At 47.7% G+C, this 143,054-nt stretch overlaps 4 protein-coding genes and 1 long non-coding RNA gene across 7 annotated transcripts; 3 read left to right on the top strand and 2 right to left on the bottom strand.

Annotated features, from left to right (window-relative positions):
* GLRA1 (glycine receptor alpha 1) lies at window positions 17,643–55,116 on the top strand. Its single transcript, XM_021410850.1, is given in 9 exon segments — window positions 17,643–17,698; window positions 33,665–33,795; window positions 37,957–38,024; window positions 46,914–47,137; window positions 48,729–48,811; window positions 49,785–49,922; window positions 50,479–50,693; window positions 51,324–51,470; window positions 54,689–55,116. Coding segments are annotated over 9 exon segments (1,407 nt in total). The 3' UTR covers window positions 55,034–55,116.
* Window positions 68,927–90,857, bottom strand: G3BP1 (G3BP stress granule assembly factor 1). Of its 2 annotated transcripts, none has more exons than XM_021410140.1 (12): window positions 90,701–90,857; window positions 78,047–78,160; window positions 77,346–77,427; window positions 76,833–77,006; window positions 75,964–76,054; window positions 75,401–75,494; window positions 74,834–75,038; window positions 73,984–74,085; window positions 73,309–73,420; window positions 72,792–72,917; window positions 72,574–72,683; window positions 68,927–70,019 (listed from the first exon to the last, which is right to left on the bottom strand). In XM_021410140.1, exons 2-12 carry the CDS (start codon window positions 78,139–78,141, stop codon window positions 69,813–69,815), a joined length of 1,398 nt encoding a protein of 465 aa, XP_021265815.1. In that variant the 5' UTR covers window positions 78,142–78,160; window positions 90,701–90,857; the 3' UTR covers window positions 68,927–69,812. The 2 variants fall into 2 exon arrangements, with proteins under 2 accessions (XP_021265815.1, XP_021265814.1); XM_021410139.1 differs by having other exon boundaries at window positions 72,574–72,704.
* On the top strand, window positions 92,675–96,715 carry ATOX1 (antioxidant 1 copper chaperone). Of its 2 annotated transcripts, none has more exons than XM_021410143.1 (4): window positions 92,675–92,793; window positions 93,613–93,688; window positions 94,885–95,037; window positions 96,496–96,715. In XM_021410143.1, exons 1-3 carry the CDS (start codon window positions 92,788–92,790, stop codon window positions 95,016–95,018), a joined length of 216 nt encoding a protein of 71 aa, XP_021265818.1. In that variant the 5' UTR covers window positions 92,675–92,787; the 3' UTR covers window positions 95,019–95,037; window positions 96,496–96,715. The 2 variants fall into 2 exon arrangements, with proteins under 2 accessions (XP_021265818.1, XP_021265816.1); XM_021410141.1 differs by lacking the exon at window positions 92,675–92,793 and adding an exon at window positions 92,942–93,057.
* LOC110405340 lies at window positions 99,592–106,709 on the bottom strand. Its single transcript, XR_002442828.1, has 2 exons — window positions 106,497–106,709; window positions 99,592–99,978 (listed from the first exon to the last, which is right to left on the bottom strand). It is a non-coding gene; the product is annotated as an uncharacterized LOC110405340 (long non-coding RNA).
* SPARC (secreted protein acidic and cysteine rich) lies at window positions 105,928–114,355 on the top strand. Its single transcript, XM_021410560.1, has 10 exons — window positions 105,928–106,084; window positions 110,302–110,371; window positions 110,632–110,682; window positions 110,931–111,015; window positions 111,201–111,322; window positions 111,483–111,603; window positions 111,743–111,876; window positions 112,117–112,265; window positions 112,850–112,998; window positions 113,165–114,355. The coding sequence occupies exons 2-10, from the start codon at window positions 110,315–110,317 to the stop codon at window positions 113,191–113,193; spliced, it is 897 nt and encodes a 298-aa protein (XP_021266235.1). The 5' UTR covers window positions 105,928–106,084; window positions 110,302–110,314; the 3' UTR covers window positions 113,194–114,355.

Consider the following 143,054-nt stretch of genomic DNA (forward strand, 5'->3'; position numbering starts at 1 on the left):
GATGCTGACACCTTGCACTATGAAGTTTCCTTACCTGCACGTAGAGCATCTCTCACACCGAGCAGTCAAAGCTATTCTTCAGATACCAGGCTGGCTGGAGAGGTTTGAGGTTTCACTCCCAAAGAAGTGAGCTAGCAAACAGTACATCTTCTATGCCACAAACATATTCCCCATCCCTGGGAAAACCGTGTGAACAAGACAACCTCTGCCAAGTTCTATCGTAGCTGTAATAGTACCAGCTGCTCTGTTACCCGCAGGGTGTGGGCTCCTCTGGAAGATGTGGGTTATGGAGGGGCCGTGTCGGATGCTGCTGTGAGATGCTGCAGAAGGCATTCAGCTGTGACAGCAATGGGAGCTGCACAAGCAGACGACGGAGCTAATTAAGTAGCCTTATGGATATTTATGTTATCCATAAAGGCCCACGAGGCTCTTAGCGAGGGTGTCATATCAGGTCATCGTGCCAGGGAAAGCAGCACGAGGATTTTGCTCTTTCTCAGACATCCAGCATGAGTGACTGAATGAGTGCATACGGGTGCCTGGCATTTCATGGGAAACTGAGCTTTAATGAGTTGGGAGATAACTCGGTTCATCTTGCCGTACAGAGACATTCCTTCCCCTCCGTGCAGATCAATGTGACATCTGGACAGAAATTATCCCCTTCCATTCCGACTGCTCCATCAGGGCCAGTTGCTACCACACAGGCTCTATGCAGCTGAGGCAGCAGCTGCCTCGTGGTCAGGGGGCTCAAGAAGAGAAGAAAATGCAAGAACAAAATTCCCAGCCATGCACAGCACCACTGACACAGGCTCTGGCCAAACCCCATTTTCCAGCCCACTATTTGCAATGTTGCTGAGTCTCTGATATACAGAAATACCTAAGCAGCCTGGCACTCAGGACAGTGGAATTGAGCAGAGGTATAAAAGATTCATAATATTGAGCAACACAAAGAGGGAAATCGCAAAGCTTTCAGATGACAGTACCATTAGCTTGAGGCTCCGTGGAGAAGCACGTGTGGTCTCAGTGACAAAAAAGGGGCAGACAAGGGGTCACAGCAGGCTGTCCTGGCTCCCCATGCAAGCCTTCACTGCAGGTGCCAGAGAGCCAGGCTTTGTTCCTTGCAGAACATGCAGGGCTGGTCAGCAGTTTCTACAGAACAGTGTGAGTGGGATGTGCAAGGTGAAGAGTGCAACAGTGTACTCAAGGGAGGGGTAGGAGGAAAGGAATGGTTCCAGTTTAGGTTTTTATTACCTCAGTTGCTTTAAATACATTTTAAACAGACACTGCTAAACTCGGGAAGACTTTTATTTAGTCAATTAAACAGTGGATCAATAACTTAAATTTTTAAGAAGTCACTTTTAAAGCCAGCTGTGAGCCTCCACAGAGAGGATTGTACTTTTTCAATGAAAGCAATTTAAACATGCACAGTGGTTCAGAAGTTCGGGCCACATCCCAGCACAGGTAACTCTTAAACACCTCTGATGTTTCCTCCCTTATCAGGGTATTTTCAATTCCCCAGTCCCTACAAACACACTGCTCAGTCTCCAAGCAGGCCACCTGCAGCTCAAACACACAGCTCCTGCCACTTGAAAGAAACGCACCAAAAAGCCTTTTGCAAAGAAAACCCTCCAGGCAGCTGTGTTTGAAGAAGCAAAGACAAAAGCTTTTGCAACTAGTGCAGGCTTCACAGGCTCTCCTGGGCACGCGACTAAACACCGTTTTCCCTGGAGAACCCATTTCTTCTTCCATCCCTACCAGTTTCTACAAAGGACAGCCATGTTGGCAGCCCAGCAGGACTCCTCTGCATGGCAAACAGCCCAAACACATTCCTTGCTATAGGAACTCTGCTCCTGTCCTTGCTGCGCTGCACCAGGACGGTGCCCAGAGAGCACCAAGCACTGTGTTCAGTCCAACAGCAAAATGCAACGTGATACCCAACTGCACCCGCTGCTGAGGCTCCACAGCACTTCCACATTAGGCTCTCTTTTTCTCAATGGAGATGTCTAACTCTGCCCTCTGCCAGCCTCTAATGGGTTCCCAGAGCTGATGTTGCTGTCAGATCCACAAGACTTAATACAGATGTACATGGACCTCACCAGTGCGGGTACAGGCACAAACTGAGGGTCAGTGTACAAATGCATCCAGGCATCCTTACTCTAATCCTTCTCCCTCCTCTCCCCAGCATCCCAACGTTTCTGATCTCCAGAGAGCGTGCAAGGATAGCCCAGGCTCTGCAGGTGAGGTGACAGGGCTGTCATGTTATTCCCTCCTGGTGCAAATGTCACTTCTCCACCTGAGTAATTAGGCTGTGAATAGACCACATTTTCCTCTCTCAGCCCTTACTTATACTGCTCCATTCTGTTTGGGCCCTAATTACAGAGGATAATAAATCCAGCTAGATAGTGCTTTTCTGAAGAGCAATTTGGCTTTACTTTTCCCAGCACTAATGAGTTCATGAATAGAGGGATTTTCCCTCTCCCTCCCCTCTCTTAATCTATGTTTCCTTAAATAGCATCACACACATGGGTAGCTCTCCCATTCCACAGCAGGTGATGTCTCTCCCCAACCCATCTCCTGCACTCCCCTGACAGCAAGAGGAGCAGAGCAGTGCACCTCCTGACCTTTTCCTTCTGTCAAAGGAGATGGAAAGCAAGCATGATTAATAACTCTGTTAACTAGCACCAGGAGGATCAGTCAGCAGCTCACAAGCGTGGCAGACAAACACTAGGTTCGTGCAGCCTGCCAGGTCAGACCCAGCACGGGTCTGGGAAGGCAGCTGAGTGCTGGGGGAGCAGTTTAGCTAGGAGAAAGGGGATGGGAGAAAGACAGCATACAGTTCTTATCAAAACTTAGCTTCTTCACTCAAATCAAAGCAAGAAAAAAATACAATACGTAAAATTTCCTAACAACAAGGCCTTTGTGAAAATTTCACCCCTAATTTTTGTACCCAGGAAATTAAATCAGAATTTCCAAGGAGAGATGTTACAGTTGACAATTCATTATAAATCCAACTCTAAGAGGAATTCCCCAAGGTACAGACGGGAAATCACTGCATAGGTAACCTCGTCTGCATCATCTCTGCAAAGCACAATACAGACCCTGGAATTCCAGGTTCCATTTTCATATGAAATGAAGCATTTGGTATCTTTCAATTTCTAGTTTCAAGTTTCTTTTCCAAAAACAATTCCACTCATTCAACCCAAACTCAGCGTCAGTTGCCCTTCACTCAGACTACCACCAGGGCAATTTCATGCCTGCTCTGGATCTGAAGATGCGCCCGCTCTGACCTGAGGAACAAACATGGTATCCCTGGGTATTTCTCTTCTTGGAAACCTTTTACAGTCTAAATCTAAACTGACTTAGCAAGTCTGAGACAAGGAGTGAAGGTCATGGTGCTGATGTTTGGGGTAAGGAGAGATGCTGGTGATTCTGAGGATTTCAGTTTTGCCTTCGTGCTCCGACTTTCCCCTAAGTCCCTTATTTGACAAAACTATTTTCTCGTATCTCTCTGCAGCCCATTTATTATCCTCTCTATTAATAAACCTTCATTCCCTGATGAATGAATGCAATTTATCATTAAATTAGAAGATGAAATGGGTCTATTTTTTTTTAACAAGGAGATTAACTACTATCAACAGGATATATCTCCATTATAAAATTCCATCTTCCTCACCAAATGCAGGAGTGGCATTGTTTAAAGCAGCCCTAAGACGAGGTGAGGCAGGAGGGCCAACCAGAAAGGTGACATGCTGCTATGTAAATATATGAATCAATCTAAAAGTCACTGTGAAAGGAAGCACATGGCATTACAGCCATGATTCAGTTCGGATCTTTCTAATAAAAAAAGGAAAAAAAAAAGGAAAAAAAAAAAGAAAAGAAATTTGAGTTTCCAGGAGCTGACATGGCAAAACACAATCTAGATAATAAAAGCCTTCTCTCCATGCATACACCAGCAATTAATCACACAACAAAAAGTCAGTCAGGAAAAGCAATCAAACTAAATGTGAAGCAGCTTTGTACTGGAAAATGAGGCCAGCCTCCCGCATCATCTGTTCATCGCACAGGTCCCAGGAGCTGTCCCTCAGGAGAGCAGTGGAAGTTAACACCGGCACGAGCACAGATGCATTTTCAGTACTGCTGTGGCCAAGCAAGCACGCTTCCTTCGAACTTCTTGGCTGCCATCTCTTTGTGATAGTAAAATTGCATTCACTGCAATCCTAGGATCTGATCTTCTACAGGAGGGCAGTGGGAAAGCCTCAGTGTTTCCTGGGAGCTGTTGATGCCTCTAGAACTGCCCCTGCACGTGTCATGATCCTCTCCTGGAAGCCTTATCGCTGCAAGGGCTGTGCTGGCCTGCTTGCCTTTCCTCCCATATTCAACCATCTTTACTGCAGAATTCAGCCTTGATAGAGCATTAGAGAAGTCAGCCAGCGCTGGGCACCGCAAAAACAAAACAACAAACAACCCATCCAGTATCATTCCATACCAACCACCAGAGTCCACCTCTGCATGCCTAGTTACTTGATTTCTATCTCCAGAGCTTAAGAAGTGATTCTCTTTCATTCCTGGATGCTAAGGAGATGAGCCACCTTCTATCCCCACAGCTGTGAAGCACAGAGAGAAGAAAGAATTGGATTTCCACCCCCCATCATTCTTTGCCTGTGATGAGCTTTGTTTTACAGCAAACACAAGTGAAAACAGGGCAAGACCAACCCTACTAAGCATACTCCCTACATACTAGTGTACTCTTCCACTCCAGATGCAATCTTTTCTGGGGAAGCACTCTCTTGGCTGGGCTATACACAGGCCTGCAATGAAAGAATCTATTAATTCAAAGGAAGGACTCGTTCTCTAAAGAGCTGCTGATAAAATGGAACTGATAAAATGGAGGTAATTTAAAGGTCAGATGAAACCCAGCTCATGTTCATCCTGCATTATAATGGAACATCACCAAGATGCTTCATCAGCTAAAGGGCATTTATGTGTATTTTTATTTTTTAAGAAAAATTGTTTATCTGTAACAGAGACACTGAATGCCTGATAGGAAACCTTCCCACATTAATCTACCCAACAGCTGGCATCCTGCTGCCTGCCTGGGTGTTCTTTTCTGGAAATTAAATCTCCTATCATCTTTTTATCACACTTTGGAGGAAAGAATAGGGAGCCAAATGTAGCATTCACAAAAGCAGCAGGAGAAGGAGCTGAAACTGATAGGGCTGCATTAATTCAAGCATGCAAGAGATGAGTCAAGTTACTGCTATACAGCCACATTCCTCCCATAGTGCCCCTTTGTTTGCCGTGGGACCCACAAGCCACATGGATTGAATCTTGACCTTGAAACCAAATGTCTGTTCTCTTTACACCTTTCCTTTTCTCATCAAAAGGCCAGTTACATTCATGATCAGGTTTTTGCCCGAGGCCATAGAAACTGGATGTCACCCATCGACCATAAACTCCTTCAGGCCAACCAAAGAGATTCAACTCCTCTGGCTCCTCCATTTCCTTCTGCAGGAAGAAACTGTTGCAACCAGATCTCTCTTTCCCTCCAGCCTATTCTCTGCCTCCACCCTTCACGTGCTCCTTCCTAAATCCCTGTAATTAATATGAAATTTTACAGTTTTGTCCTATTAACACAAACTGCCCTTTCCAGAGGCAGATTAAAGGGTTTCCTTTGGGGATTTCTCCTCTCCTTAACAATTTACTTCTGTGATCAGTGCTGACTGTGCCTCTTACTAGCTCCTAGGGGAAAGGAGTGGGAGGGGAAAAGAAGACAAGCACTTATTAGCAACTCCTTCAAAGAGCTCAAGATTATGAATTAAACTGGTGATTAACTTCCATCTTACTATCATGGCAGGTTCCCCTTTTCTTTCTCCTTCTGTTCTTCCTGTGGGAATAGCAATTGGGAATCGCACAGATCACATGCATAGTTTCAGCTAAGTAATTTACTGGGCAGCATAATTCAACACTCTTTCTTTTCCTCTCTCTCTCCATTTCTTTCTTTTTTGTTGTAGGGAAGAAATAAATGCACATAAAATACTTGCACATATAGGCACGTGAGTGTCAAGCTTCACATACATTCCCCTTCATAATCCCTCCAGTCTGTTTCTTGGATAGGAAAGAAACACATATTGGCTCTGAGGCAGGTCTAGATGCCTTCCCGGCTAAGTCCTTAGTGATATTTTAGCTCTGAACTTTTAAGAGGCATTTAGGGACAGACTTGACTCATCAGAGAGCATCACCTTCATTCAGCATCACAAGGGCTGGCAGAAAGTACCCATACTTCCAGCACCAGCCCACACCCTATCTGAACCCATGCATCATCCCAGCCAAACTCTTCCAAGTTCCCCCTGGGGCTCCTTCCTACCAGCAGTTTCCAGAGATACCTCAAGTCCAAAAGAACAAGTAGTGGTCCCCAATATGAATTTGTGAATTCATCACCGAGGTCTTTGGCCACCTTCAAATTTGGTGACTTGTGAAATATACCCCACAGCCACATCACATGTGCTTTCCCAGAGACAATGGGAGGCAGCAGAGCTTCTCCTTCCTAAAAGCACCAGTTCTGGGGGAGGTTGACCAGCCTGTGTCATTGAGGCTTTAGACAGAAAGCAAAACAATCCCGAATCTTTCAAGCCAAGTGAAGAGCAGCATGCACATTATCTGGTTTGTTAGAAGACCATAAATAAATTACTATTTCCAGGGCTGTCAGGATAAATGGATAACTGAATTTTAACACTCACAGTATCACCAAGAAAATCTGCCCAATGAGAATTCACTATGACAGCTCATCATACTAATTGCAAATCAATATTATCATGAGATTTAACATCTATGAAGACGCTTGTTTAAAGTGAATAAGCTATTTTCAACCAAGATACACTTATTTAGTGTACAAATACAAAATCTGAGTTAAATACAGATCTACCTGTACACATGTGGCATTTATTTAAAATGTTTCAGGATGTGGCAGCTCTTTCAAAGAGGACTTAATCAGTCCCTTGAGCTCTCCCTTCTTCTGCTAGGGAAGGAAAGTGCAGCTGTATTGATTTCTAATATACATTTCTGCCACGTGAACCATTTTATTGAGCCAACAAACTGTTTAATGGACAAGGTCCCAGAGGTCTCTGATTTTCGCAGGAGCATAGACACACCCTCTGTAGAAAGCTGATGTAACATTAACTAGAATTTACAAGACAATACATCATGTTAATCTGTGCCAGGGCAGAGCCTGTACTTCAGTCTGCCTCAAGTCCATTGTAACACCCTGTGTCATTCATTAGTTACTTTGACCATCTTCTGCTGTTAGTTCCAGCATTTTGCAAACTAGTTTTCTCCTCAACTTCCCACCAAAATAGTACAGACTTTCAGAAGAATACATGTTACGGTTTTGGCTCATATTTCCCACACAGAAAGCCTGTGCAAGTGTTTCTTCACAAACAAATTAGCCAGCTCTCAAACACCAAGAAAACTGCATTAGAGCAGCTTGACTCTATGGAAGAAAGCTCTCTTAAAAATTGAATCCAGTAGCTCTCTTCTAGCTCTTCGACAGAGTTCTTCCACTTCAAATAATATGAACACAAAGAGTGAGACATCAGAAATATCTCCAATATTTTTGTCCACTTAGAAGTCAGGTATTAGTCACCAATGTTCTGTCGCCCTTACAATGCATAAGATTGCTTTGAACCAACACTGCTTCCTGCTTTATTCTTGTCATCAGAGCCCAAGAGGGTTTAAGCAAATGCAAATCATAATAAAATGAAATTCTCCACCAGTTAAAGGTACTGATTTTCCTATGGATATATTATCTGGGAAGGGAGGGGCAGATTTTCTTTCCAGTTAGGAGAAATCTCTCCTAAGCCATGATGTATTACATGAAAAGTTAAAAAGTTCTATTTGCAATACCATATGCAAGCAGAAATGTGCATAGATATGTTATAGCATCTGCTGCATTCAGACAGCAAGCCAAGGGAGAATACGGCATCACAATTTTCTTTGGTTCCCACTAAAAGATGCCCATTGATTTGATTTACTGCCTTTTGTTTCCAGACAACAGCTTCACAGACTCAGTAACCAAGCAGCAAATGCAAAGTGAGGCCACGTCTGGTCATAGGCATGGAGATTTAATGAGAGGATTGTGATTCCCCATGTCTCAGCCAAGCTGTTTCTCACCCTCAGTGTTCCAAATCTTCCCTGAAACCTAACAAAGCCTTTTCTCTCTGCACAGCCTACATAAATCACTTTTGTCTAATTCAATCTTGGTAGTGAACTATCTACACGGGAAAGGAAAGCTATATAAAAGAAAAACGCTGTCATGTTGCAACATCATGAATGGGCTGCAATTTTTCTCTCTGATTTGTCCAAAGGAAATGCATGACAATATTCCAGTTTTCACCATAAAGAACTGTATTGATGGCTGGAAGAAATCAGAGCTAGCATTTCCCCCTTTCTCCCCTCCCCCGAGGAAATTCACACTATTCACATCCTGGGGTTTATGCTTCCATTCCTCTTAATAAATAACAGTCACTGATGCTTTGTGGGAATTTGCAGAGATTTTGCAACTTTAGCTTTTTACCACGTATGCAGCAGGTGAAGGCAGCAGCAGAATAGCACTGCAACACTTGTACTCAACAGCACTCTAGTGCTTTGCCATAGCCAAACTGCAGATGCAGAAGCTATCTGCTTTCGGAGTTTCTCAAACCCACAATTTTTTGAATATTTTCAAAAAGTATGAGAAGATTTGGTGCCGTTCCCCAATGTGTGACTTAAGAATACTCACTGCATAGAAGGAAGGTCATTAGCCATTAGTTTTTTAGGAACATCAAGAGGTTCCACTCACAGTGGCAGTCATTTGGAGGAGGAGCTTCGCCAACTGCTGTGATCAAACAGGCCATGCACAAGCTGTCATCAAAGAGGAGTGTTCCTTCCATTCATATTTTGCAGGGAGCAAGTTAGCAAAAATACCTACGCCAAATTCCCTTTGCTAAACCTAATGAATAGTCCACGTTGTCTAACACATTTTCCCAGTGGAGAGTCGACAGCTTCACACAAGAAGTAGAAAACGGAGAGTACACTGAATAAACTTCACAGACATCTTATGGGGGCAACATTTTGCCTGAGCCCAGGGCAAACAGCAGGCTGAGAGATGGCATGAAAGCAGACTTGTACCTGTTGTAGGATTTAACTCCACAAGCTGCAAGGGAAGATATTGCCCAAGGCAATAACAAGCTACTTGGCAAGTGTGTTGAAAACCCTGTTTTTCCCATTCTTTATGAGAAGGACACCTGAGGCACGAGGTACCTCACCTGCGGCAGTGAGGATTTAGGTGAGGAAGCATCTTGATTTGCACACAACCCAGCCAAGATTTTCAAATGATGCCTTTCACCTGCAGATGGATTTCCAGGAAGAGTTATGTGCAACCCTAATGCAGAAGCACCCTTAGTAACCCAATGCTATAACAGCGGCTTTCCGTCTCAAATAATGGGGTGTTTTCATGAAACATTGCTAGCTAACAAGCTGACTGCTTTGGATGGCACTGAAGCAGACAGAGCTTCCAGAACACATTAATAAAATAAGTACATTCACTAACCCCAACAGTTCAAAGAAACTGTGACACTGAAGCAAGAAACACTTCTAGAGAGGGACCTCTACCAAAACAGTACATCTGAGCAGAGCAATCAAACCCGGAGGCATCTCAGGTACTGAAAAGCTGTTTTTTCTGCTAATGCAATATGATAACGTACCCTATTATCAGCACTTTCTGGAGCATGGAGATCTGTAGAAAGAGCAGTTTAATACTTCCCAAGTCAAAGACCTTCATTAGACTGGATGGAGGATCAGACCATTTTTATTCACTAAAAGAAGAATGAACCTAAAGAGTTTCATTTTATCCTTCGCGTGTCTGACATGCAAATATTTCCATTATCAAAAGCCTTAACAAAACAAGCAAACAGAAAACAATCGCAGCTTGCTTCTTTTGCTCCAGAAGATGAATTACTCTACTTGGTCCTGTGAGCAAATTTGGGCATGCAAGAGGATGCTTCAGCATCTAAACGCGTGGACACTGAGGGGCCCCTTCACCATTGCAGGCTGTCACCTCCTCATTTGCTTCCTCAACCAACTGCTTGCAGTCAGAATTTTCTTCTGAAGGGTTCTGCTTCTCGGTGTCCACTCCACACACACTCCATTGAACTCAGCAGACAAAGAAAGCAATGGAGGTAAGGAACATTTGTTTCCCTCTTACCTTTTTTATGTATTTATTTTTGGACTATGACAAGAGGAATGAAGAGGGTGAGGTGAATAGCCCTTGGTGTGACATGCATACTTCTGTGTAAGTTTCGCTTAAAACTTGGCGCCCCCTCACCTCAAAATAAATGGCTTCTTTCTTTTACAAGCAAGACACAGGGTAGAAAAGTTCTATTTCCTGCAGCACCTGAGTGTTGCTGAGGCAGGAGCAAAGAGCTGCACAAAACTGGAAGTCAAGATAATATCCTAAACAACTGTGTGATGTTCAGCACCTGGAAAGAAAAGTTCTGGCAAGGCTGGCTCTAGAAGCAACTCTGCTTTATTTCTTATGCACATTATAGTGTAATCAAAGATATTTTATAGGCCAAGACCTTGGAAAGAAATAGTAGTTCTAGGTTCTCAGGGATCGCCTGGTAATTATTCTGAACAGGTCAGTAGATAATTAGCTTCTGACCTTTGACTCAAACTTCCTATAGAAGGAGCAATGTATTTTCTCTAGGGCTACAAGGCCCATGCTGCATCTTAATAGTTACCCTCCCGATACTCCATAAATTATAATAGTGACAAGCCCATGAAATGCAGCAAGACAGCTCACAACTCAAGTCAGGTGTCATTATATAAAACATGAGACATTGAAAAATATTAATAAATCAGTACTGCTAGGGGAAAAACGACCATCCATTCTTTTTTAATTCCTCTTCTTCAGGGATTACCACCTTAACCTGGTTCACACACCTGAGACAGGAGTCAAATACACTCACAAGAAGACCTGAATGCTTCACTCAGCAAGCTTTTCACACAGCCTTCTGCATGCATACAATCTGTCGTGCATTCATCTAACCAAGGGCTTTGCATCACTTCCCAGGACTCCACAACCACAGACCGGCTATGACTGAACTTTCTGTGGAGACTTTCCACCAATGATAAACCAACACAGCCCCTAATCTTTTTGTCAATAAATGCATTGCCCAGGAGAGTGAAGATCAAGAAGGATCTCTATAAAAGCAGGGAATGATGTAGAGTAGGGGTCTTCATATTTAAGACTTTGAGCCTAAAGTTTATATATGGCCTTACAAGGAGGGAAATAGTATGGGAATTGATTGAAACAGGGCAGCCATCAGACGCACCACACAGCTACTTCAAATGGCCGCCTGCACAGTCTGTAGGGCAGGAGGAAAACAATACAGCAATTCTGTTCAGGCCACTTCTACTAGAAGCACTTGTCATCCCAAGGTGCAGCTCCCAGTAAAGAATCGTACAGAAACCGGGAGATAATTTTATAAGGATCCACCACGCATGATGGAGTACTTCATAACCAATAAGCTCCAGCACAGTGACCAAATACAGCTTTATTACTTTTTCTAATAAAAGCTGTTTCTATTATTAGACCTCTCATTTTTTAAACAAATTGAAAACATTCTATCACGTGACACATGGTCTGAATTTCAGCCAAAAATCACTCACTCACCCCACAAATCCCTCACTTCCACATTAACTGGCCTCTTTACTCCACCTTACTCTGCAAATATTCTGCAATCTGCTGAATTTCCTATGCAGAGCTCTCCACTGGATGTTTTCCACAGATCCTCTGCATATCAAAACAGACCTTATCAAACATTTTACCAGCATTCAATTTTAAACATTGTCATGGTTTTATGATTTTACGGGCGTTTGGCCCGATTCCGTGACAAACATATTTTTGGAATTATAGATAAGACGGACATTTAAATTAGTTCCAGTGGATCCTCTTTCATCTGGATATCTTTTCAGCAAAATTCTTGACTAATCACTTTAGAAAACATTGCAGGAACATTCTAGGGTGTTATTTTACCAGTAATTGTGAAAAAAAAATGCCACAGGCTCTTGAGTTTCTAGGAAATTTTTTATTTAGTTGCACTGTCTTACATACAAATAGTTTACTACACAAGGAAATTAACAGGATATGAATGTACTTTTTAGAATACTTTGTAAAATTCAGTGAACTTAAAATTCAAATCTGTTTTTCATTCTTCAGCATCAAAAAAGCAAGCATTACTACTGCAGCAATTTGAACCTCTGCCTTGAGAAGCACAATGCAAATACTTGGGGCGCTGTCTCTTCATTAGCTATTCTCCAAAGAACAAATTGACAATAATGGATTTAGTATTCCCATGATACTCTGAGTGTACTTTACTGCTGTGCTAGCCACTTCTTCACTGAAAATTCTGTAGTGTATCTGGGGAAAGAAGGCAGTGTGTGTGTGTATGTTCTGTTTTCAACTTGAAGGAGCTTACCTTCATATATGGGTTCAGTAACAGAATTTTAACAAAGAAAAGAAACTGAAAATGGCTCTGCTGTAAAATCCAGAGATGGAAATCAGAACAGAGCATGAACAGAACCAACTTGCAGTTGTGAATGAGACTTTGGGTGAATTATCCAAATGGGGTGTATTTTCATTTAGTCACAGAGTGATTTCCATGGCCTTAAGGCTTTTCCCTTTTGTTAAAATGATAACAAAGGCCAACTATCAAAACCAAAATGAACTCACAGACTTCCAGGAGCATTGAAAGATTCATTTTCTTCACAGAGAAGTGAAGAAACTCACTTACATACTTCAGGGGGAAAGAATCAGTAAGTAACCATTTGAAGGACGAATTGACTCTAAAGGAATCTGAGGGAATAGGTTCTCCCTGACTCTCACAGGCAGAAAAAGCACAAAGAAAAGAGGAGACAGTTAGAAAGTGGTTTCTTATTCCAGCCATGAAAGGCTTGGACCTACTGACAGACATATCACCTGAATATATGTACACTATTTTCTGTAGGTGTGCGTGCAAAATAACAAATTTAGCAAGTTCAAAGCATTCTGCACATTCTCCATAGCATCCTACCAAGAAGGCCTGATCTGCTCCTACTGCACAAGAGATCAAGAGAAGAGACATTGAAACAGGCTTATAGCTACAGGTGCATTTCAGCAACTCCATTCTGGATCAGATTTGGTCTTTCATTGGCAATTAATATATACCAACAAAAAATGCAGTGATGTTTATTTTTTACAAGCCTCATTCTGACCAATAAAGTTCTCAAAGCTTCAGACACGAAAACTGAGCTTTTGGGGGAGAAAACAGGCCAGGTGTTTTCTTGTACAATTGCCTTATACAATTCACCTGATCACCCTGACCTAGACTGATGAAAGGGATGAGTTGAAGTAACTAGAGAAGGCAAAAGAGTTATTTCACAAATTCTTTGCCATGTTCCTGTTTCCATTTCCCTCAACAGATGCCATTCATTGCATCACTCATGATGGCCCAATCTTGATTACAGTCATATCCTGTTCCTGGTAATCACCGTTCATAGAACAGCCAAACATAACACTGAAGGTTAATATCTTGTATAGAAAACAAACATCAGAAGCCAGTTATCCCTAAACACTAATGAAAAAATGGAGAAAAACAGAAAAGCCACCAGATACACTGCCCGGACTATGGAGGCCTAAGTCATCAATACTAACTGAAATGTTTGAATCACCAGAAGGAAGGATAACAATCAGAGTCACCTGTAGTGAAGACAGTAACAAGATTGTGATGATAAAACAGTTAAGATCTAGCCCTCTGTTCTAGAACAAGCAGCCACAATCCCAACCACACAACCCCAGCCACTTCCTTTTTATTGAGGTAAGCCTAGAACTGCACAGAACAAAGTCCCATCTGTTGAGTGCTGCACTGGTGACACTCCGCTGTCAGGAGCTGCAACATTTAATCATATCTTATGATGAAAAGAATCTCTCAGTCACAGACCAGAAAGATGACGACACAGAAGCTACCCAGACAACTTTATCCAGGACGAGTTTTACAGGATTGTAAATGTTATTATTAGTTTGTTTCAAAACGAAACAAAGTGAACACACAGCAGGTAATTCTGGCTTTAAGAGCCTCACTGAGATTACGATGAGTTAAATTTTGTCCTGTTTGAATGAGTTCCATGAGGGAAAGGCATTTTGTAAGTGCCTTTCAAAACCATTGGACTCTACTTGAAAAATAAGAGACCTGGCAAGTAAACCTTCCCAAACATCACAAAACACTGAAGCAAAATCAAGCAGAGAGCTAAAACCCAGCCTATGAGCAAGCCAGGGTGAAAAGTCCTGCCAACCAATACCATGGGGATCCTTGTAGAAGAGTTTCATTTGGGGTTAGTTGGCCGTTTCTTGAATCAACTGGGTTAAACCAGAGAATGAGTACTCCAAAGAACAGGAGCCAGCTCTAACCACACATGTAAGTAGAATGTATATGGCACTGTTCCAAGACAAGCAAGTAACAATTGCCTTGGTGCCAGGAGGAGATACAAGAGTATATAATCTAGAGGCAGAGGCAGATATCTTAGTCAAAAATGAATAAATAAAATAAATCCAGAAGACACTCTGGATAACAGCAAAGCATGTGATATAAGAAGTGCAGGTACATTTGGGGCCTCCATAAAAAGACTTACAAAACTTACATCTCTTAAATTCACATCTCTTGATTTTATTCCCTGTTCTAAATTGTTTGAATGCCCAGGCTTGCTTCAAAACATCTGTTGTAACCTTTTTTTTTTTTTTTGCCTTAGTTTCATCAAGTGCCAGAAAAAGCAAATAATACTCTTATTTCTCTCCAGTAACAAGAAATGTTCAAGGACCAGCAGAAGAGTTCCCAGACCTGAACAAAACTCTCAAGTCTACCAACTAGCATCACAAGGAAGGGGAGAGCAAAGCAGGTAAATTCTTCCCCTGGGAAAAAAGCAGTTTTGCAGCCTCCAGCAGGAACAGCTGTGAAGCATCGTTGTGTTGTACACACACACACACACACACATCTGCTTTCTCAATCTTACGCATAGCCACCCTACCGCCCAACCCAAGGCAGTGCAAGGAGAGCAGGTGATTGGGAGAAAAGAAGGCAAGTCTGAATTCCTTTGTTATAAAGATGAAACTTACAACCAAGGGAGAAAATCCCATGAGCTGGTCAAACCTCTTACAGAGCCAATTTCTAAGGGAACCAGAGGGCTGACTAACCTGAAGATTTAAGGCACAGGTGCCAAGAGATGTTTTTGCCTTCTGCCCTCGGTCCTGCTTTCCAATAGAAAATACAGGGTAACACCATTTCCTTCCTAATCTGTGGGTCCTATTAGCATTCCCAGTCTGGAGCTCCTCCTCTCGGCTGTCAACACAGTGCGGGCTGGAAAAGAACAGTGGCAAGAGGCTTGCCCATGTGGGGATAAATATCAGCAGAGAAAGTACAGTGAGGAGCCAGCAAGCAGCAGGGAGAATGCTACTGCACACAACTGCACAGAACCGTGTCCCCAGGAGTAACCATGAACTGAAATCAGAGCCTGTTATTAATCTAGCTAGACACTGAGACCCAGTAGCTGGAGTAAATCAGATTCATCTCCTTCTCTTCAATGGATAGGAGCCAAGCAGATTCTTTTCTTCCCCTTTTCTTTTGAATGATAACCCAGGGGATATTTCTGTATGTTTGGGTAAACAAACTTACTGGTTTAAAACAAATAGAAGCAGGAGATCAAAAACATCAGGTTAATTTTGTCACTGAGTAACATCCTTTGTGATACAACACAATATGAGAAGAAAGACTTGGGTAATTCCTAGCCTGGGGGACTACAGTACTGGTGAAGCAAGCAGTCTGTTTCACACACCCCCACCCCACCTTGAGGATGGAAAGATTCTTTGAATACACTGGAAAAAAAAAAAAAAAACAGCTAAAAAGGGGTTAAAAGTGACTCTTTCTTTTCCACGAGGAGTTTTACAGAGCGCAGGACAAGTAAACAAAGTAAAAGAAGAAAAATCCCCTTACACTGGGACAAAACAGAAGGGAAAAAACATTCTATGTGATGTAGGAGAGCTAAGTTTTTATTTAAATATTCAGAAATTAATGAGAAGCAAAGCAGAGTTTCTGACTTACACTGTGGCTAAGGAGCCCATTCCTCCCTCCCAAACAACCACACTCAGCACCCTGAGAACACAGCAGGAGCCCAGGGAACCAGAGCTTTGATATTAAACTGCTAAACGCTCCTTACCTTTCCCAGCCTTGACGGCTCTGGTGTTCACCAAACCTCTTTGAAAAACCACATGCGAGAAGAAAAGAAGAGGGAAAAAAAAGGAAAAAAAAAAAAAAAGGAAAGAAGAGAAACAACAGAGATGATCCTTAAAAGCCAACAGCAACACATAGCAACTGCTACTCAAGTAGATCTTCCACGAGATGGAGACTTAAGGCACATTACGCTTGCCATGCCAAGGGAGATGATTTCAGAGACTTCTTAAAAAGACAGTGATTTGAGTTAAAAAAATGGAAATAAAACAAAACGTATCAGCGCTTTAAAGGTTAACATCCTCTGCTGAACAACATGCGTTTATCCAACCACATCCTAGAGTAGTTTTTTCAACCCTGAGACCAATGAGCACAGCTAAGAGGAGGGCCTTGGGATGGTGGAGAGGCTGAGTTACCCCCTCCTTTCTGCTTTGCCTCCTCTCCACCACCACCACCCCCTTTTTTTTTTTTTAGTTTAGTAAATTAATGCAGCAAGAAACTCCTAAGATCTGGCAAGCCCTAGCAGGGGAGAGAGGGCAGAGGGGAAATGAAATGCATTAAGAGGACACTGAGCCACTTCCTTTCCGAGCGCAATGGGAGTGCTTCCCAAGAAACTTCCCCTTCACTCCCCTCCACTCTGGCCCTGAGCAATGGGACATCTTCCCTACAGCAGCAATAACTTATTCGGGAGGAAAATAACCCAGGAAGCTGGAATCAACAGCAGCCAAACGGCAAGCAGGAAAGCAACACGACCGGGACTGCAGCACGGCTTCACACTGACAAATTCCTGTGGATGTAATTAGGAAGACACTCCGGCTAACAGCAGAGATTAGAGCCTCGGGTTGTTGAGGGTCGCCCCCCTCCCATGCAACCCCACCACCCCGATGGCCAATCTACACCCCCTGCATCTCTCCCACTCGCCAGCCTGATGTCCGGAGCGGGATCCCGCTGAAGGGAGATCTCAGTGCGGGAAGCCTGGTCCTCCGGCCCCGAGCAGCACTGCAGTGGCGGGGCACAGCGGAGAGGCGGGCCAAGCTAAGCCAAGGCTACGCCGGAGCGGAGCGGAGAGGAGCGGAGCCGCCGGCGGCCGCGGAGCGCCGATCACCGCCGCTGTCCGGGGTGCTGAGCCGAGCTCCGCTGAGCGCTGTCCTCGGTGCTGAGCGGGGCCGCCCTCTCTGCTGCTGTCCGGGGTGCTGAGGGAGCCGCCCCGGCCTTGCCCCCGGCCCAGCCTGTCTCGGGAGGGGTGGCTCGCTTCCCTCACCAATTCTCCCTAAGTGCCGGGTTACTTTATTGGCCAACCCCACCGGCCCACCCCTCGCGGAGTACAAAATAAACACCACAGCGAGAGCTGGAAAAATGTGCAACGTCAACGCGCTCGGAGTCTACGTGTGGGAGACGATCGTTTTCTTCAGGTAAGGCTCAGCTTTGCGGGAGGAGTGCGTGCACACCGGGCTGGACTTCCGTGCCCATCTCGAGCTTGGGGCACAGACCCCAGCACGGTCTCGGCCTTAAGACAGAATTGTTATGCCATTCTCGAGCTGCCTTTTCCCCTCCTTTCTGTTCCCCGAGATTAGATATCCCAGCTCCCCGGGTTCGGGACTTTCCGTAGCTTTGCGAGTTCCTCTGTTTAATTAGCACCGCAATCTCGCTAACCGCAGTGCTGAAAACACCGACCCCGGCTGGTTGCAAAGTGACAACTAGTGGTGGATGGGAATGCTGCACTTGAATTTGCCCGGGTAAATATCCCCACCTCACCCCCTCCCCATCCTAAGATTGCGGGTTCAGGTGAGTTCTGTGGGATGCTTTGGCTCCTCAGCTCTGTTATCTTGCGATATCGTGGGCTTCCCTTTCGAGGAGACCTCACCCTATCACCCCAGCTTGCTCTGCTTGCAGTCACTGAAAGCAAGGAAGTAATCATCTTCCTACCTCAACTTTGCTTTTCTTTCATGTTGTTTTTGACAACTTTCACTTGTGGAATCTAATCAAAAGCCAGAGGGGTCACTGGGAGTTTTAATCCAATTATACCTGTTATGGAGTAGCTGAATTTTGACTTTGTTTTAGGTGCATTCTGTTCCTCACTTAAGGGGTAAGGTAGCAGAAGAAGCAGTTTTACCCTTCAAGAATTGCTTCCACTCCACCTCTCCTTGCAATGCGTTTATGAAACAGACAAGGGAAAATATTGGAAGGGGAAAAACTCTTCCCATCTGCATGAATGGTGCAGCCTGCTGTATAGCAAGCGATAGGTGCCAGATGTATGCAACTGAAAAAAAAAAAAAGCTTTCATGACCTGAACTACTCATCAGTCTTAGATTTCATTTTAGTTACATGACTCTTGTTTCTACGTTTCTGACTTTTTTTCATAGTCTCATCTTACAGTTTTTAAAGGGCAAGAACAGACATTATTTGTATGTACATCACCGTAGTAATACTTCTTATTTTCCAAATAACACTAACATTCCTGCTGACACTGGACAGAGCTTTCTAGCTTGTGCTCCCTTTCTCTAAGAACACTAAAGTGTTTTCAAACATTAAAATCAGGATATCTCCCCTTCTCTTATGATTCCATAGGAAATCAAAGACAGCATGTATTCAAATCACTTAACAAAATTTATCTGTTAAACCAAGAAAGAAGTTCTGGAAATAAGTGAAGGTATATTCACGTATACCTTCTTATTATTCACTTATACCTTCTCATACCACTTATTAGTGAGAATATCTGAAAAGCAATGCACAACACTCAATATTTCAGAGCCATTCTTTCCCGTGTTATTCAGTCGCAAGTGAATAAGCAGCACTACAAAACACAGTGGGGTGAAATAAAAATATACATATCTATGCACAATGAAAACTCTTGATTAACATACAACGTTGAAGCAGAGATAAAAAGCAAGGTTAAACAGCACAAGTACTCTGGAATGCTCTCCAGAAAAGCTAGAATACAAAAGGGGGAGGAAGGGGAAAGAAAAGAAAAAAGAGTGCATTTCCAGACTTGGTTTTCCGATGGCTGTAATATTAAAGCCATATCTCCCTTGAACTACCTGCACAAATAAAATTGGTACATATTTGTTTTGCCAGTCCTGTTCTATGATGCACACTGTTATGCATCACTCTACACATCTGAGTACCCACAGATTGTCAGCTCAGTTAAAGTCCTAGACATTCAAAATCTCAGTAAAACAGCACATTCAGGTTCTAGTGTAAATGTTTATGCTGTTATAAATCATATATATGCATACGTATATACATCTACTCTGCATTTGACTGTCATATTGCATACAAAAGGTATGCAAGATGAAGCCCTCTTTGAATATCAAAGGTATGCAATATCAAGTCTAGTATACTTGAAATAAGTATTTAAGAAAATTTGATAGTGTTTAATTGCAGGAAGTCACAAAACCAAATTGTTCTCTGTACTGCAATCATTTTCCAAACAAGAACCAATTCAGTAATTCCTGCCTGAAACTGACTCTAAACAATGCTTTTCTTCCCACCCTCCATCCCCCTTCATGTTATGCCTTCCATTTATTGCAGGCCAAAAATCTACCAGCCTTTCTAGTCTGGGAATAGCTTTGCTATTTCAGTTTCAGTAAGAGAAGTTTATTCATTAATAGTCATTCATAAACTTAGCGTGCCAATTACTCAAGCACTCAGTCATGCATAATGTATTTTTTTTTAAAAAAAACAACACACATACAAGCTGATAATCCAATAATCCATAATAGAAGTATTCATTGCTTAAAATTACAGAGTATACCACACTTCATTGCCAGCCTGTTGAAAATATTCTGGAAAGAAAATCCATGCTAGTATATACACTACAAAAATAATAAAAGAAAAATCCGAAGTCCCAAAAGAAAATGCAATACAGCCAACACAAGAAGTCAGACTAGATCTGTAGATCTGTTGCTTAACAAAAGTGTCCTTTGCCAGGCTTTTAAAAAACAAGACCCCGTGGGAAAGAGTAACAGCTGGTGTGTGAATGCAAACATTATGGTATTGCCAATGTAATATTTGTTTCTGTTACAGCCGGGGTGTTTTAGAAGGAATTTGCCATAAGCAGCTTATTCCAACACTCCTTTCTTTATGGAGAACATTTCCCCTTTTGCTACCTGTCTTCACAGACTGCAGCCACATAGCTATGACTAAGACATTTACCAACAACCTGGGTAGAGATAGGGATGGAAGCTGGGTTGGAGTGGGAGGAGAAACGGGTCCTCTGATACTCAGACTGCTTTACCAATTCTTCCTTACACATCTCTGGAGGACAAAATAATATTTCTTGAAAATAATAATGGATTGGACAATATTTACACAGGTTCTTCCATATGCCCTCCTTACATCTGTGGAGATGCATATAAATATTCTCCCAAGGTCTAACTACGTACACTACATCTTCGTACCCAGTTCAGTTGGGAATTCCTTCATGTAGAGCAAAACACTGCCCATGCCCTGTGATGATTTTACCTGGACTCTTTGCTCTGTCATAGCCTTTTAATGGCTGTAGTGACCCAGAAACACTGCTGCAGAAGCCTGAGGTAAAAAAGATAAAAGATGGTCAAGAACTCGCACTTTACCCAAGCGGACACTGTCCTGTGAGGCTCTGAAGTGGTTTGTGCCTCATTCTTACCCCTAATCGCTCTTCTGTATGTCAGGAACCAGAAGCATGACCTTCATCTAACCAAAATGAGTTAGCTCCTTCTGGGTAGGGATCAATCAGCTAGCAGGAGTGATTCAAGGCCACTGCTCTGAGAGATTCACAGGCTCAGACACTATTGGACTGCACTACTAGACTTTTCCTATTCCCTTTGGTCAGTAACAGAGCTCTTCAATTTCAGCTTTTAAAATAAGAAGATACTATTGCAATACTATTCTTACCTTTAGAAGAAAAAAAAAAAAACTGTTTTGCTTTTCACAAAGTAGACTTTCAAGTAAAATAGGTAATTTGAGATGTCCCGATTTCAGCTCCTTGAAAATGCAACAAAATGGAAGGCAGGGGAAGAAAAGGACAATGTGTATGCTTTTCCAAACCTTCTGCTATACCTCTGCAGTGCTAGATAGCACTATAGCACTAGATAGCACTGCAGAGATACCCGTGAATGAAACATTAACCAGAGACTGACAGAACTGCAAGCTAAGCAATGTAACAAATATTGTTAGTAGATAAAGAGTGGTTTATTCACACTAAAGTCTCCTAGAAGTTGTGCTTTTGACCTGTTATGCCTCTTCTCTGAGGCTGTCAGCTACTCCATGAAATAAAAATGATTGAGCAGAGCCTTAGACTAGGCAGCTCTAAGGATACTCTTTAGCTTCTTTGATCTGCAACCTATGATAGCCCCATTAGAGACCCTGCTAAAACAGTTACCTATTCAAGGTTGGAAAACACGATGAGGTAGATAATTTTACCTAGAAGACCTTATGAATCATTCAACAAAGGAAGATAAATTTGTCATCTCACAATAGGTGCAAAATATTTGGGACTCTGCCTCCCACAGGGATTTTATACACATTTCCATCCATCCATAACAATTCACTCACAAGTAAGACAAATTAAAATATGTGAAATATTTTCTAACTCACAGTTTGATCTTAACTTTTCCATCCAATCAGCTGGCTTAAAGAGCCCAAGACCTGCTCTCAGCACAAAAGAAAGGCTCCACATGTGTAAACAGAAACTTTCCCCTTTTACATTGGATGCAATGAGCAGGAGAACAGTAGATAAGCAAGGTGATTAACAAACACATCACCAAAAAAGATGCTGTCTCTCATGCATTAAAAAAATATCCTACAGCTCTGGGGCACTAGTGCTGTGCAGAATTTAGATAATGTAGACTAGTTGTCCACTCCTACTCCTGCTGAAAATTACACTACTCTGCAGAGAGTCTCATTGGCAGAACGTACCTTTACTCTTCAAATACACGATGGGAGATGCTTCTGGAAAGAGATCTATACATAGAGGGAATAGTACACATTGGGGCATTCCATCACATGAATCCTCTACAAAGAATTCCTTTAAGAACAAGGCTTTGTGCATGTGATTTTGGCCCTCCTCTCACTCCTCTCATGAAAGAGATGTTGGAGATACTTTGCTTGTATGAAGCAAGTCAGTAAAGAGCCTTCGACACTGTTTTAAGTGTCTCAGATTTGATAGCAGAGACTAAAGGCTAACGCCTTCATTCCGTTACCCACCAAGTGACTCAAGTCAAAAAGGATAGCACTTGTAAGCAGCAGCACGCAGCAATTCTTCTGTTCTTGAGCAAACACTTCCCTTAGTTAGATGAATTTTTTTTAGCCAACAGACCCTTAGAAGACAATCTGAGCAGAAAAGGATTCCAGCATCTGAATTAGGATGATAATGCGTCCAAGATTAAATTACTTTATTATTCCAACACTGACCAATGATCTGTGATAGAAAACCAGCAGAGAAGCCTGTTCTCATTTCATTCTAACACGCAGGTTAAAAGGGCTCTCCAAATTTCAGTATTAAGAACAAGATGTCAGACCACCTAATGAATATAACTGCTATTTAGTTACTGATGAAAGACAAAGGTTTTAAGAAATAAATCATGCTTTGAAATCACAACATCTAAATCAGAAGCACAACAACTAAGTCAAATGACCTAATTCTATTCACGGAGTTTCACCTGCTCATTCTCTTTAACTCTGGAGTTTCTCTGAGAATGCTGGAGTGACTAGCATTAAGACAGATAGAAATCAAAAGGCACTTCCAGTTTATTTGTCTGTATCAGCTCTCAATGTTGTGACACATTATATCAGGGCAACTCTATTTCCAGTAAATTACCCTTTTGGTTGGCTATTGTCTTGCATACTGTCTACTGACCTTTGCCTATCAGCAAAGGCAGAATGATTTCTATTCTTATGAAGAGTATGGTTACACTTGTGCACCCCACACTACCTTTCAAGAAAAATGGTTCATTACGTTCATTACACACTAACAAAAAGAATAATAGTTTCTGCATATCCTCCCCACCATGTTTTGATTCACCAGCTTTGATAAAAAAACAAAATCCAAATGCTTCTCAGAACCTTATTTTGGAGGAAGAGGGAAAGCTGCTAACACTCGTGGTCTTGGAATAAATGGAGCACAGAGGAAGCTGTGAAAGGTGCTTTGATGCGAGGCACAGGAAGGATCATTAGCAGCCATGAGCAGAGATGCTTCATCACCATGCTGTCTGGCTGTTGCCTTCTAGATCTACTTGCACAGCTCAGAAAAGAGCAACTTTTCCATTGCACTCAACTTTAAATATTGCTAATTCAACAGGTCACCTTTCCTGCAAAACAGCAAAAAAGAATTCACCTCTCCTTTCTTTCCTCTTCCTTTCCCCAAATTATTCAAACAATTTACATTTGCATTTACGAAGCCAAACAACAGAGAGCATCTCCCTTGCGGGGAAAAGATTTACATTGGTATCTCTTAGCTATGATGACTGCTTGGTGCAAAATAACGTAGCCCCCATAACCTCTTGGGAAGCTGTCAATTTGCTCTAGCTGATCTGGTCTTGGAGGTCTGCATGCTTCGATCCCAGTGGTGCTATGGATTAGATATACACCTCCCAGCTGCTGCTAAATCTCTACGGATACTTCAGGAGATCAATGCTCAAAAAATGAAGAAAGAGAAATGTAGTTTTTGTGCCTCTCAGTAGGGCCAAAGCACAGAGAAATCTCGCAGAGAACAGAAATAGATGGAGACAGATGCACCCATCATTTATACGTGCTGAGCACACCCCATTATGCAGACAATTATTTCATCCATATAATGCACCATGGTAAGCTGCTGATTTGGGGACTGCACCACATCTGGCTGCTACATAGACACAGTTGGCATTCTGTAAATACATCTCTGTTGGATTTAAGTACTAGCTGAGAAAAACAGGAGAAATCTTAATTTAACAAACCCCATGATTTTGAGGGGGAGGGGGAAAACGAAAGTGTTCTGCACCTGCTTTCCTTTTCATTTCTCCCTTTACCATCCTTCCACTGTGGCTCACAGCTCACTAGTGGAAGAAAAAAAAAAGGAAAAAAGAAAAGAAAACAAATGCCTTAGCAGACAGCCAAGGAACTCCGCTGTTTTTATCAGTGCCTCATTGTAGGGTGGGAAAAAAGGGGGGGAAGCCACTAAGAGGCTGCCAAGACAAGGAGTGTCGCATGCACAGAACTGCAGGGCTTGCAGTGCAATCAATCATCACATGTGCTGCCTTCAGCTGAACGCCCACAGCAGCTCCCAACACGCCTGCCCTCTGACCACGCAGCCAGAATGCGGATCCTGTCCCCCAGCCGAGGCAAGGCTGAAGCAAACAAACACACAAATCAATGTGTAACAGCTGTGATCAATGGTGGATCGGACTGCTATCACACGCGTCTGTTTCGGCAGCGAAATCAGCGAGCCAGAAATTGGGCAGGAAACCCGATAGAATCCATCACTTATCCTCTTTACTTGATTTCCTTTGGAAGTTTTGTTTGCTTTTTCATTTTGGATGATGTGGGTAAAAAGATGCTTTGTGCAAACCCCCAAGGAGTGCAACCACCTCCTCCCCTCACTTACTGAGGAGGTATAAACCTGAAAGCAGGTAAGGGTCAGCTGCTATCAGCACTCTTAAAAACAATTCTTAGCTCTAAATGTCCCTGTTGGTGACAAGGACCCCTAGGTAAGATGGGCAGAAATTTAGCCATCACAGTAAGATCTGTGCGACACACGCATTACTGCAGCTGGGAGCAGGAAAGTAAGATGCTCTGAATTCTGAAGTGAGGCAGCTTTCTCTTATCTTGTAAGAACTGCAAAGACAGAGGGTGGACAAGAAAGTGACTTTTCATGGGTTATCTTTACTATCTTGTCTCTCTGTTGACTCCCACTGCTTTTCCTCTGTAGAAATATTGTTGAGCCAGGCAACTGCTCCTGGCATACCCCACTTACTCAGACAGAGATCATCCTCCCGCACCAGAGCTCCCAAGATCTGACCTACAAACCAAAACGCATGCATCCCACTCCTTTTTCTGCCCCATGCAGCTGTGAATCACAAGTGTTCTCCAGCTTCCAGCCCCATCCATTGCACCATTCCAGCCACCATGACACAGGGCTGTGGGTTTAGAAATCAGCCACTGACAAAGTACAAACCCCATCAAACATGGCTTGCTCTCTTGCATTAATGTGGGACCTGCAGCATTGCCAGGACTGGAAACACAGGGTTTTTTGGTCAGGGAGCTGAAGAACCCAGTCAGAGGGCAGCCAGGAAGGAAGAAGAGCCCACCAAGGCTGGAGTCCCAGAGTTTAGCTGTTTGTTCCAGAAGTTACATTACATTATAGATCATGAATAAGCTGATAAATTACACCAGAAATCAAAGACGACACAGAGGGAAAATTTCTCCCCTGCTGCCCTTACAGGGCAGGGCATTTGCTTCACGTCTGCGTCCCTAAAGCTATGCCAATCAAGCCACACTTTGCCTACAATGCTTTTGGACACAAAAACAACAATTAGTTCTATCAGAAGGAGACAAAATGAGTTCTCTTCTCCCTCATCTTACACAACACAAGATATGTATGTCAGAGAACCCAAGCTGTACGCAGGGCACACAGTTTTGTAGGTAGGCCATGTGTTAGCTCAGGTTCCTTCTGCAAAGATCTGTAATAAAGTTTCAGAAAATAAAACCCCCCAACACTCAGCTCTGGATGTTAAATCCCTTCAAAAAGGGTTCTATTCATACGCCTCCAATTTATTACGAATGAAAATGGCACTTGCAACGTTCTTATTCGCTCATAACAAGCAGCATAAATCCTTAAACTAAAACTAATTTTTAACAAGCTGCCGTAGCAAAGTATTTGAACTGATGAAAATGCGACTGATAGCGCGACTGCAGAGCTATAGATAGAAGAGCATCCGTGACTTCTCGTAATTCTCTGACACTTGTCTGGTCTGTGATCTAAAACCTTCTGACGTCAATAGAGGTTCCCACTGCAGCTCTCCATCCTAACGTTAAATCAAGAACGCATCAACGAAGAGAGTATTACCACCTAGAATGTGAAATCTTTTCTTGTAAAGACATTTCTCTCCTTTATTTACCACATTCAGGACGGTGGTTTATGCATAACTTTATACATCTGACTAGTCCCCTTGACTTTAAAGGGAATATTCAGTGTGCATGAGGCTAGACACATGCTTTTGTCTTCACAGGGTCTTTTTTCCTTTGTTTTTCTATGAAGCTGCAATTAAAAGTCCTTTTTAAAACCCTTCAGTATACGCGCATGTAAAATTCAGGGCTGGTGTTTGCTGGATTTATTTCACACCTCGTTAAAATCTGAGCGTTGATTTGTGATCCTCCACTCTTTATGAGGTATGTTTTCAAACCTTTCTCAGTGGTTTCAGTTTATGCACGTCCAGAAGGTCAGTACTTGTGCTCTAAGAAATGTGCTCTCTCCTGGAGAGAGATTTTAGTTGAGAACAGCACCAGAGAGAATGCCTCTGGCTTCAGAACAATGAATTTAAAGTACTCCTTGAGGGAGAGAGGAAAGAAGAGAAGGAAAAGAAAAAAAAAAACCCCACACCTCCATGAAGCAGCATAAAGAAAATGGGTTTAGCTTGAAATACTAGCCCCTGAAAGCTTTAGCTGTAATAAATGAATGAAGACAAAGGCTGAACAAACCTTCTCTGATGGCTGCCTGTGGCACATCTGGAAGCCACAAGATAGCAGGGAGAGCAGTGCTGCAAGGGTGCAAGGGCAGTGGCTCTGTGACTAGTAGAAGGAGCTGTGACTGTGCAGGAGAGTTTGAGTAGCAGTCCTTGGAAGAGCAGGGATCTTGCATGCAACTGAAAGTTGTTCCCAGGCAAATGTTTGCTCTCAGTGAGCTCTTTCCATCTCAACTATATACAGCACAGATTTCTTTTGCCCCCTAGCTGGTTGCATAGTCATTTATTACTTTTTATTATTATTGCTCTGTCCAGGCAGTGTCAGCAATTGTTCCAAGCGCTGGTGTCTTTCCATAGAGTTAATCAGTGTAATTGGGATGCTTTATAGCTCTAGACAGGATGTTTTGCCATATGGGGTAGGAGCCATGGGCTGCAGGAAAGTAGCAGTGGAATAAGGAGACACACAAATGCTGCAGTCTGACAAAGATTCTCTGACTCCACTAAAGTTGTCACAGATTCCCTTGGCTGGGAATGATCATCAAGGGTTAATTTGCTGAAGGCTGCAGAATAGTGCCTCCCAGCTCCTCTGCTCCTGTACAGCCACAGAGACAAGTGGTAAAACAGTGTGTGGGACCTTTAACCCAGAGGATCCCTAACTGCTCGCAAAACTTTAACTGATTGCATCCTGCGGCTACTGCAATGCAGCTACTTCTGGTGCAAAAGCTGGAATTGGTTTAAACAGCTCACAGCAACCAAGTACAACCACCCAGGATGGAGACAGCAATATTTCACAAAGCTTCCTTTCTCTTCCCTGCCTCCCTCTTTCCCCTATAAAAAATAATATTAAATAAATAATAACCAAGCAGATCACCGCATAGCTTACTGCCCATTTCTTTTTCAGGGTGAAACCTCATACGTTCTCAAATTCTGTATCTCACCAGTCTTGCTGTACATTGCTATCTTCCTGACCTGCCCCAAGGTCCAAGTCTGTTCCGTGCCTCACAGAGGTTCTCAAATAGCAGTCCCCCTCCTCCCAAAAAGCCAAAAAACAATCAAATCCCAATTCTTTCCCCCCTCAACCCCAGCAGCACAGCTCACATCTGCGCAGCGTGGCCTCTAACCTCCAGCAGCTGAGCACGGCCACATGGATTGCAGTGAGTGCATCTGTAGTGCTCAGAGCTCCTTCAGCTCTGCACTACATCACGCCAAAACCAGCCCCAGGGCTCATTTGTCCCCCCACACCTCCTCTCCTTCCATCCTGTCCATCTCTACCGCTGCAGGCTTCAGAGGCAACATGACAGAGAAGAACACGCAGAAAATGAGATTCATCCTTTTTAATTGAATTGTATATCAATATTGATTGTGCTATTCATTTTGATAGTAAATCTAATTATTTTTTAAAAAAGTCAGCTTGCAGTCTCTGGCAAGCACTCCCAGGCCAGCGTCTGGCAGCGCTCCCCTCAAGATAACACATCGACGTGCAGTCAGAAATAGCAGTCTGGGTGCGGGGTTTAGGACTGCCCCTTCCACCCCTTGCCGGGAAAGCTCTCATCTGTCTGTCCGTCTGTCCTTCCCCCCCCTCCCTCCAGCTGCTGAGGACAAGATGAACAGCCCTAGAGGCAGGCTGAACGCAGGTTGGGCTGCGCTGAGCTCCAGTTTCTGCGGCCTGAGAGGTCTCAGGGGTGGGGAGACAGCTCAGAAAGCCCAGGGGAGCAGAGTGGGATGGAAAGCGCTGGTGGCCGTGCTGGTGCGTGGCCTCACCGAGTTCCCGCAAAGCCCCTTCCCATGGGAGAGTTGCCATGGGTACGGCAGCTCTCGCTAGTTAATCATGGACAAGGCACTGCATTGCTGTGCCCAACCGCCTGACGTTCTCCTTGCGGCTGTGCCTCTCCGCAGCGCCTGCCGGAGTCAATAAAACCGCTGAGTTCCTGGTCCGTGATGCAGGTAGAAGTTGCTGGCTCCTCTGCAGCGCTCGATCCGAGCACCCACCATTTCCAGGTGTCTTTAGGACCACCTGAGTTTTCTTTTCAAGACTAAATGCATCCAAACAGCGTCATCAACAACCTTCTCCCCTTCCACCTCTGCTCTGCAGAGTAGTGGGGGGCTGCTCTTTCACCTCGCCCCAACTTCTTCGGCTGCAGTGCCGGGACCACTCAGATTCAGCAGGCAGCACCATCAACTTCAGCACAGGAGGAAAGTACTTGGATTTAAATTCCCAAGAGAACAGTTTCCACCAGGATCTTAACTGGCCCAACTCACCTACTTCGGCTTACAGAGGGGTGATGCTGTCAGCATGTAAAGTGGCAAAAAAAAAAAAAAAAAAGAAGAAAAAAAAAAGACCCACCACCAAGAGCACACGGCACATCAGCAGACAGGTGCTGTGTTTTACCCTCACAGCCACACAGTGTGTCACAAATAACCCCCCTCATCCTTGGGAGAGAGGAAAGGAAAAACAGATGTCCCCATCCCAGTGCTCACAATCAAATCAAACAATCCACCCAGGGACAAACCGGGATGTTCTCCAGCCTGGGAAGAGGCTTGTGGAGGTGTCAGCACTGCAGGGCCAAGCCACGGCCAGCTCCACGTGCGTCCAAGTGAACAGGGCAAAGGCTGAGACCCAAAGCTGTGCAGCTGCAGCGCTGCTGTGTCAGAGCTAACAAGCACAGACAGCAATTTCCTTCTGCTGCATACCAAGCCCCCCCAAACACAGAAACAGCACGTGCCATGAAACTTGCATCATGAAGCAGATATTCTAGGCTGAAATCTAGCTGTACTGAGTTACTTCAGTAGCACCTAGACCTAAATCTGCAGTGACTGGAGACATGAGTAATCCCTATGAGAGCTGTGTTGTGTCCTGAAGGTCCTAAACCAGGGGTGCAAGCCCAGGATGTGGGGAACAAGCTGGAGCTTGGGGTAAACAATCAGGTATCTTCCATTCCATCAACCTGCAGAGAGTCCAACCAGAGCAATAAACCCAGCACACGTCTCCTGAGCCACAGACATTGCACCATTTACCCTCACAGGTACCTGATCCTTCCTCTCTTCTCAGAGATACAGTTCCTCTGCAAACACTTGTTTTGCAATAGTTTGTGCTTTTGCTGCCAGACAGGGTTTTTTTTTTTCCCTCCTCAGAATTAAAGATTAACAATTAAATTATTTGACAGGGGAATAGAGGCCCTGTGCTAATTAAATTCCTTGGTCTCTCCTCCTTGCAGAGAAAAAAAAAAAAAAATTGATAGCTCTCAGTATCAGCATTCAACCAGAACAGGGCAATGTGTGATGTCGGAGTTAATTAGATGGGCGGCCATGGGCACGGTTAAAAAAAAAAAAAAAAGAAAAAAAAATTAAAATATTTCACGAGGGACATACAAATGTTGGGGGGAAGGAAGGAAACAGCCAACCGGGGAGCTGGGAGCTGAGCAAGTTGGCATGCCCGACTGCAGCAGGCCCACCTCCTAAGCCAAATATCTGTTTATAAGAATATTTCGTCTGTGTAGCTGAAACAACAACGCAGAGAGACAAAGCCAACAGTGCTCGCGTAGGCTGGGAGAAAGCAGTAACAGGTTTCCTGCAGAGCCTGACTGTTCCATTTTAAGGAATGCAATTCTTCAATGTCCTGAGCAGTCCAGTGGTACAACCACCAGCTTCAACTCTCACGTGCCCGCTGTTGGGCAGAGCTCCCGCGGGGTTGCTGCTGGCTGCACACACACCAGCTCTAATACCACAAACATCATGCCTGCTCGCTGTCCCCGTGATGCAATCCTTTCTGTTGTTGTTACTGTGGTGATTGCGTGATGGCACTTTCTCAGCCAGATCCACTAGGGATTGCACCACTGTAAATAAGATTATCCGCTGTCTGGCTGCTGATAAAATGCACCAAGGCACTCAGCTCAGGCAACACTCCTGCACCAATGCAAGCTTCTTCCTCTGTGTTTTTGCTACGTTTTGCCTCTTCTTGTTTATTTGGAGAGTATTTTTTCCTCTCTCAACAACAACCCACTGTAAAGTTCCAGTTCTCTTTCATCATCAGGAATTTCCTAATCACTGAGATTTCCATCTCCTCATCTCGGTCGGGCCAGGAGATGAGCAGTTCTGCGGGACTTCCAAGGGCGCTTCTGCATGAACTAACAGATGGAGAAAGTCCCAGAAAGCTCCCAGGGGAGCACGCAGCCAGGACAGATCTGGAGGAGAATAGGAACTGAAGGCTTTTTGGGTGCAGCCTGAGCTGCGCTGTTACAGTAGAGCTGTAAATCTCAGCTGTCACACTCAGAGCGAAAATTTCAGGGCTGTGTTAGGTACATCTCATCCCTAGAAATCATGGTGGGGTGGGCCAGCCTCTCTGTTTTAAATCATTATTGCTGACCTTGAATGTAGATGCACCTGCTGCTGGAAATGTTTTGTTATTTCCTCATCCTTTACTTTCTTGTCAAGTTGGGGGAGAAGTCGTTACCCCTAGTTTTAGGAAAACATTAAGTAATCAAATGCAAACAGGACAAAACTCAGGACTAATCATTGCTAGGTCACCCTGGTACAACACACACAAGTCAACAGAGCTCCTGAAACACACACCAGGAGGCGCGAAACCATTGCTGGCAGTTCCAGCACATCCCCAGTGGATGGGCACAAAGCTGCAAAAAGCAATGGGACTATGAGAGGGTGATCCTCACCCAGGCATCACATTTATTAGACATACACTTCCATGCAGTAAATGAGCCTATGAAATTAATTCTACTCGCAACTTGCAGATAGAATCAGAAAATGGCAACCAAGAAGTATCAGCAGACTTGTTCACTGGAAGCAGCATCAAGACATTCAGCATGGGCTCTCACACTGAGTTTACAGAAGAGCTGAACACCCATTTCTGTGCTCTTCCATCTCATTTTTTAAAACAAATGCCACAGGAATTGCAGGTTTTAGGTTTTTTGGGGTTTTTTTTTGCGCTTAAAGGTTATTAAATCTGTAATGTTTCTTTCTGTTCCCCACCCCCACTTTTCCACTTCCATCATTCCTCCAGCCTAGAGTTAATGAGAAGAAATCAGTGTATTGCACTATCTGGCATCTTGCTGCTGAAGTGGCAGGACTCTTTGGTTACCAAGTCATTTGCTGCTTAATTGAAATCTTTTCTCTGGACTCATTGCCATGCAGGCACTCTATTGGAATGCAGCATTCAAGCCCAGTATTGATCGTCCTCCCAGACCCAGCTTTCCTCCTATATGTTTGCAAATCAATTGCACCAGATTGTTTTCCTTCTTAAAAAAAATAAATAAATAAAAATAAAATAATCACCCACCCCCCATCCCCATTTATCCCCGGAACGCACTGCCTGGGCTTTGCATCAGCCCTTAGAGCAGAGATGGGGATGAGTAATGCCATGTGGCAATAGTAAAAGCTAGAGCCCCACTTTGTCACATCAACTCTCCGCATGAGTGTGTAGAAGCTAAGCTCAGATAAGGTTCAGTCTGAAAATAAACTGTGAAGACACAATGGTAAATGAAATCCTAGCTTTAGACTCTCACTGGAGACTACCTAGAAATTATCTTCCCTTATAGCAGAGAACAGTGAAGAGGGTAGTGGTCAGAGAACCCTAACAGTTGCAGCTTGTGAGAAGTCAGCCTGCATTTGTGGGTTGGCAAGTCACCATCTGCTAATACTGGAGAAGAGAGTCAGTGCAACACATATTGCTACTGACACCCAATTTAGAACTTGGTGGTTCAAAACGCTCTTGTCAAGGCTCACCTAGACAACATTTGCATCCTGAGCTTCAGCCCACTGGCATTGTACGAACAGGTCTGAGAGCTGAGTCACGTTAATGCCATACACAGAAACTATCTCCAAATTCCTTTGGTGGATCTCACGTCAGAACTTAGCACTACACTGCTGAGAGGCAGTGGGCCTGACTTCTGCAGTCTCCTCAGTGAATGAGAAAACATTTCCCAAAGTGATGCCCTCGTGCCACAAGAAGACTGTAAGATGATGCCCCACATGTAGTCAGAAGGCACATGGGCAGCCTTTGTCAGGCTTCTAGAGGAGAAGGTTTTCACCTTTTTAAGAGATAAATTAGGAACTTCTCTCCTTCTGCCCTTGAGGCTACATATCTTCCTAAAAGATTTTGTTTTCTTCCATCCTCAGCCCCAAATAAGCATAATTTCAGAATCAGATTCCATACAACTCCCAGTCCAGAGACTGTGTTTCCATATCCAATAGCAAACGCTGACCTGAGCAGGAAGCAGGAGGCAAACACATCTATCCCCTCCAGTCCCAAATGCTCTGCAGGAGATATGAAATCATACGACATTCATTTACACTTCATATTCCAGATTGCTCCAATCCTACCTGCCTTTGGAAAATTAGACTGGGTAACAAATACATTCCTTGCTATTTGCAGTGTAATTAAGCAGTAATTGCCGCCTAAGGCTAATCTCAGAGTGTATTTTTCCTGTGGAGCTCAGTGCCAGAGTTCACATTTGTAATTTAGCGGCATGCCAAGGAGCCGTACCTAAACTCACAAAAGGATTTTCTCCACTCATCATCTCTCTCCTACTTTGGTGGCAGCTGGGATTCTATATTCAGAGATGTTTGGGCTGGGCAAACAAATTAGCAGAGACCAGCCTCGTTAGGAAGCCATGTGGGCACCCATCCTACCTCACTACAGGAGTAAGAGGCTGACTGCTCTGTTTCTGGACCCCAAACCCTCTCCAGTATGGGATATGCATTAAAATCTCCTCTTTCTTACTCACACAGCCTGGCAGCCTCCAAAGAAGCTGAAGCAGCAGCACGATCTGCCCCCAAGCCCATGTCTCCTTCTGATTTCTTGGATAAGCTGATGGGGCGGACTTCAGGATATGATGCCAGGATCAGGCCGAATTTCAAAGGTATGCAAAAAAAAACCAAAACCAACATAACAACACTTTTGTGGATTTGTTTCATTTTGTGGCTGCAGACTGCATGAATACCTCACTAATTGAATAAGGAACATGACGTATCTTTATGCTGAGATGGAATAAGTATGATAATGAGAATTTGGCACATGGGTGTCCTGTGCATGTCGGGAAAGGCATCTCATTTCCACTCAGAATGAAAACAATCTTTTAACAACTTCGCATACAGTAAGCATACTTAGATATCAACACAGAAAGAACTCAGGGATCCTGCCAGTCCAGGCAGTGACCAGCAGGGAGCTGAACCTCTTGCAGGTTAGGAGAAAAACTGGCACCTTCTGCGATGTGCCCTTCCTACACCTAGTGAATCCAGAAGGAATCCCTCCCATCAGCTCCAGATTTCAGCCAGATTTCAGGGACAGCACTCTGCAATGCTCATTTCTTACATTTTATTTTGTTTCTTACCACCAAACCCTCTTGCTTCAGAGGAGCCACTGGCCACGCTAACACAGGATTCCCAGGAACCATTAATCATGGTGACAGCACCTGCCATCCAGCTTCAAACAATACGCCCCAGCCTGGGCTTTTAAACTCAAAGCAGGATGGGAAGCTCATGCCCTAGTAATCAGCCAGGCAACAGAAAGCATCGTCTGAAACACAAAGAGTTAAAAATAGTTTGAAAACCGTTCTGTTACTAAAATATGCACACACACAAAAGAAATTAAACTTTAATATTTAATGAAGTGTGTACATTATCTTCCTGCTGAAGGCATCTGTATTGCAATTTTGTTTGAGATAATTTAATTTCAGTTTTATTTCTGTGAACTACACCTTCCCTACAGGGCAGTTTTGCTGGCTTAGCCTCCCACACATAAATCAAGCTCCAATTTACATGGGACACATAGGAGGTGTTTTACAGAGCTTGGGGTTGCAGCTCTCAAAGCACATCATTAAAATTAACCATCAATAACTCATACAGGCATCTTGATGGCTTAGATCTAAATGAAAATAATACCAAAGATCCCTATCAGATTGATTTTTGGGGAGAGGAAGATTAACAAAAAGACTGCATTTTCCATAAGTACTGGGAAGGCTGAACTTTGCTGTGGATTCACATTTTGAGAACTAAGGAAAGAGCAACCAGGCTTTTTGTTAAGACGGAGGATGAAGTCCTAGAGAAGGCTCAGGGGAGACCCTACAGCTCTCTACAGCTACCTGAAAGGAGGTTGTGATGAGGTGGGGTCAGCCTCCTCTCCCATGTAACTAGCAATACAACTAGAGGGAGTGGTCTCAAGTTGCGTCAGAGGAGATTCACGTTGGATGTTGAGAAAAATCTCTCCACCCTAAGAGTGGGCAGGTGCTGAAACAGGCTGCCTGGGGAGGTGGGGGAGTCACCAACCCTGGAGGTGTTCAAGAATCGTTTAGATGTGGTACTAACGGACACGGTTTAATGGGGAAATATTGGTGGTAGACGGACGGTTGGACAGGATGATCTTGGTGGTCTTTTCCAACTTCGGTGATTCTATGATTCTAAGTCTGTAACTCAGGCAGAAATGAGTTGGACCCAAGGGGTGTGAGACAAAGGACAAGGGCTGTAATAGCCTTAACCCCACTGCTGGAAATCTGAACGGCTTCACAACCACATCCCACTGCAGTGGGGGCATGTCTCAGCTGCAGGCAGGGAAGCTTCTAGAGCCTAATAAAAACCTGTCTAAAAAAAAAAAGAAGAATAGTCCAACCTGTAGAGTGCTCACAGTGAATGCAGCACAAAGAGCACAGTGCTGAGGGAGAGTGGTACTGCCCCAAGGAGGGAGCCAGCCCCATAGAATCATTAAGGTTGGAGAAGACCACTAAGATCACCAAGTCCAACTCCAACCCATCCCCAATGACCATGTCCCTCATCTCCACAGTTCTCGAACACCTCCAGGGATGGTGACTCCATCACCTCCCTGGGCAGCCTGTGCCAGTGCATCTTGTCTCATTCTGAGAAGAAATTTTTCTTAACATCCATGCACTGGACTGAGTTCAGCCCATGCTCAGACTCACTGAAGCACACCAGCACATGAACAGGATGAGCATGGCCAAAATCTTCCGTGCATATCAGAGGCACAAGCATATGCGTTCGTTTAGGATGTTAGCTCAGCAGTTTGCTTATGCTGTGGCCTTTAGGAATGGAAACCACATGTATGTTGAATTTCTATAGTTCACAAGCTGGATGCAGAGAAGCAACCTCTTCCTCCTGAGCATTACAGAAGGCATAAGACAAGTGCTAAATCCTGGTCAGATGTTCACTTTCAGCTGCTGGATAAGCTGCCAGCAGAAGAGTTGATTAGCTCCAGATCCCTATTATACAGGCTCATTAAAACCAGGCCTGTGAGCCACAAGCCAGTTGGATAGGAGGGACAGCAAACAGGGGAAGAAGAAAAAGACACCATTTTGTATCTGATATTTCAGTGCATGCTTGTGTTTAACTGTCTGGAGAAGGAGCTGAGCAGATTGCACAGCCTGGGAGCTGCTGCTGAGCTGGCAATGGGCTGTCTGGGAGCTGGTTAGACAGAAACCTGCTCGGGTTGCCTGGGACTCATACCAAGAAAATCCCAGGCTATGAAAACCATTGCTGTAACATGACTGCAGCCTCAGTCCTACAAAGGATGGACACAAAGTTTTAAACGAGGCCAAAGCAGGAGATGAGGGAAGGAAAACAGAGGAGCAAACCAAGCTCCAAGCATGCCGTTCATTTCCATGCAAGAGGAAGTTTGAACTGATTATGGGCACTAGCGTCTTGTTAAAGCTGCTCTCCCGCTCCCCAGAAGTATTTCATCTGACAGCTGCCAGACTGCAGATGTGGCCTCAGAAGGCAAGCATCACTCCCCAAGCACGGCACAGCCATCAGGCAGTGTTTGAGATGCAGACACCATCCCAGTGAAGGAGGGATGAAGAATCTAAAAATCCACACTTGCAATTTCCACAGATCTATTTCCTCCCAGAAGCATATCTCAGGGACGATGAAAGATGAATTCACCCAGTGTTAAACAGGGACTTTTGTTCCTGGGGTGTCTGCTTTCCATGCAGGCACCTTTCCCCACCATGCTCAGGGCAGCACCAGCAGCAGCTCCCTGGGCAGCCCCCAGGGCAGGAGCCCCTTTTGCTTCTCCCCTCCCCTTGTTAAAGCTCTACAGAAATCCTGCCACATGAGTAAATCACTGCTGTTCCAGGCACAGGAGGCAAGATATTGCTCTACTTTCAAAGTATTCTCTAGCTTTTTTGATTTGTGCTGCACCACAGCTCTCAGTATCTTCCTAGGTCCAAATGCAGTATTTCCACCTCAGACTCACCAGGTGATATTGTTATTCACATTTATTAATACCCATACCAAACAGACTGATATCCCCCAAACCCTTTCAAACCACAGTATTTTCATCCTTTATATCCCCTAGCTGTCCCTTTCACTTTTCTAATATGAACAGGTTAAGCAAAGCTTCATTCTAAAAGCAAACTCAAGAAAGGCACAACCCAAAACCTGGCATTGCCTTCTCCCAAAACAGGATACAGCCAAAAAACTTCTGCTGGCATACCCTGGCAGTCTTCCATCCAGCTGTGAGCATCAGCAAACATGACAATTACCATGTAGGATATTAGCTCCACTGCCCCACCTGAGCCCTACGGCATACTGCCTAGTCCTCCACCAGCTCTATGAGGAGCCTAGGGTCCTAATCCAGACATTCAAAGGCTTTTAAAAAAAGAAAGGAAGAAAGAAAAACAATACAGCTCTAAACACCAGAGCCCTTCAGTATTCTCTTGGCTCTTTCCAATGCCATCACGTTCAAGGTGAGCTTGGCACCCACACAGCAAAGTCGAGATGCCTAAAAAGCAAGTCTGCCTGGCTGTGATCTATTCATTTTCATCAAAACAGTTTACAGCAGAGGTATATATACACTCACCCAAACAGTGGAGCAGAGGTGAAGCAAGAGCACTGTCTGACGTCAAACCGGCGTCAGATGTGAGGCTAGACTCAGCCGGGTCGTCCAGACAGTATTCCCAGTCTCACCTCTCAGCCCCGCTGTGACCACAGTACGCTTCAATACTGCAGAGTGGAAATATTTTGTCTTATAAGCACGCAGTGAAGTGCTGTTCCAATCTGTATTTGTCATGCAGGCCCACCAGTGAATGTCAGCTGCAACATTTTCATCAACAGCTTTGGTTCGATTGCAGAAACGACTATGGTAAGTAAAAATCACAGCACAGCTGTTCTGCTACTGGCTCGGTCTCATTGCGCTCCCAGCCAACGCAGCATCCTCTGCTTTAGTGTGACCAGAGGAAAATGTCTCTGTATTCCCAAGTTTACCTGAGGTTTGAGTAAATTGCTGGCCATCACACACCTCTCACAGGTTAAGATCGCTATTCATTTGCACCTCTATAAAAACACTGTACAGGCAAAGTATAAAGGTCAAAAAAGGGAACAAACGAAGTCTTTCCTAAAAACTTGACCAAGACTCCAAGCTCAGAGACAGCTGCAGTTGCTTTGTATTTAAGGGCATTTAGATCACAAAACATTTATTGAAATCTCTTAAATGAAGGGAAAACAGCTGAATTCAAATCCAGTATGCAACAGATCCCGTATTTGCATTAGGTCACTACATTTGGATTGTCTTGGAGACATTAGAGAAATCATTGCCTAGGAGAAATTTTTTTCTTCTTTTAAATCAATATTTGCAAGTTAAGGCCAACTTCAGACAAAATTAGTGAACATGGCTAAAAGCTTGATCTAATTGGCAAGGCACTAGGAAGAGAGAATCAGGAGAACAGGAGATAATTGCTCCATCTGAAAACTGTTAAAGATTGGTTGTGACACGATCAGTGAACAGCAAACAAAAGCAACTGAGGTGCAATACTTTAGCTCCGTGCTAATTAAAGCTAATCCAGAAATATGGTGTTTAATTACCCTGTGGTAATTCTTTTTCTAGGAAGGGGTTGAATGAAGACTGCAACATCCCAGTTTCAGGGGTTCTGTGCATTCTCTAAGGATGTTATAGACCTTACATATGAGTCACACGCCCTGACTCCACAAGTTACGTGTAATGCTCACCACTGTCAGAGGAGATCAGCAGTTATATATACATATAGAATTATGAGTCTCTTCTAACACTACTCTTCATGCTTTTCTTCTGGCAGTGCTTGGCGTGGGGGGTGTTCCGTTCCAGGAGCATACAATAGCTGTGACTCTGTCCAAGCTCAAAGAAATTTATTTTATGGGTGGGTTGCACAATGTCAGAGTTTATAGATGAGAAGTGCACTCGTGGATTTGTATATAAAGTAAGAGAAAGAACTAGAACTGAAACACACCTCTGTTCCTAATTTACTGTTTTATTAGATACATCCTATGATGTTACAGGCAATCCTTCACAATTCAGCAGGGAAAACCCACAGACTGCAAGAGAGAGTGGCAGGCCCACAGGGGATCCCTGTGTAACACGCAGAACGCATTACACAGTGACGTGTTTTCTAATATATCTGTCCTACAACTCAAGATGCATTGGAGCAGTCACACAAAGATGCCACAGCACCCCTGTAAGAAGGATGATTCATCAAATTAGCATAAAGTAGCACAAGAAAGAAATGCATTTCACCTCCAAGACATGCTGCAGGGACTTGCTATCCTCTCCAGATGCCCCCCCATTTCATATTCTATCTTCCGTAAAAAGAAATTCCCATGGGAACCCAAGAGCACCCTCTGGGCACATTGCTTTGTCTAGAAATACCCAAGCCAGCTCTGACAAGCTAGTCCAGATGTCAGACTGACACAACATTGCACACAACCTAATATAATGCACTTCTTTGGGGACTGTGTTTTTGCTTGTAAATGCTGACAAGGACACAGGCAACACAGGTACTGAAGTATTTAAAAATGAGAACCCAGCAAGTAAATACAGTCTTTGGAATTTGCTGATTTGGGATTTACTCTGCAGAGAAGCCAGGCTCTCCTTGCAGCAAATCCAACAGGCAATGTCAGGTCCCCACCAATGTTTTTGGGAAGGGAAGAAGGTCTTGTTGTGGAGCGCTTGAATTGTAACAAGTGATCAAATTACAGGAGAAAAAAAGTTTGAGTGCTTAAAGGACAAAGTCCATCACTGACTTGCAGGACTGATTACAGTAACGCTCCACCAACTGCTTCAGTGGCCACAAGGGAGGGAATAGCTTTATGGTTTAAAAATCACAGCCACTAGGCACCCAAATGCTGGCTACATCCAGGTCCAGGAGTACTGCATCATCCTGTAACCTCACTAGTAGATTCAGGAAGAGGCAGATCTTTATAGACACCACAAACATAATTAGAGAAGTCCTCAAAATAATCTGTAATGGTGCTGCTAGTTCCTACACAAAACAATACTGCTGGTATTTGAGTTTGTATTAACTGAATCTTCCATATCATGAGGTCACCAAGCAGAGGGTTAGAGAGACTGGAGGTGAACGTTCCATTACAGCTTAAGGCATCATGGAAGGCAGACGAAGAGGAGAAAATACCAGAACAGAGAATGAAATGAGCATTTGACACAGTCACTGAGGTCTACTAGTGCACCATCAGTAGGGTAAAACTCACCTGTCTTATGACAGTCTAATCTGAGCTCACATTCCCTATTTTTGGGTGAACAATCCAATCCAACATATAGGATCTACACATCTCAGAAGGGAGACAATGAGTTGCAACTAAGAGTGGGCACAGAGCTCCCAACACGTGCAGAAAGCTGGTCTCCGCTCCACAAAAGTTCAAAAGGAGTCAGGCAAGAAATGGAGTCCTACAAACTCTGGCAAGGAGAGGAGAAAATAAATGCAACTAACAAAAATAGAAGAGACAGTCATCCACCATACTGAAATCCCCAAAAGAGGGCTGAATTAGAGCAAGGGAAGTAAACTCCTTTTAGCGTCCTGAAGAGCGGGAGATCCATCATGAAAGCCTTTAGTGATGCCCATAATTGATGGGACATTTATGTTAGATTGTGGCTCATATAGTATACTCATCAACCTTGCTTGCATTCAACTCTAAGGACAAGGGAACATGCAATTGTGAACCCAGCAAGTGCTTCTACTGGAAAGACACTGCCAGATATAGAAGCCAGATGGGTCCAGACAGCTTCCTTCTGTCCCAGAGCATTACTACAATAGTGTGTTCAACAGTAGGGGACTCCAGATGACAAACAGAGTGGATGCATCCTCTATCAGCTTACTTTTATTTTAAAAACAAACAAACCACTTTTCCCCCAGCCTTACCAGAGTAGGAAACCTATAACAAAGCTACAGAAAATCATTCAAAAATGAAACAGAAGTCAAGCACCCAGGGAACAGAGTCTTGTTCTTCAGTGAATAAACAATTTAGGATTATCTGAGCACTTCATCTAACAGATTTCCTGCTATAACAAAAGCCTTGGAATAAAATGATGCCCTTGATCTCTCTTCCTGTGGAAGCTCAGCTTTCCTCATGGATATCTAGCTGGCTTAGGCAGCCAGGAGTATTTTCTCTACAGTGAAGGCACATAATGGGGGAGAAATATTCTTGGATATCATCATCTCAAGTTGCCAGGAGCAGGACTCAGTGCTCAAGGCAACTCCTCCCAATCTCATGTTTTTAAAAGGGCTCACAATAGTCTACAAAACTATCAGCACAGTCTCCTTCAGACACAGTACATATATGCAAATTTATCCTTGCTGATTTCATGACATAGACATCCCATCTGAAAAGGACATACCAGATGTAGCCTCCCAGACAGCTGCAGCACAGCCACATTTGCTCTCCCAGCATCTCCTAAGGACAGGAGAAGCTAGAGGCTGTGACTGTCCAAATGCAAAATACTTGTTGAGAGACATCTGCACACGAGCTTTCCAATCAGATAACTAACCATTCCTGCAAAACAGGCTGAGCAATTCGCTCCAGTCTCACAAGCCACAGGGCAGCAAGCAGCAAACATGACTGATACAGTATAAGGGTCACGTATTTAATAAAGAACCCACCCACCCCAAGGTCAGCAGAAGACACGAGTATCAACACACAAAGCCTGCAACAACTGTTTTTTTGAGCTCGGTTTTCTGCTGTCTGTCATTCTTAATACTATCAGACCGACAGAGAGGACAGATAGGTAACAAGTCACCCAATGCAAAATGAAAAGGTTTGCACAGCCTCTCAAAGCCTGCTGCAGTTCCAGTGTTAGACCTGCAGTGTTTTGGCCCTCTCTGTTGTTGAAATTTGTTGTTGCATTGAGTGGACAAAGAAAGGAAGACTAACAAAGTGAGAACGTCCAACAACTTAAATACAGCAATGAATACACAAGCTGAAGAACAAAACCTGATTACTAAGTTCCTAAGCTTGAAATTAAGGATGGTTACTGCAACAAGAGAAGGGGTTTTGCTCTGGAAATCAGCATGATTTTTGCCCAGGAAGAGATGGAGAATTCACAAAGGCTTCCCCATAAACCCAGATAGCAGCTTACTTCCTTACATTCCCAATGCACTGCATGCCAGTGGCTCTGCAATTCTGCAGGCATTATATGCACAAACAGCATTTGTGAATTCAGAGAGCATTTGCATACACTCTACTGATGAAATCCTATATTTTATATCCTGGCTTTTCAAATGGTTTTTCACAGGATGCAACGTTTCTCCAGCTCTTCACTTATGGTTCCCTTACAGTGATACACTACTACAGTATACAGCAAGGATTCTGCTAGTAAAGATAACTAATGAACGAGTAGATGAAACTATCACAAATGACAAGAAAGTCTTACATGGTAAACCCCAGACAGTCTCAGCTGTGCGCAGCTATTGTAATAGGGCAGTGCAAAGAGGGAAAGAAGGAAATATTCTTCTCTCCCCCCTGAAATGGTCACAGAACATTGCTTTTCCAAGCTGGAGAAATAAAAGACAAAATCTAAACATCTAAAAGCATGAGATAGACCAGGCAGGGAAAACCAAGGGCTTCCCATTTCCTTATACCATCACACACAGCTGTCAAGGCATACAGGAAACACACCTTGGAAAATGGGATTTTGCAGCAGCATGTAACACAACCAGTGCTGCAAGAGGAGCAATGGAAAGCAGCGCAGGCAGAAACAGGCACATTTTAGGATGGGGAGAACAGTTCGAGGCTTTCACTAGACAGCACTTAGGCCTCAATTTACCCGTTAGTTACACTATGTGCAGCTCGCAAAGAAACAGGAGCTGTGAGCACATTCAGTGCCAGGGCCTTCCCCAGCAGGGTGAGGGATCCCCAGGCTAGGCCACAAGGCACAGTCGCACAGCAGAGCACACAGCCCTGCTTCCTCATCCCCCCTCCCTACAGCAGCAGAGGCCCAGCACAGGCCGCTGCCCACAGCCAGAGGATGTAGATTCCCCTGCCTGGTAGGGAAGCCCAGTAAAGCTTCCAGCACCAAAATAAAACACACCTATTAAACACCAAGACGCAATTTCTCCCCTCATCATGCACCTACTTTTCATCGAGCAGCAGTTCCTCCTCAGCAGAGCCTCCCACAGCCATGGAGCTGTTCCCACTGCAGAGCTGGAACCAGCTGCAGCTGTGTGGGGCCTATGAGGGCCTCATTAACCCTGCTGGAGTCTGCACCTGGTGGGGGACTGTAACTTTAAAAAAAAAAAAAAAAAAAAAGGGGGGGGAGGGAACAACATATTTGTTCCTATTCTAGAGAACTGCCTCGATGTGACTGCAGGCCTTGCGCTCTGCCAGCCGAGTGGGACATCGCCTGAGGGAGTTTAGTCTCTGCCTTGTTTCTTCCATCAGTGAAATGCAGAGTCTGAGTCAGGGACTGAAAGATTTTGGGTTCCCTGGCAGCCTCCATCCCCTTGACTCACAGCCGTTCTGCAGCCTGCTGCTGCTCTCACCACCACACTGCTCGGCAGGCCCCACGATCGTGGTACCTTGGGAAGGAATGGTCTCAAACAACCTTCCATTTCCTTAGCTCCTTGTGAGGTCACTACAAAGAATTTCATTTCAGCATTATCAAATTGAATACCTTGAATACGTTGATCACTTCAATTATTTCCTTCCTGCCCTGTGGCATTTCCCTCTTGGAAGCAAAAGGTCTTTGTGCCAAATTGCAGAACTCCTAGATGCCATCACAAGCCAGGCTTGCTGCTCCCCAGCCAGCCAGAGGAGTGGGCTGCACAAGGTAATCAATGCCTGGATGTGATCAGCACACAAATGAGGAGCTCAAGTGATGAGGAAATGGAGAAAGAGATTTTTTTTTTTTTTTGCTGAGTTTTCATCCCCAGTTCAATCCTTTTCTGCTTGAAAGTTCGCATCAGAAATTGGCTTGCTCTGTCCATCATCTAGCACTGTGGACTTCTTGGTGATGCTAACTAAGATCTCAAACAACAGCATCCAGGAGAAATGCTGTATAACTCCAGGTAGCCAAAAAATGAGCGTTATTCAGCTCATCGCTTCTCAGCTTGACTGCATTGCCTAGGCTCAAAGCTCTAAATGCACAGGATTCTCTGGCTGGTACAGAATGCTGCAGCCCATACTTCTGGCTGCATCACAGCCTCAGGCATGGCATATTTGCTCTCCATGCCTTATGGTGGCTCCTCAGGCAGTGTCATGTCCAGTTTGCAATCACAGTGTGTGTTTTCACATTGTGTTTGAATAAGCCTGGATGCAAGTAATCTAAAAGGCTGCTCAACATCTCCACCACTACTGTGCAGTTCAGCTCCCTATCATTAGGGAAAACTGTCTATGAGGAGAAAACCATTCTCCGTGGCCAGGCCAGGATTGTGGAATAAAACTAGTGAGAATAAAGATCTTCATACACACAAACACACAGCTGAACAGCCTCTGGAAGGACATGGTGCAGTTATCACATTCACGACATGTCTCTGGAGCGTTTCCATTTTGGACACAACCAGAGGACACACTGCAGATGTTGTCTGTGGTCTCATGACTGCTGCAGTGGCAGTGAACCACAGTGCACCTCTTTTCCCACCCTTTCCGTTTTCTTTTGGCAAGTTTTGCAGCTGAAGCAGTGAATTTACTCCAGCAACAAAGCTTGTCTGCAGTAACGCAGACCACTGTAGAGAGATTGGCTCCTTTCCCCCCCTTCCAACAATCCATCAGGCTGAGAACACTTCTGGGCAGCTCACACTGAAGTTCCTTCCAAACATGAGTTTAATTTGTGTTGTACATGACATAAACCCCCACCTAGAGCTGACCTGCTTGCATCTAGCTTATTTGTAGCTGAATAAGCAAAACAACCTTTTGCTTTCTACCTATTAGGTCAGTGACACTGATTTCCCCTGACTGCAATGGCTGCAGGTCTTTACACATGGAAAAGGGAGAACTGAAAGCATACAAGTTGTTCAAGGAGCTGCTGCGTGCCATGGGAAGTGGAGATTCAGGGTTGTTTTCCTCTTTCAGGTTTGCATGATTGCACTAAGATCTTGGTTCCTAGCTGTCCACAGCTATTCACGTTTTCTCAAGGCACATTATCTAGGGGGGACAGAGATGAATAATTAAGTCAGAGGGAGCCAATAGGACTCATGAAGGTGACATTTGGAATGTCAGCAGAAGGAGAGAGTGTTGCAACTCTTTTTCATGTTCAGAAGTCTGCTCGTTTTAGCATCAAGTCCTTGGTCCATTTGCTGTTGTCACAATCACTAATGTCATTACCAGCTTCTCTGCTCCGAGGATGCAGATGCCACTAAGTGGTCTGAAACAGAGTTCCAGAACATAGGCTATGAACTACCCTGTCCAAAACAGCAAATCACCCAATACACAATCCTCTCCCAACCCTCCAGTGTGACAGGATCTGTGAGAGTCATGTCCTCTCACACAAGAGGCTGTAGGTTCATAGCTGAGTGAGCACATGAGGTTGCAGTATCAGCCAGACACTCCTCCAAATGAACTCTTCAAATCCAGAGCCTTGCGTTCTCCAGATGGAAAGAACAGATCTGATGGCAGCATCAGAAAGCCCCTTGCTGATGCCAAGTATTGTCTCACTGAAAGATCCTAGAGCCTGCAGCAGGTATTAGACACTGGCAAGCACATCCGAGCTCTTCCATTACCCATCTCTTAATAGAAGTTTTCAAAGTACATCAGTATAAGAAAGGCACCAAAGAAACTCTTAATCATGATAGGAACTATTAGTTTGGGATAGAGCAGTGAAATTGGTTTAATATGTGCTGCTTTTTAGATGTAGCTTGCCTCTATACTTAGAAATGTCAAATAATTTATGGACATGGAGCTTTTATTCCTCTCCTGATAGCTGGCATGTCCTCTCCCCATTTCAATTTGTTGGCTCACTTTCTTTTGTGAAATTCAGCAGAAAAGGGACATACAGACGACCCCAGGAGAACAGAAACTGTGTTTAATTATCCACAAGAGCAGCCAGGACATTTGAGCCAGACCTCAGCAGCCAGCCTTGGCCTGGAGAGCTCAGGGGAGCTGTAAGACACAAGGTTGTGAGGTAGACATCTCTGCAGCATTTATGGCATTTTGACATTAGAGAGGGGAAAACAGAACAGTCATGATTAAGAGAGGAGACATCATGAACATCCCTCCTGTGTTCATATCCTCATCAAGGGCATCTGCTCCCATCCAGTTACCCTTGTATTTGTGTACACACAAGGCATCTCTCTTCCATGGATGCCTGTGTCACTGTGCCTTTTTTTCTTAACAAGGCTGAAGGAATCATAGATAGTCACAGTATGGGATGGTTCAATGCTGAAAGGAAGTTGGCTTCAGTGTCCCTCTCTCTCCCTTCTCTTCAACAGTTGTCTTGCTGACACCAGCCCTTATGACAACTGCAACTGAACATTGCTTCTCCAGCCCTGGGGTTAAGACTAGAGGTCCTGACATTTCACACATAGCTGATTTCTGTGATGGAGGAATGCAGAGTTAGACAGCTGTTTGTACTATGAGATAGCTGTAAGCTACAGAGCTAAAAATATCATCAGCTCCACAAGAAATAATGCAAAGAAGGCTGGCCATAACTTGGGAACAGAGCTCTAGGTGGGATTTGGTTTTAGAGCAATTTTAGCACACGCTCCCCACTTCTCAGCATTTTTAGCCTGCTCCGAGCACTAATTGTGTTTCTCTGCTCCCTGTTTGCACTGTGCAGGATTACAGAGTGAACATCTTCTTGCGACAGCAATGGAATGATCCACGACTGGCATACAATGAATACCCAGATGACTCTCTGGACTTGGACCCTTCTATGCTAGACTCCATCTGGAAGCCTGACTTGTTTTTTGCAAATGAGAAAGGGGCGCATTTCCATGAGATTACCACAGACAACAAGCTGCTGAGGATCTCCAGAAATGGGAACGTCCTCTACAGCATCAGGTGAGCAGACTGAATGAGGAGGGTTCTACAAAGGTAGGGGAGGACAGAGTTAAATTCCTGCTGTTTGAGCCTAAAATGGGCAAATGGAGACTTTGAGTATGGGTAAAGGGAATTGAGCTGTAATATTTAAAGTAGGAGAACATCCATTAACAGTGTCAGAGCAATGTGGTGAGAAGGGACCTCTGGAGGCCTCCCATGCAGCCTCCTGTGGGGCACCATGACTGTTTGCAATAGTCAAGGCTCTCAGAAGAAGGTAGACTTTGTCTCACAAACTCAAAGCTCATCAGACTCAGCACTGGGTTCACCTAAAAACACCCCTGGGGACTTTGCTCCCTGATCTCTACTCAGAACACGTTTGTCCAGCATGTGTGTGCTGCCCATCTTATGACATTTCTGCAGCCACAGTCACTCATTTCATGTCTGGTAGATACTTAACATTAATTCTTTCCAAGGAGCTTGTTTAAAGACATAACTCTAGCCTTACATCTCATTGATTAGAGGCAGAGTCCTCTGTCAAAAATGAAAAACAATGTGGTCAGAGGCTACTGGTGGCTCTTTTCTACTCAGATATTGGTTTAAATACAGAAAATGCAGTTGTTCTCATAAAAAGAAAATGTGAACAAGTCAATCCCTTCTTCTGTCACAACATCTTCTGTCACAACATGTCTCTAAACTCAAGCAGAGAATTTCTTCCAACATAAAGATTTGGGTTAAAATATCTTTCCTTCCTGCTAAGTCTCTTGTACATTCAATAGAAAATTCAATTCCTATCCTCAAGAAAATTCTACTATTTCTACATCAAGGCAAAAAGCTGAAAAATCTAAATGCTTTAGGGAATGGCATTTTCAGTATTATCAAACCAAATAACACAAGTCCAGCTATCTGAATGAAATCATTTAATATCAGCTTGTTGGACCAAGCAAACATTTTGAACGTAGGTTGTGGTACAGGACAGCATCACAGCTTACCGTGGGAAATGCAGCTAGCACCTAGTGGAAAGGCAAAGCTAGAGGTCTCAAGAGGCACAGTGGGAATTCAGAAAGATGCAGTCACACTGACTTACCAAAGGGCATTTTCCTTGCAGAAAATCACACCCAAACCTCTAACAGAAACCTGTGACCTTCACCAAAGTTTTTGTTTTTTTTCTGATACAGAAAAGTTCTGTTCATAGATTTCCAAACAGTGTCAGTCTCTAGAAATGTATCTGGGGGGTCCAGAGAATACGTTTGGGCTTACTGCAAATCTAGACTGTTTGAGCCTGAGGCAAGAAATGAAGGCAGAGGCAGCAAAACTTTGATGTGGAAGCACTCTGTTCTGCACAGTCCAAGACAATTTTACAATGAAACGGCACCTGCCGTTTCACCAGTCTCTGCCAGGAATTATTTCACAGACTCAAATTCTTGGCATTTCTGATGCTTTTCAACAGCATGTGTGAAAGCACAGGCAGGGAAGGAGTGAATAATCAGTCATTCCCTTCATCACACCAGACAAATTATTAGCCTGTATGCAACATTTGGTGTCTGAGAGGGCTCACCCCCTCATCAGTACCGCAAACTGTACATCATTGCCCTTTGCTGTCTTCTCTCCTCAGGATCACGCTGACTCTGGCCTGCCCCATGGACCTGAAGAACTTCCCCATGGATGTACAGACATGCATCATGCAGTTAGAAAGCTGTGAGTCCTGTGCACCTCTCCATTTCAAGAGGAGACAATGTGTTTCCTCTCTCCCCTTTCCATGCCATCTCCATCCCCATCTGTAACTCTTTCCCTGTTCAGTCTTCCCTGGACTCTCCCTTTGTGGAAGAGAAAGGAGGGTGGGCAGCTGGGACAAGCTTGCTCGCTGGGTGTGCCTGGGGATGCTCGCTCTCAGCTTTGATTCTCTCACACTTCCCTGCCAGCATCCCCTCCACAAAACCCACTCAATCATCTGCATCTACATCTTCAGACAATGCCAGCAGTAAGGTTTACCATCAGAGGCAGGAAACTCTTAGAACAGATGAGGGCACAGCCAGTTCAGATGCCACCAAAACAAGAACCAACCTCTAAACTGCCATAAAAGTCAGTATGTGATTAGAGACCCCTACTCTTGGGTTGGCCGCTTTTCATCCCATCCCAATAAGCGTTTGTTCAGGATTTTCAATCCATTCAGCATGTGACTTTTCCTAGACAAGCTAAACCTCAAAAGGTCCCACAAGAGATGTCTGGCTTGCTTGTATTTACATTGGCCTTTTGGTTTGGAGGAGAAAGGTGAAAGTGCTCTCTGCTGCAGATGGGATGTTTTTCTCTCTGGATGAACATTTGCCCCTTGCACATTACGTTTATCCCAGAGGAGGGAAAGATATGAATAACTTCTTTCAGAGAAAGAGGTCAAGCTTGAGAAAATAACAGCTCAACAAGCCGTTTTTCAAGTAAAAATATGACTTATTGCAGACAATATTGAACATCCCCACAGCTCCAGCACAGGTCATTACCCTAGCTTTTACCATATACACAAGCAGTTCTGCTTCAGCCTAAATCCCACACTTCACAGCATTGCCAAAACACCAGGTTAAGACCCTGCCTCCAAGCTCTCTTCTACAAATCTGTCCCTTACCAGATGAGTGCTTAGTATGCATTTCACATGATATTTGTTCTCTCCTCTCAATAGTTGGCTACACAATGAATGATCTAATATTTGAGTGGCAAGAAAAAGGAGCCGTGCAAGTTGCTGATGGGCTGACATTGCCTCAGTTTATCCTAAAAGAAGAAAAAGACTTGAGATACTGCACAAAACACTACAACACAGGTCAGTGCTGTTTAATCTTAGCTCACAGGTTCATCAGAGATGAACTCAGGACTGTGCATTTACCAGAATCTCGTGCTGTGTCTGATAACTGTCTGGTGACACAAGCTTTGTTAGGGATTATATAGAATAAAATATAGAAATATAATATAGAAACATGGAAATAAAATATAGAAACATAGATATGTTGCCAAAAAAATATGTAGAAAGAGCCAATAAAAAGCTAACAAAAAGCAAATCTGTGGAATGCTCTTGTCCCCAGTAACATCTGAATCAGTTAAGGGGTGTTTGGTCGGGACCTTTTCTCCCACCATCCTCCTTTGCCGTTAAAGTGAGGGAACAGGTGAAATTTAAGTGAAAAAGGATATGTTGCCACAATCTTTCTTTGCTATGTTGATGTGGTACATATGTAGTTCAGAACAGGTCAAAAGCTGTTTCTTTCCTCCTCTAAAAAGATTCTGGTTCTAGGCAGTGTGAGGAAAATCCCTAGACAAGAGTTGAGAACAAGAGGCTCACTGTGCCTTACCAATAACTTTCCATTATCTCCTGTCCTTATCAGGCAAATTCACCTGTATAGAAGCTCGTTTCCACCTGGAGCGGCAGATGGGCTACTATTTGATCCAGATGTACATCCCCAGCCTCCTCATTGTCATTCTGTCCTGGATCTCCTTCTGGATCAATATGGATGCTGCTCCTGCTCGTGTTGGCCTGGGGATCACCACAGTGCTCACTATGACCACTCAGAGCTCTGGTTCCCGAGCATCACTGCCCAAGGTAAGTGGGGAAAATGATTGCTGTCTGGGGCAGCACGTCTGTAAGCAACAACACGGATCTTCCTGCTCAACACAATAGGTGTTCTACTGCCATTGCACTATTCCGATTTAAGGGCAAGCAGAACAAATTCCAGTCCCCTCCTACAAAAATTTTAGCTTAGTTTCAATGACAAGGAGTCGAGCTTCCCTGAAGACTCAACATCCATTGCAGGTCTCAGTAGCCAGGAGCTCTGTACCTTACAACACTTGCAACAAGCAGACATGGATATGCATGCTGCGATCTAGCTTTAACTCACTTGATCATAATACTTGCACAATAGCACTGAATTTAACTCTTATGAAGATTGTTTGGATTACTATTTTCCCTGCATGTAAGCCATCACAGTGAAAACATGGACAAATTGTAAACTGTGGAATTATTGCTATTAGATAACACACAAGAAATTTCAGTCATCTGTTAATACATTCATGTTAAATTAGATAGATTTTAGTATCCAAGAGCAGCTGTCAACCATATCATGGCTTGACCAAATCCTTCTAAAGACTCTGGGAGTAACATGAAAGAATGGCAAGCTAAAAGGCTTTTTGACGAACAAGCCATCACATCCCTGTCTCTCTGTCTGACTCATAGGTGTCTTACGTGAAGGCCATAGACATCTGGATGGCCGTGTGCTTGCTGTTTGTGTTCTCTGCACTTCTAGAGTATGCTGCTGTCAACTTCGTGTCCAGGCAGCACAAAGAGCTTCTCAGGTTCAGAAGGAAGAGGAGGCATCATAAGGTAATACATAAGGCATGAAGGACACAGCTGGAATTTCACCCAGCAGAACATCACTACATGATCAACTGGCCAGGGAAGTCCTCTGTATATGGTCAGATAGTAAGGAGAGTCATGCATCAAGAGGCAGGGCAAGCTCTGTAAATTCTGTCTCTTCTAGCAGTCTGCTGACCCCAGGTGTTTAGCAAGTTTGTTTTTGTTAGCTAATCAGGCAGGGTTGTTCTCATGGGAAAACAGAGACATGTTCTGTTCTGAGTCCTCTTCGTAAAACACAGTGATGGCTGGGGAGGGAGGCAGGTGGGGGGGTGTAAGGGATGACACTGCATCTCCCCAACAAGTCAATCTACGTTAGTCTGGAGGTAAGTGACACCTCTTTTGTCTCTATTATCTGCAACTGCAAAAGCATCTGCTGCTCAGACTGACTGCAAATTCCTCTTGGAAGAAAGAAGCATTCTTCACAGCCTTAGCCTTGCTCCATGCTCATTTGCTATGACTGACGCCAACCCGAGCATGCACATATCACAGAGACATGCACCCCCTGCAGCCTGAACTCTACTGGCTTTTGGGCTGACGTAGCACAGCAAAAATCTCATTTCAAAGGATGCACTGGAAGGAAACATAAAGGTGACTGCAATCAATTAAAAACTGCCTTTAACTAACAAGTAGATTCAGGTGGCAGTATCAGTTTTTATCACCAGCCCTAGTCTATCCAGGACCAGGGGTAAAATGTGTTGCACAAACACAAGGGAAAAGAAGTAACAGGCAGGACCACTGGCAGCCATTAATTTTGTCAGCCCAGAGCAAGATCCTGCCATCTCAGATCAGCTGTTTTGGGTCAGAAGATGTAGATCATTCAGCAGAACCAAAGCTAAAACCACTCGTTGTGTGTGTCTCATAGTGCTTTTATATCTTCATCCAGATTCAAGCATCCTCTCTCTCTGAAGCCCTGCTATTTTAAGCAGATCACTCCAGACTACTATTGATAAAACAATAAGGAGGAAAGGATACATTAGTATACAGAGGAGTTTAAAAGATATTTCCCAGAGTTGTTCCACTGAACACAAGGCTGCTATTGCAATCCCTGCCTAATCTCACACCACTTTTAATTGGAACAAAGCATAAACAAAAACACTTGAAAAAGCAAAATGAACAAGGTTTGCAGGCTCATCAGAAAACTAGGAGCTGACTGCAGATATGTAAATGGATTAGTACAGCTGCCAGAGAGCCTAATTGCTCCATCTCTGTGTCCTGATGAGTCTGGGTAGTTCTGCCTGGGTCAGGCATGGCATGCCAGGCTGAAAACAAATGAGATGTTGCAGTGTTCATCTTGGCTGAGAAAGGATCACATTTATTAGATCTGCCCAAAACAAAACCTGCTGGTCACTCTTCTCAGCAAAATACCCCAGACCACGTGTCACAGTTTGGCATAAACACAAATGAATCCAGGCACGTTTCTTTCTTACTTTCCTCAGAGTTAGACCCAAGGTACTGGGGTACTTTCTTCTTCTTTTAAAAAACAAAAATCAAATGACTATATAGCTGCTGTCAGGTTTTAGTTGGCTCTTTCCACCTCTTATCTTCTTCTGTTGAGAGGGAGAGGGTGAGCTAGACTAGAAACTCTGACTAGGCAGCTCTCTTTGAACCCTGAACTATGTCCATATTTGCTGGGTGATAGGTCTTGTGGGAGCTGCAGTGACTGCAATGGTTAGGGAGATAAAGCTGAGCCATCTTTGTGTCAGTGCATCTGTGTTTGTGCAACCAGGGCACAGCAGAGACAAATTTCACTTTAAACTGCAAAACAGAGATGTGATGGTTAAGAGGAGGTCTATAAGCTCTCAGCAGCTCTCGTTATTACTAGATGCTCAGCACCTAGCATCACTCAACCACTAGGATCAGTCAGCCCCAAGAGCATCTGCATGCTGATTTGTAGTGCCTCAATGTTCCCAACCCCACACTGTAAGGAGGCAAAGACATTTACAGACTGTCTCAGACACCAACGACCAGATGGGTCATAACCACAGCAGGGAAGAACTATCCAAAGCCTGCACGAATTGTCTCAGCAAGAACTCTGAAACAAATTGTCCAGCTGATAGGTCATACAGCTCAACAACCTGCCACCCTGCCAAAAACATAAAGGCTTGATTTTGTTTGGTTTTGCTTAGATAACACCAGCGTGCTCCTCCCTGTGCTTGCCCACCTCAGAGCCAGTGCAGCGCCTCCATCCCACGCAGCTACCCGCTCAGTGCAGGGGCCATCCAGAAAAGACACTCTGCAAAGAAAAAGGACAGGGCAGAAAGACATGTAGAGCTGGCAGGTCAATGGGAAGGGGCCAGCAGGTCAGCGCCAGGACACCAGTCTGTGCCGGGGGACACAGCATGCATCAGCCAAAGTAGCAGTTAATTAGTGCCATTGGTCTAGCAATTAGCCTTAGTGACCTGTAGTCAAGACCCTGGGGTTTCTGACCCTGCCTCTGCAGCAGACGGGCAGGTTGTGTTACCTTAGCCAAACTTGATTTTCCTTATGATTACATCTCCATATGCAGTAAAACAGGGCTCTGAGAAGCCTGCAAGGCATCCACCAAAAAGCAGTAGTAGCACTTGCTTTTAGATTGGCAAATAAAGGATTTTTTCTGCTCAATAATTGGAATTAATACAATGAGCAATGTCTTACCATTGGCGCATGGAAGGGGCATGTCTGTTCCTCGCCTGGCAGAGGGCTTGTGGAAGAGGGGCTGGGGGTAAGGGATGTCCTGCAGGCAGGCGAGCCGAGGGCTGGTTGTGTGCTGCCTGCAGAGGTCTTTTCCTGGACCGGTCTCCGTGCCCGCACATCCATGTAACTCTGCTGGAAGCCTCGCTTCAGCTGCATGAGTTACATGGAGCCCACTCCTTCTGGGCACGCTAGTACCCCATGGGCAATGCAAAGAAGGTGCTGATGGCAGCGGGGGGAGGGAGGGGCAGAGGCAAACCAGGGGATGCAGCTGGAAAAATAAATGCAGTACTGTAAACTATTCAAGTACGTCAAAGATATCAGTGGGGTGGAAACCAGTCCTGTTCTTCACTGGGTGCCTGGATCCCCTGATTTGCATCTGTGCATCACGCAGCTGGCACCCCTCTATAAGGCTGATCTCCTGAGGGGTTGTATGACAGTGCTGAGGCCGGGGTGTGACGGGGCATTTCGCCCTTGTAGAGCAGGGAGCGGTCAGCGGAGAGCCTTATAGCGAGGGTGCACTGTCTATATCTCATTTTAAGTAGAGTCCCATGCTCAATCTGTTTCAGGAGGATGAAGCCGGGGAAGGCAGGTTCAACTTCACCGCCTACGGGATGGGGCCAGCTTGCCTACAAGCCAAGGACGGCATCTCCGTCAAGGGTGCCAACAACAACAACACAGCCAACCCGGTCCCCCCGCCGTCCCGCTCCCCCGAGGAGATGCGAAAGCTCTTCATCCAGAGAGCCAAGAAGATCGACAAGATCTCCCGCATCGGCTTCCCCATGGCGTTCCTCATCTTCAACATTTTCTACTGGATCATCTACAAAATCGTCCGCAGAGAGGACGTGCACAACCAGTGAGGGAAGGAGTGCAGCTGGGAGGGAGAGGGCAATCCTTTATATATGTGCAATAGCAATGCAGCAATGCATGAATTTAAGAATGTGGCAATATCTACTAAAAAAAAAAGGGGGAGGGGGGCTGGGAGGGACTTTTAATCATGTGAACCGAGGATAAGAGGCACAGGGAGGAGAAAACAAGCTCTTGAGTCGGGGAGTGCAAGGGTGGGGTTTAGTTTTACAGCATAGGAAGGTTTGGATTGCTCCAGCTGCAATCCAAGCACTGTAATATATTAATATATATTCATGCTTAATTATAATGCAAAAGAAAACAATCAAAAAAAAAGATAAAAAAAATCCTTTTTTTAAAGCCTACTAACAGCTTAGATTCCCAAGTCACTGGAATGATCCATAATTCCATGTGCAGAAATGACCACAATCACGCTTTATCTGACTTTTGCTATAGAAAGGCCATACCAGTAAAGCACGTGGGAGAAAAAAGCCGTAACAAAAGGAAAAAAAAAAGGCAAGAAAATCATTCTATGCTTCTCTAGGTTCCACACTGAAAAACTGGATAGATGGGGAAACTTAAGAAAGAGGCTGTGGCTTGTTGTTTATTTTATATATTTACTTTTTTAGTCACGGGCTTGCCGATCAAACTTAATGACTTTTGGATAGAGGAAAGCAAATACATTCTCTCTCTCATCCCCATCAGAGAGCATCCAGTGGAAAATCCAAGAAGGACATCAGGGCCTTCATCAGAAGTAACAGGTACCTTCTGTCCTTTTAAATGACCTGGCAAGATCTGAGTCCCAGGCGTCAGAAATACTCTTCACATCACTAGAAATGATGAAGGATTTTTGCACTTTTTGTTTTCCAATCCCCGTTCTGCCATGTTTGTTTACAATGTGGGGGATGGAAGTGTTGGATGAGTTAAAGCATCAATTCTATTTAAAACGTGGGCACATCGATGCCTTGTCACAACAGGAACGGGCGAACGGCAATATTCTCAGTGAGGGGTGGGTGGGGGGAAGGTGTGTACAGAGAGAAAGGCTGTTATTTTCAGACATTTCATAGCACTAATATTAGTAGTGAAGTTGGGGCAATGGACCCGAAACTCTATTTTTGTAACTATTTTGGTGCTGTATTTAGCTTTAACGTGGATGGGAGGATGGAGCAGGCTGCTTCACCCCTCTCTTCCCCAGGGAGGCTGGCAAGGTGTGCTGGGGATGGGGAAGGAGGGGAGGGCAGGTGGGATGGGGCCCATACGGGGGAACAAAGAGGTCTTCCTTTGGCCAAGTGTTGGCACAGGGTGGTGTCGGCGTTTGGGGTGGGAGGGAAAATGCTGGATGTCTCTGGCATGTTATTTGGAAGGCCTGGCTTGGGGCAGGCATGGGTAAGGGTGATTTGGTCTTGTTTGTTTGCACTTTAGCAAGTCAGGTAAACGGGAACGGGAAGGAAGAGACAATCAGTCTGCACTGAAGCACTTGGCGTAAGGTCTGGATTAGGCACTAAGTAAAGGCAGAGAGAGATGAGTGGCACCCAGGGATTCTCCCACTCTCCCTCCATCTCACGCTCAGGGCTGCTGATCTGGGCTGCAGGTCCGATGCCCACACAGGCTGCTGTTTGCAAAAGCTGCATCCCCATAGCATCTAGAACAGTTCATAGCCAAGTGTCCCCAGGCACTGCCAGCCCCAGGTCTGCAGCACTCAAGCATGGGATGGAAAGTGGGAGCCTACAAACAGCTGCCCATGTCCCAGCCAGTGCAGCAACAAGCAGCTATGGGACAGGGCAGTGAGCATGGGGACTTGCCAGCTGTCCCAGCACGGGGTCGGTGCCGAGAGGAGGAAGCAGGAGAGCACCAAGGCTCTCCTGGGCTGGGCAAAGGGACACCTGTCTCCTATGCTGCCGATTCAGCACCTTTCACCAGCACTAAATACACTTTACTTAAAAAAAAAAAGAAAAAAAAGAAAAAAAAGAAAAAAAAAGAAAAAGAAAGAAAAGAAACAAATGAAACAAAAGGAAAGAAACGAAAGAACAAGAAGGGAAAAATAAGAGAAAAAAAAAGCAACTGTCACTGTGTGGAGTAGGGCAAATGGCAATATTTCCTAACATTTTGGCAAAGGCCACCTGTCTTTGTCTCCCTTGGCACTGTTGGGATAGGGAATGGTCATGCGATACCAGTGTGAACCAATGCATCAGCCCCTTTCTTCTATTCGAGGAACAGAAAACCTGTGGGCTGAGGATCCCTCCTTCCCCTGGCAGACAGTGCTTTCCCAAGGAGGGAGATCTCAAGCTGTTGAGCAGAGCTGCTATCTGATGCTGGGACAACATTCTGAGCCTTGGCTGCAGCCCAAGCCTGCTGCTGGCTCTGGTTTTGCTTGCTGAATTATTGAACTCTCTCTGCGTGCACGACGGCTGGGTGTGCCAGCTGCAGCTTGTGCAGTCGCTGTAAGCAGCTCATCCTTGTCTGAGACAATGAGCAAAACCAGGGAGTTCCCCTACCTGCCTGGCAGCAGAGGAACAACCATCGTTCTGCTCTGGCTTAGAGGTGGGTCAGGAGACCAAAGGGCAATCCCGTGCTTACCCTAGACCTGCCACTTGGAGACACAGATAAGCTCATGGCCACTTCTTGGCACTGGGCAAAGCCAAAGGATGGCAAATGAGGGACTGGAAATCATCATCAGAGTGCCTGCGTTCTCTGTTCGTGTAGAAATACTTTGGCTGACAGTGGAGCCCGTAGTAGTTTAGGGACAGAAGTAAGAATTACACGCTTACCTGCTTGCCTCTGCATCCACTGCAACTCTGCCAACCACTCGGCGCTTGATGCTCGCCGTGAGCAGTATTATTTTCTCTTCATTAAGCAGCCAGTTTCCATTCGGGCCATCTTCCAGCCCCGAGGTGGAAGGGAGAGCTCGCAGCCGGACGTGGAACACGCTGGGGTTTTGGCAAAGGTCTGATGCTGCTGATAGCTGTCCCGTTCTGCCAGATCGCTTCAGCACGTAGACAAGACCCGAGGATTGTGCTAGGAGGTCCTGGAAAATCTATGGGATTTTCAAAGCGAAACAGTTTCCTTCATCTGTACTTTCTTGTGTTTAGTTTCTGTATTGCAGTAGGACTTGCTTTGATAACCTATCTCGTCTCCAAAGCAGGCTGCTTCACTGGTGCCAACAATTATATTTATTAGTAAAAGGTATAGGGTTTTGATATTGCAGGGCAGCTTCCAGGCATATTGATGCAATTTAACTCAGCAGTCGTTAGCTTTCATTAAACATTGAGCTCAGAGGCAAAACCTCTGAATAAAATCAACAGTGATCAGTCTGGCAGTAAGGTCCCAATTCGCTTGGACTCCTTAGAAAAACAAAGCCTTATCCCAGAAAAACATTATTTCCAGATGTCGCTGAAGACGGATCACACCACAAGCAGGGCAAGGTAGGATAAGCTTGCTATTGTTTGCTCGGGTAGATGGGTTTTTCACACTTGAATTCCCAGCAAAAACAGCTTGCCAGCTGGGATCCCAGCGCCACAGACAGCCAGGAGAGGGTCCAGGGCAGAGCAGGGAGCACGGGCTGCTGCAGCTGCAAGGCTCAGCCCTGACACTGGCCAGCACCAGCTTACCTTTATACGCATGGGCTCACCCCATGGGTTGCACAGTGCTGCAGCCCTCCTGTCCCGGAACTTTCTGGAAAGTTTCTGTTTAGTTTTGTTGGTTTTGTTTTTTTTTACTTCCTTCACTTCTGAAGATCTTTAAGTCAAACTCAAGGACCATGGAGGACTGTGCTTGGTGCTGGTAGGAAAAGGTTATAAGTGCATATATATATGTATTATTTTTTAAAAAAGGGATGTATGACAGGAGAAAAAAAGTATTTTAAATGGCAGCGTATTTTTCACGGATTTTCTACAATCTTATTTTTGTACTTTAGTACCATTCCTTAAAAAAACACAGCTCTTATCCCTGTGCCAAATAACGACAACTTCATCTCTCTCAATGACCCAGCACCTGGAAGCATCTGAGCCCTGCTGGAGGTACCTTGCCCCTCCTATGTTGTCTGAGGGAAATGAGGATGGTGGCTTCTGATGTTCCTGCTTCTCAGTGCATTCCCATCATCTCTACAGAGTCAGCACGCTATTTAAGTAGAAAATTAGTCACTTGGACGCTCTTTAGAGTGCAGAGATGAGCACCAAAGCAGAAGGTACTATTTGTTAATTTAACTTGTCAGCCTCTCTCCTTCACCTGAACAAGTATTTCTTAATGGCAGTTTCCCGTCTCTTTTGCTCCAGTGAACCCAGGCTGTGAGCCTCTTACCTCATTCAGAAGCATGGCTTGCTTCTGCATTCATCCCCCTTCTTCCCTCCCCTGAACTTTCATTTCTGTGGGGATATGCTCCCCCGCTCTGCAGCCTTTGAAGGACCTGGCATGGGTCGGTATCTTGGGAAATGCAGAAAGAAACAGAAGAATAGCATTCCTCTGAGCAGACAGGGCAGCAGCTACCAGGAAGGCTCCCGTGCAGCAAAGCGCACATGAAAAGCACGAGGTCAGTGGCATCCCTTCTGACTGTGCCCTGCGTGAAAGCAAAGGGGTGTAAGAGCAGAGAGAAGGCAGAGCTGTGGCTGTTCGCCTTGCGCAGCTCCATGTTTCTCAGCGAGGCAGCTATTCATTGGAAATTGGGTTCTTGTCTGCCCACTATCCTGCCACCAGTGTACGGCAGAAGAAGAAACAGCCTGCTGTGAATTAGCATGTGAGGATGTTTTGCACAGAGCATCAGCTGGCAGCTATGCCAGGCACTGCCTTGAGCTGACAGGGAGAGGTGCTCACACCGAGTCATTCCCCCAGAAGCTCTAGGATGGGCAGCCCTAGGGGACCAGAGATGCCAGCACAGAGGGGGCACTGAAGTACACAGCCTGGACTGGTGATACTGGAGTTTGCTCAGCAGAGGGATGCACAGGGTGAGAAATCCTGCCCGGGATCTCTCTTGTTTGTACGCCTCATCAGCATCTTCCACCATTTAAGGCAGAAAGTGACAACGTGTATGAGCCATCATCAAAGCTGTCAAGAGGAATTAGATGGTACTAAACAAATGGTGACCACTGAGTAGCAAACCATGGTCACAGCCCTCATGCACTTCAGTGTCAGGCTTCCAAGCAGAAATGATAACAGTATCTTGGTATCGTGGTATTGTATCTCCTGGATCAATTGCAGACAGGGCCCTGAAGCTCATCCTGGGACACAGCCAGCTCCTGGCAGCAATGGGGATGGAGAAGCCGGGGCTTAACCCAGCATGCACTGGGAAGAGCCTCAGCACAACAGGATGCTGCCGTTCTGAGGGAGGACAGGGACGGCCACACCGCAGCACAGGGATCCCATCAGCACCCAGAGTGATGCTGCTGGGACCTGAAGGCTGTGCTTAGCATTGGCACCACTGCTACCAGCAGCAAGAAACATAAAGCACAAGGAAGAGGGACCTCAGCCACTTGCTACTACAACAAATACTCAGCAAGTGGAGAGAATACAAAATCCCACCACCAGTTTCCAGCCTGAGGGTCAAAGGCACTGGCACTGCCGCTATAAAACCAGTTATATTTTACTGGGCCTGAGACGATACCACCAAGAAAGAAGTTTCTGGCTTGAAAGTAGATTTTATTTATAGATTTGCCACTCAAAATGTAGCTCATGTCAAACAAGGGCACCTGCAGAAAGAACTTGGCTACACCCAGTTGAGGCACAAGGCACCGTCATTGACTGCGCACCCTGACTCTGTGCTGCAAGCGTGCCTTTATTGCTGCAGGTGACTCAAGCTTGGCCCAGACAGGGACAGGTAGAGTGAGCCTGGAGCTGCCAGGGCTGAAGGGCACAGAGCTCAGCACCTCGTGCTGCTGGATCACAACTAGTTAGCACTAGAGCAGGATGGAATCACCTTCCCTGGGGGAGGTCTGGCTTATTTAGGTACCCAGATACAAGGGCACTGCCAGCTCCCCACTGGTTTCACCATGTCCTCGCTGCAAAGCACTCATGAAGCAAGCTTTATGCTGCAGACCAGCTGAGCGAGCTGGCTGGGGTTGAGCGCATCAAAGCATTTGGGCCTTAAATTATAGCTGCGGGGACAGAGCAGGTAGGAGCCTGATTCACCCTTGCAGTGAAGACGCCCTCACAGTAATAGCAGAGACCTAACAGCAGCCTTGCTTCAGTCAGCAGTGCCGTGCCACAGTCCTGCTGAGGGCAACAGGCCCTGACTTCCAGTACTGGCAGTATCAGGGCATGGGCTTCAAGGGTCATTGCTTGATACATAATCCATAACGTTTATTGAAGTAAAACTATGCAATGTTAAACAGATTGGGTCAAGGAGGTAACTTAGCCACATCTCCTGCATATGCACTTAGACATTTTTAAGACTATCCTCATCACAGTTAACTTGTGAAGTGGGAAAGAACCAACATGAGCCCCTACAGAGCAGAAGCAGCTCTGGGGTTTGTGACACGCCATAGTTGAACAAAGGTGTCATGACCACAAGTGTCCACCCATGAAAGGCTGCAGTGAGAACTGAGCAGGAGCCCCAAGCCCAGCTCAGTGCGAAAGAGAGGAGCAAGGATGAGCAGAGCAGGGCTCACGCAATGGACAGGAGCTTCTAGTACTTATTCCTCACTAAGTACAGCCATGCTTGCAGTCCCAGGCCACGTGCTCCCTCTGAGGGTTGTGGCTTTAAAAGCTGATCATTTCTCAAGGGGTTGGAGTGAGAATCTACAAGGCTTGACGTGTCCCATGGGCAAGAGGCAAATCACGGGCAGGGTCAGCTCTGAAACCTTGACAAACCAGCAATTAATGAAAGGAAGCTGAGGAGAAGGGGCAACAGCAGTAAGTGCAACAATGTGCTGGAAACACATCTCCCTGAACAACTGCATCTTAAGGTGAGGGACACTGGCACATCCTTCACAAGCAGGAGTGAAATGAATGCTCCTGCCAAGTCCTGGCTCAGATGTATGCACAAACTTATAATCGATTTTTTTTTTTTAAATAAAAAGGGGAGAAAAAACCCAGAACACACTGATGAATTGAACTACCACTACATCCTCATTTGTTACTTTCTCCAAGTAACCATGGCCAGCACCACAGGCAACAGCCACTGTAGTGGAGCTCAGCTCTCCAAGCAATACTCTGCTATGGGCTGGCTGCACAGCACCTGAGCAGAGGGGAGCACAGTTTCTTTTCCCTTGTGCTCACCTAGGCTAGGAAACAACAGGGGCTCTGAGATCCCTCTCTCCCTTTGCCTACATTGAGCTTGTACCGCTTCCTTTCTCTCCTGCTACTCCCAAACCTGAGTACATTTCTGTCCAGAACACCCGTGTTCTTCTAATGCCAAGGTTAGAGCAGAGATAAGCAGGGAAATGAAGCTCAGAACAGCACAGACCAAGCTGACAAATCCCTCTGTGAGCCAGCTCAAAGCGGAGGACTGCAAAACAGCACCTGCCCCCCAGGGCAATGCCCCCTCTGCAGTCATCCAGCACTGAGCTGCATTACTAAGCGGGGCAGGCGAAAGACACGTGCATTTCAAATCCTTGATTGATATAGCCCTCCTCAGATCAGCAGGTTAACGTAGGGATCTGTCAGCCTTGGAAGTCTTTGGAAGTGTCCAATTTTGGTTTTTATTTTGAAATAAAAATAAGCATGAAAGCGCAAACAATGTTCTGTGAGAATCCGAACGGGTACGAAATCCACCTTCACCCCGATGGGGAAGAGCGATCCGCTGTGCTTGGACTCTGCCCGTGAGCCCGTCCTGCTGCTCAGCGCAGGCCCAGAGGCGCCGTGCAGTCAGCGCCGCGCTCGGTGACCGCGGCAATAAGGCAGCAGCCACCAGAGCCACAGCAGGGGACACGCACTGAGGCAAAAGGCCAAGTGACAGAACTCAGCACGCACACGTGGAGTAAGCGATCCTGAAATGCACTGCTCGGAGCATCTCATCCCTACGGGGAAGTGGGATTCGGATGCCAGAGATCAAAGCTTGTGTTGCCTGAGCCTGGATTCGGTGTATTGACAGCAACGATCACAGCTAGAGCTCACCTCTTCTAACACGGGCTTACTGAGCTGCAGGAAAGAGATGACTTTCCCAACAGAACTTGGAAGGCCACTGTGCCAAAAGCCATTCACACGTGCGTTCGAGTGACAGTAAAGCTTCAGTGAACTAAGATTCACAGAGCGATGTAGAGACGAAGCAGCACGCTGAGGACTTTGCCAAAAATGGCCTGACATGCAAAGGTCACAGCGCATTCCATCGCAGTTTACCACCCCTGCAGCATCGGTGAGCGCCATTCTGGAAGCAGCCCTTGAACCCTGGAGGATGCACAAACGCGGCCCGAGCAGCTGCTTGCAGCCACCCACCTGAGATAACAACAGCCATAAGCAGGCACAGCGCCGTCATCAGCAGTGACATTGTATGGACTGTGTGGTCTCCCCATATCTACCACAATGTACAGCATATCATGCTTATTATATTAAAACTGAGATGAAGAGCAATGGAAAAAAAAAACTTACGCATAAGCGATGTAAAAAAGGAGGGGAGGAGCCAGGAGTTTCTCCTTTCCAACCTACAAACGCACACCCATTTGCATTGTTTTGTAAATGAATTTATCTTTAGCAGAAAAAAAAATAAAAATCCTTACGATCTTTCTGTTCGAGACAACCATTGCACATTTGGTTTTACTTTGGAGGGGGGGAAATACAAACACGCAGCAGGAACACTTTCTAATTGAAAACATACAGAATAAACAGAAGTGGGAACAGTTCAGCACAGAGCGTGTTTTCATTGTGTCCTTTATAAACAGCATCTCAGATTCCCAGATGTTTCCACCTCACCGGTGAGAGAACCTCCTGTCTCTGAAGGAAGCCTCCCCCAAGCTGAAGGACAAAGAAAGCCAATGAAGCAGTCGCATTTTGTCCCGTGTTCTGTCTCTCTCCCATCTGTAAGCCATTTGCATGAAGAAAACCTTTGTTTCAAAAGCTTGCTTGACTTACTAAAGCTCATTTGTTCCCAAACACAACAGAGCCTTGATACTGTTTATACCAGGGACAGCGGAGGGCTCTGACAGAGGAGCTGGGCTGGATTTAGCAGCTGCAGCACAAGATGTTAGTGGCAGCCCCATCCCAGGGCCAGAAGTCACTGTCCCACACCCACAGGACAAAACCGGTCACCTCCGTTCCCCGCTGCAGCTCAGCATGGAAACGTGGGGTTTGTCAACACAGAGCAAGAGCAGAGCTGCACAACACACCTTCCTGTGAAGGGGCAAGGCAGGCAGCTGTGGGTTACACCCTCCCCCCAACATCCCCACCCATCACAGCCCACTGATCAGCGCCCTTTTGTAAAGGCTAAATCCAGGTTTGCACTCCACGTGCACACTGCTGAAGCTCAGGATTGAGGTATTCTTGCCCATCACGCAGGAAGGGCTGGCAGCAGGGCAGGGCTCTTCATTCTTCAGTCACACCGCAGCCTCAGAAGCAGCAGCATTAGAACCACTCTGCATTCATTCACTCAAGCACAGGGAAAAACAGGAGCCGCTGCAGCTACCAGAACCAAACCCAACCCCTCTAAATAAGCTTCTATAAAACAGGGAGAGAAATGGTTCACTTGTCCCAGTCTGCTTCCTTACAAGGGGAATGTTGAAATACCATCAGCTGCTCACAGGGGGTCACAGAGAAGCATTCAGTCAGCATTAATCCCTCTAGTTCAGGTGATAAGGAAAGCAGACAGAGCTGATGTGTTCCCCCAAGCGCCGCTGCAGGATCACTGACAGCTTCCCAAAGAACATCCCATGGAGGAGTCAACATTCACGTTACTTCCCCCTCAAGAAGGCAGGGAAAATATAGAAAAATACTTAAGACAACAGAATTTCTCAAAGAGAATAAGACTTTAACACGAAGCACTTACACGGCTTCTCCCTGCCCACCTTAAAAATAAACCTTCCTTTCCTCTATGAACGTAGTACATCCACACCCAGGACTGGCAGGCAGCACGCTCCATTTAAGGACATTCTGCTACACTGCTCAGAGCACAAAGCCACTGCTTCCTTACGAGCAGTGTTTGAAAACCACAGTGCAATAAACCTGGGACTTACAGCTCACACAGCCCATCCAGAAACAGTGGCAGACACCTCTTCTGGCTGGTAAAATGCTTTGGATAGAAAGCATTGCAGCAACTTGAGGGTGTAACAACTTCACTTCTCATGTATTCAGTTACTGAACCATACATTCACACTGATTCCAATATCAGAAAATAAAGATTTTCAAGATTTTTTCCTGAAATCCTCTCCATAGACTGTCAGTGCCAGAGATCCCAGGCTACAGCCCATGCTGCTGGTACAGCTGTGCCAGTACATCATCTGCCTGTGCTAACAGAACATTAATGAAAGCAAGGCAGAAGCCCACTTGTGCTGCTAAACCCTTCATTCTGAATCATCTCTCCCACCCCACACAGCAATTCCTACAGGACCAAAGGAAAACTGGGTAAAGAGGTGCACACATCATGAAGACGAAACATATCATGTCTTGTATAAAATACGCTGCTCTGCTCTTTCCAGCAGCAGCCACAGTTGCTCAGATCGAAAGTTCTGATGGTACCTTCACAGTATCCTGGATTTTGAAGTGAGTCTCATGACAGTGGTCCCTCCTATAGAGCCCAGCTAGGCCTTAAAAATCCCACACAAGCTGCAGCAGGTCCTGGCAAGAAGCTTCACTCACAAGGCCAGGAGTCACATCAAGAAAGCAAAGGGGTGATTTCCCCGTGCCTTTCTGCAAGCTACCACACAGCATTCTTTATAGATCACCTTAAAATCCTTTAGGAAATGAACCTACCACAGTGCAGACACCCTAAAGGGTATTTTGGGACATAAGCTGACATTGAATCGAGAAGACAGACAAGATTAAGTATTTTCCCTTCAACAGTCACAAGCCTCATCACACCTGAAACCATCGGTGCAGCAGCAGGTCCAGCTGGCATGGCAAGTGGGAGTTTGAGGTGGAACACAGGGCAACATCCTGCCCTTCAACTCTGAGAGCACGGCAGTAGTTCATGGTCTGTTATCTCCAAGGAATGGAGCTTGGAAGTACTTAGATTGTGGGTTTGTATCTCCCAACAGAAGCTGGGAATACCTCACCACTCACACAGCCTTTAACCCATCTCCCACACAACACACAAATACATCGTCAGGATCTTGAGAGTAGTTTTGCCGCGTTGCCAACCAAGGGAGGAACGGCACTGCATGGAAATGAAATAATCACTGAGATAATCTGCGCATGCTTCAGCAGGAAGTAATTAGGGAAATTGGCAGTGTGTCATCTGCTCTTGGCCCCAGGCAGCACATAAAGGAAGAACTAAAAACAGTTCGTTCAGAGATGTCAGATGCAGAACCACACACTGCTGAGACCAACTCAGAACCTCGACGCTCGCACCGAGAACCATCCTTCTCACCAAGGAAAGCAGGCTCCCAAGAGCACATAGCACAGCCAGGCAGGAGCACAGGAGCTTCCGCTCTCAGCAGATTCCTCAGAAGAGGCAGCTGTCACCAGGGCCCTGCAGCACCACTATGTGATCCCTGCCTGAATCTGACTGCAGAACACTCACAATCCCAAACAGGAATTTCAGTTTGGCTTTATACAACAACCCCATGCACATGAGCCTGGGCTTAAAGACACTCCAGGCATTTTCTCCTGCACAAGAAGAGAGGGTGAAACTGGTGAAGGGCTTTGCACAAGTAACTAATGCAAGTGCAGCACAGGAAGAATAGCTTTCTGTTCTGCTTTGAGTGGTAGCAAGCATAGCTGAACATAAAACACATTTCTACACAACTCATCCTATGCTATTAAGATCAGTCAGAAGAGCGCAGGGCAGATCTCAGCAGGCATACCCAGAAGCAGTGCCGTGCCCTCAGGAGATCAGAGTTAAGGTAAGGGCTGGGAGGTGGGCCTTGCACTGTGCACGTTATTGTGGCAGGTGAGGGAGCAGCCCAGCACAGGCCTGACCAACTTTCACTACCACTTGGTATTCCGTAGCACACCGGACATCAAGAATACTTCCAAGAACCCAAGATCCATCGTTCGGATGAAACCAGAGGTGCTCTGAAATCCCCTTGTGGCATTTTCTGTCCCAGAAGTTACTGGACTTCAGACACTAGATGCTGTTTTTGTTGTAGGTCCTCCAGCCTGGTGCAGTCACAGCCAGCCAAATCACAGCTTCCCCATTAAAGCATGCAACGCATTGAAGACTTCACACAATAGCTACCAAGGTTTTAACAGCGCAGACAACGCACGAACCAGGAGGGCACGAGGCTACTGAGCTTTAAGCAAAAAAAGCCAGCCTGACATTTTACAGGTCTGCCCAGCATGGTTGATTCTTTGGTGAGCACAGAACCACAAACACAAAACAAAGACATCTTTCGGAGCCGCTCCATGTTTTGTTTGAGATGCTGTCAGTGTAACCTCCTTCTCAGAAGTGTTTCTGCACAAGATACCCCCAAGAAAAAGGTTTCTGTAAATATTTTATTTTACCTGTCGTCTTCTCTGACAAGATCACTCCCCAGGTCTTACTGTTTAACATATCAAGAATGATTAATACAAAAACAAGCATACACTTTACAGGCTTCAGTTCCTTGCTGACATTCCTCAGCCATTTCTCAACATAGATGAAATGAGCCAGAACTGTCTAACTCCACTACTGAAAAGTTTTTTTTTCAGGTTTACGGATGCTTTCACAGATTTTAAGAGCAATAGAAACTTTTATTAATAGCACCTCCACAGCTGGGAAGCGCAACCTGTTACTGCAGTCTTGGATTTAACATCAAGAACACTAGAAACAACATACGAGAAATAAAAAGGAAATCACAGACAAGGACAGCTCAGTGAAACAGTTCTGTCGCACACCTTCACGCGATGGTCATTCCTAACGGGAAGTTTCTTTAGAAAAGAAACAAATAAATACCAGTTACCACCACAAGAGGAAGCAGTTCACATTTCCAGTCCTTCTGGCTGCGAGAGGGCACGCACCACAGCTGTTACTGCTGCTGTGCTTCAGCTCTCCTTCACTTCACCAAGACATCGGGGAAGCACTGGTAAGGAGGGAAACGCTGCAGCACTAAAGATGAAGCCAAAACAGAACAAACCCCAACGCTCTACTGACATTTGGTACAACCAGGTTCAACCACGTTTGGCAAGAAAGTGACAGCCAGTTCCTGGTCTGTAACACCTACCTCCCTTTGCAGGAGGGCAGTTTTCTCTGGCTTTAGAGCAAACAGAGCTCAAGAAACCCACACTGCATCTGCACAGAGGTTATATTAATACACCAAGGAAACGTGGAAACAATAAACCCTAACACAGATGAAGAAGACTACTACTCAGTTCTTGCGTACTATCAAGAACTCTGAGGTCTGGTGTAAACTCAAGACTGCCATTTTTAGCCAGATATTTACACAGAAATATAATGTGGTTTTGTATAGCATGAGCTTAAATCCCCTTAACTGAAATTTATTTTATCAGTTTCAACTTCTGTAGGAGTACTGGAGAGCGTCCAACATATCAGCTCCAAGACAGAGAGGCACCTTCTGTGCTTACTCCATCTATCAGGTCTGGCAGAAGCAGGGAATTAAATTAATGCCTAACTGGCAAAAATAACTACCACTTACAGCAGAGAGAAACTTGAAGAACGTGACGGAAGTACTTCTACAGCATCGCTAATGGAAACTGCCCAGCCTCCAAAGCAGGATTTTTTTTTTTTTTGAACTCTGCATCCACAAAATCCTTGTTTTTGACTATTCAGTGCCATCAAACTGAGGAAGAACAGACAGCATTAAAGACTTGAGCTACAACCACCTCTACCTGGCAAACCTAGCGACAGAAGCAAGGACATCTTCCCCTTGGAAGAACTCCAATGTACTCTTGACTTGATAAAGCAAATCTAGACCTTTTTTATTTTTATTACTTTTTTTTAAACAATTTGCCAAGACTGGAATGAGAGATAAATAGAAGGCACAACAATTTTGCTTTTTTTTTTATACAAATACAAACTAAACATGAAAAAACCTCCCTATTTCAATAAAAAAATTCCACAAGTTCAGGAAAAGTGTTTTGAGAGTCAAGTTCTAGACATTTAAAACCTATCCCACAATCCACAATTTTAAAGTGGTAAAACAGCAGTTAGAATTCTTTTCCGTGATCATGTATCAAAAGAAAAAAAGAGAGGATTCTATGGATACTCATTATTCCACTTTTACAGCGCCACAAGGAGAAAGGTGAACGTCAATTTTTCAAGTGGCAACATCTCCAGATCAGATGATGTTCGTATGGACCCCCAAGGGATAAATCAAAGTTTTATTTTCCTGCCCTTGAAATACTTGCCAAGTACTATGTTTTCCTATAGGCTCTTGAACGCATGCACGTGAAATATTATTCCACTGACTGAAATGCACCCAAATTCAGTAGAGAGGGGAAGGAAAAAAAAAAAAGAACAAACAAAAAGACATTTCTTCTAGGAAAGATCACTGGTACCAAAAAAATCCAGTCCGTAAGTTTGAGGTGAGCAAGGAAATTCAGTTCTGTTCTTTTTAAAATCCACTTTTCCTAAAGCGTTGTTCCACAAAGCTGGTATCTGGGACAAGGACTAGAAAAAAAAAATCACAAAACCATAACACAAACAAAAAGGGGCCAAAATAGTATCAAACGTAGCAGTCTATAACAGGCTAGGGCCACATTCCAAGATACCCAAGGCTGAAATTCACAAATCTGCAGGTAAAAAGGGGTTGCACCACCGTGTCAACATCCGCGATGCATTCACTGGCGTTGCCCGATCCCCCTTCCAGCTCCAAATCCTGGCTTCTGGGACATTCCTCCACGTGGAGGCCCTCGAATCCCACCTCCCAGCCCCCCGCGAGTGCCTCCAGGTCCACGGGGTCTGTTATCTCTGCGGTCACCCTCCCTGGCAGCTCGTGTTTTCTTCTCCTCCACATTCAAGCGCACCTCTCCCCTGAACATGATGGGCTGTAAAAAAGAGAAAATATTCGCATTAACAACTCGTCTGGTGGTCTCCAAAGTCGAGCAGGTTTCTGCGGCCTTCTCTCATCCCCTCCTTTCCAACCAGGGAAAGAGAAGTGCTCGTGACTGACCATGGCTATTTTCATAGAATCATAGAACGGCCTGGGTTGAAAAGGACCTCAAAGATCATCGAGTCTCAACCCCCCTGTTAAGTGCAGGGTCGCCAACCACTAGACCAGGCTGCCCAGAGCCACGTCCAGCCTGGCCTTGAACGCCTCCAGGGATGGGGCGTCCACAACCTCCCTGGGCAACCTGTTCCAGTGCCTCACCACCCTCTGTGTGAAAAACTTCCTCCTAATATCTAACCTAAATCTCCCCTGTCTCAGCTTAAAACCATTCCCCCTTGTCCTATCGCTATCCACCCTCACAATCGATCCCCCTCCTGTTTACATGCTCCCTTCAAGTATTGGAAGGCCACAATGAGGTCTCCCCAGAGCCTTCTCTTCTCCGAACTAAACAAGCCCAGTTCCCTCAACCTTTCCTCATAGGAGAGGTGCTCCAGCCCTCTGATCATCTTGGTGGCCCTTCTCTGAACTCTTTCCAAGAGCTCCACGTCCTTGTGCTGGAGGCACAAGTGGAAGTTTGATTTCTAATAATCAAACTGTATAACCAGTCCTGTGCTTGGCTAGAGAAGACGAAAAGATGTGGAAAAGTGATACTTCTGCAAACACAACATAAAAGTTGAGTGCTAAGCATTCTGATACCTCTTAGAAAAAGAACTGAACTATTAAAAGTAACCTGATCTCATTGATATGCACCAATTCAGTCTGTCACCGCGCAGAGTCCCAGATGACTTTATCCTATGGCATGAAGAATGTCAGACCCTCTCTACCACCTTGCTATGCAGGCCAAGGAAGTCTTTCACTTCACTCTAATGTTTCAGGACACATTTTTGCCCAAAGCACTGGGTCTACTTGCAAAGCAACAAAATTTAGTGCTCTTCAAAGCAAGGTAGGAGGTGTGTAAAATTGCTTTCAGTGATTTATGTATTTAAAAAAATCTAATTTTAGAAAAGCATGTCCATTCATTATAATTTAAGCACTTACATGAGCCTGCATGAAAGATACTCTGAATGAACTTAGAAAGCTTATTACACATTCCAAGTCTAAGAATTCAGCATCCACTTTGTTCTCTGGCTCCAGACAGAGTGGAATAATTAGAACAAGTACACAAAGGCCACAAATACCCCAGCTGAGCATGCCTCTGGTATTGTACTCCCTGCACACAAAGTCCAGCACTCAGCCCTTAGCTACTTCTCCCACTGCAAAAGGGCTCACAAATGGACTTTTCTCGTTTTAATTCAAGAGCTCAAACACGCAAGTTTAAGTCACTACTAAAGGTGCTGTATGCACAACAGTTGTGGACAAGAAACATCCTCAGGACCCACTGCCACTGAACTATTTGCTCCCAAACCAATTCAGGTCAAAGTCAGATCGACCCAACCTACTTTTAGCAATGGTTTCAAGTCACCCATTTCAGACTTTACCTTAGACCACACTGGAACTGCTCTCTCCACAACAACAGGAAAGCATTTAAGGAAGCAACTCTATCAGTACTAAGATCTTAAATTACCAGCTCCCTTCAAGAGCTTCTATAATGCATATGAAGCCCAACAATACTAACTCAAACACTGCTAGAAATGCTGCTGGCACTCCACAGCTAAAGGTGCCTAACCACACAAGATATCCTAATCTCAAACTGAACCTCAAGGAACAGAAGTCTGCCTAGAGAAGTTGTTGAAGCCCCATCTCTGGAGGCATTCAAGGCCAGGTTGAAAGAGACCCTGATCTAGCAGCTGAAACCCTGTCCATAGTAGGGAGGTTGGAACTAGATGACCTTTAAAGGTCCCTCCCAACCTAAGCCATTCTATGATAAGCTACCTTTCAATTTAAGGCCAGAAATACAGGGGTAGTAGTCATACAGTAATGAAGAAAAGAAGGATGCCACTATCTGCTGAAATAACCCTGCTGTAAGGCAGCACACCACACAGTTCAGGTGCATCCAGATTCACTGCCTACTGTCATCCCACACAGGCACGGGATGTACACCTTCCACAAACAATCACTGCTGACAAACTAAGCAGGTACTTTTCCTTTGTTAGAAGAAACCTGAGCACTAGTTTTTTCCCCTCTTGACCCCTTTTGTCAACAACTGAGTAAGAAAAGATCCTACTTGTCCCCAGGATCGGACTCTGCCCTGTCTCCCTGAAAGCTATTTGCCTGCTTCCTGTGTAGAGCTCAACAACTTCCCTTGGAAAAAAGCCTCTGTAATGAGCAAGTTTACATTCACTTAAGTCATTACAAGCTGCTTTGACAACAAAAGGCTATCTGTAAAAATGCTGTACAGGTCTCAGCATAGGAGGGAAAGACACTTCACTTACTTGAGAACACTGTAAAATTAGAAAGTGATCAAGAGAATACCACCTTTTGTGTTAGAAGCATCTGGAAAACATTGCCTGTTACTAACAGAGCAACAAGCCACTGACTGAAAGTTTATTTACCCTGTTGCTAAGGATCTTCTGAACTGGTTCAGGATCATCAAACACCACAAACCCAAAATTGGGGAGCTTTCCACCACTGTTGATGCGCAGTTCAACAACATTGCCATAGCCTGCAAGAGAAGAGCCAAGTTCTTGGGTCATACATTAGAATGCTCTGTTGACCACACCAATGGCTACAACCCCAAACCCCGAGGAGTAGAGTAGAACTACCAACTTACTTTGGAAAAAGTCCTTTAGTTCACTTTTATCCACATCATGGGGAAGGTTCCCAACAAACAGCTGGTGACTGTCCGGGTACCTCACAATCCGCCTTGTTTCCACATCACCTTGTTCACCCTCACGAACTTGAACAGAAGAGTGAAGTTTAAGAAAAGCCAGTTCCCACAAACAAATGTGAATAACATCAGTTAGAATTAGCACCTTACAAAAAAAAAATCAGAATTCAAACTGTCTACTAATTTATTATAGGAAGGTAAGCACCCTACACCAGGCATTTTGCAGCTGCTTGCTTTCTGTCATCTGACTGAAAGCAAATACTGAATAAAAACCTGGAAACTTCAGAGAATGCTAAAAAAAACTCTAGAGCTTGGCAGACATTCAGACCCAAACCATTTAATAGCCAGGTAAGTAGAAATACTCACTGTTAATGAGACTTCGAAAACTCTTGTATTACTGATTCCCCAAAACCACCAAATCAAAGAGCAGAAACGTTTTACATTCTGTAGCTTTTCTTACTTGGCCTAGGACCCCTCTGTGGGGGGATGCTTGTTCGCTGCTCCCTCACTCTCTGATCCCTCTGAGGTCTCTGTGGTGGGGTCTGAGATTCAGGCTTTGCCTCAGGACGGGGCTGTATAAATTCAAAAGAGAATTATTATGCAAGAATAAAACATAACAGTAGAGCTTTTAAGAGCTCCCTATCAAGTAATTTATCAGTTCTCTTGAAAATTGAGTCAGAAGTCTGAATTCCATTCTTTTCACCAGTGACTAAATACATGTTAGGCTGTGGCACTCCACATCAAGTTAAAATTTCCAAGTCACTCCACACATAACTGCATAAGAAGTGACTGCCTAAAGTATGGCTCTATTACAATACACTCATTTCATGACCAAACCTTGTTCATCAATAGGCAAAGGAAAAACATTAGAGAAGTCGCCTCTCCTGTTAAGTGCATTTGTTTTAGACTGTAGATATAATCAGCAGTCATGATCTCTTTTCTGTTCAAGGAATTACTCCTCAGTCCAAAAACCAAGGAATAACATTTATGACACCCACCATGGAACACTGAGTTGGACAGTCTTCAGAGCCTAAGAATTCAACTCATCATCACATTGATTTCACTGCTCTTTCACCATCTCAGCTTCCTGCCAGCCAGTGCAGCAGGGAAGCAGCTTTGGGTGCTGGATTCCTACCTGTGAGACTGGTACTTTCACAACATGAGGTGGTATTCCTGATACTGGAACAGCTCCACTGGGAGGAAGGTTCTTACTGGTTACTGATGCCCAAGAAAATGTCTAAAGAAATAAAGATTTAACTCAATTCCATATTCCTGATGATACAGCTAATAGAGATGGTAATAGTAACAAACTCTTAATTAATCCATGACATTATGGATTGAACCACTATCTGCTTCCCCACAATTTCCTTCAAATCATCCCAATTCAGAAGACATAGTATTACATACAATAACAGAATCACACTTCTAACCTATTTCTGAAATCCAAGTAGCATTGAAATATGAGAAAGCAACAGCCTAGCACCAAGTACTACAATAAGGTTAATCAAAGTACTGCTTCCTAGAATACTCATCTGCTAAAAGTTGACTCCCTTGACACTAGAGAGTAACAAAAGAAAAAACCACCAGCTAGGAATAAAGTCACATCTCAACCATTTTCCTGATTCAGCATCTTGGTTACAGTCTGCCAAGAATTTCAGAAGTTCTGTTTACAAACTAAGAATCTAAGAAACTGAGCCTCTTGCTATTACCACAGTTCCAACACCTCCAAAGTTTACAAAGCATTCCTTTAGATCATAGCAATTTAGTCAAGTAGTCACCACCTAGAAGTTCAACATCTGTTGTATAAAAGCCAATGGGAAGAAGGCAACTGGTCATGAAAAGAACAATCTGGCCATAGGAAAGAGCTACAGCATTTAAAGACTTGAATCTAATTCCAGATACTTCCCCCACTTGAGCAAGAAATGAACCAAGCAGAGTGTCAAACATTCTGATGAAACTTAAAAAAAGAGTCACATTGTTATTACCCTGGAGTCTTCTTGCACTGCAGGAGCTGGATCAGCAGGAGCTGGAGAAGGACTCTTCTCCACAGTTTCTTCTGGAGCCGATTCCTCCAACACAGGCTCAGATTTTTCTTCCTGCACCTCTGGCTCAGGTTCCTGTTCAGGTTCTGGCTCTGGCTCAGGCTCTGCCTCTGCAGTTGTCTCTTCCAGGTGTTCTTCAATGTCATTGCTATTAGCACCACAAGAAAAACAGGCAAGGGTGGTATTTACTGCATCTGATTAGATTACTGGGTAATAAGGAATGCTACTTGTTCAATATAGAAGCCAACTACATTTCATTAAAGAGGAAGAACAAAGCTAATCTAAATAAAGCTACATTGTACAAGCACGCCAGCTTCACATTATTACACTACAGACCAAAGCATTACATCTTGTGATAATCTGGAGTCCCTGCACTAAGCCTAACAGCATTTAAGTTCCAGCTGTCTTTCAACTGTCAGAAGGGAAAAACCATACGTAGCAGTAAATTCATACTATTTGTTCCATAAGTAGTCAGTATTACCATCTAACTTCATCTAGTAAAATTATTACCTGACAGTCTGCTCATAATAAGCACTGGTATCATCAGGAACAGCCTCAGGTGTTTGTTGTCTCTCCTCAGGTTCCTCCCCTTCTTCCTCTGATTCTAAATGAAGTTAGAAGAAAAAACACCACACAGCTTTAGCATTCAATTCCAACTCATCTCCCACCAACACACATTTGAAGTCTCTGCAGAGGAGCACAAATAAGGAAGCACTATCAAAACATGACACTAAACAGATACTTCCTTACAGCTATGCTTCCACTTCAGTTACTCACTTTTGTCTGACATCAAATAACATTTTCTAAATACTCCAGAAAACAACTGTTGCCTACAAATCTGATCGCTGCTGCTCAAAAAAGGTCTTACAGCTCTTTCAATAGAAAGAGAAGATACCAGAAAAATAACTACAGATAGCAGAGTGATAAAAGGATAAAACTACAGTCAAGGAAAAGACCCAGAATGCCATTACAGAATGCTGTAAAAACAGACTTCCTCTAGGTCGGAAATGAAGCACTAAAACACACCCAGGCACAAGCACCAACAGAATCAGACAAAGTCTGCTGGTACTTACCTTCAGGAGGCTCAGTGTCAGAGTCACCAAAAACTTCATCTTGGTAGCGGAAGATATCATTGTGGACATAAAATTTGTTTGCAACAGAACCCTAGAAGCAAAAAGGGGGGGGGGACTCATTTAATGTAATTAACTGTAATATCAAAACCTAAAGTAACAAAACAAGAACAGTTGGAGCAAGTCATCCTTTCCCCACCTTAGATATAAAAGATCAAACTTGCTTCCTTTTAAAAAGTGCACAATGGAGATAAGAAGATAGCATCATGCTAGGAACTCAAGCATGCATGAATCAACAGGAAATTTAATGCTTTTTATTCTTATAGCTGACAACACCACCAGCAAGCAGAGCATTCTGTGATTCAAGGTACTAATTCTTAGCTGCAAGACAAACTGAAAAATAAAGTGAACTTGCAATCCTCACTTTTTCCACTATGATTTTGTTCAAGGAAAGTGTTTATTTTGAAAGCCACCTCAAAATGCCAAGTAAGCGCTTTACCAAACAAGACAATCTAAATCCCGTCCTCAAGGGACAGAAAGCCTTTTCCTCTTCTCACTAGTCTTTGCCCAATGCAAGAAGTAGCTAGGAAAGCAAACTAAGGATAGAACAACTTTAAAGAATGCATAAAAGTGTTCTAAATACCAAGAAGCCACAAGTCAGGGTATTTACGTCTGTAATGATGACACCCAAGGTTAACTGATGAACATATGGAAGTAGTACGAATTCCTTAAGAATTTGCAGAGTACTCCTACCCAACTGCATGGTAAACTACCCTCCCAGTACAACACTTGAGACTCCAACACTGAAACAGGACTCAAATCTTGACACGATAGTATGAGCACTACAATAATGCCAGCACAGTATAGCATACCTCAGGTGCAAGTACAAATGTTTGCATGAACCTGCGCACCGGCTGCATGTTATTGGAGAGCTCTCCCATCACCTGCACCACAACACCATCATTGAGAGTAGCATGGGCATCCACGTGACGGATCTTTGTGTGGCAGTCCTTGAAGTTTAACGACAGCACCTTCTTGTGGATATCCTATAAAGGACAGGATACAGGTTACACTGCCAAAGTCACTTCTGCTAAATCAGCAGCTTCCAAAGAAAGATAAAACAGAACACTTATATTCCCAAACTCAAGCAAGAAAGTTTGGCAGCAAGCTCTACATTTGCTTTGCAGGCTATTTTACACTATGAACTTCAACAAAAGGAAGCGTATCTTGATTGACTATTGCTGTGTAAAATTAAGCAGTTGTTTCTCCCCTTTTTCCTACAAGAAGCCATTTGACAAAGTGGATAACTCACAGCTGGTTATGTGTCTCAAGCACAAAGGAGACAAGAAAGAAGGAAATGACAGTAAGTTTTTCCAGATACTTACAGATTGCCCATAGACTGCATCAGCTGGTTTTCCATTGGAATCCAAGCCACCATGGACATAGGAAGAGTTCTTTCCATAAAACCTGTTGGAAAGAAAGTTCTCCTGAGTAAGCTGTAGTGTTCAGGTACAACAGGTACCCAAACAATAACAGCCAGCAGTGAAGTCTCTCATAGGAACTAGATGGTGCAAGTCTGTTCTCCTCCATAAAGGCTGCAAAGAAACATAGTACCCTAACACACAGGACACTGGAGGCTTCCCTCAAGCTCTGGCTTAAAGTTTGAGGCAAGAAGTAGTAGTATTACTTTGTTCATCTACAGTAATTAAAGCACTGCAGGTAAGTTACCCATTTTATAAGTATTGATTACAAGCTGAAGCCAAATATCACGGGACTACATTCTGACAGCAGATAAAGGCTAGAACTCAAGTCCACAACATGTCCTAAACTTTCTCTGGTCCAAATAGAGGTCAGCTGTCCACTTAAGCAGAAAAAAGGTCTGAAAAGCCTTTTAAGAGTTCCTGAGATTAGAAGGAATGTTTCAAAAAACTGTTTGAATACCATCTCAAAGCACAATGAAATAAAATGCAACTATCTTCAAAAATGAAGCTAAGACACAGGAATAAGTTTGTTTACTGATTTTTAACATACAATTTAAGAAAAATCACATAGAAAAACTGATTATGAAGTGAAGCAGGAGCTTTACCTGTGCAAATAGTCAGGTGCCTGGTTCAGCAGAGTATAGTACTGCCTCACAAACTCCCGCCCGACCAGCAGGGGACTTGGCTTCTCCATCACCATTTCTTTGGTCAACTGAAAACTAAAGAAAATCAAAAGCTCTATCAAACAGTAGCATTTTTGTGTTGCTGTTCCCATCCAGACAGCATAAGCCACATAATCACAGTGGAAAGCACACACCAAAACCTATTAGCAGTTTTACACAGTAAGCAGTTTAACCAGTGTATTTTCAGAGTCATCAATCTTTGGTGCTGAAGAGAGGGAGAGGACTGCAGGGGAGCAAACCAGTGGTGGGAGAGGCTGCACAGGCAAGGGACATTACCTCATAGCATTCCAGCATTTAGTCATCCTACATTTCCTCCGCAAAATGCAGGTAGCAAACACGTATGGTTCTCCAAGAGGATTTGCTAAGTAGCTAAGTCATTTACCAGTTGATCCAAGTTCTACTTACCTCACTTGACTTCACAATCAGAATTAAAAGTCATACGTTTCAAAGTAAAGCCTGTGCTACTGTATTAAGGGCATTTATAAAAGGTCAGAAAAAGTCCAATCTATTTTTATCAGCAGTGCAGCACTGGCTGCTTGGGAGCAGCAAGCACTGGAAGAATATCAGATGCTATCAAAGTTACTGTGCTACAAACAACTGCACGCTGCTCTTCCCTTATTTCTCCTGAACTCAAGTCTACTATCACTTAAATCCAGAAGGTAAGATGCACAGCACCACTCCTAGGCCAAGGAACAAATTGATCTAGGTACCTCCTATCTCATTTCAATTTGCCTAAATTGTAAGAAAGAAGCCTTTGTGGAAATATTACATAGCATGCATCTCTGTTTCCTTCTGTTCAAGGACTCATACAAACAGTTCAAAAAAAAAGCACCACAGTATATTCTTCCTGATATAAGGAAAATTAGGTTTTCTGCTTTGTGTTCTGTTACCTGTGATACCAAAAGGTAGCAGAATGGGTGCTTAGCTGACAGTTTTGCTGTTGATGTCTCATAGGCTACATGGTAGTCAGTTTTCCTGCAACTATTCTGGCTTTGTAGTGCTGACAGTAAAGAGTTCACAATGGTACCTGCAATGAGTCAAGCAGATGCTAGCACAAGGACATTAAGATCTAGATGTAAAAACAGAGAGAACTTTCTCTCTATTACTGACCTACTGAACGCTTCCCCTACACAAACGTCCCCATACAAATGGTACACAAATGCAGTATGCAGATACTTAAGGAGCGTGCTGCAAATCAAAACCAATACACTACTGACGTAAGCCCGCTACGAAAAAAGAGAATGATGTGAATGATGTCTCCTGAATTTGTGTTTATCTGCTTTTGTTAAATACTACAGCTGTAAGCCTCCAGAAGTAGCAGTGCTATCTAGAAATAAGTCAAGCTAAGCTAGCTCAGACCAACCCTGATGGAGTCCGCAAAGCGCAAGCCTTGGCAGTTATGCTGGAACAAGCTCTTCTGTCACTGCACAAGACAGCATCCTTTACCCTGAGTTGCCCACAGCTCTCATCTGTTCCTCCCTGGCTTCACTCAGATTGCCTTTCCTCTGAATTGCTCTAAGCCTTGTTCCAGTTCACTCCAGAATCTCATATGATACTTTCATTGTATTTGTTGTACTTCAGTCAAGGAGTCCCTCAAATGCTAAGAGCCAATGACAAATTACAACTTCAGCAGAGCTGACCTACCAGGATAGGCCATTACACTGACAGCCCAAATGCACGTCACATGCAGGTCTGCAAAGGAACCAACCACACTGCAGGATGGATCACAAACATGAAACACAAGCTTCAAACCCCAAAGGAAATAAACCAGACTCAGAGCACAGGATATCACATAAAGCTGAATCCAGTGGAGGCTGGCACACTTCTTCTGTATCAAACCATAGTCTAATACCAAACATACTGTAAACAAAAGACATAAGGCAATATTCAACCACAGAGGCAGAATATACAAATAACACATTTGAGGATGTGATCCCGACAGCCAGCAATGGTCAGAAAGAATTGGCTACATGGAGATACAGTACATCAACTCCTATCTCAGGAGGTATGCAGCTTAAGGTTTGGAACAGAAGATATACAACACTGTGACTAAGCCAACAAGATTTGGTAGAGTTCTGCATACACTGACATGTATTGCTCTGCTTTTAACATAAAAAGGACTGGAGTTATTCATACCATCTTTTCACTTCAAGTCTAAAAAGAAACGAAGTCTACTCATCCTATCTTAGAAATGCACTTTTTCGAAGTTTAAATACAGGGGAGGAAGATCTGACAGGCTCCAGAGGGCATACATATACAAAGCTCCCACTCTTTCAATAGGAAGTACAAGCATCAACACCAGACAAGGAAAAACTACTTACAGGACAGTGTGCAGAGCAGGCAAGACCAAAAGTTACCCAGAACTGAAGAAGGCTTTTCAATACATTAAGAAGCTTTCCATTGTTTCACTCTATTCACAAGCTAACTGCTAAGCAAGTGATGTGCCACAGCTGGCTCTGCCCTGCAGGAGATGCTCAGATTCTGCAGATCACTTTCATTTTAGGAAGTTCTCAGTATCTGTGGTTTTAAAGAAACCTTTCGATTGTAAGCACAGTATATTACATATACAGATGTCCAAGACACAGCACGGACTGGAGTAACTAAACAAACCCTCAAATCTATGAAACTGAATGCCTTCAAGCATGCATTACGTAAGATCCCTACAACATATCAGGCATTACCCCACAGGGAAATTAAGGGTAAGCTGTGAGTACCATTGCTGGTTTCCTCATGTAGCCACTTCCTGCAAAGCACTTCTGAAACACTATCACAGCAAGCAGCAGAAGGACCCTGAAGGAGAGGGAGCAAGTGGCAGACAACACCTTCACATTTAGACTCGGCTGGTTTAACTGGCAATGCAAAACTGCTGCACAGAAGAACCCTGCCTCTGTGCCATGAGCTTACACTTCAGAAACAGTCCTAGAGCATCCCCTCAGATCACCAAGCACAAGGGCTCCATATAAAACATACACGAGCTGCTTGTTCACTCCTCTTTTCTTTTTCTGGGTGAAGGTGAGGCTATGGGGAGGGCATCACCCTTTCCAAACACCCCTCCAGAATCCAGGCTCATTCTCACTGCTGTCCAAAGACCTCCTACTCAATTCTGTTAAATGCTACACTCAGATCTGAACAGCTCACAGTACAAGTCCTCACCTGTGGGAGCCCACTAGCACTCCCATCTCCAGTGCTGTTCTGACTTACTGTACTGAAGGCATACAGAAGGCAGTGGCTTGTGATTACATCTCATATATATAGTCTTGTAAATATAAAGGATCTTCCTACTGAAAGGGAAGATGCCCAAGAAGCCCTATCAGAACTGACTCTTACTACAGAAAGAATAGCAGAGAGCCCAGTTCTCATTAAGATCCAAAAAGAAACGGGAAAAACCTTTGCATGACCTGAGCAGAGGACAGCAATCTGTTTTCACTCCGGCTGCACCTGCTGCTATTCTGCCAGCAGCCATCTGTTCCTGATCTCCAGCCAGCACAACCTGAACGATACACGCCAAGCACCTCCAGATAGTACTTGCTCCCTACTACTCCAAGCAATTTCTACTGCTCCTCTATTCCTTGACCCACGAATAACGGCAAATATTTTATCGAGCACAGAACGTGACAGGACCAAACGTCTGGGCTATCACTGCACTGCTCCTGAGAGAAGCTTATCCACACATTTTTGTCAATTGAGATGAAAGGGTGTTCACAGGAAAAGCTGAAAATTTGATGATTTAAAATACAGAAACACACATTCCTATTACTCCATATCTGTCAAGCACAAAATAACTCAAATGACAGCAAATGTTTTGTAACAATTCTGCAGTGTAACCGATCCCATTCCTTAAGCCAAGAGACTTAGGGGAAGACAAATACCTCCTTTACAGTGGTTATCACCTGGCTGGTGGAAAATTCCGCCATCTGTTACAGTGTTCCTACTTGGCAGAAAATCAATGCTAGGCACTGAATTTCTAAAGTACAGTTATGTAAAGTAGAGCCATTTATGCAAATGGTGTATTAAATTTAGATTTAGGTCCAGAGAACCCATTAGCAGCCACAAAATTAATAGGGTCAAAGAACAGCTAGTTCATCGGTTAGTGTCTTCTCACCCAATTACTATACAACTGCAAAAAAGAAATCAACTGACCACTGGCTGTCTACATTTAGAAAAACTCCTAAGTCTCAGTCTTGTTTCTTCCATACTGCCCACGTAGAACACACACCTCTAACAAACACTACAGCCTTCAAGTTCTCAGGACAACAGGACCCACTCCACGTGATGTGACAAGCCAGAGGACCAAACTCCACCGAAGTAAATCTTGCCGGCTAGAATAAAACAAATTTCATTTCCTCAAGCACACAGCGATTTTCATTATCTTCTGTCAATAAAAATGACTGTACTAACAAAGACAAGTACAATTCTTAATTTGGAGCCTATTCCGAACAGGCCAGTTTGTTTTTCATATCATCCTGGTGCCTCTGTCCTCTGCTCTTTTCACATCCATATTTTTAACTTCTATTCCAACAGAAGCAGCAGTCTGTCAGGAAGCCCACAGTGCATCCCAGATCTGTCTGAGTGGAATATTACACAGCAGGTAGAGGGAACAACCCTACAGCAGTTCCACATGCTCGTTAGGCTGCTGGTGTGCTACATAAGCAAGAATGTAATATCAAATGAGTCCATCTCAACAAATTGGTGCATTTTACAGAGCACCAAAACAGTTTCCCCCCCCTCATGCTTTTAATTACAGGTTTAACTGACTAAGATACTACCAGAGCTGCTACACTGCTTCCAACACTAATCAACTTCTCCCAAGTAGAATTAATATCCTTCATTTTTGCAACTTTCCCTCTAAATATAGAAAAGTAACTGAGATGCTCTAACTGTGCTCCCTATACAGAGATATTTTGCCCCTTTAAACCAGGAATGCCAAACTCCTCACACGACTCAACTCCCTTATTTTCATATCAATTAATTCCTTCACATAAAAAGAGTTAAGAAACACCCAGAGGAGCTCACGTGAAAGAGAGGTGCCTGCATCTAAGCACACCACAGCACAGAGATGCAAATTGCAGTTTGGCTGGACTTTAAAAGGTTTGATCAACAGTTAATAAGGTCACGTTAAGTATCATTTTAGATTTCTTAAAGTGCTTAGGTGAGCATATTCAAAGCCACAATCTCTCTCCCTCTATATACATGGCCAGCATTAGAAGCAGATAAACTTGCTGCTCTGAAAAAACAGCCAGTACAAATAGTGACAAAAGTGCCCCAATGTGCTTCCAGCAAGCATGACTTACAATAGAAGTTAATCAACAAAAGAAAGAACTCCAGTTAATTCCACCCTCCACTATTTTACATGACTAGTGTTTGCTACTGCTGCTGATTAAGCAAAAAAAAAAAAAGAGCCAGTACCTGTATGAACTGAGACACAAAACATTAGAGTGAACAATGAAACACAAACAAGCTAAACTTGCATCACTAGGCAAATTCCAGAGCCTGTCTCATCCAGGGATTTATCTCATGGCACCAGCTTTCTCTCAAGTAGGAAGAGTAATGTAAGCCTCTCCAAGGATATGCATATTTAAAAACAAGATATCAGATACACTGAGATGTGAGATGCCCTTCTTATTTTAAAACAGTCTTAACTATCTGAGGGAAAGAAGGAAGAAAGAACAACCTGTTGTTCACCTCAAGACCAAACTATTAAGTGCTGGAAAAGCAGTTCAAATGAGAAGGCAACAGAAGTTTCAAAACATCAATCTCCTTTAGAAGATCAGAGCCTCACTAGAGGCATCACGCAGAAGCCAGAAGTACAGTGCCACAAGGAGCACTACCACAGCAATACAGCCTGCATTTTATATAGAGGCCATTGCATACCTGCCTGTAGCTACTTCTATTTTTTTTATATTTTGACAGAGTCAGATGAAAAGCATTCTGTCTGAAAAATCTTAGAAGGCAGCACTATGTCAGAGGAGGCAAGATACTCTGAAGGCAAATGCTGAAAGTTCAGTGATGGGATAGCTTGTCCAAAGAATAATGAAAGCTTTAAAGAACAAACTTTGTGAGATGATCAGCATTCAAGTCTTAGTAACTCCTCGAACACTAATACAGTCCAAAGGAATTAAGTATTGCCTAGGAAATTCTAGAAGCAGGTACTCCTCAAAGAGGAAAGCAGCATGCAGTCCAGAACACACTGCACAGATGAGCCTTTAGTAACAGTCTTCAGGATGCATATCTGGATGATCCTTAAACTTCATAGCCTTTTCTCCATTTGTTATAAAGAATGGCATTTTCTGTACAACAGTCACACTATCTACACAGAGGGAGTGCTTCACAGGGTATGTGAGGCATTGAAGAGCTGAAATGTAGAAGTCAGTCCAGAACCAGAATGCACCATCCTCAGGTGAGCTCTATTAACATGATACTGCAGGAAGGCAGAGCAATATCTGAACCACTTCCTAACAGTCTTTGATACATACCAATGGAGGACACTACAGAAAAGCTGGACATCGTACCATCTGTAATCAAGAAATAACTCCAAAGCTTCACTGTTTTCTATTCAGGCTATCCAAACAATCAGGATAAGAAAGCATCCAATGTTACCTGTAATTAAATGTTTCTATTACAAAACTAAAAAGAAGTTGTTCAGAATTACATTCAACAATGCCCATGCTAGCATTGAAAAGCCCTGCTCACCAGGGGCAGATGGGAAACCTCACCCAGGGGCAACACACAGCCCCTTGAACACTCTAAAAATACAAATAAACCATGAGGTGCTGCAGAAGGGCTGTCATTCTAGAAGTCAGGTTTGTTAGCAAAAACACAGGCTAAGTGGGAGCCACAAGTACATGGATGTGATGGAGTCTGACAGTTTCCAGTCGACATTCAGCATTTCTCGTAGTGTTCAGCTCTGCCAAGCAAGAAAGAGACAATCTTGTGATTTTTATTGCTATTAGTCAGAATCTAAATGAACAGTGACACTTCAGAGGAATACAACTTCAAGAACATTAAGATCAAAAGCAGAGAAACAGGATACAAAGACGACCCAACGCATAACTGAAGCTGGTTGAGAGCAGCATCTGTACCTGGGCACCAAGGAACGGTGAAGCAGGAAGATAAAGTACATACTACCCCTGTAGTCAGGAGCATCAAGGCCCACTGACTGCCCAAAGATGGGCAGCAAATTAAGTTCTGTTTAAAAGGGAAAGGAGAAGAAAGGGATCTAACTTAGAATATATGTTACAATAATAACATAGAGGTAAGTGATATCACAAGTGTTTCCCACCAGTTTTCTTAGCCCTCACCGACAAGACACTTCCCCTTTCCTGAATGTAGGGTCTACTCCACGTGTTTTATTTTCCCTACTCCTCCTTTTTAAAGCTTTTTTCAAGTGGCTTCCAATTTCCTATTTTTTCCCCTCAATCACTCCTTTTATTCAGCAAAACCGGTAAAGTTGCTACATGCAGAGGGATAACACTTCAGCAGAAGCATCTGCGCTCCTGCTTAAAATTATCATCAAGAAATGAGTTTTATTGGAGAGGTAATGTTCACAACAGCTGCCTTACACCCATGGCAGATCACATTTTACAGCCAACTGTGAGAAGCTCACTGCACACTGCCACTGGGGTATTTAACATTACTTTTTGGAAAGTGCTGCTGTTCTGTACCACTGGAGAAAAATGCCCCAACTCAGAAGACTGACGCCAAGTTATTTCTTATGTTACCAACAGATAAAACACTGACTTTCACAGGCATATTAGTTACTTTCGTTTCAATAATGTGCACTACAGACCTATGATAGGGGAACACAAAATGTTTGCATCTCTCAGCAAGTTACCAGAAGCTGCACGTCACTCATTACACAAAGGTGACACAGAACAGGTAAGGAAGAAGCTCCAGGGAGCACACAAATTTAAGTTCCTAATATCTAATATGCACTGACTGAAAAAAAAATACCAAGGCACCATACTATACATCTTAATCTGTGATCTTTCTAGAGGTTCTAGAGGTCCAAAAAGCAAGAGAGGTCTGAACTGATGCTGCTTTTCTGAATTCCTCCTGAAGGACTCAGCTATTGAAAGCAGAGTTGTACATAGTCTCACAGGTACAAACTGAAGTCCAATAGCTGGGGGGGGGGAATCTTCTTAGGGAAGCAGCGAAAGCCAGTTTTCACCTGCAGCAGGTGTCACCATACAGGTCTGTAAATAGCCATTGTTTTTAGAGCACCCCAAGACAGTTTGGAGTCCCACCCCCCCCAAAGACCATCACAACAACCTCCAGACATACTACCCTTTGAACTCCATTGTTCATATCTGGACATGCACTTTTACTATTGAGAAGCTGTAACCAGGGATGCAATGTTAGCAAACAGCTCCAATACAAGCGGCACATGCCTCATTCCATTTCCTCTTCGTACTAGAACGCTTCTTGGGCTGCTTATATCCTGCTTCACTTTCATGGAGTAAACTGGAAGTGTCCTGATACCAAAATAAAACAAGCTAAGGAAGACTGCTGCAACAAGTCCCTGTACAAGAAACTAAGATAATCTGCCTTGAGCACAACCAGTACACCTCAGATGATCACAAGTTAGCTACACTGCATTAAGCATTATAGAAACCGGTCCTTGTGATTTGACAGAAATCCAAAATTAATTCCTCTTGAAAATCTGAGTTCTCTCAAACCTCAAAGCCTTGAAAATTCACAGAAATATTCCTACACTTTTAATCTGAAAGATCAGATCCTCCCAAAGAGGCTATTCTTCCCAACCAGGGTGAAGGATTTTCGTATCTAACTGGACACGTTCCAACTTCACTTATTCTATGACGAGAAGAATCCTTTCTCCACACATTTTAGCCATGCAAGTTTAATTCTTAAGGGATAGAGATAACCTGAATTGTTTATCAATTATTTTCTTAATGAAAAGTTACAGTCAGCTTTGAGTCTAAACTGCTTCTCTATTAAGTAGCAACTTAAACCCTATGATTTTGCCATTAGAACAGGTTTTGTTTTGACATCCAAGAGCTGCTCCAACAACTCGATGAAGTTGGCAGCAGCTCCAGTCCTCTTCTCTTAGCTCTGCGATTTTTCCATTTGGCTCCACTGCAGCTTCTCAAAGAGAAAAGTTACTCACGAGCACTCAGATGAAGCAGATTAGAACACCTAGCGACACAGATATTACTGTGAAACTCAAGCTCACTCCCATTTGGATTCAAGTCACAAGAATTAAGGTCTAATAAAATGCTTTCTAGATACCTTTCAAGAGTCAACTACAGCACTGCTGTCCATTTTGCCACAGAAGGCTGTTAAACCTCAGATACTTGGATCAGCCAACTCTGACCGATCCATCCTGGATACATTGTTAAGACTTTCATAAACAAAACAAATCAGCATAATAAACAACCATAAGCTGAAGTAGAGACAGTAGGAGGCAACACAGAAGGAAGCGGAAAATGGCCACCAATGCTTTAAAATTCAGTATTTCATATTTGCCTCAGTAAGGAATGTACAAATCTGTGAAGAGCTCCATAACTGACAGCTCACCATCTCCCAGCTCTCAAAGCAAGTACTCCACCAGCTATGCCTTCCTGGAAGAGATCCAGTCTTAATATAGCAAAACTAGGACTCCAGACCAGTAGAATATTCGCTGCCCGCAAGGTTTTAGGCATTCTGAGTAGCTGAAGATAAGGGGTTTTGTTTGGTGGGGGTAGCATTTTTCCAGTTTTAACTACTCAGTGAGCTTAAGATTATCAGGTCCATTAGTTGCCACTGGCTTCACATCAATTCTGGATATCTTACACAGGCATCCATAAAAAGGATCCACTCTTCTAGGCAAAACTATCACTTCCCCCCCCCCCCCCTTTGGTTTATTTCAAATAAATACAGCAGACTACACTAACAACCAGCACCACCCAAAGCCCTGCTCTACTTTGATTTCCTCTTTGATTTTTCCTCCGTCACATTCCTCAGATGGGCAAAAAGGCCCAAGTTTAATATTAAACCACTATAATTCAAGTCTTGTTTTCCAGCAGGCCGTTTATGTTGAGAGAGCATTCATGAGATTAAAAGTTATGAGCAGAGCCATCAATATGCACATACAGTAACACTACCTGTGTTTTATTTATTGTACTTTCATTAAAGCATGTTCGTCAGTATACACTATAACCGTTTGCAAGGAGAAAAGGGAAACTGCTGGCTTTCTGCACCAGCTTTCAGATCCGTCCTCAGACACTACAGAAAGTGAACGATAATCCTATCAAAAATGCTAGCAGAGTTTGGCTCTTTCTGAACTAATTGTTTCTATGAAGTGTAAATTGGGATACCAAACTCAAACTCCTGCAATACATTCTCTAAAGACCATGCATAAATACACAGAAATCAGGAGCAAAGAGCCTCCTGCTTTATCAGGTGCCTAAAGATCTCATGTTTAAAAAAACCAAACACTAAGGTGGCCAAACCCTGGCTATCATTAGTGGTACGACAAACTCAGCTGATGCTGCTGTGTCAGCAGAAAAATGGACAGCAGAGCAGAAGGGAAAAGGTGGGCTCTATTATTATGGTGTAAAAAGTTCTCCCTACACTTTGTTTTCGGTTCTTAGATCATCACAAAAAAAAAATAAGTAACAGATCCTGATGGTTAACCTGACCAACACACACAAAGGAAACCCCATCTGCCAGGTTTTCTTTAACTATGTTCTCTGGCTTCAACCAAATGGATTCACATTTAGAAAACATTTAAAAAGGCAGTTGTGTATTTCCAACAACTCGAGAAATAGCAACCATCATTCAACCAAATTTGATGTACACAAGATTCTTTTTAAAAGATGATTTACACTTTAAAATAAGATATACATCTGCTGAAGTTCTAAAGTGGATGTGATTCTTTTTAAGACTCTGCAGAACCCCACTTTCCAGTGTGTTTTAACACTGTCTTTCAGGCAAACTAATCCCTGGAATAGGCATTACTATCAAAAAACCTAGAGATTTTTATCACAAAGATGCTCTGTGAGACCTGGAGTATAAGACCCCTAAACACATAAATACTAAGAACTAACCTTATATTCAGCTATAAGGTCTACTAAGCCATTTTTATCTCAAAAATGGGATAATGAATTTCTCTAAATATACTGACTGAAGTAAATGCATTGAATGAAGACTTAACTTCGCTGAATATATTGACTCAAACACCTCTGGAAGAGGTGAGCCAAGTTCACAGGATGCCCACGTGCTTATAACAGTTCCACAGAATTATCACGGAACTACCTTTTAACAAAGTGATTAGGCCTTTTCTTTACAGAAAAGTTTTTATTAAAAAGTGAAAACAAGGCCAAAAGATTTTAGAACATAAGTGCAGTTTTTGCCTGTCAGCCTTTGCACTCCCTTCTCTTTTTGATGCCCATCCATACAGCCTTGTTAGAGGAAAACAGCCCAACACACACACACCGTGTTCGGTTCAGGGCACCTGAAAGCACGAGCTTCCAGAGCTCGATAGCTCTGCCCACGTTTCCTAAAGCTGTCACTTCATCCTGGGGAGCACAGGCTGGACAAAAATAGCATACCCTGGAAATATGGCGGCTTGCTGCAAATGCTGCTTTCAGCCAATTGTGGCGAGAAAAACAAGTCATTGTTTTCACAGCGAATGCTCGCTATATGTACACAAGCCTTAACAAAAGAGGCCATCAGGTACTCCCGTTAAAATTAGTAACTCATAAGATCACCCAGATCAAGAGCGAAGCGCACGTGGATGATACCAAAGCCTTTCCGCTGTTGTTTCCCCCCCCTCTCCCAGGCGCATTCAGGGCCCTGCAGGAGGCTGAGCAGCCTTCACACGAGCACTGCTTTAAATCTTGGCTCGATCCCGCCCCAGCCAAGGTCATGCGGGCAGCGGGGGTGCGCCGCGCTCCTCCATCCCCGCGCTCCCAGCGCCGGGCACGGCCCCGCCACCGCGCATGTGGCACCGCGCTGCTCGCGGCCCGGAGGGACCGCTGAGCTCGTCCAGCCCCACGCCGGGCGCTGGGTTACCTCACACCGCCCCTCCCTCCTCCCCAAAAAACACACAAAATAAAGAAAAGGCATAGGATGGAAGAAGGAGAATAATAATAATAATAAACACGCAGCGCGTAGAGCCGAGAACAAAGCTCGCAGCCCCGCATCCCGATCCGCATAACGCGGGCCCGCTCTCCCCCCCCCGCTCCACGGCCGGTAACCACTCCCGAGCGACGCCCCTCAGCCCCACGCCCCCCGGAGAAGGCCCTAAGGGCGCTGCAGGCCCGCGGTGCCCCGCTCGGAGCGCCCACGGAGGAGCCCTCCCCGCCGCGCTGCCCACAAAGCCGCACCGGGGCCGGGCGGGCGGGCCTCACCGCGGGGCGGGGGCCAGGAACGCGCGGGGGTCGCAGCGCTACCCCATCCCCATCCCCATCCACCCTCCAGGCCACGGCCTAGCCCGGGGGCTGGGGGGGGGTGGAGAAGGGGGGGGCAGCTTGGTTGGGGGAGGGGGTCGTCCGGTGCACGCGGCCCTCAACCGTCCCGCGAGGCTGCGGCCCCGCCGCCAATTCCCTCCCGCCCACCGCGGGCCCTCCCCCTCACCTGCGGGCGGAGCGGGACGGGAGCGGGAGGCGTCGCTTCACCACAGGCCTGCCCGGCGGACGAGAAGCACCTCACGCAACGGCGTGCTCTGCCGCCGGCTAGATATATCCGGCGCGCAGCCTAGCCCGGCGGGAGGCGGCTCCACCAATCAGAGCGCCCCGCTCTCCCTCACTCGGACGCCGATTGGTCCAGAGAGGGGAAAGGAGGCGGGCGGGTGACTGAATGGCAGCTCACTCCATCAACCACGCGGCCTGGCTCCGCGGGGGCCAGGAGATTGACCGACACCGACCCGAACCAATGGGCGGCGAGGTTCTCCCTGCCGAGGTGGGACGAGACTTGATGGACTTTCCTTGTAGCCAATAGGACGACGCTGCCCGCGCGACCAGGCGCGAAGGGCGGGACAGGCGTGACGCGGTAGTGTGGTTGAGGCGCACTGCAGCGCCCTTGAGAAGGTGCTGGTAAACCCCGTTATAGATAGGGGCGGAAACCCCGTGCGGCACGAGGCACGGCGACCAATGGGAGAGCGCGGCGGGCTCTGACGGACAGGCACGCCCCGGAGTCCTTAAAGGGACAGTAAGCCCGCGAGTGGGGCGGTACTGGGTGCCTCGCATCACCCCCTGCTGGAGGAGAGCGGATGGTGGCCAAGATGGCGGCGCTGGGGCTGGCCTGGGCTATCACTTCGAGCAGGCCGCGAGCTCCCCATAGAACCACTGGGCCTCCTCCGGCCCATGGAGCCCCATCTGAACTGCACATAGTGCAGGTCCTTGAATGCTGAGGAGAGCAGAATGGAGGAGAAGCAGGCAGATGGCCTGAGCAGGCCTGCTGCCCGCAGGCTGTGTTTATATCATATCCCATCCGCAACGTATCTATGACGTGAAGCACTCTGAGATATATTTGACTCTAGCAAACTGACTTCCTCCCTGCCGTCACATCCCTATCTGCTGCCCAAATCCCTCCCTACGTGCCCAGCAGACACTGGTGCTGACCTGGCGCTGGGCCGTGCTCTGCGTTAATATCCTTCTCCCCCACCAGCGCTATTTATAGGCAGAGCTGTACCACAATCTGCCAGCGCATAAATCACAGCGTGGCTGCTGCAGAGCTCAACATGAGACCGGTGACCTGGCACAAGGGCTAAAATAAACGCTGCTGGGACCACAGCAGCACTCGAGGGATAGGGAGCTCATGTTTTGATAAAGCAGCACAACAGCGGGGTCCTGCGCACATTGAAATGAATGTCTCCACGGAAGCGTGCTGGAAAAGGCACCGTGTCCCCTCCTGCTAGGTCTCCCAGCAGGGCTCAGCCTGGAGGGTATAAACTCCGTGTATACTCCCCATATACTTCGTGTATGGGGAAGGGTCAGCCAAAATCCCAGGACACAGCCTCAGATGGTGTGTGAGCAAAAAAACAGATCCCCCAGCTCCTCCACCTTGCTGCAGTGTGAAGGAAAGGAACCCACCTTCCTTCAAAGGGCCAAACAGCTGGGGAGAAGCCAAACAAAGCAGACAGAACCATCCTCAGGGACCAGCATCCTCTCACTCAGCATGCTCTGAAGTAGAGATGACTCCTGACTCCTCTATCTTTCAATAACCCTACAGCACATCTCAGTACCACTTTCTCCTTAACCCTTTTGGCCTCTCAGTTGGCATCAGCCTTGCTCCCACCTTGGATGAGCAGAGCGAGGGCTTTCAGACGAAATTCTGCATTGCTGTGACCCATGGAGCCGCCATTCAGCCTCAGCTCCAGTGCAAGGATCAGAAAAATGGAAAGGGAAACATAACCGAGGGAAGCAGGGTGCTGTTCTCAGAACAAAAGCAACTGCCTCAAAACTTACATCGTCCCTAAAAGGCCATTAAAACCGCTTCGCTTTGCGTTGAGAACACACCGAAGAGCCTCCAAACACCCGCAGCAAACGGCTCATCCCGCCGTGAGCCGAAGCCGAGAGAGTTCCGAAGCACCGGGGCAGGCACGGGCAGCGCGCACCCGGCGGAGCCTCCCCGGGCCCCGGGGGCGCTGTGCGGAGCTGAGCTCAGAGCCCGGCCCGCCCCTTCCTCCGCGCCGCCAGCCGGGAGCCGCGCCGCGCCGCGCCATGCCGGTGGGTGCGGGCTGCTGGGTGCGGGCCGGGCGGCCGGGTGGGCTGCGGGCGGCTGGGGGGCTGCGAAGGGCCGGGGAGCTGCAGCCAACGCGGCGAGCTCCAACGTGCAGCGGGGCTTGGGCACCGCCGGGTCCTTCCTTCCCGCTTACCGTGAGCTTATCAAAACATCAAGGAAATGCCAGTTCCGCTTGAAAGTGGTAATAAATGGTAATGCTGAGCGCCGTGGCCCTGCTCAGTTCCGGACTGATCCGTGCTGTGACAATGGTAGGGGGCGAAAGGCGGTTCGGAGTAAAAAGATCGATGCATTGCGGGTAGGAAACACAAAGCAGCCTTGCTTTTCTTTTTTAAGGAAAGTCGGGTAAAGGAGATTTGGGTCCGTCTGGTGCCGAAGGCTGAGCACGATGGTCGGTGTTAGGACTAAGCACATGTGCGTTGCCCAGTGCCTTGCAAGTACTGCGGGTATCGGTGGGGAGCAGTCCTCAAACTGTTACTTTCGTCGTGTTTTTATGAGTTTGTGATGTTGGGGCCCAGAGGCATAAGAATAGGATGGGCAAGCATCAAACACATTGCAGAGCAAGGCAGGAGGCTTGCTTCTCGTGGGCTGTGCATGGTACATGGGATGGGTCCAACACAACCCCTAGAGAGCTGCACTGGCCCTGGAGGTGTCCTGCTTCCAGTGCATGGTTGGACCAGGCAGTCTCCATCATGGCACGTTTGGACATTTTGGCTGAGGAAGATTGGAGCCATCCTCCCCAAGGCCAAAGGAGAATGTAGAGGATGGTAGTGGCTGCTCCTGACCCCTCGTCTGTCTTCTTGCAGAAACACGAGTTCTTCGTGGACATGACCTGCGAAGGCTGCTCCAATGCGGTCACCCGTGTCCTGCACAGACTGGGAGGTGAGTCGAGCTGTGGGGTGCGTGACTACTCTGGGGCCAAGCATCACTGCCCCGGGGTCCTCTGTTTTAAACAGGAAGCAATGTGGGTAGCAGCTGGAAGTGTCTGGGTGGAAACCTCTGTGCCTCATCGCTCTGCTTTGGGCTGTTGGGGATGCAGGAGGCTTCAAGAACTAGGTGGCTCGGTGCGCCACCAGGGCCTCATTCTGACCCTGCCAGGAGCTGCACCCCTGCTCAGGGTGGCTGGGCAGAAGAAGAGGAAGTAGATGTCCTGCTGCTGGTACCTGTGCTGCTTCCCTGGATGTGTCATTGGCATCCAAATGCAGAGCAGTCATGGTGAAGAGCTGCTGAGCAGAGCGTTTGGTGGTTGCTTGCACAGCCTGTTTTTTCTAAACCTGGAAAATTATAACTTATGTCTCCTCTGTGCTGAGATCAGCAAGAGAGCAGGATCTGGCCTGCACTCACCAGTTATGAGGACTTGTCATCTTGCTCACCCATCCTCACCGACTGGGAACAGCTCTCAGTCACCAAGCTGAAGGCTGTGAGAATTCTTCAGGACCCCATTACCAGTTTATGGTGATTCCAGTTCCTCTGTGTGTGGTTTTCAGCACCTCTGTCCAAATTCAGCCTTGTGGGATGGAACAGCAGAGCTGCCAAAGCTGTTACATACCTACAAGTTTTCTGGCACTATATGGTTGGGTAGAAGCTTTGTTGAGTTCTCACTGGTTTGAGAGTGGCTTACCTTTATTCACCAGTGGGATATCCCCATGGAAGGTGTCTTGTGCTTCCTCCTGCTTACTCACCTTCCTCCTGCCAGACCCCATCTTAACCTCTATGCCATCTCCTTCATTAGTGCCCATCCATGTCGAACCTCAGCACAGAGTGAGCTGGCTGGAGACTATAGTGCTTGATTTAAACTGCTCATTCTGGTTAGTGCATATGATTGTGCTAGTCTAATAAAGCCCCCCAGTAGCTATTGTGCCTAATGCACATCTCTAGGCAATCTGGCTTCCTTTGTACCAGTGCTGGTGGGACCCCACCCTGTGCTGACTGGTCACAGAATAGAAGTTTGCTGACAAGAGGCATGTGCAATTGACTTGGTGGCCTTGGGAGCACAAATGCATGAAAGTGAGCTTTTCCCTGCTCTCATGCTATTTGGTTGCTTCTAACTAAGCAAAATGTTTTTCCTTTCCTTCTAGGTGTCCAGTTTGATATTGACCTGCCCAACAAGAAGGTGTACATTGAGTCAGAACACAATGTTGACACCCTATTGGAAACCCTGAAGAAGACTGGAAAGAGCGCATCCTACCTGGGGGAGAAGTCCATGCAATAGCCTGCTGTGAGGAGGCTAGGTATATACTAGGTGTATAGAAACATTGAAGAGGTCTGAGCTTGTTCCAGCTCTCCCAGTAAACCAGACTGTTTCCTGGGAAGCACAGAGGAGGAGAGACTTGCAGGTCCAGCTTCAGCAATCCCCTTGTACTGGAGAAGCAGCTGGAGTACATGTAGCCAGCACCATTTCTGTTTGGGACTCCTTAGCTCCTCTGCAAAGCCCATAGAATCCCAACCATGGCTGCAGTGTATGCAGCCAAAGAAGAACTATGGCATCTGATAATTTGAGAGGTTTTGACTGATACTTGTATGGTCTAATTGCATGGAGATGTATAGCACAGCCTCTGTGCAACTACCAGGTGAACCTAGAGTTTACCAGAGCATATCATGCATGAAAACAAACCCCACAGACATGAGTAAAATGACCAGAGAGAGAGACCAAAAATACTAGGAACAGTAATAGGAGAGAAAGACAGCTGCAAGTAGGTGCTGCAGGGAGTTGTTTGTTAGCAAAGGAACCTCCAGCTTCTTATCCTGTTGGTATTGCAGTTACATCCTCCAGTAAACAAGGGTAGAAAGGAGCAGCACTCTGCTGCTCTTACAGGCATGAAATGCTGGTTTCCAGATTGACTCCCGGTTCTTTCAGCCCCTGGCCAATTGGACATCTATCTCAAAGACAACCTGATTGTTGCAGCCTGTGGATTTTCCTAGAGCCCGAGCACAATGCTGACATGCACCCTCCTTACCATGCAAGGTTTTTGCAGACAGGCTTTAATTTCAGCAGAAAAGAATGAAGTGGGAGGAGAGGGTTGCCCACTCACTGCACATGCTGCTCTTTAGTGTCCAGGATTGTAATGCAGCATCTCTTAAAAGCTTGGTTCTGTACTGCAGCTTTCTAATGCAATGGCATCATTTTAAAATGGTCTGACTTGATCTTCCAAATACCCAGCACAGATGCACCAAGATCAGTTCATGCTGATTTAGTTCCCAATCAGTGAGTTGAAGTGGAGGTTTAAACCAGCAGGAATTAAAATGATAGAAGAAGAAGCTGAACTGATAGTAATACATGCATGCAGTGTATCTGCACTGTTTAGTAGACTGACTTAACAGATTAAAAGATCTGCAATTTGTATCAAATGAGCATGCTTGCAATACTTCTAAGAAGTTTCTTTAAATCCTGGCTTTAATCAAATAACATTGCTGTTTAAAAGAGAGAGAGGGAAGCACGCTCTGAATTGATCGGTGCCTCAAACAGTTTCCAGCACACAGTATTGACTGCAGGAGCCGCTCTCCGTTTGCAGGAGGACCTATGAACTGCATCTGAAACACCTGCAGAGATGAAGCATTACCCTTTCCTTTGACTTGTGACCAGCAGAGGGCATCTTTGCATAACTTTATCTCCTCCGTGCCTCTGCTTTTTTTTTTTTTTTTCTCCCCCCATTTATTTATTTATTCATTTATTTATTGATTTATTGCAGGAGCTCAAAACCTGACCAGCAAAAAGATGGCTTAAGCTGTTTGCATATCTCCCACCTTGCTCCGCCATTTGACCTTTGCTACCCTGCCAGATGCTGGAAAGGAGAGGGCTGGCAGGAGGAGACAGCTGCGTTTGGGCTTTAAAAGTGGACAAATCTAGAGAAGGAGGTTATATGCTGTTTCTAGTCCCACAGTAAATCGAGGTGCTGCTTCTATCTTTCAGCATGTGTCTGTGTGTCCTGTGTGTCTTTATGTGATTTTCTGTACAAATGGCTGTTAAGGATGAGAAACTACCCGTCAGATGCAAGGCAGGTCTGAGGAAATTGCACCTATCTTTAGAAGCTGACTGCAGCCTCTGCCTGAGGGACGTGCCTCAGGAAAACAGAGCTGGAGGTCACTTAGATTCAAGGAATCTGTGGCGGATGTCTGTTTCCGTCATAGAACACACTAGCTTTCCATTCAGAATGGGAAGAAGGAACTTTTGCAGAGTGGGTGCTGTAGGTCAGGGATAACCAAGTGTCCTCTTGGGCCGCAGGAGGCCACTAGGTAGAAATCACTGGAGCCCAGCAACACGATTCAGCTGAAGGGCCAACTACATTGCAGGCAGGAGCAGGGGACACAGACTCGGTGCTAGTCCAGTGCTTTTTAGGTCAATGCACAACCATAGGAGTGTGAGGAATCATTCTGGATCCTGGGCCCAGCTCAGCACACCTGGATCAATCCCTCCACCTTCTTGCCTCCTTCCGTGCGTACTTACCAAACAGGTAGCAGCGTCACAGGGCCCTGATGCTGGGCAGGATCCCCACGTGCAACAAACACAGGAGAAGAATGCCCATGCTGATAGGATGGAGGAAGCATGGGGATGTGGGATTCTCTCTTATGGACTACCCTGTTGCTTGGTCCAGCTTCCATCCATTTAATTCAGGTCTCTCAGCCCACTGAAGCGATTGTCCACTGTCGTTTCACTCAGAGGGTGTCTTCCATGTCTACCAGCTTCCTGTGGCTTATCTGCAGACAGGAAAACCAGCGGAAGTTGGGAGGAAGTGGTTACTTTATATTTAGGAGATATTTCACACTTGTACATTGAGGTTACATTAGCCACTGTTGCAACCTGATCTTTTCCTGGAGAGCTTCAGTCCTTCAAAGTCCTCCTTGACCACTGATGTAAAGCACAATTAACTGCTGTAGATGCACTTCCAGGGGCTGCAGACATTTCAAGCAAGACATTGATGAACCTTTTTATTACTTTTTAATATAAGGGAAGCTCAATGATAAAAGTAACATCACTGCATCATTTTCTTGCATTTTCTGAGCTGGTGTTTTTGCCAATATTAGTTAATTATTGCTTTCAGCTTCCTCCCAGACACAGCCAGCCCATCACTGGCATCTATTTGCAGCTCTGCTCCAGTGGCTGTGTGCTGGGGCAGGGTGTGTGCCATTAGCTTGGCACAGAGCTGAGTGGCACACTGTGGCACTGCTGTGCCCGGAGCCAGCCGTCCTTGTGCACACAGGGAAGTAACTCCCAGTCTGGAAACTGGAAACCAAGCTGCTCGTCCTTGATGTCTGGGCTGTAGCTTACGCTGTCCGCGCTCCCCTGGCTTACTGTTCTCCCCACTGCTGAACTGGCTGTTTTGCTTGAAATGTGCTTATCTCTGAGCCAGACAAGCAGAGGTTTCTGCCCTCCACCAACTGGGAGGCTCCTTCAGATGCCTGAAGCTTCAGCATCCACATGCAGGACTGCAGCCTCCCAGACCTCCCCGGGGATGTCTTTGCTTTCCTATGGATGCTCTTTGTATGTGTGTGCATGGCTTTTGGGCTTCCAAAGCTGTATGGCTCATGGTGTTTGCTGTCCCTGCTCTGCTGGCCCTGTTTCTAACAGGCACATTAGGGAGAACACTGAACAACAGTGGTTCCTATTAGACCAGGGCTGGTGGATGAGCCTAAGCTGCTGCTTGTTTTCTCCATCACAGCCTAGCAGGATAGCATCTCCTGTGTTCCCGCATCAACCTTGCAAGCTTATCAGGGAACAGGGCGTTTCAGCCAGGCTGGCCAGTCTGCAGAACGCTCTCTGCCTTCCTTCGTCTCACTGGGATAAGATAAGGTGTCTGCAGGAAGATTACCTGCCGGTGTCCTGCCTCCAGGGAGTGCAGTGTGCATCTCCAAGGCCACAGGCATGCAGCCGGAGATGGGTGATAACACTCTGTGTCACCTTGCTTAGGTCTGCAGGGGACATCTCTAACCGCGGCACCAGTAAGAGCTGGGCAAACCCAGATGGATGGGCTGCAGCAGTGCTGTAGTGCCGCTGTGCTCCTGGGAGGCATTTTTCACCCTGTGTTACCTTCCTTCCCCTTTTTAAACCAAAATCTTATTTCAGTGGAAACATCTACAGCTTCCTAACTCAGTCCTGTATCCACAGAAGTAGAAGCTGCCTTGGTTACCCCAGCACTGCCTTAAGCACCACTGGCTTTTTGGTGCTTTCTAATTACCAGCTGACTGACAGGATATGATTTTAGCCCAAGGAGAGGTTGGACTCAGCTGAACCTCCCATTAAATGAGAGAATCTCCAAAATAGCCCCACAGGCTGCAGAAAGCAGGCGAGGGATGGGAGATCCCCCTCGGTTCCTGCACACGGCGATCCCTGATGGCTTGGAAAAAAACAACCCTGTCCTGAAAGACAGGGATTTTCTAAAAAAAAAAAGGGGGGGGCGGGGGGGAAGAAAAGAAAAAACAAACAAATAAAAAACAAGCTTAATTAGGGATTTCAAGAGCAGGAAGTGTGCACATGTGTGCTAGCCAGAGCACAAATATTTTCTTTCAGTGCTGCTGTCTCAAAGGGTTCAGCAAGGCGATGGAGGCTGGGTTACAGAGCGAGGGTGGCAAACAGTGCCCACCCCTCCGGAAGGCAGCGGGCACAGGGCACTGCTGTTCTGCATCCTTCCCACTGCTCTAGCCTTGGCTTTATCCTCTCGCAGTATATACTGAAGCTATTCACCCATTTGGCTGAAAGCAGATGAGGAGGGAGAGAAAACAAAGTCAAATGAGAGGGAGAAAGGCAGCTTTTGTGCTGCATGTGTTTGCAAAAAAACAGCCCAAGCCCCTTTAGGACTAAGGTATAATTTATTGGGCTCTGGCGAGTGGAGTTTCCCAGCCCTGCAGCCGTTGCAGGTGGTGGCACTGGGGACAGGTAGGGAGGCAGCGCATAGGGCACGGTGCAAGATCCCCAGTTTGCTGCCCTGTCCTGCTGTTGTCCCCTTCTGACTCCTACCCAAGGGCTGCTGGGTGCTGCTGGCTGCGGCCCAGCTTTGTCCTTGCTGGTCCAGTGTTGAGTGCTGTGTTGAGATGCTGCAGCGTGTCTGAGTTTCCCACGGAACACAGCTGTGAGGGAATTCCCAGGACAGGGCCACCTCTCAGCCCATCAGGGACTGGCTCTCCCATTTCCAACAGATGGATGAGAAAATGTTGAAACAACAAATGCAGCCCGTTCCCTGGTGAGTGAAAGAGAGATGCTTGAATGCAGCAGGAATCCACTGTGTCCGAATGCACTCAGCTGAGCTAAATCCCCGCTCTGAAGCTGCTGCTCAGCCGTGGATGGAGCTTGGCCCACAGAAGCCAGTGTCAGCATGGAGCACAATGCCCAGCAATCATAACAGGGACTGCTGGCTTAATCTCTTGCACATAGCTTTAAATAATAATAATAGTGCAGTGCTGGCATCAGAAGGCTGCATGGGACAGGGTACTGCTGGGGCACTCACTGCAGTGCCCATAGAGGTGGGGCTGGGCACTGATTGCAGGGAGCCCTTTCCCGCATGGTTGGGCTGAAGCATTGGTCCATTGTTTCTTCCAAGGGACACTGCGGCCCTGGGGCTGCTGTTCCTGTGCTGAGCACCACGCTGGCTCCCATCTTCAGTGCGTGAGCCCCAGTGCAGGGCTGCAGACCCACAACCAGCTCCCAGGGTCCTTGGATTTTGCCTCACTTTGTGTGTTAGCTGAGCTGGTGGGGTTTAGTTCTTTAGATTGTCTCCAAAAAGGCATAGGGAAAAGAGCTTGGGGTCTCCCTTAGTGAAGAAAACCCCGATACCATCACTTGCATCCATATTCCCCTTTGTTTTTTCCTCCCCGGTGGTGCTGGACACTGCTCCCCTCCCAGCAGCAGCCAGCAAAGCGGGCAGCTCAGTGGGAAGCATCCAATTTCCAGGGCAACCAGCACAGGACTGAGTCCAGAGCTGTCCTCGGCACACAGTGCCGCCGTTATTCCTCCCTGGTTTCCTCTTCGTTTGCTTTCTTAATTCAGCTTTTCCTCTGCCAGGGGAGAAGCTAAGAAAGCAGAGATGTGGCACATCCAGAGCTCTCCCTGTGGCCTTCCAACCACTGGGGGATTTTCAGCTTTCCAGTTTCAGGAGCAGCCCTCTGAGCTCGCCCTGCCCTGAGGTTGGCATATGTCAAAGTTACAGTAAGAACACAAAGCTGAGGAAGCCAAGAGGCCAGCTCTGACTCCTTAAGTCTCCCCACCAAGGGCCCATGCATGATGACAGCACCACGCACCCCAGATAAGGGTCACCCAGGGCCACCCCCTCCACAAACCTCCTGGGGACAGCAGGAGCTGTGGGACAGAAGGCTGGAAGGGCCACGTTCTGACAGAGGGAGCTGAGTAGGAACCACAACCACTTGTCATCTCCCTGCATAACAATGGGCAACCCAACCCAGGGCGGAGGGTTTCAAAATTCACCCCCAGAGGGGGAAAAAGGCAGAAAGCCTCCAACTCTTATTTGCAGATTTACGGTCCCGGTGGGGGAGCTGTACCATTCTCCATAGCACTCCCTGTTTCTAAGTCTGCGGATGAAGAGGAGTGTGAGCGGTAAAATTAAAGGACTGGGGGGTGTGATATCATCAATGCTCATTTCACTCCTCTGCAATTTTCTCACTGCTTTTTGCAGACTCTTGATATGATTAATGCTCGTTTGCAGTTGTAGCATCACAAAGGAAAGAGCCTATGGACCTCTCCAGGGCTCCTGCTGCAAGTAAAGACATTTTTCCATGAGGCTTTTTATTTCCCCTTAAGTGAGACATTTAAAGGGGAATTATCCATATCTAACGCTTTTATTTTTTTAAAGGATGCTTTCCACCCCCCTCCCCATCCTCTCAGACAGCTGCTGATAGAGCAACGCAGGGCACGGGGCAGCACTGTTAATTTTAGCAGAAGGTCCCAAGAGAGGGAGGCAGCCCCGGGCTGGGCAGGGGATGGAAAGTCACAGCACTCGCCCGCGGCCCCGCTGCTATTTTGGGGCTGACCACGTCCCATCTTGCCCGAGCCCACAGGCACGGAGTGGCCCTGGGTCCTCCCGCAGCCCCACTGCTGCAGCCAAACCCGAGCTGGGCAGTGGTTTTTGAAGGGAAGTAAACAGGTTTCGGGGCTAAACTGAACTCCCCAGAACTCATCACACTGGAGCAGTGATGAGATATTTTCTGCATATGCCCTCATATCCAGAACACAGCGTCCTGCTGTGTTTTCAGCCAGTGAAGGAGGTTGTGTCCACTCTAGTTTCTTTCACACTGAAAAGTGAAATCCTTACAAATCAGCTCGGGACAGATGACAGCCCTGCTGTCAGAAAGCATCTCCTTCTGTCTCTCCTACGCCATCTTTGCCAGTTTCTGAGCCCACCTGTGGCTGCCTTTTCCCTCTGTACAGGATCCTCCCAAATATGTCCTGCCAAAACCAATCCCATTTTGTCTCCTGCTTTAGCAGGTTTATGGAGCCTCCTGCATCTGGCAGCCCAGTGTGTTCATCTGGGACATCTCACGCCAGGGCTTGTCCTGAAGTGAGCTCGGCTCCAGCAGAAAGTGTCAGAGCAACAGATTGGAAGCTGCACCTTCCTGAGGTGTATGCGTGCACATGGGGTACCCCAGCACCCACCATGTGCCCTGCAGAGCCCCTTAAGAGGTGCCAGTGTGGAGGCGGCTGATCCGAGACCTTCCTGAACCCTTCAAGGGCAGCCTTTGGGGGCTCTGTGCAGCGTTTCCATGCCAAAGAGCTGCCCTGCAGCCCAGGAGCTTCCCTCTCCCTGTGCGTCCCAGGGGCTGGAAGGTGGATTCCTGTGCACTTCCTCAAGTAGCTCTATTCATAGCTCCAGGAGCTGCCAAGCCGCATCTGTCAGTCCCAGGAGGACTCAGGAGTGCAACTTAGGTAAACACTTGAAGCAAGGTGGGACTGCCTGCAGCCTCCAGCATTCGCTGCACTGCTCCTTCAGAAGCTTTATGGCACATTCTGCATATCACAGGTACTGAGCCAAGAAGTTGGGCCGAGCCTTCAGCCCGTAACCCAGGCACACAGCACTCCCGTGTTCAAGAAGAGATACAGACCGGTCCCCTGCAGCAAGCAAGTCCTTTTTGGAAGGGCAACCAGGCCCTTCGGATACTGGAGATACTGGGCTCATTGCAGGGGTACACAGAGCAAGGGGTGGAAGGCTCCTTCCCATGGGGGGAACCCACGCACACATCAGGAACACAGAGCTGCTGCGGGGCTGTGACTCACTGCAGAGCCATGCACAGCTGGGCTTCTCCTCCCCTCCCACAGGCCTCCGGCTGAAAACCTGCAGTGACAGCCCCTCCCCTCTCTCCATCTGACTCCAGCAGAGCCAGCACCCGCTCACCTGTGTCACCCTCTTGCAGAGCCCTCCAAGAACAGACACTGGGAGAAGCAGTGCTCCACACACACTCATTCACTCATCTTGCCCTCCCACCCCATCCTTCCCTGCTGCACCCCACGGCAGCAGCTCACAGCTGCGTGCCCCCAGCTCACTGCATGGTGATCTGTGATGGCTCAGTGAGTGACATTTCCACAGAGGTCCCAGGGCACCCTGCCTATCTGCATGCACTTTGGGTTCATTGTTTGGCAGTAGCATCCATTAATGCAGGAACACTCCTCTCCAAACACACTCCTTGGAGAGTTCTTCCCTTCCTACTCTTTGCTCTCCCTCCCAGGGCTGAGAGCAGGGAAGTCTGCTTGCACAGGCAGATCTGTGACTGCAGGGTTATGAATCCCTTTGTATCCTCTCCACTTGCTTTTCTCTCCTTCCCTTAGGGCAGAACTGCTCACCTCCTGGGGAGCCACAGGGTTCTCTGCACTGCTCCAGTCCAGATCTGCCCAGCAGGGCTTACAGCGGGATGAAGAAATTTGGATTTGGAACTGGGGTTAGCTTGAGTTCAGCCCTCAGCCCTGCAAACCTTTTGGCTTTGCTGCAAGCTTAGGTCAAGCCCCATGGGGTCTGCTTCTGTCTGCATTTCCAGTGGAGAAGTGTCAGGGCGCCGTGGGGTGCAGGAAGCACAGAGCAGGACCACGAGCTGGGCAAAGCATCAGGAGCACCACAAAGATGATGAGAAGCCTGGGCCACCTTCTGCTTGGTACCTGAGCTTCAGACACATCTGATGACCCTCAAGACATGTGAGGTCCACGCTTTCTCTTGGCAGCCTGACATCTCCATCTCCTCTCTGACAGCCCTGCTAAGCCTCGTGAATGCACAGAGGGCTTTTTTTTGCAAGCTCTCAGTCATTTCTGCAGCTCCTTAAAGCCTGAGGTCACAGAGCCAGCCAGCTGCTCCAGCTCTGCCTCCCAATCCCTGCCATTGCCCCAGGCTGGGCAGCGTGCCGCGCACGGACGCTCCCCCCATGTGCACAGTGGGTGGGGGTCCCATCCCTCCCCATAGCCAGGAGGACACTGGGACCCCTCATGCCAGCACACAGCGTTTCCAGAAGTGGCTGCACTGCTGCACCAGGCTTCTCATTGCTTTCTCCCAACCCCAGGGTTTAAGCCGCCACGTATGTAAAGAACCCTGATCCCTGTTATAATTATCTTCCTGGCACTGCCATTTGTCTGAGCTATTAGAAGAGGGTTTAGCTTTGGGCTGCAGTAAAGCGCACTGAGCAATTGCCACGTTGTCAGTTACAAAGACGTGGTTTCTTTTCTCTTGCTTTTTTTTTTTTCCCTCCCTAAAATTCTTTCCAGATGTCTCTTTTATTTTTTTTTCTTCCTCCGCAGAACTACCAACAGCTGTATGACTTCAATGCGAGCCGTGACTAATCCAGCGCAGAGAGCATTCAACTCCTCGGGTGTGGATCAGCCAAATGAAACTTGGATCCTGAGGATGTGTGACCTCTGGAGCTGCAGAACCTATGAGTGGCACTGAGCTGAGGAGCAGAAGGTGCTCCAGATGTGCTCGCCCCTATTAGAAGGACCCACGTGGCGTTAGACGCCATCACCAAGTGTCTTCCATTGGCACAGTGTGGTCCCTTTTGGGACATCCGTGTGGTGTCAGCAGCATCCATGCAGGAGCCAGGGAAGGCTTTTGGGCAGCAAGCAGCCACATGAAGCAGGCTCCCTGTGCTCTTCCCTACCGCCTTCTCAGGATCCCAGCTGTGGATATTCCCCGTATCGCTGGGAAGTGGTGATGGTGACACAGCCCCCTCTGCTATCTCTTTTTTCCCCTCTATTTTTGTTCTATTTTTTGTTTTTCTTTGGCCGTATGGATGTTGCCGACATCTGCTCCTTTCACATGCAGCAGAAGTGCCATGAGGGCTGTGCTGACAATGAATTACAAATCACACAGTAACAGGCACTCTGCAAAGCCAGGAGCCAGCACCAGGAGCAGAGACAACTCTTCAGGGACACCCAAACTCCAGCAACCCGACAGCCTCCCTTCTTGACTGCTGCCTTTGCCTTGCAGTGCAGCACCACAGCCATGCTGTCTGTTGCAGTGAAATGCAAGGAGAGGGGTGCTGGGGGCTTCATCCTAAGCAGGAAGAACAGAAGGGCAAAGACAGCCCCGAAAGGTTTGGCTGTTTGGCTGCCTCTGGCTGGCCAGCTGCTCGGGCTGAGTAACGGTCTGTAAGGTCAAAATGCCAAGTGATGTCAGATTGAGCTGGCCTGCAAATTTCCAGGACAGGGGTTTTGCTCTTCTCCCAGCTGAGCACTTCCCTGCCCACTGGGAGCACGTCTCAGACACGCCATAACTCCCTGCACTCTGGAAAATGGGGATCATGCTTTCCTCCCCCTTCCCACAAGGCATTTCCTGACGGCAGCAGGGACACGGAGGAGCAAGGTCCCTTCTCCCTTCTTCTGCATCCTGAGGATGGAACCCACCGGCTCAGAGAGCAAACTACTGCAAAACAACAGCATTTTATGTTTTAATGCACGCCACGACGGTGCTAGGAGCTGCACAAACCGAGCAGCGACACGGCATTCCTCCGTGCCGCAGCCAGAGAACTGACAAACTCATCGCGGCAGTGTGCGTGCCAGCGGCCGTGCGTGGGGGGCTCAGGGTCCCTCCGGCCGCTTGACTTCTTTGGCCTGCCCTGCGCTCGGGGCCGTGCCTCTGCCCGCACTCGGGGCTGGGAGCAGCGAGAGGCAGCTGGGACAGCCCACCGCGGGGAGAGGGAGAGGAAGAGACCGATTTGGAAAGATAGCGAGGAGGAGGAGGAGGAGGAGGAGAGGAAACCCAGCCCACAATTTGCCTTCCTGCTGCCTCCTTCTAAAACCTGCAGACTCCTCCAGCCCTTCCCAGCGCCTGGAGTTCCTTCAACCCTGCTCGGGACTACGAGGTACGGCCGCAGCCCGGCTCCTAATCCGTTCCCCCCCTCCGCCCCGGCACTCAGCCCCGACCACCGCCGTGCGATGCCTTCGGGGACCCCTCCCGCCCCTTCTCTCGCTTCTCTTTGCAGCATCTCAGCTCTTGAACTGTCGCTCAGTTTCACAGCTAGACCCCCCGCTTTGCTGTCCCCTGGCCGCACAGCTCAGGCCGCTCCTAATTGCCGGACCTTATCCCTCTTTCCCCTCTGGGCTGTGGGTTTTTTCCTTACTGAGATGCGCTGGACCGAGGTCCGGGCACACAGAATCGGAAAATATCCCGAGTTGGAAGGGGCCCAGCAGGATAACCGACCTGCAGCAAATCAGCCCCAGCAACGAACCGCTCCCAGCGTGCGCGGTCCGGGCTGAGGCAGCGATGTCACTCACCGGGAGATCCGGGGGACGAACAAAAGAGCTCTCGCCTTTATCTCACTGCGGCCGCTCTCGTTTCTCCTGCGAAAACAGCAAAACAAGACACTCAGCTTTTTGTTCCGAGCAGACTTTGAAACCGTTTCGGGTCCCGCTGGCTGCCCTGCTTTGCTGAGCTCCAGCTGCTCAGCTGTCGGGGGTAGAGATGCGGGGGAGGAGGCAAAAAGCTTTTTTTTTTTTTTTTTGGCTTGGGAAAAAAAAAAAAGCTTTGATGGCTTGGGACCAGTCAGTCGCAACTCCCGTCCGGGCAGAAGAGCCGAGGACTCGCTTCCTTTAAAGGCAGCAGCCGCTCTCTGGGTGCGGTGACGCGCTCCGCAGCCTTAACTCCGCTCTTTGTGCCCCCGACGGAGGACGCTGTGCGGGGCGGGGGCTCGGCTCCCACCCCAGCGAGACACGGCGCTTTCGAGCTGCAGTGAAATCGGGGGCACCGGGGAAGTGAGCGGGGCACCGGGCGCTCGGTCACCGCCAGCCTGGGACAGCCCCAAACGCTCCGCCACCCCCTGAGCGGACAACGACAAACGGCGGCAGCCCGGCAGGGTGGGCCGGATGGGTTTTACGTGGAAATTAAAGGCTGTCGCGTAGTGCGCAGCTGCTGCAGCCCGGCTATTGTCTGCCACATAGGCAGGAGCGGGGATGCGGGCGGTGATGGGAGGGGGAAGAGCGGAGCAAACTTTTCAAACTTTCTGCAAGCCCCTCCTTCCTCAGCCCTCTGCTCTTCCATGACTCAGCCCCGGAGGAATGTCGGCTCCCATGGAAACCCCTCCTGGGTCCGCTGCTCGGATGGATGTCGGGGCTGTTATCGCGGCAGCGGCTGTGGCAGGGCGAGCCCGGGGAATGCTTTGAAGACGGTTCGCATTTTTTTTGCAGCGGATTTAGCAGAGGGTTTCTTTGCTCTCTGCTTTGTGGAGCTGCGCGTCAGTGAGAGATCGGCTTTCCGTGCTCCCCGGGAGCCGGAGGGACCCGCTCGCACCTGGCACAGCACTCGCTAGCAAAAGGAGAAGCTCAGGCAGGACAGCCAAAAACTGCATTACTTCCTCTTCCCAAGCGCAGTCTGCAAAGGGCACACCCGTGCTGGCAGCCCATATCTCACCCACGCTCTTCTCTTGGTGCTGCTTTTAACTGTTCCCCACTCTGGATGCAATTTGCAGCCAAGGCCAGCTGGGACAGCTCCAGGCCGGCACACAGCTGCGCCGGAGTGAGGGCTCTCACCCGGTTAGCAGTGAGCTCTGTGAAGATCTGCTGCATTTCCAAGTGCAGCTGCAGCACCTCACTAACCGTCTGCAAGGCTCGCGGGTTAACAGTGCAGCTGTGGGTGGCTGTGCCTTTAGTGACAGCGTGGGGAGATGCAGCGGGCAGGGCACGTGCAAGCACGTGCATGGGCTGAAGGGAATTTCTCTCGGCCCTGTGAGCTCACAGCCCGTGCATGAAGGTGAGGGGACCCTCTGCAGTGGCCACACTTTGTCACCAAGTGAGACGTGGGAGGGTTCTCGCCCTGCCATCACCCACCCCTGCTCACGGTGCTGAGAGGTGGCATTGGGCCTGGGGTCCTTGCCTGTCCTGTGCTTCAGGGAGGAGCTGTCAAAGTGGCCAAGCAGAGGCTCCTCCCCACGCTAACGTGGCATCCCGTGGGGCTTATGCAACTCTGGCCACGGCCAGTGCCACATGGACCACGTTCCTCCATCCCCTGCCCTCCTCCACCCACAGAGGCACTCCTGTGGGGTGGGAGGAGACAAACAAAACTGAGCAGACCCATCGAGAGGCATTTATGGGCGCCACAAGACCGTGTTTACACAGCAGCTGGGAGCTGAAGGCCCCACTTAGGATGCAAGTGGGGTCAAGCGCTGTCTGGGCCATGGGGACAGTGCACTGTCACCTCTTCCTTGCTTCCCCCATAAAACCCCATCAGAGCACAGGGAATATCGCTCCATAGCCCCTGCACACAGCTCCGAGCTCATCGTAGTTCCAGCTACCAGGGAGCAGCCTGGATGCTGTGCCAACCCCACACCTGTGTCAGCCCTCGTGTGCCATCATTGGCACAGAGCACTTTCTGCCTGGCATATTTCAGGAGGTTCTGGCTTCTTAGAAAGCACTGCCTCCTGTTGGTACCTGTTGGCTGGTAGCATCCTCTTGGACAGCAGGACCATGGCAGGCCCACAGGGAGGGCCACTTGCTCATTGATTTGCACAAGTGAGCCATGCTCTTCTGCCAGAGTGATGTCAAAGGCTCCTGAGCTGTTATTTCAGGAGTTTTGGCCACCAGGCATTCAGGAAAGGCCATGCCCTTGCAAAACAGTCAGGGTCTCACAAACGCTGCAATGTCCTCTGTGTGCAGCCTCTGACTCCAGGAAGATGTTGTTTTTCAAATAAACTTGTTTTCCTATCTCTGGCATGGAGCAGCTCAGCAAGTTGTTTGCTCAGACTCCTTCATGCTCCTTCTTCCTCCAAACACAACACCAGCAGCTCCAGCTGTCTGCTGGCTCCTAGCAAGCATGTAATTCCCTGACCCCGGCTCACTGCATGCTCAGACTTTGAAACTCAGTGTTTTAGGAGCTTGGGGAAAATGATCTGAGAGGGCCTTGGTCTGGGGTTCTTCTTCCACGTGCACATGCCATGGCCTCTCCTCCAGGCTGGGCTCTGCCCACGGAGCATCACTGAACCTCAGAGCACCTTCCAAGGCAAACAAGCCCCTTGGGAGAAGCCCAGGAGCAGCCTTTACAAGCCAGTGGACGGCAGCAAGGGAGGAAATGGCCACATTCAGTACTTTTCCACCTCTCCTCCCACCCTCCCAAAAGCCACCTCACCAAAGAGGGCAGAGCCAGCCAACTCAGCCAGGTCCTGGCAGAGCTCTCAGCAGCCTATCAAGCAAATAAAGGCAGGGGGCTGCCCCCAGCCCCATCTGTGCAGGTGGAGTGGAGGGGGCTGAGCAGAAGGGCAGCAGCGGGAGCCATGGCAGGAAGACAAACCTCAGTGGTGGTGGGAGCATCCCCACAATGGGTAGAAGGGAGCGGGCATCCCGCTGCCTCGCTGTTGGGTGTGGGATGCTGCTGGCATACCAAGCACCCAGCTAAGGGGCTTCATCCTTCCAAGCAGGAACCAGGGCGCACATAGGGTGAGCTCACAGCTGCAGCTCTGCTCCTGGCTGGGATCACAGCCCTCCAAAGCCAGTTTGGGACCTTCAGGTCTGAGCAGGAAAGAGAAAAATCATAAGAGACCCCAGCACTTGGGGTGCCAGAGATGGATGCCCAGTCCCTGCCACCCTACAGGTGTCTGAGTCCAAGTGGGAAGCATTTTTCTAAGGGATTTAATCCTCAAGCAGCCTGCCTCTCTGTCTCCTCTTTCCTTCCTCCCCTTTCCTCTGAATGATGAATAAAATGTGGACAGTTTCACTGCCTGTTCCTGGGGCTCTCATCAGAGGCTTTCAGCACTTGTTTTTTTTGTCTGAAATAATTCCTGTGAAGGAAAGGGAAACAGCCATCTTGGTGCAATTCTTCTAATGCATTCTGGAAAGTGATGGAAATCTAAACCCTCACCTTCTCACTTTGCAAAATAAAAAGAATTTGTCTCAGAAACGGTATTTGGCTTAAGGTCTCAGCTAGAAAAGCCAGGATGTGGGGCTGTAGCATAGACCAGACAAGGCAGGAAATGGAACAAGCACCTTCCTCTGTGTGTCTGACTGCCAGCTGTGAGCTCAACCCAGAGCTGAAAGGCACAGGGAGCTGCAGTGCCCTCCTTGCTCATCCCTCCTCTTCCTCTCCTTTATTCAGGATTTGCTGAAAGATGAGAGCCTGGATTTTCTTCCTTGTCTGCCTGGCAGGCAAAGCCCTAGCAGCTCCGGTGAGTAGTGGAACCTCACTCTCTGCTGCACCTAACAGGGATGCATTGGACTCCCAGTGTATCCATTGGGGATTTTCTTTTACAATGAATAAAACTGGGACCCCCCTATGGGAAGCACAGAGCAGCTTAACCCTCTCCTATAGTCTCCTTAGTATGGGGGGGATGGAAATCCAAGAGTGACCCTGCCACCTGCGCTGGGGTGTCACCTGTTGGGATCTTTGTCCCCACAGTCCCCAGCTCATGGTCCTTTTTCCCTGCAGCAAGAGGCTCTGCCTGATGAGACGGAGGTGATTGAAGACCTCACCACAGAGGTAGGTGACCACGCGGCTCCCCATCACCCATCCCTCATGGCACACACTGCCCTGGCAAGAGAAAAAGACTCAGAAACCTTTCCTTGGGGTGCTATGGGAATTCCCCACAGTGGCAATGAGCGGTGTTTCTCGAGTTTCTTCCTCCAGGCATCAGTATTTGCCTGGAAGAAGTCCTTGCATCAGCTCTTCCAAAGCACAGGGCAGGGAGAGCCGTGCACACCCCATGGACATGCTGCCCTTTTTTGCAGGGGCCTGTGGGGGCCAACCCTGTCCAGGTGGAGGTGGGAGAGTTCGAGGAACCTACAGAAGATGTAGAGGAGATCGTCGCAGAGAGTGAGTCACTCTTCCCATGCCCCACAGCTTTTGCCCTCTGGCAGGAAGAGATTCCATCCCTTCCTAGGGTAGGAGACACACAGCCACCCCAAAGAAGCCCAGGAAAAGCCTGAGCGAGAGGCTCTGTTTCTCTGGGTGGGGAGAGCACAGGGCAGGTTCTGACTTTACTCTTTGTCCTGTCCCAGATCCCTGCCAGAACCACCACTGCAAGCACGGCAAGGTGTGCGAGGTGGATGACAACAACTCACCCATGTGCGTGTGCCAGGACCCCTCCAGCTGCCCGGCCACCTCCGGTGTCTTCGAGAAGGTGAGGGCAGAAGCTGGGTGATGGGTGAGAACAGGGAGGGGGACCCCCCCTGAAGGGACACAGCTGGCTCCAGAGATGGCAGGTTCCATTGTCCACCCCAGGGAAGAAGTCACGTTTCTCTTTTGGAGGCTCTCACGCAGCATCTCCCCATCCTGTGCAGGTCTGTGGCACCGACAACAAGACCTACGACTCCTCCTGCCACTTCTTTGCCACCAAGTGCACCTTGGAGGGAACCAAGAAGGGACACAAGCTGCACCTGGACTACATCGGGCCTTGCAAATGTAAGCAGGGACATTGCCTTAGATAAGGGGATGGCTAACCTGAGCATGGCCCCTTAGCCTGGGGATTAAGGAACAGCAGAGGTCCAGGCAGGCTCAGGGACAGGGAGGGAAGATGCTGACCGCTGTGTATGGCTTCCAGTCATCCCTGCCTGCCTGGACACTGAGCTGACAGAGTTCCCCCTGCGCATGCGGGACTGGCTGAAGAACGTGCTGATCACCCTGTACGAGCGCGACGAGGACAACAACCTGCTGACTGAGAAGCAGAAGCTCAAGGTGAGGGCTTGGGGAGGGAACCCAGCACAGGGGGGACCAGGACCCCAGACTCACATGCACCTGCACACCAAAACCATGACATCGCTCCCAAACACTACACCAAACCCTGGGCCCTACAGCTCCCTCCATGCTCCCAGTGAGCTCCCTCTCAAAATGTTGGCACCCCACGTGCAGCCTCACTAGAGAACCCCCTCATGCCCCACTCCCCGCTGACAAAGGCCCCCATCTCTCCTATGACAGGTGAAGAAGATCCACGAGAACGAGAAGCGCCTGGAGGCCGGTGACCACACCGTGGAGCTGCTGGCCCGCGACTTTGAGAAGAACTACAACATGTACATCTTCCCCGTGCACTGGCAGTTTGGGCAGCTGGACCAGCACCCCATCGATGGGTGAGTGTCAGCAGAGCAGGATGGGCCCCCGGCACCTCTCCCTGCCCAAGGTGGTTTGGTGGCAGCAGGAGTCAGGGCAAGCTGGAGGTGTGACATGAGCATTATGGAGAACAAGAGCTGCACGCATCTGGCAGGGTCTGGGGTGAAGCTGGGGAAGAGGCAGCTTCACCTTCTGCCAACAGCTCTGCTGCAGAAAGAGGGGCCCCAGCTGCTCCCAGCTCCATTGGGTGGAGTTTCTGCATTCTTAGATTTACTGCTGGGTGATAGTTCCCAAAAACATCTTCATCCAAAGGCCTCGGGGATAACTTCACAGCTGAAAGAGCAGCTGCTGGCTTAGCCGTGAGCTGGACATGTGTCTGAGAGCGATTGCACACACAGCCCCATGGAGGGGGCAGCCAGTGAGAACCTCAGTCACAGGCTCTTTAATAACTAGCACAACCAGCTGCAAAACCAGACACATCTGTGACCTCCACTGTGCTCAGTGGTGGGCACTGGGAGGGCACTAGGAGAGCAGCTTGAAGCAGAGGGAGGGCAGAGGTCCCACAGCAGGTGATGGGATACTGACTGCACGGAAACCTTGGCAGGTACCTGTCCCACACCGAGCTGGCCCCGCTCCGTGCCCCACTCATCCCCATGGAGCACTGCACCACCCGCTTCTTTGAGGCCTGCGACTTGGACAATGACAAGTACATCGCCCTGGAGGAGTGGGCCAGCTGCTTTGGCATTAAGGAGCGTAAGTACCTGCCTGAAGACCCCTTCCAAAAATCCCCACTGGGATGAAGCAATGGTCCCTGGGGGTGGAATGTAGAGAAGTGGGGAGGGCATGCAGGAGTGACCCCATGGCATCTTGGTGCAGGGCAGCATCGCCCTCTAACCTCAGCTCTCTTTTCCTTCCACAGAGGACATAGACAAGGATCTGGTGATCTAAAGCCCCAGCTTCCTCCTCTGCTGCCAACTTTGTCTTGTTTTAACCTTCCCACTTCCTTCGGTTTTTGAACCGCTTTTGTTTTGTTTTGTTTTCCCTGGGAACAAGGTGCTAATATAGGTCTAAACATATGTAGTATCGGTGCTAAGAGAAATAACAGTCCTTCATAGCCTAACCTGTTACCACTAGATTACCCACCGGCTGTTTCCATGTGCTCTGACCAGCCCTCTCTCTCCAATGTGTCTTCACAATCGACCAACCCTGTTCCTGTCCTAAATATCTGCTCCATCTCTGTATCCGCTCTCGGTCCGACTCCTGTTAACTCCTGACTATCGGCACACACTGCCTGCATGCAGGGAAGGCAGAGCCAGAGGACGTGGGAAATGGGGCTTTCTGAGCAGAGCAGCTGCGGGTGACACCGTGGCCACCTGGCTCATGGGATGGGCCATAGAGAGGGGTGAGGAAGGTGTAGAAAGGCGGGATGTTGTTTTGCTTTGTGGTCCTTCCCCCCCCCCCCCCCCATAAGTTTCATTCCCAGGGCTTGAATTTAACAACCATCGGGCACCAAAACAAAGGGCTAATCCAAGAAACAAGCGGGGAAGCGCACAAAAATGAAAACAAACACGAATACATCCCATCCTGTAAAACCCCCTCGAAAAAATAAAGGTTTGAAAGTGCTACGTGCTTTGCCATTACTCACTGGTTGTACTGCAGTTGTGTTTTCTGTGCTGCAAGGGGCGATGCGGACATGGGTGCTCGCGGATGGCCTCGCTCTCGTGATTCTGCTGTAGCTGAGATAAGGCTCTCAGCTCTCCCACGTCATGGTGTCCTCGAGCACTTCCCACCTCTGCTTTGGTCATTCTTAAATTCCAGCCCTGTTCTCCCAGGGGAGCTGCGTGTGCCACACACACTCCGTGCACTGTTTCCTCCCGGTGTGGATTTCTGGGTTGAGGGATGGGCTGGAGGGAAAGGAGAAGGTATTTGGATTTTGCTTGATAGAAAGAGTTCTGATGGGAGCAAAGGGGTGGTTAAGGCTCACAGGTTGAGTACTCTTTTTTTTTTTTAACCTCTGAATGTTCCCTTGCCTTATATTATTACATTTCTGCCACAGTGTGTGCAACCCAATGAGTCTCTGTAATAAAAAAATACTGATTTGAAACAGTGACACTGAATGAGCTTGCGGCGTCCCTCTTTCTTCCCACCCCAAGTTGGGAGGAGGGGGGGTTTACAGGGTTTACACACAGATCCCACAGAGAATAACACTTCCACACATCTCATGTTTGAGCTCCACGATCCCAAAGGCGCTGAATATTCAGGGTATTCATCCAGATAGCAATAGGACAAGAGGGAACGGCCTCAAGTTGCACCGGGAGGTTCTGGCTGGATATTAGGAGAAATGTCTTCTCCAAGGGAGCGGTGATGCAGCAGCACAGGCTGCCCGGGGAGGCGGTGGGGTCACCATCCCTGGGGGTGTGCAAGAGCCACGGAGATGCGGCACTGAGGGACATGGTCTAGAGCAGTCACAGGCAGTTGGACCTGATGATCTTAGTGGTCTTTCCAACCTTAACGACTCTGTGATTTGGAATACCTGTGGTGAATGCTCAGTTCCCTCGACCCAACAATCTCCAAGAAGGCATCAATGGGAAAATTACGTTTTGGGAAGGAAGATGGGCTCAGTGTCAAGCTTCGTGCCAAGGCTGAGAAGAACTACATGGGCTGTGGCACACAGCTGCACTGAGCTGAAGGGCTGCAGCACCAGGGAGCTTTGCAGAGTGCAACATTAATAGAGGACTTTGGGAGGCGCTAAGTAATTGCCAAATAGTTGTGCTTGGGACAAGGGACACCCCTGCTGGCTATGCATGTAACAATGGGAAACTGAAACAGATTGTCCTGGAAATTGACATGCCAGCTGCTAGGAAAAGTGCAAAGCTGCAACAGTAGAAAATAAACACCGCCAATTGCACAGGCTAAAAATATCCATGTGGCAAAGAGTTCGGCTGTGACATCCCTGTGCAGCTCATCCCCAAGCACAATGCGCTCAGACAGGTGCTGTAGGGTCAGCGTGCAGGTGGGGATGGCTGCCTGCGCAGCCTCCTGCTCCAGAGACATGGATGCACTCCTTCCAGCCACAGCTCCTGTGCAAGGGAAAGCATCCCAGCCCTTTCCAAAAATCACAGCGAGCTGGCTAAGTCAGCAGCTCCACCAGCAGAACCAATTCTCACCACTCAGGGAGGAGGAGGGATCCATCTCCAGAGCTGTGTGCCATCTAAGGGGACGATGCTCATGTCCCAGCAGCTTGGCAGAGCCCAAAGGATCCAACTCAACGCAGCTGTCCTGGCTGCAAGGCAGCATCAAAGCCATCTCAGGAGGTTGCAGCTGGGCTGCTCTTAACCCTTAAAAGCTTATAGCCTGAAGTATCAGGTTGCTGGACTTGCACTGCCTTGGGGCAAATGCCATACATGGGGTTACATCGGGACTTGAGGAATAAACTGGCCTTTTTAAGCTTTCAGACCCAGACGGTGGATGAGAACAGCCACCTCCCTGTTACAGCCGAAATCGAGCCTCTCAGTGCCTGCTCAGCAGTAAAGGAACACGACTGTACTTTCCACGCGGAAATTCTCCCTGTGGTTAGCGCTGACTGAGGACACGGTTTGCTAATGCAGAAAAAAAGGAAAACAGAAAAATAATGTCAAACTCTGGATCCAAAGCCAGCATGACACAAGCACAGTCTGGCCCAAGAGCTGCAGCGCACTCACAGGCAGAGCTCGTTCACTTCGTGGGTTGGTTGCGGTCCTCAGAGCAGGTCCCTGAGCATCCTCCTGCCTGCATCCAGCAGAGAAAGGATGGGACGGGACTGACAGACAGCTGTGCGTCCAGCATAGAGAGCGTGTGAGGAAAACCTGTCAGACCTGGAGGGGGAGCACCCGAGCTGTCTCCCTCTAATTTTCGGACCTAGTGGTTAGTTATTGCTTGATTTGATACAGCGTTAAAGCTCAAAGACATTTTGATCCTCCACATTCAGAGCAGACAGAGGGAGGACACAAGTGTGGGCTGACAGGAGATGGGCTAACGCTGCCTCCCAGCTGCTCAGGTGCAAAGCAATGGCACAGCAGGTAATTATTTGCGTAAGGGACTATGGTGTCTCTGCATTGACCACAGAGAATCACAGAATCATTAAGGCTGGAAAAGATCACCAAGTCCAACCACCCACCTGCCACCAGCGCTGCCCACTGAACTCATCCCTCAGTGCCACATCTCCACATTCCTCGAACACTTCCAGGGAGTGTGACCCCATCACCTCCCTGGGCAGCTTGTGCCAGTGCCCGACCACTCTTTCAGAGAAGACACACTACTTAATTTCATGGCCTACCGCATATCTCATGGCTATTTCCCAGTTAAGCCCACTTTCCTTCAGCCTTGCTGTTGCACATCCAGCGATCACAGAAACTCCGACTCAATGTTTCTTAGGAAATGACTCGCCCCAGGTCACACCTTTATGTGCATTCCCTACATTTTTCTTCATTTTGTATTCCTTTTGATCACTGCTTCAGTTGGACCAGAGCGACTATACAGATCTCATTATTTCTTGCCTGAACACCTCGCTGATGGCCTTTGCTGCCCAGGTTCTGAAGCTTTGTTGCTATTGGGTTTGGGGCCGAAATTCCCCATGCATTATGCCAAGCCTTCTTCAGTGCTTGTAGCCCCACACGAGTTATGTTGGCCTACAAGCACCTGAGCTGGACACTGGTGAAGGCTGCAGTAATCTCACTACATTTGCCATGGCCTCTCTTCCTGAAGCATCTGCTGCTGGGTGCAGAGATGGGTCAAGGCAGGCCTTGGTCCTGCACCGTCCTACACTAGTTACACCACAATCATGGACTGGCTGCCTGGGCTAGAACAGAGTATATCCTGTGGGATTCCTTGTTTCCTCTTGGTCACGGTACCCCAGTGAAATCCTCGCCGTATCACATCAGGTGGTCCCTCACTACTTGGGGTCCAGCTGCAGGGTGAAGCCCCAGTGCAGATTTGCATGCAGATTTCAAAGAGCTGTTCCCTATCCTGAGCACTACCCACATGCAGGTGAGCCTCTACCCTATCCATAGGAATCATTTCCTTTTCCTGTACAGCTACTCGGAGCACAAGCTGGATGCTGGAGCACGTTACTTGCATGCCTTGTTTGCACTCCGCTCCTCAGACCGGCAGCTGGCATCTGATGAGCTACCTGTGGCAGGAAGAAACACGCTGCCATAATCAGAGGGCAAATCTGCAGGGCTCCGGTTCACCCCTCAGAGGCAGATGCCCACATCCCTCACACATTAACCATAATGCAGGGCCTGTGCGTACAAACGCTCTCAAACCAATGCTGGCAAACTTCATCCCTGGCTGTGGAAGCTCACTTCCCTGGAGATCCTGGCACACCGCAAGCAAGCTGGAAGGAGCACCAAGATAATATCCCCCCTCAGTTGTGCAAAGAATGAATGAGATTTGGAGGAGAAGCCCATGTCCCTCTCCTCAGCTGCCTCTCTGCCTAAAAGCTGGCAGAGTGAAAGTGCCCTGTGCACATTTCACACCTGCAAACCTGGGTGCCAAGCCCCAGTACCACGAGCTCAGCCCACAGCACAGTGCCTAGCCCTCCTCCTTCTCCCTCCACCCCAGACCCCACCACCACCAGCCCAAGCAGCCGCAGTGCCACCACAAGGAGCCCCTGCCTGACAGAGCCAGCATCTTTGGGATGGGTCATCTGCCCAAGGATGATGAGTCCTGGCTTGAAAAGACAGATGTTAAATGGGAAGGAACTCTTCTGGGGTTCCCACTGCTGGGGTAGACAGGTTCCCTTCCTCATCATCGCTGGGTGCAAGTGTTGAGCTCTGGGCTCTGCTAATGGCTCCCTTTTCCTCTGCACTGGAGCCTTCCTTTCTTTTTGCCTCCAGCTGTACCTTTAACAAGTGTGGGCAAACCCAGGCTCCTGAACACAATTCAGTTCAAGGCAAAGGTGTTGGGGCATGTTCCGCTCTGAGAGGAGGAATGGTTGAGCTGCTGGGGAATGGCCAGCCTTGGGCTGCCAGAGCTTGGAGAAGCCTGGCTTCCCAGCTGGTCCATCTTGGAGGCTCCTGAGCTAACCCAGGGAGGGGTGGGTTGGCAGATGGCCAGGGAAACACCCCCCCCCCCCCCCCCTCTAAAGGGTTCCTTCCACAAGGGTGCCAATGGATCTGAGGGAGGGAAAAAAGTGAAGGAACTCCCCCCATGTTGGCTTCCCTTCTGCTGCTGCTTTTCAAAAAGTCTCTTTTTTCCTTCCAGGAGGAAGATCAAAAATCTTTCCCTTTCGTGCAGACAACAGAAACCACATGGCAGAGCCATGCACACTTGTGCACACACATGCGGGTTCCAGGTTAATCTGCCAAGTTTTCTCTCCTCCTACCTTATTCTGCACCCTTCCTGGGCTCAGCCCACCCTTGCACGGCCCCCTCTGTCCCAGTTGCTGTTACATCACCTCAAAGCTGGGTCCAGCCAGCTGTGAACCTTCCCACCAGCCCCATGGGGGGCAGCAGCCAGGCTCCTTAACCCTGGGGGAGCATCTGTCCCTGGACCACATAGGGCTGCAGCCTCAGGCCCTGCAGGGTTGGACACCCAGCTCCCATGCCCATTTCCCTGCATGTCTACTCCAAGCCCACACATCTTCCAAGGAAGTGCTGCGGGGCATTCTTCTGTTGCTTTCTGCTGGAGTTTCCGGGAGCTAGAACAGCCTCCCCCATATCTCCAGATCTGAATCACCAGGGATGGGCCATGGCCAGCAGCCATCCAGCACAGCTACCCCATCTCAGGAGTGATGCTAGCCTTCCCCCAGAGCTAAACTGGAGCCTCCGCTTCCCACCTCTTTGGCACCTTTTGGCCACCTCTTCCCACTGACTTCTACACCCTTCTAGTTTCACTCATTTCCAGTACCTCCCATTACTCCTGACCCTAGTGAAGAGAAGAGCCCTTCCAGCACAGGCAGGTGTTCGTTGACCAAGATCTATATCCTTTCATTTATTTACTCTCCTATCCACCTACAAGTAGCCAGACTTCAGCTCTCTGAAGAATCAGCCCCTTGGCGTTCTTGGAGACTCATCTACAGTGATAATCAGCACAGATGCCCTCAGCAGGGTTGAACTGTTTGTGGAAGGCAGTGCAGATTTCTTGGTGGGAATCCAATGAATGATCTCATTCTAGAAAAGAAGCTAGAAGTCACCCTCTCCACTGGCAAAACATGGCGCTTGCTGTTGATGGCAAGGAAAAGCCTGTGCTCTCCGCAGATGATCTGTGGTCTCTTTCCACCCCTCACACATATTCAGCCTCGCAGAGAGATGTATTCCTCATTCTTCTGCATGCTTATGACCTTCTCTTTTCCCTCTCACCTCTCTGTACCCATTCAGTCCTTCAGACTTCCAGCCCTTCCTTTCAGACTGGGTCTCATATTCTGTCATTCTCCATTCAACGCCTCTTGCCACAGCTACTCATTACACACATCTCACCTAGTTCCTTTTGCCCCACTTCTCTATTGCTCAGTCATATCCCTCATCAGGATCCACTTCCCCTTCCAGTTCCACCTCCAACACCTTTCTGTCTGCTCCCAGCCACATCCCTGCCCACCTCCACCCCAGCTTCTGACAACACTGCCTACCTCACAGGTGGCTTTTGAGGTCCACATCCATCCTCCTTATATCCAGGCAGGCACAGAGCCACCCCCAAAAAAGTTTCCTCTTTTGAGAAAGATCAGCCTGCCCAAGGTCCCTGTCCCATGACTGCAAGAGTGGTGAGATACTGGAGGTGGGTCCCTCCCTTGGGTGGGAGGAACTGGGAACCCTAACAACAGGGATGGAGAGCCCTGGGCATCTCCCACTCTCTCTGGAGACTCCAGTGCATCCACTAACTGCAGTGCAGCACACTCTTTGTTTCTCTTCCAATCCTTGACAACACCTTTGTTCACTGCAGATTTCAAATTGCTGAAGGATTTACAAAACCACAGCAAATCGCAGGACATAACACCCAAACAGGGCATTAATTATCATCGCAAGCATGAAACAGCCATCCAAAAAAGGAGGAGGACTGCTGGGCTCCCCATGGGTATAACTCCTCATTGATGTGTTTGGGTACACCCCTTCCCTACTGCATATTTGTGTACCAGTGCATGAATTCATCTTTGAAGGCTTTACAAGAACATGTAACCTCCCTCTTTTATGTGTTTCCATATCTTTTTCTCATCTTGATTAGCAGGAATACTCACCCTTAGCTGTATTGATACTATGCCATGAAAGGCATTTGTGCACATCCATGGAGAAGAGCACAAACTGGTGTTTACTAACACAAGATACACTTCCACATAGATGAACTAAGCGTAAACTTCTGCTTTAGCACCTTGCACAGATGTTTTGATGCACGTGTGTGCTCACATATAAGCAAGAGCAAGCTGTGTCTGTGCTGTTATTGTTTCCATGCTCCCTACAGCCATTCTGTTCGCTGGTAAATTTGGACAGAAAGACTTGTGAAATTATAAACTCCATGGTAATATAGAGGGCCCTTTCAGTGCTGCTGGCAGTCAGATAAGAGGCTTTCTTTCCTCAGTCCTTAACGATCTCAGGCATTTTAGAGGACACAGATAAGTCAGAGATATCAGTGCTCATCAGGATCCACGTACTCTCCGTTCTGCCAGTGTACAAAGAGCAGAAGAATTGCAGCCCCTGCAGCTGAGAAGCAAACCTCCCTGCTCTGATGTATGCCTTCCTTCCCTGGAGGACAGGACCCCAAGCACAGCCACCAAGCACTGGGTTTACTCCAAAACCACACCTCCACACCCACAGAGGGACACACTCAGCAGGCAGCTTAACCCACCTTAAACCCCTTAGACTGCCTGCATCTACTCCTGTTCCCTTTATTTTTTTTCCCCATTAATGCAGCATTCTGCTTTTACAGAGCAGGATCCTTCCTGAGTGCCTGACAAGGTTATGAACTATTTTCTATTAATTTGGTAAACTGGCACATTGCAAAAATCAATACTACAGCAAGCTGTGCTGGGGACTAGCTGCTTTAGGCACTGCCGTGAGCTCTCTGCACTTCCTCTACATCAGGAAGTATTAAGATGACAATCATATCAATCCAGGCCTGACTAGGGATCAGTCAGTGCTGAGCCACATCTGATCACATCACAGAGCAGATTAGCCATTAGCTCCAAGCAGCACAGCCCAAGTGCATCAGTGCAGTGAGCTGCAGCTGCTCCAGGTTCCTTGTGCCCTGGGGCTGTAAGCATGAGGTTCTCCAAGCTTAGAACTGGGTCAAAGCACAGCCTCAAGCTTAACCGACAGCAGTTCTGTGTCTGATGTCAGTGTAACAGCCACATCTTCCATGGCCTTACACAGCTCCTAGATGAAAGGACCAGAGGTGGCTGATGGGCAAAGGGTCCCTCACCTCCACCAGCCGTGCCACTGAGTGACTGCCAGGCTCCCCCTTCACATCTGCCTGTAACAGCACTGAAAAAGAGAGGCTCAGGATGTGTTCTGGGCCTGGGGAACAAGAGGTGACATTGAGGATCACCACCTTGCCTGTGCTGCAGCATTGCTCAAGCGAGACTCTGGGCTGAGCAGAGCCACAGCCGAGGCACTGGGACACCTGAATCACCCTTCCCTCATTGTGAAATGCCTGTCTGATTTGCATAACAGCTAACTATTGCCTAACAGTCATGTTTAGGTTGCTTGGAGTCATCTTACACATAGGTACATCAAATTCCCATGTCAGGGATGGCCACCGAAGAGCAGAAGACCACAGCCACCAGTGTGCAGGTCTCCCATGGTTGGCCAAGGAACATGCTATTTGTCGATTCCTGCTCTACTGGTGCTCAGAATTACTCATTTCAATGACTCTGCCCCTCCGATTCAATAGCCAGGATGTCCAAGCTGCCTGCCTGCAGATACACATCCAATAAAGATGTCATTTAATTCCTTGCCAAAGATGAGACAGGCTCAGACCCCAGTGGTGAAAAATAACCTTATGCTCTAAGGATGCATGATACTGATTTGCCATGAGAGCAAACCCAGGTTTTGTCTTCCTTCCCTTTCCAGTTCAGCATGCCCCCAGAATTACTGATTTTGCAATATGGATAACTAATAACAAAGGAAATGCAGCTGATGTAAGATGCTCCTCTAGAACCAGGGAAAAATCTCTGAGGGCAGAATGCTCCCAGGCATCAGCTCTGCCACCCAAAGTGTGGGCACCCCCCGGCAGCCCATGGGCATGCCCTTAGGTTAAGGCTCTGTGACCATCTCAGCAGCACCTTGCTGCTCTCAGCCAGACCAGGGCAGAGACTGCACAGCACATCCACACCAGAGGATGTGGAACAGGAAGGCAGGCTATGCCAGTGCACAAGTCACACACACCCCTCTAAACCCGCAGCCAGGGTGCTCTGGAGCCCATGCAGACACCCCAGGGCTGCTTCTGTGCCTTCTGCAAAGTGTGTTTTATCAGGGGTCTGCTGCCAGCTGCATACCCTCACTCCAACACACCAAGAGGGGTGATGCAACCTTTTCAGTGGGGCTCTTTTTTCCAGGCAAGTCTTTAGACGTCTGGGAAACAAAACCCAGTGAGAGCTTCACTCTGGGTGGCACCCACAGGAGATAATTGCTGCTAGATAATTGCCTGGGGCTAAGGAGAAGTGCCTGCATCAGCACCCTGGGTACCCCTGCTGCTCTGTGCCCACCTCCCCCTCCAAAGGGGGCTGGGCAAAAGCCAGTCAAAAGTCAGCCACCACTGCAGAGCACTCAGCTCAGCTCCTGGGGGGAAGTGAGCTCCCTGTGTGCCACCTCCATCCTCCCTGAGCTGCAGACCCCATAGCCATCCTACAGGCTCCAGCATCCCACTGGGCTGCAGGGCTGAACCAGACCAAGGGCTTTCACCTGATCTATTCCCTACGTTTCCGTGGGCCTGCTCTGTGATAAATCATGAACAAGATCATCTCAGATGAGTATTAATGGCTGCGTTAACAGTCAGCAGGCAACACCCTACCCACAGCTACAGTGTCACAGCAGTCACTGAGCGTTCAGGGGGTTGGAAGCAGTGATTTTATCAGGACATTTGATTGCAGAAGAAATGCATGAGCTGTAGGTCTCCTGACTTATCCCAGAGATGTGCACCCAAGATCCATCCCCTGTAGCTATTGACGGCATGTAGCTGTACCACCTCGGAGCCCCTGTCCTGCTGTGCCTCAGCACCAGCTGCATGGTGCACTTGTATGGCAGCAGTGCCAGCATGAGGGTGCAGGAAGGACAGCAATATGGTGTGGGGGAAGGTTGTGAGCCCTCTTCCCTATCCTAGGAAGCAACAGTCCACCACCACGTACTCAACAAAGGGGCTCATCTGAGTGTATGCTTGTTGGACTCATCCATCCACTCAGCTTTCTGAGTAGACCAGAGCATCAGATCGCCGTCAGCTTCCAGCTCTTTTCTGCAGGATCCTTCCCAACTGATAATGGTCCCTGTGGTACCACTGGGACAGGTCAAACAGCGAGACTCACCAGGTGGGTGTCCTTCAGGCCTGCTATCAATGCCACAACACATCTCTTCTGGCAGTTCTTCAATTAGACACCCTTAGCTATTTTCTGTAAGCGCCAGCTTACAGAAAATTGAAACCACAGCAAATTAATACAGCTGAAAGAAAACACAATGGAGGCTCAGTCACAATGCCACCCACACCTGCTGGAGGTGGCAGCTGAGCAGCACAGCCTCATCCCAGCTTCCCCCTATGGAAAACCCCCTGCCTTCAGCTCCAGCCACCAGCTGTGGGAACACACAGAGCTCAGCATGACAAAGGAGACATCCCCTGCACGATGGTGGCCTTGTCCCAGCCTGCCTGAAGCACCCACAGAGCACCGGTCTGCCAACAACACCACGTCTTCACTTAACTCTACCTCCTCCACACCCCAAACCCAAGCACTGCATTGCAAGGCTGCCCCAGCCCCAAGGTCTGGGGGAAGGTTTCTGCACCAGTGCATTCCCAGCCACGCTCCCCCTCTCCTCCATCCCCCTTCCTGCTGGCAGGGCAAGCCGCTCCTGGGTGATTCACTCCCCACCAGGCAGAAGTACTCTCCTGGGTACACGCAGCTGGGCATAGCAAGGAGGCACAGGGCCCGTGAGCTGAGCTGAATCACTGTGCCCCAAATGAGCTCCGGCGTGCAGGGACACGGCTCCTGAGGAGGTCGCGGCCAGGTGAGTGTTGCAACAGCGCAACGCATGACTCACCCGCAGAGAAAAATGCAGTTTGGGGTATGAATCGGTAAGGCAAGGAGGAGAACAACCCGCCGGGGCACAAACCAGGGGTGCAAGTCACGGAAACACCCAGGGCTGGCTCAGGGTGAAAAGGAGAGCAAATGTGGAGAACAGCAGGGTGACGGCTGTGCTCCAGCACCTCGTTATGCTGACGGGGCTGCTGCATCCCAGCTGAGCTCAGACAGACCTCCATCCAGCCTGGGCACCAGGAGCTTTTTCTTCTCTTTCAGTATGTGCTCTGCCCACATAAACCCCTGTGTGAACAGGATGGTCACCCACATTTGGGCTGGATGGTGCAGGAGCACATCCTGCAGAGCTGTGCTGCAGACCCAGGCACTGCTCCCACACCAGTCAAAGCTATGGCAACCCAACCAACATCACCTTCTCCTCTCCAGACCCTGAGGCAGGACCTGTACCCGTGCCCTGGCAGGAAACCAGTGTCCCCAGCACCTGCATACCTCTGCAGGCATTGCTTTGGGTAACACTAGTTGCATGCACTGCACCTGCCCTATAGGATAACAGAGTTTTTCCCCACACCTCATTTTTTTCTTGCTTGTCCCTGAAGGCAAGCCAACCTCGAAAAACATTTCCATTGAATGTTGCAATAAGACACGGGCTCCCTGAAATCAGCTGTTCCAACAGCTTTGCCAGGGGCAGCAGGAAAAGCGGGCAGAGTTTTCCTGTAAGGTAGCAGGGATTGGGAAAGCCTTACTAGGACACGCATGCCCCTTGTCTGGGGCACAGCCTGGTACCCACTTCCAGCAGCAGGTGCCTGCAGGAAGCAGGGAGGTCGAGATGACAAGAGCCATGGTGGGAAGCTGGCAGAGCATCCTGCACTTTCCAAGCCAGCTGGATTTCTTCCTAAGGACTGCAGGGGAAAGGAAGAAGGGTGCCCGTGCGTCCCTCCCACCCAGGCAAACAGGAGGGGCTCCCCTGTCTCCCTCTAGCGACTGCAGCCCTCAGAGCCTCCTCCTGCTTTCAGGCTAACTGGGCTGCATCATTAGCTCGATGGGTTTACAGAGCCCTAGGACTTATTCCGTGGATGCTGCATTCCTGGAGGCTCCCCAGAGCATAGAGATGCGTTTCGGGATGGCAGCAGCCTGTCAGAGCCCTGTTGGACAAGGTGCTGTACAACATGGAGAACAAAAAGAAACACGTATATAAATCAACTGGGTGCACCTCCACTGGGAATTTCTTAAAAAAAAAAAAAACACAACAAAACAAAAGTCAGCAGCCTTTGGGATGCAAAGCAGCCAGGCCTGGAGAGCAGCTAAGCATCATTATTAAATAAATTAATTAGCGCAGCAGAGCCTGCCAGGTACTGAACACTTTCCACTTCCAAGCAGGTAAATAAGTCCGTGGGAACAGAGGCAGCTCCCCGCTCACCAGGCAGCACAAGCTGCATTTGAATGGAAATGCAATTCCTGCAGCCTCGCAGGCTGAGCATCGCCTCTGCCAGCACCGCGCATCGCCCGCTGCGGCTGCAGGCAGGCAAGGCGCTTTGATCCCCTCCCCAGCCCTATCTCAACGCCTTTAAAACCAACTTTCATCACCCTGGGGTCTGGCAGGAGCTGGCTAAGTAAACTCTCTCCTCCTGCCCTAATTGCAGCCGTCAGACGACACTGGCAGGCACAAGCAGGGCGGCGTGCACGGAGTGCTGCACTCCCGCTGCTGCCCCGGGTGTGAGTTTGGCTCCCAGCCCTGATTTGGAGGAGGTGGCCCAGGGCCAGGTTGTGGGGCAGAGCTTGGAGAGGAGGTGAAGGCAATGAGAAACAGGAGCAGGCGTGCAGCTGTGGGGGAAAAGAGGGGTAAGAGGGGGCCCTGCCTTCCCCATCATCCTGCAGGGCAAGTTTAGCTGCAGCGGCACTTCCTAGCTCTCTCCCTCCAGATGTTGTGCAACAAAAAGTGCCCAAGACCTATTCAGCTTTGAGAAATGCAATAGGAGGTCCAAAAAGCACACCAAAAAACACCAGCATGGCTCCAGCCTCCATTCTCAAAGCCAGCATTCAACAGGGAAGCAAAGAGATAGAGCTCTGCTGTAAGAGGAAGTTCACAATTACAGCACAAGTCATTACTGGCAAGCAAAATTCCCTGGCATGTTGCAAATAAAATCCAAATTCCCCAGGCTTGGGTACAAGACAGCCCACAGCATTCATTCCAGGACCCATTTGAAAGAGAGAAAATGAGACAATATTTATGATGGCGGAGACAGATAAAAGTGGTAGGGGAAAATCTCTGGGGGGAGCGCTTCAAACAATGAACGTTACACCCGAAGCTGCAGGAACTTCACTTGCAAAAAGAAGTCCCCAGCGAGCATGCATTGCTGACAACTCCCAAAAATAAACCCCTGCATAATGCCTCTGTAATCTGAGCAGCAGCATTGCAGACAGCTCCAAAGAGTAGCCAGGTTGTTTCTTCCTGTGGCCATCCAGATGAACACACCACCTGCCTGTCCTCCCAGCCTTCTCCAGGGCAACCAGCAGCCACAGGAGCTCCACCACAGGTCACCCACCATAGTGAATACCTCTTGGTGTTGTTAAGATGCTGACTGACAGCAGTGGGGAAAATGAGGCTTCTCAGGAGCTTCCCATAGCAGGAGATGCTCAGGTCCCCTTGTAGACCAAGCCATGGCCTCAGGACAGCCCTGGACTTATCCACACTCAGTTGCTGCTGGAGGAAACTGGTTGCAACACCTCTCCTCAGCCCATCCTGATTTGGGAAGGCAGTATACTCCATGGAGCATGGGAAGCCCTCACTGAGGACTATCACGCTGCCCCGACCTCCTTGAGCACAGCTTCATTTCCCCTGACCAAGCCCTAACAAGGCTCCACCGAGCCACAAGGGGCAGCTCACAATCACAGAACAGAGTTGGAAGGGACCTCTAAGGATCACTGAACCCAGCTGCAGAAGCCAGTCTCCATTTAGTCAGCAAATAAACATCTCCACCGACATGGACTTACCCTTATGCTTTTCCTTCCCCTGCTCCAAAGCCACTGCTCCAGCCATAGCTTGAGCCAGACAAAAATGCTCTCAGAGAGACAGGCAGACTGCCCTCATTTAGCCCTTATAACCTCCCAGTCACAGAGCAGCCAGAGCCCACTCCCCTCCCATTTATCAGGTCCCAATTGCCCCACCTGCACCAGCCACCAGCACCACTTCCCGTAACCCTTTCTCAACCAGTACAGCAGCATGAAGTGCATCAACTTTGCTTCCAAACTTTGGGAACCCAAACAAAAAATGGGACAGAGGGATAAACCAACTTCCTGGGTTCATTTTCATAGCTCAAGCCGTATCAAGACAGAGTCAATTTTGAATAAAACAAATAAAATAAATCAACATTGTTTCCTATTGCAGGAAGGGAAGGGAAGGGAAGGGAAGGGAAGGGAAGGGAAGGGAAGGGGAGAATTTGTGCTGAGCAGGGCGATGCCTGTGGCCGTGCTCCTCACACCCATTGCTCCCAGTAGTCCAAGCTCTGGGGCACTGCTGGGAACAGCATCAGGAACGCCAGGCGGGGGAGTCACGTTTGAGTCTGTGCGACATCCAAAACACACATGGATGGTTTGGAGCACGATGCCAGAACCACCCGTCATACTTCACTTTTTTTCCTTTAGCCTTCACTATAATCCTTTAATGAATTAAGTGTAGCAATTAAAGTAGGGGTTTTTTTGTTGTTTTTGTTTTTTTTTTTTAAGTGTACGCGCCTTAAAATGGAGATGGTTATTTTGGCTGTTCAGGGCACTTAATATGATAATAAATGCAAAGCCCCTCAGCTTCAGGGATCCTCCACACCTCTCACCCAGCCCTTTTTCTATTTATCTTTCTGGCAGACTGCCTCCCACATTTATCCTAACGAAGGTCGCCCCTTCTTCTTGTTCTACCCAAAACTTAACGAAAGAGGGGGAGGGGGTGGGGGTGGAGCCTCAAAGCTGCTTCAGAGCAAAAGCCCCAAACCAGCATCAATGGTACAGAGCCCTGTCATTGCAGAAAATGGAGAAACCCCATTTCTGTGCGAATTCAGAGTGCTCTCTAAGCTTGGGGCAGGGTCAGCATTGTGAGCAAACGCTGGGACGATGGGATGCTCTGCAGCCCTCTCAGAGCCCCATTGCCTGTTGCCACAAGGCAAAAAGAGGTGCCTGTTGCCATTATCCAGCTCACACGCTTGGCCACATTACACGCATCCTCCACAGCTACAGAGCAAACCAGGGAAGCCATGGTTAGAGAGGATGCTGAAGAGGCCTCTTCTTGCTATCTGGTAACACTATCTAACCTCCACCTCAAGCATTTGAGTTGATTGCTGGGAAAGGATCTGCTGGACAAAGTGACAAAGTACAGACCTTCACCAAGCCTAACAAAGCAGAGATTTCAGTTCTGCAAAGGAGGCTGAGCAGGCTTGCTTTTCCAAGGCAGCCCCTTGGTGGCCCGCATCTTCTGGCCCCACCAAACCTAGATCTCACACTCCATCCCTCTGCTTCCCCTCACCCGCATAATCCCTGCTTGGCTTTATAAGCATAGATGAACATCTGCATGCCTCAGTTTCCCTGCCTATGTAAAGGAGGTTAACCAGTCCTGCCGCATCCTTCAGAGGATGCAGGCACTGGGAGATGCCAAACATCTGGGAGAAGCTGCGGGCCTAGAGGTGTCCCCCAGAGGCTGAAAGTTTCATGTCTACCCCTATGGGCTGGTGGATCTCATGGCCCATCCCCACTGGGCTGCATGGTGACCCCAGCACTATGACACACTCTTAGGTCTGGGGCAGGGCCTCTGTAATCCGCATTTCTCTCACTTTTCAATTTTTTACAACTTTCTCCTGGTTTGATCCAAACGCATTTCCTGCCACCAATAAGGTCTTGGTAAACGTTCTCCGACTCATGGAGCTGGCCCAACAGATTTTCTGCCTCCATGGGAACTGGACCATCCTGTCTGTGGGCACAACAGCCGCCCCTAGCTGTGCGCCGAGGGCAAAGGAAAACTGTTCCCACTGCGAAACACTCCCTGCCAGATGTGGGCAAGCCCTCCCCCACATCTGGGCAGCAGTCAGCCATTTTGATCGCCTCTCTGTTGTTGCCTTGCCCCAGAGCAGGGCAAGCCTTAGAGATGATGTTCTCAACACACTTCTGCAGAGCAGTTTACCAACTTTTTGCCTGTGGGACCACAGTTTTGTAAACTCAGATGGAAGGTAATGACGCCCACAGAAAAACAGCTTCACTGCTGGGAGAGAAATTTCTCCCCTCTCCTTTGATAACCTGTGAGAAATCGGTGGGAGTTTGGACAGTAGGTTTGTTCACTAGTGCAAATTTACAGAGATTTGGGCTACTGGTGCCCATTGGTGGCCATCACCCTTGACAACATAGCTGAGATCCTACTTTCATCTGTAGCAATACGAGTCGTGGTGTGTAGGTTGCAAAGCCTATAGTGATTGTGGCCAAAAATAACAGTCAATAAAGCTGGTGACCTTTGCTTGATTGTCCAGTTCAGCCAAAACAAACGCTTTTCCCCTCGGGCTGCTGCACAAGATGCTTCAGAAATGAGGGAAATTGCTCCCACAACGTCCCTGGGAAATCTCAGGGACACACCATCCATCAATACCAGCAAAATATTTTGCAGTGTGAGACAACAGAAACATCTCCTGCTACACTGGTACAAGCCCAGACACTGTGCTCTGGCTTTCTGTAAACAAGAGCTGTTTAGCTCTAAATTTTTCTTTTGGCTCAGGCTCCCTTGGTTCAGTGAGGATGGTATCAAGATAATCATCACACGGATCGTATTCCTGGTACGAGGCTCTGTTGCACAATGGCACCTCTTTATGGTGTCCTTGGAGCAAGGCTTGCTTTCTGCAGGTGTAACTGGGCATCAGGTCTCAGCACCAAGCTGAAGGAGAAGCGGGAGACAGTGCGGATTGTAACAGGAGCGGGGAAGTCTGGGGCTGAGATGTTTCTAATGTTTCTAATGAAGACAGACCGATATGCCAATGGATAAGAGTTTCTAGACAAAGGGCTGGAGTAGAACAATTTTTTTTCCAAAGCTAGAAGAAGAAGGAGAGGAATGGTGCTTCCAAAATCAAAGGGTTGGTGGTCCTGTATTTTGACGTCCAGACCAAAGCAAACGCAAGCTATTTCACTACATGAAAACTGAACTCTACTTTGAGAGAGTTTTCTGGTTGAGTAATGGGGACCTCAGAGTGAAGCAAGAGAATGGGCAGTCCCTGCTCTACCCGTCCTGGTCTCCCAGCACCTGTGCAATCTCTGACATACAACCCAATGCACTGGACTACAGAAGTTAAACACCCAGTCTAAGTTGCTCATTTAGGGTCAGTGAGGAGAGAGGCATCTCCTTGAACAGCCCATTCCCCCTGGATGAACACCTGGACTCATGGACTTGTAGTTTAACCCCTTGTCACTTCTTTATCCTCCAGATAATCTAGTTCTCTGTTCTCTTTCCCCACTACCCCCTAAAGACCCAATCATTTCCCATGTTCTCCTCTCCCTTCTCCTTCATTGCTATCCCCACCAAGCACTTTCTTCTGCACAAACCCCAAACTGAAGCTTGGTTTCTCAGCTAGGATGATGGAGCTCCTTACAGGGCTTTGAGAAAAGACTTGTCTGGAAACCACCATGACTTGCAGTGCATGGTGGGGGAGAAGGGTCTCCAGTGTGGGAACTTCACAAAGACTTCTGGTGGACAACAGCATGACTAAGAGAAGATGTGAAGAACACCATCTCCTCAACAATAGGTTAGGGATGTGTGACTCTGGAGGCACTGGTTGTGCAGGCACTCTGGGAACATAAAGCCTGTGATACCATCTCAGCAACCAAGAGAGATACTACCTGCCAGGCCTTGAAGTTCCTTGGAGGCACCTACAGAAGGACTTCTCATCCCCAGTTTGTTCTGATCAAACCACCCCCTCAGTCCAGAGGCAGATCTGCTGAAGGTGCCTTCCCCATGCCTTGCAGGGCCATGGCGGACTGACGGCCACCCTGCAGGACCGCAGGCACACGCCGTGCCGGATTCAGTCACTGCCACCGCCGCCAACGATGAGATCAGCCATCCGGCACGCGGTGCAGGCCGATTGGCTCAGGATGAGCTAATGCTGCTCTGTGCAGACGGATGGAGTGGGAGGAGGGAGGCACGCTGATCACTAGCTCATCCTATGACGAGAGCTGTGATCTGGCCCGTGCCATTCCAGGAAGACAGTGAATGGATATGGGGTTCCACTGGGCTCATATGGTGAAAGTAGGACTGCAACACACTCTGGCACTCTCTGCTGAAAGGTCTTTACTGCTTTCTCCTGGGGTCTTGCACAGCATCTCACCCCATCCCATCAGGGTCCCATCTGTTTGTAGAGTGATGACATCCCCTCCACGGGCTGGCATCCCAGCCTTCTGTTGTGCTGAGCTCCTGACTTTGTCATGGTGCCAGATGGCTTTGGAGGCAGATGACTTCATCCCTTTTAAAGGGGCAATGGATCTGTCAGCAGCACCTGTAGGAATCAGTGCATATCGTCCTTGATGGTGAAGCCAACAACAGGAGCATAGCATAGCAGTGGCTACAACCCCACAGAAGGCTTGAAGAGACATGAACTCCAGTCTAAGATCAACACCAACCTAATGACCCTCACCCTCCACAATCTGTTGGGTTTGTACCGTCCCACATGATAGCTCTGTGCAATCCTGCAGAGAACAGGGGACCGACAGCAGTGTGAGCTCTGTGGCAATGCACTGCTGTGCATGTAAGGGCAGGGACTGACCAGCGTTCAGCCTCAAAAACCAAAAATGTGTCACCTACACTGAATGTTAAGGAGATCAGGAGTGGTTGATCAACGCTGTTCATATTTGCATTGCACCAACTTCTATCTCCAAAACGACATACGATGTGTTTGACTCCAACCACCCATCAATGGGCTCCCCTCAGACCTCAGGTCAGCATAACCTGGAGATGCTCTAAGGAAATTCCACCTAAAATTTGTATCAGCTGAAAAAGGTGAGTCTCAGAGTGAGAATCAGGCTTGTCGCACAGAGCCTCTGGATACCACTCAGAGGAGCAGCTGCAAAGGGAGCAAAGGATCCACCCTGCGCCCCATGGAAGTCTTCATCAAGCACACCTGGAGAGCTTGATGTTGGGCCCCAGAGACGTCCAACTAAGCAAAACCAGGCCAAGGGAAAAGTGAGTTTTAATCAACTCCCGCTCTTCAGTTGACTTTCAGTCAGGAAAGCGGGCGTCTCTGTCCTTTAAATCTTCCCTATGCAATGGAGACAGACTCCCAGTAAGAAACCTCTGGGTTTGCAGCTGCAAGGGATCCATCCCAGCTCCCTGGAGGGTTCTGGTCGGCGCTGGTCAGTGAGGTTTCGGCGCACACACAAACACAGGCAGCCGATTCCTGCGCAGGTCTGGATCCTCCCCACCCACAAGCTCCCGCTTGTTGGGGAAAAGGCTGCTGTTGTTCCAGGCAGATAATCGCCCCTTCCCTTGCAAGTCCCTGCACGCTCCCCTGCAAACATAGCCACAGAGCATTTCAGCACAGCAGATGCCGAGGCTCAAAGGCCAGACCCACAGACTGGATCTCCTTCTGGAAAGGGGAAACAAAAGGTGTTTGTCCCTGCAGGAAACAGCTGGCATGCGGTGAGAGGGCATTTGGTATAGATTTAGAGGTGGTCTGAACAAAACAGGCACTGTGGAAGAACAACGGGAGCTGGGTCCATCTAGAAAGTACCTTGTATGATAAGGGGATTTCACCCTCGAGTCTGTTTCTGAGGGCACGAGGGTCTGGAGAAGCACCCCAGTGCCACATCTTGATGGCACTGCCCTGGTCTCCAGGTCCACGGAGGCCACACAGAGGACAGCACACATTCAGGAGGCGGCAAGTCTAGTCTCTTGGGCATCCAGTAGGCATAGCCATTGGCAGCAAGGACCCCGTAAATGTTTCTTGTTGGTCCAGAGAGGCCCGTGGTGATTTCCCTTACCCAGCCCCAACATGCCGCTTATCTGCACAACGCCTTGCATGCATCTAACCCGCAGCAGAACGTCTTGGCGCTATCAGCTGCAGATCTTGGGAGGAACCAGGAAACGAAATCTCTTGCTGTGATTAGAGGGAGAGGAGCACCTCGGCAGCGAAGCGGCAGAGCCCAGACATTCCCCTCTGCAGAAAACAAGGCTGTTAAAGGGCTCTGCCACTGCTGCGGAAAGGAAGACCCAGTGCTCCCAGTCTGCTGGCCATGAGGTGGAGCTGTCAGTGCCTTTTGCATTCGCTGGGCATTTGTGGGTATTTTGTAAGGGGCCCATCTCAAAGCCACTCCGAGCTTCTGCCCAACCATTCTTCAGGTTCTGCCTGATACGTGGCTCTTCCACAAGCACCAGTGTCCTCCATCAACCTTACTGCAGTGAAGCACAGCAAAGAAAAGGGGCTGAGAGAGGGTTTCTGTCACCACCTGAAAGAGAAAAGCATGCAAAAAGGAGAGTTGTCTTCTAGGTGGCACAATAACCTCCTGCCTCGATGAAAAACAGCACTGCAGCCTTGCTAGCTGATAGCTCCCAACTTGCTTCATGAGATGAGACTGAGGCCCCCGGGTCTGTGGTCTGCAGAGTGACCTGTTGCCCCAGATGCAGGAGAAAGGAGTGGTGCACACGGTCAGTTGTGAAAGGCTCCAAATGCAGGCAACCCTTGAAGCAATCAGCTGATGCCCTGGAGCCAGAGGTTTGCTCACTTGTACCTTGGTGTGTCTAAATATAATACATGCATTGTTCTGAGCCCTGCCTCAGCCCCATTGAAATCTACCCACCAATACCTGATTTTCTTGCCTTCCGTGGCTGCAAGATGCAGCCACATGGAGGAACTTTTCCTTTCATTCTTCTGAAATGCACCACCCACTGCTGGGTGCCCATTATCATGAAGAGGAGCTGACTGGCACATTCAAGCTACTATTACATCCACTATCACTTTCACAATCCTCAAAGCTTCTTCAAGTTCTCTGCAAATCATCTGACTACACCAGCTGGAAAAACGGAGAAGCTGAGTGTGTAAAACCAACAGAATTTGTGCCTCCTGTCATTCAACCCAAACTGTTTCTGGAAGGGCACAATCAGCTTGAAACCAGAATTGTTTTCCAACTTAAGATGCAGTCAGGAGAGCACCCAGCACAAGCCTGCAGCACAGGATGAGGAGCAAGAAGCTGACAGATCAGTTCCCAGCCAAGGAGACCCCTATCTACACTTTGGGGAGATGTTTCCTCTCTGATTCTTGATCTTAAACATTCACTTAAGATTCTGATGAATTTTGTGACCTTCAAACTGCATTTTCTGCAATTTCAGCAGATTCTTCTGACTCACCTTCACTGCCAATCCCAAATATCCAATATCATGGGTCCTCCCTTCCTGTCTTTCAGGATTTGGACCATGAAATCACATGGATTTTCCCATGCTTTTGTGTCCTGTGATTTAATCCACTGGTGTCTAGGTTGAGACAAGTCCTAGCCAAAGCCATGCGTGTGGCCAGAGGATTCATGACCTGCTGCCCTGGGGACATCTTTTCAAAACCCACTGCAATCTAAAGAGGACAAATCAGTATTTTTTGAGGGTTGATGGGGTTGAAAGTAGGAGGGCAAAGGAAAGGAACAGCGGCAAAGAGGGCTGAATCTGCCCATGCTCCAGTTGACACGCCAGCAAACTGGGTTGGGATGCAACAGCCCCGTCTCTGCTTCTTTGCCATAAAAAATCCCCCAGAGCTGCCGTGCAATGTTTGCTCTCCCTGCACTGCCGACTTCTTGCTGCCTCCCTCTCTCTCTGACTCCTGCCGTTTCAGGACAGGGACCACCTTTCCATCCCTGCTGAGCACCCAGGGGCTTTTTGGCAGCACCTGGGCTTTCTGGGGGCTCCCCCAACGCAAACAACAACAACATTCAAAGTGCCTCTCCGCACGCAGCTGCTCTGAGGACAGGTTCAGGTTTCCCCCACCCCCTTCTCCCCATCCCTCCTTGCAACACCCACCTGGCAGCTAGTTAAAAACACTCTTTGGGTTTTTCAGGTGCGTTGGAGGGAGCTACCTGACATATTCCCCCCGCCCTCCTTGCGCTGAGGTCCTTGATTTCATGGCGATGGGATAAGCTAAGAGTAGAAAGCTCTGCAATTATTTGGCTCTAAGGTTTGGGTGCTTGCCCAGCTCTGACACACACGCACACACACAAGTTCACTCCGCAGCAAGGGCGCGAGCGATGCCTCTCCTCTCCCTCCTCCTCCAACCCGTCACAGAAGGGCTGGCTCTCCAGCCAGGCAGTTCCACCTCCTCCAACTTTCTCCCTCACTGCTCCCAACCTGCGCTGCTGGAGTTTCAACCAGAAAAATCCCTTCTCGCAGGAATTTCTCCCAGCCCACTCCTCTGCTCCGTGAGCGCCATGGACCCCCAGCAGCCGGCGGGGTGCTGCTGCGGGAGAGGGATTTCAGCAGCAAGGGCAGAGAGGCTGTAAACTTCAGGAGAGGTCTCTCCTGTTGCAACAGGTAAGGCACGCCGGTGTGGGAAGTCAAAATGACTCAGGGATGGAGGAGGGCATGGAGGATGGAGAGATTTAGCCGTGAAACTGCTTTTGCATGTGAGTAACTTTGACTGGTATTTGCTCCATCTTAAGAATTGGGCTTTGGGATGGAAAGGGAGAGCTTTTCATCCGGCAGCTGTATCATGGGGGGTTACGGGCAGAGCCAGGAAATCTTTAGGTGTGTTTGCTTGAGCTTGCACCTGGGCTTACGTGGGAGACACGAGCATGCTGCGGGCAGGTGGGCTGCGAGCAGAGAGTGCAAAAACCTCATCACTGAGCAGGGTGGGCAAGGAGAGCTGAGCACAGAAGTGCCCAGGTGTGTGCACAGGGCAGGGCTCCTGCAGGAGCAGAGGGATGAGCTCTGCAGAAGCGCGATGGCGCCCGGCTGCGGGCTCGGCTCTTGGCTGCGCACAACCTCACCCGCTGGGGAGCTCCTCCTGCCCTGTGTTACCCACCAAGGCAGCTCACACCAGGAGGATCCAGGAGGATCCCCGGGGGCAGGCACAGTGCTGGTGTTTCCCAGGCCAGCCCTGGTCCCCCACAATGAGCAGCAGAGCCTGGGAGGTGAAATGAGAGCCTCATGCACCCCAAGCTCTACCGCAGCCTCACCTGCGAGCGTGCATGCTGGCATGGGCATTTTGCATCAAAACAACTTTGTTCGCCATCAGCGATGGCAAACCGAGGTGAACCCCCCTGCAAATCCAATCCCAACTCCAGGTGCACAGGAATTATGCCCAGTGTGTGTATATGGTGTTGAGAAAAGAGTTGAAAAGGGAGGGAGAGCTGGAAGCTTGGGGCAAACCGGGCCCTTCCAAAGGGCACTTATCAGGGAATCGCCCCCCTGCAAGAGCTAGAGGTAGACTTGGTGGAGCGCAGTGCTGCGGAGGGGCAAAGATCAGTCAGTGGTCATGGTATAACTCCAGATAAAACTCTCTTTAAAAAGTTGGAGCCAACCAAAAAGTGTGCAGGGGGCAGCAGGGCTTCAGGGCTCAGGGAGTGCCCAGGCCAGTAGATCTGAGTGCCCTGGATGAAGTCCGCTGCCCTTCCATCCCACGGGACATGGCAGGAGCTGTTGCAGCACCACGGAGCTGGGAGGTTATCGGAGCCTCCGGGCGGAAAGCAAACAGGCTGTGGGGCTGCTGGGGAAGGCTGGGCTGTCGCGGTATTCAGGGAAGCAAAAAACACCGGGCTTTGTACGGTGTGCCCTTATCTTCTCCTAATGTGCAGCGCACCTCTCCTTATCTGGGTCAGTTCAGGGACATCCGCCTGTCTGATAAGTGCTGGGGTTCCTCAGCTTCTATAACCCAGCCCCAGGCTCAGCCCCTGCCCCAAACACCGCAGGCACGAGCAGGATCTGCCCTCCCTGAGCCCTTTCCCGACTCCAGCCCTACACTGTGAGCGCGTTTCAAACCCGAACACTCACAGGAACCAGCGCGTCTCCCAGCCCTCCAAACAAACGTCGTTCTTAGCAAAGGGAGAGTTCAAAGGAGGCGTAACACCTGGAATCAAACATCTGTTAGAAACTAATGTGCTTTGCATCCTACGCTCCTGCCAACTGCTTCCAGGCAAGTGCTAGAGGATCGTTCCAGCCACCTCCATGCTGCAGAAATGGCATTCCCTGCTCCGTGCACCTCCCTTTGTTTTTTGCCACGTGTGGAGTATGCGAGTGCACCTCAGCCCGGAGCAGTGGGCTCTCTTCTGTATCATGCACAAGCATAAGAGGATTAAATACCCTCTGCTATTTTTTTTTTTCCATTGGGTTGGCAACACTGGTGCTGCATTGTCTATTAGCGAGGTGATCTGCTGAGCAAGCAGTTTTTCCCTCAACCACAGTTTTTCCTTGGCAGTGGGGCAGGTACTGGTTTATGAGCAAAGAAACTTCATTTCCTAATTCCTGGAAGAGGGAGCTCCAGGGAGGGGCAGGCTGCAAGGGCTCCTAGGGAGGCTTGTAGCTCAGAAGTGAACAAGGTTTGAAACAAACCAAAGGATGTAGTTTTTAGTTTTACATAGAGGCCATAATTAAATCTGGGAACATATTGCCACAGGTATTGCAGAGGCCAAATGTACAGTTGGCTTCAGTTGAGGTTTTGATCCATTTGGGGTCATAGAATCATAGATTGGTTGGGTTGGAAGGGACCTCAAAGACCATCACTTCCAAGCCCTCTACCATGGACTGGCTGCCCCCCACCAGATCAAACTGCCCAGCGCCCATCCAACCTGGCCTTGGGGCAACACCTCCAGGGATGGGTAGTTCCAGTGGAGTGTGTTCAACACAACAGCCCAGTGGTGTTCTTACACTGGTGCTAGAGAGCACAAAGACCCCATTTCACATGCCTTGTACCTCAGGCTCCTCCACTATACCACCAAAACTGGCGTTGTTTTGGGGGAGAAATTAGAGAGAGATGGCCAAGCATGGCTGTTTGGCCATTGCTGTGTTGCAGGGCTATTTTGGACCTCAGGTAGATGCTGTGACTCAGGCAGCTTGCAGTATGCTGGTGTGCTATAAATAGGTGCTTGGGATGGCTCAGGCTACCCAGGACCTGCGCTGTGCACGTGGCAACAGGTGCTGGTGTCACAGGTCCCATTGTGTCGGTGCAGGGCTGACCACTCAGCAGAGGCGCTGCGATGACAAGATCTTTCATAAATGTGTTTCTGAGACACAGACCAGAGCAGTGAGAGCTGACAAAGACACGCTGTGGCAATGAGAGCAGCCTGGGCAAACATGCCTGTCTAGGGGTTAATCTTTCCCCTGCTGAGAGCCCAAGCTCCTCTGGCCAGGGGCAGCCTTTGAATGGGTTTTATTGGTTTGGGAGGATCTCATTGCATTCAGTCTAGGTCTGCTGCAAGGAAGTTCTGTGGCACAGCCACAAACAACCTTTTACAAGCAAAGATCATGCCCTGATCAGCTCATTCATTCTGTCCTCTGTGTCCTTATGCTGCCTCTGAACGCATGAGAAAGAAGGTGCAGCACAAGGCAGACAGATGGCAACGGAGCTGAGGATGCTGCAGGCAGGGCAGAAAGCTGCTCCCCCTGCTCTCCTCCAGGCACCAGAAGGGAAGAAGCAGCAGGGCGCTGGGCAGGGGAAGGAGCAGATCTCTGTATCAGAGCAGGGTCGGTCTGTGAGTGCATGAGAATTGCCCGGGAGGAGAGAAGGAGGCAAGAAGGAGGCACAGTGGCCACAGCTGTGCCACAGGGCAGAGTGGAGCAGTCCCACTGAGCACTGGGCTCCTGACCTGAGCCATGTGGGCATGTGGTCCTCACCTGCCTCTTGGTGCCAAGATGCTCTGATTCCTTCCCAACATATTTCATTGACCATATGAGAATGGGGAACAATGGAAAAGGCATTGAAGGACTGCTGGCATGCAGGTGATGCAGCTTGTGTCCTTGGCAGGTTGTGTGAGGTGTCCCAGGGTCAAACAGCTCAGGGCTGGACCCCTCAAACACAGGCTGAGGTAGGAGCTGAGCCCAGCCCGGACTCACATCTCCAGAGGGTCAGATTGGAGCTGTGTGCTGGGATCCTAGAAAGGATCTCACAGGCTTTGCAGCACCTAAATAAACAGCTGTTGTGTGAGCAGCAGAATTCATGCAGCTTGGTTGCCTGGGGCACTCGCTCTTGTGTGGATTCTCTGATGTCTAATAATGGGGTTGGGCTCACATTAGAGCCTTTTCTTCCAGCTGGGAGTCCTAATTTGGATTTCTCTCCTCTCTCCTGCTGATTTTCACAAGCTTGTGCAAACTCCTTCCAAATCTTTACCTATCTGTTAACTTTGTCTGAAGCTGGCCAGTGGATCTAGAAAGTGGCAGGGAGAACCGATGATGTGGTCCCCCATGGCCGCTTACCTCAGCACTCTGAAGGCCAGGGAATGATTATCAGTGCAAGATGATTTGCATCCCAAGCATGAGGAAAATGTGAGAGGTTCAGAATGGGTTTTGTCAGGAGCTGGCAATCAAAAGCGAGACTGGGATCCCTGGTGGCTCTCACCCTGTGCTGATGGCCACGGCATATGTGCTGGGGCAACTCACTGGCAGCCACTGAGGTGCATGGTTACCAGCCTCCATGGGAACTGAATCCCTGAGATCAGCACGGTCCCGGCTCCAGAGGGGTCAGGGCACGCTCACGCGAGTGCCTGGCAGGATGTGGCTGCCTCATGTGTCAACATGCCTGGGCTGTGCTCCCTGCTCAGCAGCTCCGTCCCACCTCCCAGCCATAGCATCGCAGCAATGGGCAACAGTCCCCATCGGAGCCACCAGTGCGATCTGCCAAGCCTTTGTCGTCACCTGACTGTCCCTGGGCAAGAAATCACCAACCAGCACGTTCCTGACTGTCCATGCACTGGCACCTTCTGGGCTGTGGGTAGGGTTTACTCCTGCTTCAGGTAACTGGTGAGGGCAGGGAGCCACCAGTGAGCAAGGAGTGTGAAAGAAGGGGATTAGGATTAATGCATAAGGATGCTTCCCCCCATGCTCATGGCACAAGCAAGTCAATCTCCCTTGTGTCATACTTCCTGTGGGACACAAGCCGGTAGAAAAGCAGTGCCAGCCCTTGGCAAGGGCTGGGTGGTTGAGCTGCTGAGCATGAGGACATGCATCAAGGATTGGGTCAAGGGAACTCAGCTCCAATCCCCGGGACAGGAATGACTGGGGCACTGCCTGTGGCTGGAGGATGGTGGTAGACTACAGGGACCACAGATCAGCCTCGGAAGGGGACAGAAAAGCAGTTGCCTTGGAATGCATGGACTTTTCCTCTGGACCCAGCAGCTGGGGTGCCACCAGTTGCAGGGTTGAAGCCAGCTGTGATCCATGACTCCAGCAAAGAACCCCATCTGGGAATGCGCACCTCCAGGGCTCCCAGCCAGTTACAGCAGTCCCAGGCAGTGCCTCCACATGTCCTGTTCTCAGAAGGGTGCAAGGTTCCCTCACCCCCTAATCCTCCTCCAGGAATCCCAGACCCTCACTGAGGGCTGCGCGTCTCCGGAGCTGTGTGATTAACTCCTGCTCTGGAGTGATGTTGCAATGCCAAGGCAGATAAAGATCAGTGACCCTTATAACTCTGTGGGAAGCTCAAGCCTGTTCAAGTCCTGTGCCTAACAGATGAGCTCCTGGAGGCTTATAACAATGACAGAGAAACCTCAGCTATATGGCATGCTGAAGCCAGGCATTACCTGGCATGGTGCTGGCAGCACTACAAAATTGGGCTCTTCCTGGGCTCCTCACAGAGCACTGGCTGGAAAACACACATTGCAGGTGGAAAGGGGACAGGAGAAAGCCTTTGGCTCCATATCAAGGTGTTGCCTTGTTCATGGACAGAAGATGGCTTGGAGCTGAAGACATGTGGGACCTGCTTGCTTTGGTGAAAAGCAGCAAGAATTGCAGCAGGACACAGCCAAAGCCATGAGGATGGGGCAGTGGGTGAGATATTCGAGGTGGAAGGGGACAAGTGGCTGGCTTGAGGAGGCACCATGCAGGAAGAGGTCCTCAGAACCAGCTTGGATCTGAACATCCCACCAAGGGTGATCAGCATTTGGTCTTTGGAGATTAGAAAGGTGAGATGGGGAAGAAGCAGCCTGGCTGCACCCTGGTGAAATCTGGAAGTCCAGGAAAAAGCTCTGCCAACGTGAGCATAGTCCCTGAACACACTGCTGCAGAACTGTCCTGCCTATGGCAGCCCTTCTAAAGTCATCCGCAGGTGCTGGAAAACCCTGAGATACACTGAGAACAGGAGCACCATAACGTCACGGTCAGTCTTCCTTAGTTTTCTGACCCTGTGCAGTACCTCCAGCATGCATCTCTTCAGCTTCACTGCAAAACCAATCTGCACAACCAAAGGCTAAGGACAGTGTCTGCCACGACTCCAGGCTCAACCTCCCATTGAGAGAAATGCTACTGAGAACCTGGGAACAGCTCCATGCCACGACTTAGGAAAGGATGGGTTTGTTTGTTTTGCAAAGTCCAAGAGAAACAGTTCAAAAAATACCGAGCTCCCTCCAGAATGCAAACCTTGCAGGTCTGGCTTTTATTAGTGACCTGGGGAAGTTCACCAAAACTGAGCAAGGCACCAAATCCAGGAGGACCCAATACCAGCAACGTTGCTGCAGCGAGAAAACAGCAAGCCTTAGCCAAACATCAGTCCAAGAGCTGTGCATACATGGAACATTTTGATGTTGGGAATCAGAACATCTCATGGACATGGATCACCACCCATACAACAAGGAGGTTTTACAACCTGTGATTTTCCAACACAGAAACCCCATCGACTGCTTTCTGATTGACCCTACTCAGCAGTCAGCCATAATTCAGGCTGCTCTGACCATCAATGAAATCCTTCTGCTCCATTGCCACCCAATCCAGGAGAAGACCGTGCTCCAGCTCCTAAAATCATAGAGCCACGTTGCAAAAGCCTTCTAAGATCATCAAATCCAGTGACCCACCTAACATCACAAGTCCACTGTCCCTTCACTTTCCCAAAGCTTCATTCCCACCACCCTACAGGACGTGCCTCCTCTGCTCTCCATTTCTATTCCCCTGTGACCACCATTTTCCACACCCAGTTCTGGGCTGCCCCAGCACTGGCTATTTGAGCAATCTCCCCTCTCCTTCTACTCCTAGTGCTGGCAGCCTCCAAGACATTGGTGTGCACAGGGTTAGTTTTTATCAGTATTTATTCCAGGTGAGAGGTTGTTTCTTGTAATGAAGAAACGAAGGAATTGAGAGAAAAAAATGATGATTTTTCTTTACTCTTCTGATCCCAAAACTTTGGGCCAAGCTCCGGCTGCATCCAGCAAGGGGAATGCTGCTCTTTGTGCGTTTGGCTTGTTTTGTGTTTGGGGTTTTGCTTGTTTTCAAATGCTCCTCTTGAAGGGGATCAGAAGGTGGGGCTGGGGCCACACCTGGTTGCTGGCAGACTGCAGCACTGGTCTGCAGCACGGACAAACTCCACAGCAGCCCTCAGGGGTCCCCAGGGTCCACTCCCCAGTGCCATCCACTCACCCTGTTTGGTGGGGCTGTGCCCTGCCCCGAGCCCCCTGCAGCTCCCATCCCCATGACCACCCCCCC

This window comes from Numida meleagris, chromosome 12 (assembly GCF_002078875.1).
Source record: "Numida meleagris isolate 19003 breed g44 Domestic line chromosome 12, NumMel1.0, whole genome shotgun sequence".
NCBI classification, from domain to species: domain Eukaryota; kingdom Metazoa; phylum Chordata; class Aves; order Galliformes; family Numididae; genus Numida; species Numida meleagris.

Excerpts from the sequence above, each read along its gene's own strand:
- G3BP1 (XM_021410139.1), bottom strand. The coding sequence starts at position 78,141 with ATGGTGATGGAGAAGCCAAGTCCCCTGCTGGTCGGGCGGGAGTTTGTG. Across the intron at positions 75,495-75,963 it reads TGACACTGAGCCTCCTGAAG|AATCAGAGGAAGAAGGGGAG; the intron begins GTAAGTACCAGC and ends AACTTCATTTAG. Across the intron at positions 75,039-75,400 it reads TATTATGAGCAGACTGTCAG|CAATGACATTGAAGAACACC; the intron begins GTAATAATTTTA and ends TGGTGCTAATAG.
- ATOX1 (XM_021410141.1), top strand. The coding sequence starts at position 92,998 with ATGGTAATGCTGAGCGCCGTGGCCCTGCTCAGTTCCGGACTGATCCGT. Across the intron at positions 93,058-93,612 it reads TGATCCGTGCTGTGACAATG|AAACACGAGTTCTTCGTGGA; the intron begins GTAGGGGGCGAA and ends GTCTTCTTGCAG. Across the intron at positions 93,689-94,884 it reads TGTCCTGCACAGACTGGGAG|GTGTCCAGTTTGATATTGAC; the intron begins GTGAGTCGAGCT and ends CTTTCCTTCTAG.
- SPARC (XM_021410560.1), top strand. The coding sequence starts at position 110,315 with ATGAGAGCCTGGATTTTCTTCCTTGTCTGCCTGGCAGGCAAAGCCCTA. Across the intron at positions 110,683-110,930 it reads TTGAAGACCTCACCACAGAG|GGGCCTGTGGGGGCCAACCC; the intron begins GTAGGTGACCAC and ends CCTTTTTTGCAG. Across the intron at positions 111,323-111,482 it reads CCTCCGGTGTCTTCGAGAAG|GTCTGTGGCACCGACAACAA; the intron begins GTGAGGGCAGAA and ends CATCCTGTGCAG.